Source organism: Rhineura floridana, chromosome 7 (assembly GCF_030035675.1).
Source record: "Rhineura floridana isolate rRhiFlo1 chromosome 7, rRhiFlo1.hap2, whole genome shotgun sequence".
NCBI classification, from domain to species: Eukaryota; Metazoa; Chordata; class Lepidosauria; order Squamata; family Rhineuridae; genus Rhineura; species Rhineura floridana.
Genome location: NC_084486.1, coordinates 47,523,407 through 47,667,585, shown reverse-complemented (window position 1 = coordinate 47,667,585; position 144,179 = coordinate 47,523,407). Strand labels below are relative to the sequence as shown.

General features: G+C 41.2%; 1 protein-coding gene, 1 long non-coding RNA gene and 1 other non-coding gene across 5 annotated transcripts; 2 read left to right on the top strand and 1 right to left on the bottom strand.

Moving 5' to 3' along the window:
- The first annotated feature begins 28,779 nt into the window (after positions 1-28,779).
- Positions 28,780-100,844, top strand: LOC133388914 (uncharacterized). Of its 2 annotated transcripts, none has more exons than XR_009763976.1 (4): positions 28,780-29,290; positions 74,652-74,749; positions 81,498-81,696; positions 100,476-100,844. It is a non-coding gene; the product is annotated as an uncharacterized LOC133388914 (long non-coding RNA). The 2 variants fall into 2 exon arrangements; XR_009763977.1 differs by lacking the exon at positions 28,780-29,290 and adding an exon at positions 69,610-69,780.
- HECTD2 (HECT domain E3 ubiquitin protein ligase 2) lies at positions 38,207-106,337 on the bottom strand. 2 transcript variants are annotated; one of them, XM_061635472.1, is made up of 21 exons: positions 106,025-106,337; positions 99,919-100,048; positions 92,092-92,230; positions 88,728-88,830; positions 85,010-85,099; positions 76,346-76,410; positions 73,747-73,810; positions 71,256-71,365; positions 68,273-68,421; positions 67,095-67,218; positions 64,038-64,134; positions 59,375-59,482; positions 51,193-51,325; positions 50,161-50,249; positions 47,526-47,684; positions 45,282-45,356; positions 43,159-43,246; positions 42,853-42,959; positions 41,888-42,003; positions 41,641-41,784; positions 38,207-39,503 (listed from the first exon to the last, which is right to left on the bottom strand). In XM_061635472.1, the coding sequence occupies exons 1-21, from the start codon at positions 106,286-106,288 to the stop codon at positions 39,383-39,385; spliced, it is 2,475 nt and encodes an 824-aa protein (XP_061491456.1). In that variant the 5' UTR covers positions 106,289-106,337; the 3' UTR covers positions 38,207-39,382. The 2 variants fall into 2 exon arrangements, with proteins under 2 accessions (XP_061491456.1, XP_061491457.1); XM_061635473.1 differs by having other exon boundaries at positions 73,747-73,792.
- LOC133389911 (5S ribosomal RNA) lies at positions 79,311-79,429 on the top strand. Its single transcript, XR_009764218.1, has one exon. It is a non-coding gene; the product is annotated as a 5S ribosomal RNA (ribosomal RNA).
- Positions 106,338-144,179: the final 37,842 nt, after the last annotated feature.

Here is a 144,179-nt window from a genome sequence, read left to right as displayed (position 1 = left end):
TAATAATAATAATAATAATAATAATAATAATGCTTCAATGAGGTTGTGCTGAGAAGCAAGCGTATTGGGGACTGTAGCTCAAATAATCTCCTGGTACATTTCTGTGGCTTTACCACAAAACTTTCCCTACTCTCTTTAACAGGACAGCAGTTTCCCACAAGAATGTGTTGCTGACTGAACTGTGGTCAGAAGCTGTATGAGAGCCAGCAGGACAAAAGAAAACAAAAACAAAACAAAGTTTGACTCATATTCTGTAGCTAAATTAGTCTGCTTTACAGCTAACAAGAAACATTGAGTCAAAAGTTAACAGAGGTGCCCACAGAGAGAACCAAATTTATGGCATTCTGGGCAACAATGTTTGTTCAGTTTGGCATAAGTGAGGCTGAAGGTCTCACAGAATCACCCACACTGAAGTTAGGAAGAGACCTCTAGCCACTGCCACAATAAAAATGTCTTTGCCAGGTATTAATGTTGCTAATACACAACAGAACGCAGAAGAGAAATTGATCATGCAATCCTATGCACACTTAGGAACACAGGAAACTATTTTATACTAAGTCAGACCATTGGCCCATCTAGCTCAGTATTGTCTACATGAACTGGCAGCAGCTCTCGAGAGTTTTAGGCAGGAGTCTTCCCCAACTCTACCTGAAGATGCCAGGAATAGAACCTGGGACCATCTACATGTAAGACAGATGCTCTATCACAGGGCTACAGCCCTTCCCTATTTACTTGAGAGTTAGGCACAATAGGATTAATCATTTACTTCTGAGCAAATATGCATTGGATTTTGTTATAACTTGGGCACTCATATACCCAGTTGTCTGGGAATAAGCCTCATTGAACTCAATTCATAATTTTATTTGTACCTCTTTTTTCCCTCCAAAAGGAAGTCCAAATCTGCTAACATCATATAAAAACAAATACAACAGCAAACATGAAGTGTTACCTGACAATTAAGTAATGATCAATTCAAAATCCTTTAACAGGGTTAGGGTTTGACTAAACTTTTTTTGTGTGGTCCCTATCCCCCAGTCCTGTGACTCTGGTTGTAACAAGTAAATGTCCAAACTAGGGATGGAAAGTTATGTTAATGTTGGTTCTCTCAGTTTCTCACTTTTCTAATGTTAAATTCAGTTATCTATATTTCTGCAGCAATCTGCAATTTGTTTTTTAAATCCTCATGAAATTTCTCCACAATTTTAGTGCAAATTTATCCAAATAAACACATTTTTGCAGGCAGTTTTGACAAAGGTACACACTTTTGCAAGCCATTTCTCATCACATCATGCCTTTTTGCATGTTATTTTCACTCATATATTCATTTTTATGCACACTTTCTCCTAATATATGCATTTTTGTAAATATTGTTTAGTTGGTGAACTGCATCCCAAAATTCTAATAAATGTGAATTTCAGAGGATGGCTGTGTTTCGGTTCTCATACTGTTTCAGAAAGTACAAATTTGATAAATTCTGCTTGAAATACAAACTAATTGTCACCCATTCCTAGTCCAAACTCAGTGGACAAGCTTATCCTGACAGGCTTCCTTTTACTGGGGAAATGCGCCTTTGCCAAGTACAGGTAGCCAAATACATGTAGGGATATGTTGCCTCAGTTAGCCAGTGGATGGAGATCCTTCTGGAAAGGTGTGTGTCTTTCTACCCTCCTCCCCACCCCCTTTCCCAGAGGTAATGTTATCAAGTGCCTGGGTGTGGAAGAGGACAAGACTGGCAGTTCTGGATCTAGAGTCTAAAAAAGAGGCAGCAATGCTTGCCTTGCTCTGTATGAGAATCCATAGTTATGGCTGTGAGTACTACCCTAGAAACCTAAAGGGGGAGCAGGACCTGTTGGAGTGTTAATGCTGAACCTTCCCATCTTATGCTCAGCCTGTATATGTGTGAAAATAAAACCTTGTATCACAGAAATGGCATCAGTTTCCTATATGTTTCATTACAAGGAAACAAAAATCAACGTGAGAGATTTGGATTCTGGGACCACGGGCTATGCTTCCTGGAAGATGGATTGCTGGCAAATGATGGGTTGCATCTCACAAGGACTGGGAAGAATGTGTTTGGCCACAGCATGGAGAAGTTCATCAGGAAGGCTTAAAACTGAATCCTAAGGGGGAGGGAGACGTACACTTGGTACTGTCTGAACGACTGAACGACTGATGAAGCCTTGTGCACAGGAACAGGAACAGAGAGATCGGCTATAATAGGGACCAGTAACAGTCCTCAGAATGTAGTAAGGAAGCCAAGCCATAAATCACATGGTCTTCGATGTCTGTATACTAATGCACAGAGCATGAGAAACAAGCAGGACGAACTTGAACTCTTAATACAGGAAGGTAATTACAACTTGATAGGTATAACTGAAACTTGGTGGGATAACTCCCATGACTGGAATACAGCAATTGAAGGATATAACTTGTTCAAAAAGAACAGAAGCAATAAAAAGGGAGGTGGAGTCGCACTATATGTTAAAAATATATATCCCTGCACAGAAATACAGGAAGATGAGCTTGGTAGCTCCACCAAGAGTATCTGGATTAATATTAATGGGGCAAGTAATAAAAGAATGTGGTGCCTGGAATCTATTACCGACCACCCAATCAAAGAGAAGACGAGAATGTAACTTTTGAAAAGCAAATTGCCAATGTTTCAAGGAGGCATGATGTAGTAGTAATGGGGGATTTCAATTATCCCGATATCTGTTGGGAGACAAATTCTGCCAAACATGGCTCCTCCAAGTAATTCCTGACTTGTGCTAGAGATCATAGAATCATAGAATAGTAGAGTTGGAAGGGGCCTATAAGGCCGTCGAGTCCAACTGGCTACTCTCAGGTTTTGCTTCTGTTAAAATCAAGAATTCAAGTATGGTGTGGTCACTTTCCCCCAGAGTTCCCGTAACTGCCAGATGAGGGCAACAAGGATGATCAGGGGACTGAAAATAAAGCCCTCTGAGGAGAGACTGAAAGACTGGGCATGTTTAGCCTGGAGAAGAGAAGACTGAGGGGAGATATGATAGCACTCTTCAAGTACATGAAACGTTGTCACATAGAGGAGGGCCAGGATCTCTTCTCAATCGTCCCAGAGTGCAGGGCACAGAATAATGGGCTCAAGTTGCAGGAAGCCAGATTTCGACTGGACATCAGGAAAAACTTCCTAACTGTTAGAGCCATATGACAATGGAATCAAGTACCTAGAGAGGTAGTGGGCTGTCCGACACTGGAGGCATTCAAGAGGCAGCTGGACAGCCATCTGTCGGGAATGCTTTGATTTGGATTCCTGTATTGAGCAGGGGGTTGGACTTGATGGCCTTATAGGCCCCTTCCAACTCTATTATTCTGTGATTCTATGAAAGCACCCCTGAAACCTCTCACTGTTCAGAGATCAGGATGTGCATAACGATAACAATATCAATAAACAACAAGGGGATAATAAAATAACAATTCATATCTTAGTCAAAAAGACACACTCATACTCCCACTTGAATATACAAAATAGTTTGGGACTTACTTCCAAGTAAACATGTACAGGATTGTGCTGTAAGGCTATAATCCTATGCACACTTACCTGGGTACAAGGCCCTAGAATACAGTGCAACTCAGTTCCATGCATAGAATTGCACTGTACATATGCTGTATTATAGCCAACATAGGCTTTACATTCACTATATCGGCTAATTTAAGCAAAAACTGATTTAAACGTCATGCGTAAAAATACTCTATATCTTTTTCAGTGTTGCAGAATCTAAACTGAGCAACTGCAGCCTCATTAGGGTAGCTGGCTCCTGCTCCAGTGCCTTTAACAGCAGCTTGAGCTGCAGATGTTAGTAGGCAGGCAATAATGTTCATCACCATGTAGGAAAAAGTTTCATTTGCTGATTTCTTCAGATCAAGCTGCTGTTAAAGGCATAGAAACTGGCAGGAAAAAGGCTGGGCCTTTTGTTTTCCAGACTAATTGACAATCATATTTATCATCAACAGTGTAAATGAAAAACTACTAGTGTAACTTGGTGTCTAAACACATAGAGGGCATAAATCAGTGCTTAATTTATAGGAATTAATTATATTAACCATGCAAATGACAGGTGGACAAAAGTATTTTTCTACAGTTCCAGCTCTGGGCTTCCCCCATGCTACAATCTACTTCTTTGCAGGTGTTGGAAATAGTAATATCATGATTTCCATGGGAGAAGAATGAGAAAACAAATTTAAAGTGAGAAAAGCAATAGGAGGGGATATAAAATGGCAGCATGATTTCATCAGCAGATTTGGTATAGCTGATGAAAAATAAGCCATGTTGTCAGGAAACTATGCTACTACACATACATATGTACACTCGTTCCCCTTTCACCTCTGCTAAAACGTTTTTGCAGGTTTTTTATTATTATAAAAACTTGCCAGATTTGTTTGATTAGAGCTGACAGTGGGACAAAAGATGTAGATGAAATTAAACCTCTTTCAAATCACTTCCAACTCTCAAAAATGATTATGTGGCTCCAGACTAAGTATTGCTTTGTGCTTTGACCAGTATCTAATATCAAATCCAGATGCTGCTGAGCTGGGGCTTCCTGCTCTGTGCCCTGGTTTTTTGTCTTCTTAACAGTTAGTCTGTGAGGTCCTGGGGATGGGCATCTTTCCATTCTCCAGCTCATAAAACAGATTTTCTGTCACCCATACAAAGCTTTTGTATACAACTGTGTAAAGTCAGAAACAAGGAAAGGAAGTATCACTGAAAAATAGCAACACCTTGTGTTTATACAATCCTACAGAGGAAATAAAAGTCCAGCAGCATCTGGATGATCACAGGTGCTGATGAATTTGTGTGGATGAGCTGGCAGGATTAATGGGGTGTGTTTGTATTAGGGATAGGGTTTGCTGCCTAGTTCTGATCTGCTTGGATTCTGAGTTTGTCTTTTCAAACTGCACATAAAAAATGCATATGATGTTCCATGTGTTTTTTCTATTTACATATCAGTTAGGCAGATAATCGCCTATTGAGTCTGTCTCTTGCCTCAGGATAACTGATGTGCTGCTTAATGATCCCCCCTTTTGCTATTCTTTTTGCTTTGTAGTACTTTTGATTTTTACTGTTAAAACCATTGCTTATTTTAACTTATTTTTTCCTGCTAAATTTTAATATTTCTTTTAAAAAAGTTTTTTTACCCAATTAATGGGAAGAACTAGGGATTTGGTTTTTTTTCTTCTCCTGCCTGCTTGCTGCATTGATTTTTGCATCCTCAACTACTCAGTGTCAATTTTGTAATGACAGTAATGTTGAAGGGCCACTCCACAGTGTGTGTACATATGCACATACACACACACATATGCACCTTAAGTCTGGGCCATTGTCCCTTCCTTGATCTTATTTGGACTAAGCTCAAGCTGCTGTAAATTAGTCATTTTTAAATTAATGTTTAAAAATTGTGATGATAAAAAGGTGCTGCAGGATCAGAGTCAAGCTTCTAGCCAAATCTGGTCTACACTCTGGAATTCCTACCTGCCTGCAATAACATGTTTTGAAACTGAATTGATTTCAAAGTTTTAACATGGGAGGGGTGGACATTTTATTTTTTATTCTATTATTACTACTGCTAGCATGTTGTTGTGTTTGGTGATGTCAAGCTTATAAAACGGCATTGCCATTAATGCCACTTGTGTGAACCTTACATACCTAAGCCATGTCTCTCTCTTCAGTCTACCACCTTGTTGAGGAAGCATCCTTTGTTTCACAACACAGTTGACTCAATTGACTAGCGTTACCAGGTGTCCGGTTTTTGGCTGGAGTTTCTGGTTTTGGGGGGTCCCCTCTGGGTCTCCGGCTAACTTACCTTAATCTCCAGACTCTCAGCTTCAATTAAAAAAAAAAGTTTCTAGGTGGTCTGGTTCCTGAGATATACACCAAAAAGTCAGCCACCCCCTGACTGTTAAATCTGTTTAACAGATCTGTATAGCAGCTCCTAGTTCTAACCCTGCCCTTTCAGGATTGTAGCCAATATGTGAAGCCAGGGTTGTGATTTGTTGACCCAGGCAGTTGCTAGACTTCATTGCAACGTCAGGAAATGGTGACTTTGAGATATTCAGTTTGAGTAAGTAAGAATATGGCTTAAAGGGTTTTTTTCTCTTGTGTTGAAGAGTCAGACCCTGGGCTGTTGGAGAAGGCAGTGCATTGAAAACCCTGGCAATATGAAAGTATTTAATCCAATACTTGCTTTTCTGGGAGTAAAGCAATGCTAATCCCATGTACCTTGAGTAAACCCTATTGAATTCATTAGGACTTACTTTGAGTAGACATGGTTAGGATTGTGCTGTAAATTAATGGGACTTTTGAGTAAACATAACAAAGAATTGTGTTTGTGTTGTAAATCTTTCTCTTCCTCTCCAATCCTATTTTTAAAGCAGTTAGGCAGGGTTTACCTAGGTATCACATTTTTTATTATGTAGGAAACTAATACTGATTTTTTAAAAAATGTTCTGCAATGACCAACTGGTTTGACAATATGGGGTGTAATTTTACAAGTGTGTGTGTGTGTGTGTGTGTGTGTGTGTGTGTGTGTGTGTGTGTGGAGTCTTTCCAACAACCCTGTGAGGTAGGGTAGGTGATTGGAAACCAAGGCAGCTCACAATAAGAAATAAATCTCTTTAAAAACCAATAACCATAAAAAAAGTATAAACAGTTGCAAAACAGCTTAAAGTGGCATGATTCTGAATTTTGGGTTGGGTGAATGAAGTTTATGTATTTATTTTTATTTATTATTTGATTTATATCCCACCCTTCCTTTCAGTAGGAGCCCAGGGCGGCAAACAAAAGCACTAAAAGCGCTTTAAAAATCATGAAAACAGACTTTAAAATATATTAAAACATTTTTAAAAACATTTTTAAAAGCTGTGACTCAATTTATTTACGTATTTTATTTACAAAAGTTATATACTGCTTTATTGTAAAAAATCTCAAAGCGGTTTACATAAAGAATTAAAACAATACAATTATTGGCAAAAACAGTTAAAAGACATGTATTGAAAAACATTCAAATTAATAGAATCAACAATGAGTTAAAAACAGATTTAAAAACACAGTAGCTTCTACATGCGTGGATAGGCTTGCCTAAACAAAAAATATTTTATCAGGTGCTGAAAAAAGACATCTGCCTAATGTCAATAGGCAAGGAGTTCCAAAGTGCAGGTGCTGCCACTTCGTTGTTGTTGTTATGTGCCTTCAAGTCAATTTTGACTTATGGTGACCCTATGAATCAGTGACCTTCAATAGCATCTGTCATGAACCACCCTGCTCAGATCTTGTAAGTTCAGGTCTGTGGCTTCTTTTATGGAATCAATCCATCTCTTGTTTGGTCTTCCTCTTTTTCTACTCCCTTCTGTTTTTCTGTATTGTCTTTTCTAGTGAATCATGTCTTCTCATGATGTGTCCAAAGTTTATGTGTCCAAAGTCAGAGGAAAGCAATGGTCAACCACCTCTGAATACCTCTTACCACAAAAACCCTAGGAACAGAGTATCCAAAATGCTGCCACTTTACAAGACTGATTTCTTACAAGAGCAGAACAAGTACTATGTGGCACCCATAACTTGGGAAGCACAGCTTGAACTTGGCCTGGTAGCAAATCAGCAACCAATGCAGATTTCAGGGCAGAAATATTATGTGCTGATAGGATCTCACTCATGTCAGCAATCATGCACCAGCATTCTGCATTAACTGAGTGGCTGCAAGGATTTTTTTAGTTTTGGTTTTCACTTATGAATCCTGACTGGTTGTGGGATGCTAAGTTGTGAGCCTTACTCATAGGAATCTTGTTGTGTTTGGTATGGTATTGCATTTAGGAAAGCATCACTGTCTTTTGTTTTTCATTTTCTGTTGGCATTTCATTTACCTTTAACTTCACTCCCTTACATCCATAGAAGCAACAGCAGTGGTTGCATGTGCTCAGCTCAACCTCCTAAAACCCATTGATGATGCACCTTGTTGGTTTCATGGCAGTTTGTTTCTTGCCCAATAGTGGTAAAAGAGAATTCACATATTTGAAAGTGTGGCTGCAGTTGTTGTTCCCAAGCTGCTGCCTGTGAAGGCAGACCAAACCATGTGTGTTTTCTCTCTGTCAATTATTACTCACTGGAATTGGGTTGGCTGTCAAAGTGAGTTTATAACAGCCCGCAGGGTAGGCAGAAAGGGTAGAGAATCTTCTTACTCTTACTCATTTCTCAGACCTCCTTCTGAAGTGAAGGGTCAAATCTGTAAAGAAGTTTGGAGCAGCCACTTTAAAAGATAAGGGCAGGGCATTCCAGGCAGGGGGTTGCCAACCCTGCTTGAATATGGATGTCTTTGCAAAGGATCCGTACTCAAGCTTTACCAACAGCACAATCGAAACTATATCTACTCAGAAGTAAGTCCTGTTGAGTTCTATGGGGCTTAGTCCCTTAGTACATGTGCTTAGAATTGAAGCCTTCAGGGGCATCCATCTTTACTCCCAAATGCTCCCACCTAACATCTCCACAACACTAGGCTCCTTTCTTCCTACAGAGGCCTTCTGGCGACTGGCCTGGCCTGAAGGCACTTAAACCCTTCTTGCCGAAAGCAAGTAGGCTAGATTAAATGTTCTCTACCCAGGCTCCATCTTTTAGCTAAGATTTCTAGCTTAATTTCCAATCAGATTTTTTTTAATTCTATGCTCCAAGCAACTGTGATTGATGCTTAATGTATCATGCTTAATGACATCACTTGGGCCCGCCCCATGACATCACTCGGGCCCGCCCCTAAAATCTCAGGTTTTGGGATGCTTCTGACCTGGCAACCCTACAATTGACACAGTCACACACACACACAAATCCCACCCCTACCCCCCATTTCAATGAAAGTCATCCACCATTTCCCTTGTTTTAGTTTCAGCTGTATGGTTGTGGTGTGATCTCTCTCCGTTTTTTTTACTTTGCAGAGAACTTTATGTAGTATTTTCAAACTCATTATCAATCAACCATACATTATTACCTGGGGGCGGGGGGCCATGATGTCTACTTGCCTGCATATGGCCAGTGCTAGCCTAATTATTAATATGTGAACTAATATGCTGACACCTACTACCCACGTGCAATCCACACAGTCACATGCATGTACGCAGGCACAAAGGCAAATATAGAAATGGAAAGAAGTTTTAATTAACAGTGGATTTGAAATAATACACTGCAGTACAAATAAGCATCGTCATTCCCCCTCTGGCAGCAGCACTCAGAGGCTTATTTATATAACTTATAAGAGAAAGCCAAACAAATATGCTGAGTACTGAGTAGTGAATGAAATAAGTCCCTCCTATTGCATTCAAAAAGTAGTGTCCTTGCAGCAAAACATGATTATTTTCATAATTGGCATAATGGGCAGACATGACCAATTCATATAGTAGTAGTAAGGAGAAGCAGTTAATTTTTTTAATGTATGCGTAAAATAGCATCTAAATAAGGCAGTGTGAGAGAGAAACTGGTGCAATTGACAGATGGTTTGTTTTAAGAAAATGATGGTGCTTCACCTGTGAACCTTAATGCGATGTCCTTCCATCTCTGTCCACCAGTGCAATCCGCACACTCTGCTACAAAGCATTATTTCAGCTCCTCCACAGAACACCCTAAGAGAGCCAGTGTGGCATAGCGGTTAGAGTGTTGGACTACAACCTGGGAGACCAGAGTTCGAATCCCCACACAGCCATGAAGCACACTGGGTGACCTTGGGCCAGTCACTGCCTCTCAGCCTCAGAGGAAGGCAATGGTAAACCTCCTCTGAATACCGCTTACCACGAAAACCCTATTCATAGGGTCGCCCATAAGTCGGAATTGACTTAAAGGCAGTATACTTACATTTACAGAACACTCATGCAGAGTGTCTGTTGTGCTTTGTGCAGTATCTGTCATGTTGGGGGCCACTTAGAAGAAAAATGAACATAGTCTTTCATAGATGAAAATGAACCAAATTTGGTAGACTGAGAAAACTAAATTTTCTACTGAAATTAAATTTGATAATGAATAATGACTGAAATGATTGCTTAACCCAAAGATTACTTAAGGAACAGGAGAATTAGAGAACAGACAGACTAAGAATTTTTTTTTTAACATGAATGTTAATGCCCATGTCTGAGAATTAACAAATGAAAGAGAAAATTGGAGGGGGGTTAATGGATGTAAATGGTGATCGTTATCACCTAGACCATAGCTAGGAATGCATTAACATGGAGGACAGCCAATTACAAAGATAATAACAAAAAATTCAGAGTAATTTTTAAAAAAATCTGTGCTGATGACAGCTGCGACCCACCACAAGAAATCGGAAAAGACAGTGGACTGTCGGATTTAGCGGGTTTTCTCTCCCATCCCTAGTTTGTATATGTGTATGGATGGATGAGTGTGAGTGAATGAAGTGGGTATGTTGCTTTGCCTTTCTCTACCCCACCCCCCACATTTGGCTTTGCCCTGCCCACTGCTACCAAGTGTGCCGCAGAAGGGTACCCAAAGGAAAAGCGGCCCTCTGGCTGGAAATGTTTCCCCACCCTGCTTTATTAATATTTATTTTGTTTAAAAAACCATCTTTATTAAATCATCTTAATTTTAATAATTACATCAAGTAACCCCCTCCACAAGAAACTCAATACTCAGCATTCCCCAAGACAATGTTTCTATGGAATTTTGCTCATTCTTTTAAGTCTTACTGTAACAGTTTATGTTACCAAGATGCAAGCTGCAACTGAATTTTTCATCCAGTCCTAATAGAAATGTTTGTACTTTTGCTGCTGTAAGTCTGCATCTACAGCTCAGAGATCCTTTGATACCTCTAGAAATTGCCCTTCAGGTTCCCCCCCCCCCAGAAAAAGCAAGGAGAGGCAAAGAGTGGATGTCTCCAGTTCGTCCCTCCCCAAATCCATCACACTGGACGTCTGTTAGAGGCTTCCATATCTGCAAGTAAGATTTAACTCTGTGAAGTTTTTGTTATTTTTCATAGCCCAGTAATTTCTGCTAAGCCCCCTTTCCTGTGCCTCATTCTTATCTCTGGTTCTCTCTGGAATTCTTTACTTTGGCAGAGTTTCCCTGCTGAATGGAACTGGGTTCACAGGCATGAATCAATTTTTTATGTTGTGAACAGCTTCAGCTTTCATGCTTTGCCATTTTCTGTGAGCTACTACAAATACTATTTTGGGGGTATGGAAACCCAACAGGGAAAACAAAGCAGCCCTAAATTTCAAAATGCCTTCTGCATTTAGCTCTGGGAGATATACTTAAAACATGCCTGCGTCATAAAATAAAAATAAAAAACACCACCCACTCTTGTTATCACTTTACAAGCTCCATGTGCAAAAATAAGTAGGGTTCAAACTGAGGTCAGCCATCTACAATTGCAGAGCTGGCAGCCCCCTGCCTAAGTACCCAGGTCTGAACACTCATGCCACAGTACAAAGATAATATTGATATAATGAGATGACAGGTATGTAGGTACTGCTTAGTTTTAGCTATACAATTCTTTCTTTCTCTCCTTTCAGCTGGAAGTGGTGGGGTGTACAGAGAATTTTCTAACGTTGCTTTTGGTGTTTTTGGGGTGCTCTACGCAAACTGGTGCTGTTGAGACAGTGGCCCCTTGGCTGGTCTTGAAGTCCTTGAGAATGGCTGATTTTGCCACTCTCCAGACCTGTGCCTGTTTTCAAACACATATTTATGGGTGACCTGAGGATTCTAATCCTGGGCAAAATACTGAAAAAGCTTTTTTCCCCTCAGCACCTCATTGAGGCCAATTAATCTCATATAATTTATTATTTGGGGTGCTGTGTGCAAACTGAGAGTGGAAGAGCTGTTGAGGCAGTGGCTGGTCTTAGGATCCTGGCAAATGACTGATCTTGGCAATCTCCGGACCCAAGCCAGTTTTCAACATATATTTATGGGTGACCTGAGGTGTCTAACCTGGACAAAGTGCTGAAAAAGCTTATTTCGCCTCAGCACCTCACGGAGGTCAGCTTGTTTCACAGAATAAGCAGCCATATATTTTGCTACAGTGAATGGACCATGCACTTTCCCCTCTGAATTTTACTTAAAGCACAGTTTTTAAATAAGAAAAAAAAAAACTCCATCCCATAACCTCCCAAGTACTTCATACAAGTGAGAGAGCAGCATGCTTTCAATGGGGGAAGGGTCTGCGGGCCCCTTGCCTGTGGGGGCCAACAGAAACCTGGAGACAGCTTTGCCGATGGGAGGAGCAAGCATCTGGAAACACTTGAGTGACAACAGATAAGGAGTTTATCACCACCAGAGAAAAAGAAGAAATGAGGTGTGTCATGTTGCCGGGGGGAGGAGGAGCCTGTAGAACAAAGAAATAACTATAGTAACCTATTGTTGTTGTTGTTAATTAGATTTATTAATCACTTGTTACCCAAAGGTCTCCAAGTGACTAAGAACATTGTTAAAAATAAAAGGAAATATACCATACCATAATAAAACAAAATAATAAAACAATCACAGCCACCACCACCACCCATACAACCACAGAAAGCTTTGATAGTACATTAATACTAACAGCATAATCTCAGTCTATCAAATGCCTTGGGGGTAAAAATTACTTGGAGCCAAAAGATATAAATGAAAGTGCCAGGCGGACCTCACTGGGGAGTGCATTCTACAGATGGTGAGCCACAACTGAAAAGGCCCTCTCCCTTATCACCACCCTCTAAACCTCTCTCAGAGGGGGGACCAGGATAAGGGCTTCAGAAGAAGATATAAGAGTCCAGGTAGGTTCATATCAGGAGAGGCATTCCAGAAGATATTGGGGTCCTGAGCCATAAAGAGCTTTATACTGTAGGTCAAAACCAGCACTTTGAATTGGGCTCAGAAGTGTACAGGCAGCCAGTGTAATAGGAAAAGAATTAGTGTTATATGATCTGTTTGCCTTGAACCTGTCAACAATCAGGCAGCCACATTCTACACTAACTGAAGCTTCCAAACCATTTTCAAAGGCAACCCTACATAAAGCGCAAAGCACAGATTACTGTATCCAGGTTTTCCCTGTCCAGATAGGTTTACAGTTGGACCACACAAATACTCTCATTCAGAGGGAGTATGACCCCATCTAGAGCAGGCTGTTCACCACTCAGCTGGTCAGAGGAACCACCCACCAGCAGCATCTCAGTCTTGCCTACTCTGGATTAAGCTTCAGTTTATTGACCCTCATCCAGTCCATTATCTCAACCAATCACTTATTCAGCACATCCACTGTCTCACCTGCAGAAGATGAAAAGGAGAAATAGAGCTGCATGACATAAACATACCGATAACACACTCCAAAATTCCATATGACACTCAGTGGTTTCATGTAGATGTTAAACAACATGGGGGCAGGGCAAAACCGACCCCTGCAAGACCCCCTTCTGGAAGATACAGGGTAACCAAGGCAGCTTCTGTTCGAAACCCAGGCCTGAATCCTGATTGAAATGGATCTAGAAAATCTGACTCATCCAAGAGTACCTGGATCTGGTTGGCAACCACCCTCTCATGAAAGGGGACATTTGCAACTGGTCTAAAATTATTAGGATCTTCTGGGTCCAGGGGAGACTTCTTGCTCAAGCAAGCAGCCCCATTCAGCAGAGGAGAAGCCATCTATTGCCACCTTAATGATAAAATGCTCTTGTGGGAAGAGCGCAGATAACTTGCTTTTGCCAACCTGTTTCTTTAGGCACGAGAAGCAGTAATTGCATCTCATTTTGAAGGAAGCAATTATCCCAGAGCCTAGAGGAGATTGAAGTAAGGCTTAGCGCCATTTCCCCGTAGGAACCTGAAACTGGAATGTATTTGCCTAAAACATCTGGATGGGTCTCTGTAGCACTAGCATACTGTTCAAAGGAATTGTTTTACTAAACCAGGCCTCCCAGGGATTTGATAATCTGTGTGGGATGACAAGAACAGGCAAGGGGCACCTGGTGGGTAACTATACATTGCTGAAAAGCTTTGTATTTGGATTGCTCTAGCTCCTCTGATGTGCGGTATTTCCACCAGGTCTGACATTATGTCTAGGAGTCTTGCTGGAGGCATACATGTCATACACTTGTATTTATAAATATTTTAATCCCCACGGAGCAAAATATGGCATTGGACCAATGAATTTTCCAGTTCCTCTCACATTGGATTTCTTCTCTTATTAAAAAAAAAAATCAAGTTAATGTACACACACAAATGAGTCCCTGAAATGAGAGTGGGGGAATGGCTATGTAAACTATATGTCACAAATCTATACTATATACATGACATGATCTTTAAATATTTTCTCATGTATCATGTGGAACACATCAGGATATAGGAGAAGGTGCATTGTATTTTTCCTGCTTTGCATGTTTTGGGATTGACTATACTATCAAGATACACCAAAGACAGCCAGTGTGGTGTAGTGGTTAGAGTGTTGGACTATGACCTGGAAGACCAGGGTTCAAATCCCCACACAGCCATGAAGCTCACTGGGTGACCCTGGGCCAGTCACTGCCTCTCAACCTCAGAGGAAGGCAATGGTAAACCACCTCTGAATACCACTTACAATGAAAACGCTATTTGTAGGGTCGCCATAAGTCGGAATCGACTTGAAGGCAGTCCATTTCCATTTTCACCACACCAAAATACCTATCGCTAAGGCTGCATCCAAAATGTTGCTATTTTGGGATGGGATTCAATTACATACCAACAAATTCAGGTTGCACAGTTGTTGTTGTCTTGTGCCACAAACCTGCTTCCCCTTGAGATCAGACTTTTTTTGTGATAAGAACAATGTTGGGAAAATGGACTGGAATGTTTGGGACAATGCTTGCTTTGACACAGTTCATCTTCCCTCCCCACAAACAAATCAGAGTGAATGCTCATTTAATAGCCAACATCTTCTAATTGCCCTGCAAACAAATTGGGATGAATACTCAATAAACCGGCTGTCTGGAAGTGCCCTAAGATTTAAAAAAAATCAAATGGCTAATCATTCTTATGCCTATGTTGGCCTTCCAAATTTTGGTCACAGGCAGAGATTGATTGCCTTTGTCATATAACAGCAATTTTTTGAAGTTCAAGGCTGTGTAACAGAAGATGGTAAGGAGCAACTAGGTCTCTCAGCAGCACTTATTTCCGAGTTCATTGTCCTACTGGGACGGCAGCCAATATACGTGGAAAGTTATACATAAGCAATGTCTTCCAAGAGGCCCAGTTGGGGAGCACAAGTAATTGTTTTGAAGTATATACATCATTAGATTATTTTCAGGGATGTGTTGGCTTTTGCACACTGCTGAGATTAAAAGAAGTATCAGCAGTATTCTTGCTTGGCTTAATTGCACATAACAGAAGTTTTTGTTACAATCTGCATCAGTAGTTGCCTTCTAGGGCTGACTTTTAGGAAAGCCAAATTCTGACTCGTGCAGTATACAAAGAATGCTTTGTCCCATGGTGCAGTTTTCAGTTAAAGCCGGACACCAAAATTCACTTTATGTATCTTCTAATTCAGCAATCTACAAATGGGTTAACAGAGAGTTGTATTTTGCAAGAAGTGTATATGAACCTGCCTTATACTGCATCAGATTATTATGATGGCCCCATGTAGCCCAGCCAGTATTGTGCTTTCTGACAGGCAGTGACTATCCAAAGCTTTAGGTTGAAGTCTTTCCCAGTCCTGTCCCCTCTGTCTGAAATGATTTTAACTGGAGATGCCAAGGGCTGAACCTGGGATCTCTCGCATACAAGGTACACACCTTACCACTGAGCTATGTATGCAGAACTGTAAGCAGTATCCCTTACGAATCCCTTGGCAGTGGCGTTGCTCTGCACATGCAGCCTTTTACTGCATCTCTGTGTTATGCGTTATCTACTTCTTATGATCTAAAGCTTAGTCATAATGAGCAAGTCAAAAAGTTATCTGCATCTGTGTGGAGAAGGTGCCCATCTGTAAGCATATCCCCATCCACATAATGATGCTCATCCACAGAACATAGGGACATACAGAAAGCTGATATTTGAGTTGGACCTTTGGACTATCTAGCTGAATATTGCTTACTCTGACTTGGCAGGGCTTCAGACAAGGGTCTCTCCTAGTTCTACCTGGAGGTGCCAGGGATTAAGCCTGGGACTTTCTGTATTTGAAGCAGCTCTGTCACGGAGCTATGGCCCAAACTGGACTGGCTGGATGTGTCTTTTGATCCTGTGATGAACACCATTATTCCTATATAGCTCAGTAGTGCCACATTAAGCATCTGGGAAGGAGGTTTCCTCCCCCCCCCCCCGTCCGCATTTAACCTCGACAGATATCCACTGTATTGTCTCTGAACATGCATTCTCCAGCCTGCCTTTCACAATAGATTGACAGCTCTGAACCAGGTCACTTCTTTGACATATAAATGTAGAGTCATTGAGAAGGTAGAACTAACTTCTTAGTCATTTTCTTATTGTCCCCAGAGACCTTATTGGCCTCAGAGATGAAGGAGGTTTAAAAACTGCACTCATAAATGTAATTAGCTACGTTAGATTGACTTTATATTTATTTTTAGTCCTCTGTTCATGTGTGTGTGTGTGATTGTTGACTTCCCTTTCCCCCTTTTCCCCACATATATTTTTTTCTATTTTGACATTTGGATTCCTTGGTTTCAAAATGAAATTCTCTAATTCTCATTACACAGAAACTTCCCCATGTGCAAATAACGTGTGGCTAAGCTATATTTTGGTGTTTCAGTGCTGCCGTTCCACTTGCTCAATGGAACTTCCTCCTCTCCCCTGCAGCTCCCATGCACCCTCAAACTCTGATCCAGAGAGTTGGAGGACTTTCTGGAACAGATTCTTTCTGGGTTTTTTTTTCGGGGGGGGGGAGAGAAAAAGAAAGTCCTGTTGTACAAGTGGAATGCTGCTTGAGCAGCTTGGGGACTGGAAACAAAGCCCTATGGGAAGAGACCGAAAGTACTGGGTATGTTTAGCCTTGGGAAGAGAAGACTGAGGGGAGATATGATAGCACTCTTCAAGTATTTGAAAGGTTGTCACACAGAGGAGGGCCAAGATCTCTTCTCGATCATCCCAGAGTGCAGGACACGGAACAATGGGCTCAAGTTACAGGAAGCCAGATTTCAACTGAACATGAGGAAAAACTTCCTGTTAGAGTGGTACTACAATGGAACCAATTACCTAGGGAAGTGGTGGGCTCTCCAACACTGGAGGCATTCAAGAGGCAGCTGAACATCCACCTATTGGGTATGCTTTAATTTGGATTCCTGCACTGAGCAGGGGGTTGGACTCAATGGCCTAATAGGATCCTTTCGACTCTACTATTCTATGAACACATAATTCTCAAGGTTCTGTAAAATTTGGTGTTTGGGGCTTTGGGAGCATAAGTTCAAAGCTTCTCCTTTGTTTTTATTTTTCCTAGAACTGATCAGAATAGAGGAGCCCTGGGAAATAGGGCTCAGAAACTCCCTCATAGAGCTCGACAGACTAAGGTATGATGGACAGTTTGTTTTGCTTGGTGCCAGGATTATACCACCATGAGAGTGGCTGTGTACTATAACCAGAGTGGATTTTTCACATTCCGCAATGTTAAATTGAAAATACCCCCATGCCATTCTGATGCTTCCCATCAATTCATTTGAAAACAAAACCTTACAAAACTTACAGTCCTGAACTCAGAAACGCTTGCTTAATAACCCTCTAAATTTTCATTGCGATGCACAAAACAGTCAGAGCGAATCAAGCGTTCAAAGTGTAAAAAGAGGGAAAAACAACCCAGACCCCTTTTGGACTTTTTTCTGTCAGAGTTCTCCTAATTTGTTGAAATTAATTAAAAGTCAGCTGTGTTGACTGAGTACCTGTAATCCTATTATTGACCTTGCCCCATATTCTGACCTTTATCTTCTGCAAGATAAAATGTTAAAAAAATACCTGGCTGATTTTTAATTAATTTAAGAAATTTTACATCGAACTCAATGATAATGTTGGGTATGCTCAGTAAGAACCAACTATCAGTGTTCTAAAAGCCAGACTCACAGCTGCTGGATTTGGCTAATCAGAGGAACATGCTACCAAATGCTTCCAAGCTACACAGGAAGTAGATTGGACTGTCAAAGACCAACCCAAATTGTGTTTGCATTTTGACAAATTTGTAGGGTAGTACAATATCTCAGAGAGGAGGTCAGGTCTCCTGTTGCCCTGGTGCATTCATTATTGCTGCCCAAGTTCCTTGCTTTTTAAAGTTTGATAGAAATATCTGTGGGCTATAGGTCCATTCTTAAACCATAAGGTTTTTTGCCTATTAGTGAATATCATTCTTTTGGTGTGGGGGGAGACCCTTATTAAAAAAGGAGGGTGACCAGTAATGAAACAGTCCCCTCCCCTGGATTCATCACAGATGCAAATAGAGATGAACATCTGCTTTAGTTGTTACACATGACTGGTCACTTGTGATTATAGTGAAATTACAGTTGTAGTCCTTAACAGCAGCATTTCCATAAACCCCAACCAGATACTCTACTTTGTGTTCTGGAGTGAAACAGGAGAAAAGGTTTGTTTATGACTGTGGACATGTTCTTTCCTTTTCATGAGCTGCATGGACATGTGTTCTTCCCTATCCTTGAATGTTGCATTTGCTTATTTATTAGCAATTGCTGAATGTGTGCAACTGAATTAATGCACTAGTATACCTATACATACAAGACGCAAACTGGATTGGGATGAGGTGAAACACCATCCCGCTCCCTTTCAGGTAGACTTAAAACCATATACACTTCTTTTCAAAGGAGCTAATGAGCCTGGGGTCAGAGACACACTTGTGGTTGTGCTGGCTTCAGTGTGTCTCCAGCTCTGTTTTCTGAAGCTGGATACACAATGCTAGTTAAACTCTGCCCTTTTACTCCAGAACCTGGAGAAATGCAGCTTCAGTGCGTTTCTCTGCAAAATCAGTTTCACACAGAAATCACAACTGTTTGGTAGATCAACTGTGGTGCATCCAATGAAAATGCTTTGCTGTAGGTTGGGTAGAGACAGTGATTGGCTCAACACTTTGGTGTGGGTAGTCCTAAAAGGTCTTTTAAATGTGTTTTAAATGGAAGCCAAAGAAAATGGACTGGCTGGTTTTGAAGCAGCTAGTGTGTGTGCAGCCTGGGTCTCTGGACTGAGGGCAGACACACTCACTGCTAGGCCAGTTCCAGTGCATCTCCACCTCTCTCTTCTGAAAATGTGGGCACACAGTGCTAGTCAAACCCTGTCCTTTTTTACTATGAAACCCGGTGGAAGCAGCTTGAGTGCATTTTTTTAAAAAAATTCTGTTTCAAAGAGATTTTGCAACTGATCAGCAGATCAACCAGTTTCCCCTCCAGGTGTGACTAATGGAAACGCTTTGATCTGGCGACTAGCATATTCACAGCCTGATTTGAAACAAACCATCCACTTTCTTCTTTCCATTCCTCTTCAAGGATACATAGTCTTATAACTTTTGATGAAATGGGATGGTGAGTTTGTCAGGTTCCAGTCTTGCGAAGGAGTCAAACAGCACATGTTGAATGCAAACTCCTTTCTCCCTTTCATTTTTTGAAGTCATCGTGCTTAGTGTTATGTTTGCACTGGCATTTTGGTAATCTTGGCTAGTTCAGAACAAAATTCAGTTTTAACTATGGCTGCAAACTGCAATTAGCAAAACAGCCAGTGCCGATGTATGTGATGCTAGTTATGGAGAGCTTTCTGCTATAGGGCGGTCTAGAAATGTAATTAAATAAAATAAATAAAATAAATATGGTTCACCCCCCTCCAATGGGGGAATTCATGCATAAGAGGGGAGGAGGGCTGAGGTTCTGTTCATTACTCCTGCATCAGGTCTTAGTTAATTTAAGAATACTAATATGCTCATTGATAACAGACCTATATTAAAAAAGTTTAATACAGTGAAGCAAAAGTAGATCAGTGATATTATTTTACTAAAGGTAAATACCACAGCCCCCAAAGTGTTGCAAATTAAAGGGATGGAAGTGTGCAGTTGTTTGCTAACATTCAGAAAACTAAAAATACATATATTTACTATTCTTCCTTTTCATAGGAAAACTAAAAAGTCCCTTAAAGGTCAGTTAAAATTTAATATACTGCTTTTTACTACAAGATCACAATCTCAGAGGCAATGTCCAGAGTAAAGGAGGAGTTATCTGTTTAGCTACCTTGATTTGTGAATGATTAGGCGGTAACCTTCAAAAAATTGCCAATATAAATGGTCGTGCCTGATAAATCTTGCTTTGATCATGATGAAATATTCCCCTGGGCCCATTTCACAAAACAGTGGGCTTGTTCAACATTCACTGAGATAAAAAAACCAAAACAAATGAAAGTTAAACTAAAATTGCTTAAAATTATCATGTTTAGCTGGTCAAGAATAAAGCACTCAAAAGTTAAATACTGAATAAGTGATTTTGTTGTGTCTTCTGTATTTTGTGTGTCTGAGTGTGCAAATTTTGATTTGGAATTAAGTTTGGCAAAACAAGCTGTTTTCGAGAGAAAAAAACTCAACCCAACCAAAACACTGGAAACATTGTTGAGACCAATTCCAAACCGGGATGCCTTGTTGTGCTCCTGATGATGTCAGTGCCAACATGGTGTCCTCCAGATGTTGTTGAATTACACATTCGATTAGCCCCAGTCACCAAATGGTCAGCCAATGGTCAAGTATGATGAGATTTTGCAGGATCTGGGGTATCAGGAGGGAAGAAGGTGTTAGATGGAGACCTCCAGAGAATCCTTGCTAGTGCTGTTGCCCTGCCAGATAGGTATTGGGGAAAGGGAGGGCCTGTTGAGCAGGAAAGGAGGGCTGGCTGGCAGAACTGAACTCTAGTACAACCTGAGGGTAAGGCTTTCAGACTTAGTCCCGAATTTGTTCCCATCACTAGTTGTGCTTATGTGCCTATGAGCAAATAAACATATTGGAGGAAAGAGGCTAAGACATTTTGGTGCCTAAATTTTTAAAAAAAGCCATACGGGAATAGGAAATTTCCTTTGCCTGTGGTTGTAAAACTATATTGATAAGCTAAATAACTGACAGTTTACTGCCCCTTTAATGTGCCTCAGATCTCATCAGTTCATATATCTGTGGAGTTTATACATCTGAGGCTCAGTGCTAGTTAGTTCCTCAGGTTCAAATTGCATGTCACACAGTTTTATTTCCCATTATCTGTTTCTCTGTGTTTTTTTCTATTACCAGCCTGGACAGTCTATGTCTGGGCAGAGGAAGGGGTGGTGGTGACGAGAGATTGCTTCCTATCCTTTTCCCCTTTTGGTAATTTTTTAAAGCTCATAATCACCTTCCTCAAGCTGCTTTTTCACCCACAGAGGGAAAGATTGTGGGGACGGGGCTTTCTCTCCATGAGTGATAAAGGAGCTTGGGGATTTGGAGCTGAAAAACAATGCAACAGTGCATTTAGCTTGTACTAGAAACCAGTTTTTTGAGTGTTGCAGCTCCAACTTTCTGGAATCAATTACCAGCTGAAATTACATGGGCACCTACTAATGTCATGATGCTTAGGTGCCTACCAAAGACATTTTTGTTTAAGGAAGCTTCCCTGAAGTGTAACCCAGTCATTTATGGAATATCAGTTATATATCTGCAGATTTTTAAAAATTGTTTTTAGACTTTGTAAAGAGGGCTTTATTGTTTTTAAAGTTTGTTGAAATGTTTTTAGAACTTGTTTTTGTGTGTTTTATTCTGGTTTTGTCTTGTACTACTGCTTTGATGGCTTTATGCTGTGAAGTGGCCTAGAAATGTGTAAAACAAATAAATAAACCTGCTGGGAAAGCATTAAGCAGCCTCTTCTAGTTCATCTTTCCTCTGCTCAAACTTGCAGCCTGACAAGTCTGCTTTGGGTTTAAAAAAAATGCAAAGGAAAAAATTGTGGAGTTCCATGTAATGTGAACTCTGAGCCTAATCTACCAATTTGTCTAGGTTCTGCAAACCATTAAAATCATTTAATTAAATCAAATCTGTATGTTTATAGAATTTATTACATTCCTTGAAATTTTACTTATGGAGACAAACCAATGTTATGGCGACAGTCTTCCCTGTAGATTTCCAGTACAATCATATCGTGTATGTGGAAACTTACCTAGCTTCTGTGACATATCACTGTGTATTATTACATCCCATATTTTCTTTAATTCATTGCCAACACACAGAAAGCACTGAACAAACATGAGTCTTTGTCTGGGGCACAGGCGCCAGTGTGGTGCCCTCCAGGTGTTGCTGGACTAAAACTTCCATCATCCCTGACCATTAGCCATGGTAGCTGTGACTGATGGGAGTTGTAGATCAAAACACCTGGAGGGGACCATATTGGCTACTCCTAGTCTAGGGCTTCATAACAGAAATGGATTCTGATTGAATTCCAGTGCTGTCATACAGTTAAATAATGGGGTTTGCTGGAAGGACAAAAGGGTTTGGGAGGATAGAGATCAGTGGGGGCAAATGGTATTTGGGCTTCTAACACCCAGGTCGCTTTGCAACATCTGGGCAAAATGGGCAGAAGTAGAAGTTGCAACAGCTCTTTTCTTGCTTGGCATGGGTTATGGAGCATTATGTAACAGCCTAAACTTCCTCCCTCCAGTTCATTCCTGCCAGTCAAAGTGGAAACGAAACCCTAACAACCTACCCCTTTGTTTTTTTATATAAATAGTGATAGCAACACAAACCTCATCCCACATTATACAACAGCACGTTTCTCATTTTCATATGGAGTTTGATTTTTAAAAATCTCTCTCCATATCAACTACTGGCTTTCAGTCCAATTTTTTAAGCATTGAATCCTACGCTGGAAGCAGAATAATCAATATGCATAGGCTCTGCACAGCCTGCAGAGTCAGCAAAATGCTGGCAACTGCCTAGACCCCAAGTAATTAGGGTGATCATGTGCAAAGCAAGGTGAGACTTATGTACCTTTAATAGATGGGAAGAAGTTTAGCAGGAGTCATTTCTGAAGCCGAGTAGACAAAACAGCACCTGACAAAGCTCCCTCTTTTTTCACAACAGTTAAAAAGCATAGGAGCCCTGTCTTCCTTTGTATTGTTGTGGAATTTTTTCCTTAATGGAGTCCTTGTCCAGGAAACGACACTGAGGCAGGTTGAAGCTTACAGCTGTTTATTATACTTACAATTGTAAGGAGTCCCTGCTAGCACGTGCTATGGCGGAAGACTGCCTTCTTCCCCAAATTGAGGGTCTTTTATAGGTTTTTACAATGTACAGTCATGTGTCCCAAGGTACCCAATAAGGGGCTTTACCTGTTTCCTGCTCCCACCTGGCTCTGTGATTCGTCAGGTAATTCTCCATTAAGAGGAAGTATGAACGCACATACTCACCTTTGGTCTGCCCCATTCTGTCACAACATCCGTCCCCTTCCATCTTATTTACATACTAATACCAGCGACCCCTGAGAGTGGAATTTTCTATTTCATGATCACCCTACATGGAGACTCAATACAAGAAATAGGTATTAAACCATTGCCAGAAAACAAGACCTCCTTCCAAGGTGTGTATCATCATCAGGAGGGGCCTTGAAGGTAGCAGGAATCACCCATGGAAATGACTCCTTCTGAATACTGGTTTTGTTTGTTTGTTTGTTTACAGATGCCTAAACTAAGAACACAGGAGAAACTTGAGTATGAAAGCAAAATACTGTATTCTGTAGACAAGGTTAATTTAAAGGGGTTTTTTTTAGTGACTTTGTTTGCATGGAGGAGGAGAAGCTTTAATTTCTAACTTCTATTATTTTCTTGTCCTGTTTTATTGCAAAAAAAAAAAATAATAGCAAGAGGGAATCGGAAATCAAATCCTCTCTTCCCTCATGGGAACAGGAACTGACATAAAAAGGCAATTAAGACAAGCTGTTCATGGGGAATTAACAAGCTACACATCAGCAATCTCATGGCTATTCTCAAAAAGAAACAATCAAAAAGTCAGTAACTGCAAGAAGAAAGTTTTTAAGTGGTGTTGCAGGGGATCTTTACTAAATAGGACTGACTTGTAAGTAAAATTACAGTATAGAAGAATCTTGGCCATAGCGATGGATATTGGTGAATATGTGTGTTCTTTCTTTGCAATAGGGTTTGAACCGGAGGCTTCTGCTAAAACCGTGGCATGAATAAAACTGGATTAAAAAAAATAGTGGCATGTGGAAACACCATTATAATTCCAATTCAAGCTGACTGTGGAAAAACAATGGCTCATCAGTGCTGAAAAGGGCCCTAGTGTGGAAGCAACCATCTTCTGCTAGTTCCATTTTATGTTATGCCTCAAATGCAGATTGACAGTCTTCAGGTTCACTCACTTTTTACTGTGGCATAAAAGATGTTATCAACAGGAAGAAATCCTTATTAAGACAAGGCCTGGAGTTTTCTGAACTAAATGCATGCCATTACAAGTTGGTGAAGCTGCCTCTCTTGGGATAAAACAACCACATAAAGTCACATCACAGAACTGCAACTTCCCATCACCTTTAACAATTTACAATTCCCATGATTCTTTGGGAGAAGCCATGTATTTTAAATGTGTGTTGCATGTGATTTAAATCTATGGTGTGGACCTGCCCAGAGAAAATCTAGTGAATGAGCTAGCAGTTACTAGCAACTGCATACGCTACTGGCTTTTCAAAGGAAAGAAGCAGAAAGGCAGGAGATTCTTTATTTTTGCTTCAAGCAATTTTCGCTAAAGTTCCATTGCATAGCTTTCTAACCTCTGAACCACAGATTCAGAATTAGCATTGTTATACAGCCACAAGCATGGATTTCTTGCATTCCTCAATGTTAAATTGAATATACCCCCATGCCCTTCTGCTGCTTCCCATAAGCTCAATGCAAAATAAAATCTTACAAAACATAGTCCTGAACTCAGAAACGCTTGCTTAACACAACCCTCTAAGTTTTCATAGCAATACACAAAACAGAGACAATCAAGAGTTGAGTAAAACAAGAGAAAAAAATCCAGATCCCTGTTGGACTTTTTCTGTCAGAGTTCTCCTAATTTGTTGAAATTAATTAAAAATCAGCCGTGTTGACTGAGTACCTGTAATCCTATTACTGCCCTTGCCCCATTCTCTGACCAACATCTGCTGCAGTTCAAAAGTTTAAAAAAATGCCTGGGTAATATTTTAATTAATTTAGGAATTTAACATTGGAATCTATGATAACGTTAGACATGCTCAGTAAGAACCAACTGTCAGTGTTCTACAAGCCAGACTCACAGCTGTTTGGCTTGGCTAATCAGGGGGCCAGACACTTAGTCCATTTTAAACAGTCATGGCTTCCCCCAAAGAATCGTGGGAAGTGTAGTTTGTGAAGGGTGCTAAGAGTTGTTAGGAGACACCTATTCCCCTCACAGAGCTCCAGTGGCCAGAGTGGTTTAACAGTCAGGTGCTCTCGTTGAAGCTGTGTGAGGGGAATAGGGCGTCTTCTAGCAACTCTCAGCACCCTTCACAAACTACACTTCCCAGGATTCTTTGGGGGAAGCCATGATTGTTTAAGGTGGACTAAATGTCTGGTGTGGATGTGGCCGGGGACAGCTTTGGTTTAAATTTGGGTGGGAGACTGCATGTGTCTGCTGTAGAATAAAAAGGTGGGGCAAACCCCCTCAAATACTGTTCGCAATGTTTTCCTTTTGGAAATGTTTTCCTTGTGGAAGGTTTGCACTATAGTAGTGCATGTACAGTAGTGCCCCACTCATACAGCGGGCTATGCTCCAGACTCCGTCCGAAAAGCGAAACCCGCTGAAAGTGGAACTCCGTCAATAAAATGGTGCCCAATGCCTGAAAAACACCATAAAAGCAGAACAAGTGCAGTATGAGTAGGGCCTTACTCTAATTGAAAGCAGCCGTATTAGCAGAACGCCGAAAAGCAGGACCCTACTGTACATGACAACAGGGGGAAAAAAGAACAGCTTTAGAGTGATTTGCAATTCTGACACATTAGTGGAATAAGATGGCTGATTATATACACACATTTCCCATGGAAGACCCTGACAATGCTTCTAAAAGCTTTCTATTACACCAGCCTTTCCCAACCGGTGTGCCTCCAGATGTTGTTGGATCACAACTCCCATCAGCCTCAGCCAGCATTGCCAATGGGAGGCTGATGGGAGTTGTGGTCCAACAACAACTGGAGGCACACCGGTTGGGAAAGGCTGCATTACACTGATTACATCTCATAATTGTGTATCAAGAAGACCAAATCAATTTTGATCCACACAACTGAACAAACCATTTGTGACTACTGTCCTGCCATGTGCACTAGCCGCCACCCCTACCACATGTTTTGACTCCATCTTGCTGCTAGGGTTGCCATGTTGCAGATCAGAGATGTTTCCCTTGAAACAGTTAGAAATTGCAGGAGAAAATGCAGCCATAGCTTCACTTGCCCTGTTCTCACATCTAGGGTTGCCAGGTCGGAACCATCCGAAAGCCTGAGAAAATGGGGGCGGGCCTAGCAATGTCATGGGGCGGGCCCTAGCGATGTCACAGGGTGGGCCCTAGTGATGTCACGGGGCGGGGCCCAGCAATGTCACGGTGCAGCCCCTAGTTATGTCATTAAGCATGATACATTAAGTATCAACCACAGTTGCTTGGAGCATACCATTCAAAAAAAATTCTCTGATTGGAAATTAAGATAGAAATCTTACCTAAAAGAGGGTGTTCCCAGGTCCAGCTGAAGTGACAAGGTCATTCCTTCTCACTGGCTTAGGGAGCATGGATGCAAAATGGAAATGGACTGCCTTCAAGTCAATCCGGACTTATGGTGACCCTATGAATAGGGTTTTCATGGCAAGCGGTATTCAGAAGGGGTTTACCATTGCCTCCCTCTGAGGCTGAGAGGCAGTGACTGGCCCAAGGTCACCCAGTAACTAAGCAGGCGCCGGGTAGCAGGTCTAATCCAGGCAAACCCCCCAAAGCTGGGGCCCTTCCCAGTGACCCAGCCAGCACGCCAGCCAGCCAACTCACGCCGTACCTGCTCCAAGTTCCTCCCTCACTTTCTCCGATTGCACCGCTGCTGAGGAAGCCTGGGCTCTCATTGGGCCTTGGGCAGCCAATGAGAATGCGGGGTGGTGCTTGTTGGGAAGGCGAATGGAGTCCTTTCCTGTCCCTGGCTTGCTGGGTTGTTGTGCTGCCAGGGTGGCGCAATGCACGTGCATGCAGAGAGAGAGAGAGAGAGAGGGAGAGAGAGGGGGGGGCAAAGGAAGGAGGCGTTGAAACAGGTAGAAGCAAGGGGGGAATTAGCGTATGCGTATCTGGAAGCTAGGACACGCATGCGCGGCTGGGTGGGCATCCACAAAAGCTGGAGATTCAGGGACCTGCGGGAGAGTCTGGAGATCAGAACAGCAACAGCGATCCCTGAGTCTCCAGTGGGATCCCTGAGAACTGGCAACCCTGCTCACATCATATCATTTGCCTTGGCCTGTGCTGTAATTGGAAAGACTGGTTGGGAATAATGGGCCAGTGGGCAGGAGTTCCCCTGTATCAGAACTGATACTTTTATGAAGTTATTTTTGATGTGGATGTGTGCCAGTGTGTGTATTTACCTAAGTAGCAGGCTTTTATTCTGCATTGAGATCACTGAGACTTAAGATTTAGTAAAATAAGAAACACTAGTTTATTTATAGAAATACATAGTAGATAGGAAAGGTATACCTAGTTCTAACTAAGTTGGAGGTGCAATGCCCAGGCTTGGGTATTGCCCTCATGGCTCAGGAGAGAGAGCAAAGACAGAGATGTCTCCTCTCTCCTCGGACAGTTGAAGAAGAAGACATAGGAAGGAGGGGCAGGTCAGCTCTACTATGGAAGGAAGTTAGGTAGAGAAGAGCACAGGTAAAGGTAGGCAAAGTGATGTTTGACAGCTGGCATTAAAAAGTTATGACTGTAATATTACTGCAGTAGTAGTTACTTGAAAAACGTTGCCAAGTCAGTCTCGAAATCTATACAATTCCCAGGTCTAAACGCTGAGAGAGCTCCAGTACGAGCTGCATAGGCCTGGCAACAGGCCTGAAAACCTCACTAGGCTTCAGTTACCCTTAGCAATAATGGCATTAATTCTTCCGGCAAAATTCTACTAGAGGAAGTGGCCTTTCTATAGTATGGTCCATCTAGCTCAGTACTGTCTACACTGACTGGCCAGCGGCTCTCCCAGATTTCAGGCAGGGAGAACTGATGGAACCATGAACTTTCACTGAGCTACAGTCCTTCCTTATCTATGGACCTTTCAAAGGTACAGAAACCCTTTCCAGGTCCTCTAGCATGGGCCACCTGAGTGTAACGAGAAAGTATGAAATCTGGATTCTGTTATATATATTTTTTATCTTTTAAAAAGTACATTTTGATCCCTCTGCTAGTTGAAAATCTTAACAAATTTCTGCTACAGTTCAGAAAACGGGAGGCGTTTCCAGGCTTAGGAGTCTCGTTTTGGGCTGGAATAATTGTTTGAATTCCAAGATGCTATTGTCAGCAGTGCAGGATGAAAAGGGTAACTTTGTGCTCTTGGTAAGGAAGGGAAAAACAATACAAAAATGTTTTTAACAGGGTTCATTGTTCCTCATTGGTATCCAGGAAATAGGAAGAGCAAATATTAATAGAACTATTTATCAAAAGGCAGCTACTGCTAAACTCAGTCCTGTTTCATTAATCAACAGGATACATACATATAACAGTAACTCAGCACGAGCCTCATGGGAGAAATAAAGTTCATCAAGATTTGGCAATCTCAGGAGTTGGCAGTGGTCATACAATTCTTGTAGAAATGTCTGAATGGGCAGTGGAGAGGAGACTGTTGGAAAATATCAGGCACCTTGGCCTAATGATAAATCACTGACAGCTGGGGAGATTGTCAAGTTTTTTGTCCTTTTACAAATAGATGGCTTAAGTGTGGGGCAAACTGACCCTGGTTACAGTCTGACACTGTTGATGCTGGAGAGAATGAAATTTCATCAGCTTGAAGATCGCAATTGGAAAGCAAAGATGATAGAAAAGTGATGTAATTCAAGTTGCTGGAAGAGAAGAGACTACCCAGTCAGATTTTGCTCTGTTGTTGGGAGGCTCAGAGGACTGCTTTGTTGCCTGCCTACCAGAAATTTTTTGGAGATAATTGTTTTCTGGTCAGAAGAAATTTGATTTTTTTTTTAATCCCAAATTTAAAACAACTTTATTTAAGGTGTTAAAAATAAAATAACCAACTCAAACAAAACCAACATTTTCTACACTTTTATGGGAAGAACAAATAGAATGACATCATCTATTGAAATCAGTTAACAAACAAAAGGTAAATACCAGTTCCTTACTTCTGTTTTACTTGATTGAAATTTGCATGTCAGGGCACTGTTAAAGGCAAAAGAAAGGAGCAGTTGCAACCTTGGGAATAAAGTTGACAGCTTTTTTATTGGCTCTTGTGCCTTCTGAGAGAGCTTGTTCAACTGACCTAGGAGGTAATAATGCTTGTTTCTATGCCATGAGGTGTTAATGGGCACAGAAGATGCCAGATTTCCCCTCCACTCCTGTTTAGTTGATAAGCCATGTAGATTTTCCAATCTCCACAGTACTTTCATGTTAAAAGGATGAAATGAATTCCTTAAACTCATGGAGGAGTCTCTGGACTCCAACCCATTTACATTTAACCTTATGTTTACAGGTGGGTTTTGTAAGGATGGCGGGCAGAAAACCTATTCTAAAGGAATGATAAAGTATCATTTGCCTGAGACCCTGAGACAGAAATAACATTTCATTGTTCATATCTCTTAGTTGACGAATTAACGCATCAAGCAAAAAGGAACATATTTCAAGATCAAGCGAAGCAAGAACCTAATACAGTGATTGTACTTATTATTTATATAGCCACATCAATGTACATGGACCTGAGGAGCTTACAATCTGAAGTTTGACAGGAGGGAGACAACAGAGGTGGTGTGTGTGTGTATGAGTGGGGAAGGTAGGGCAGGAAAGGCAGAGGAAAGAGGAAGTAGAAAGATGTGTGCAATTGGTAATATATATACTTAGACTTTGAGTAGAAACACACTCACTGTTCTGCCGGTTCCAGTGCATCTCTGTCTCTCTCTTCTGAAAACGGGGGCACATGGCGCTAGTCAAACCCCACCCCTTTTTACTGTAAAATCTGGTGGGAGCAACTTGAGTGCATTTTAGAAAAAAAATTAGCTTCAAAGAGATTTTGCAACTGATCTCCAGGTGTGGCAAACGGAAACACTTTGTTCGGGTGGCTGGTATGCTTACAGCCATTTTTTCTGTAGGTGAGGACCAAAGGCTGAGCCAAACTCTACATGGAAGAGGTGGCTTTTGAGGAAGGATTTGAGGGAAGAGTGGCACCATGTTAGATGCAATTTTGAGAGGTCTTGATGATGACGTATCTTTAAAGCAAATGTGAAACATCTGCCATGCACTGACTTATCACCCATCTCTAATGAGTCCCCAATTACTATTTGTTCAATCTGCAAACTATTGAGCATCACTGGCTGTGTATACACCATACATTTAAAGCATATGGCTTCCCCCAAATAAACCTGGAAACTGTAGTTTGTTAAGGATGCTGGAAAGTGTAGATTTGTGAAGAGTAAACTACAGTTCCCAGGAATTGTTGGGGGAAGCCATGTGCTTTAAAAGTGTGCTTGTATCGCTACTTGCTTTAATACATTAATTGTAAGCTGAAAATGCAAAACTCACTCTCCAGGACTGGAATCCTCTTATGCACTATAAAGGAACAATGCCTCTGGTGTGTCTATCGGTTCAGGCTAGTTTTAATGATGGCACCACACACACTTTACAATGAAAAATGTTCTCCAGCTGCACCATGCATTCCATGCCCAGCATATTAGCAGTGACCTTTTTCTGAAGAAGACAGCTGCTTTCTTAAAAAGTAGTATGCCTATGTATCAATCAAATGCAGTTTAGCTCACAGGACAAAGGAGATGTAGGAATCTCTTGAACTGAAGAGAAATACCACATGTATTGATAAATAAGCTCTGGTAGTCTCCCATTTGTTATGATTGTACATTTGTGAAGGATTGCTAATGAGGTCTTCAGTATCATTAACATGACAAACTACAACCACCTAATCCAAATTCCTATCACCAGTTTTAATATTTTTTTTGAAGTAAATGCATTATGGTCTGCAGCCCAACAGAAAATTTATACTGGTAGAGCAATACAGTCAGGTATTAGAAGTTAAATTTGATTTTCTCTACCAAAGTGTGATCCAAGTTTCCAGTTCAATTTCATGTAACTATAATAAGGCATATCTTAGAAGTATAGAAAGATAACTCTGTCCTGTGCTTGTAGAAATTCTCTGGATGCCTTTAGCATTAGCTTGGGCATCAGAAAATGGTGAAACTCTAACAGACTTGTAGCAGTTGAACAGGAAGGCATTGTAGCAAAAGCGTTTAACATACTTGATATGCACAGCTGTGGAAAGCAAAATAAGGCAACATCAAATTGTTCCAATTTCTCCTAACAAATAATATATAAATATGAATGGCAGGGATATATCAACAGTTGCCATATCCAGAACTTCACTGGGCTTCTGTACCTTTTAAAGTTGCATAGAGTTAAAAGGAAAATTCAGCCAGGTGAGGCTCCATTATTACTACAAATGTCACACACACACAAATCTCTTCTATGAAAATCTTTTAAAAATCAGGATTCTCTGAGTTTGGATCTAGCTATGTTAAGCTTGCCCAAGTTTTGAATTACTGAGGAGCCAGGTGACAGGAGTTTGATCTGGGGGTTCCTGAGACTTTTACGCAATCTATGCATTTCATACGGTTAAAAAAATGTATATTGATGGCTAAGACCAGTAGTGGTCAACATTCTTTAATACAGACATTTAGGTATAACACTCTATGATTCTGCTTTTAAAAGTCATACCCAAAGATATAGGAAACATTTTGAGACTCTGTATGGTGTAGGCAAAGGCCCAATATATCCATTATTAGCATAGAACACTTCCCATTCTGCTCTGGTAACATATGAAAAGAGGAAAGAGGTGACTCATAGAAAGTGGCTTACTATTTCTGTATATTAGTATTTTATCTGGCTAAAACCTTTATTTGGTTGCCTGTAATAAACTGATGATGACTGATGACTCATAGAAAGTGGCTTGCAAGTCTAGGAAAACAAACCTGCCCAGGAAGGGACTGAAACCAGAAACTGATCTAGGGCCTTCAGGAGACAGGAAAATTCTCAATCAGGGCAGCAAGCTAATGACAAACCTATATTACAGGATGAATGGGACCTTTTGCAAAAGACTTTCCATTCTGGTGTTTCATAGCATTGAACTATTGGAAGACAGTCTTCTTTCAAGAACTGGGTGCAGGATAGTCCCTTGATCAGTGCATTCCCATCATCTCATGGTGGATGCTAGGCTTCTGTCCTTGTGCACCATCTTACTTTACGATATTAAAGTACCAGAGCATAGAGTTTCCTTAGTTGGGGCTATGCTCATCCCTTTTTATCAGCATGCTTACTAGTGTATTTCCCTTGCTTTTTAAACAGGTCTCTTCATATGGCTGCCATCTTTTAGGGGCATATCATGCGCAAACTCAGCAAGATCAACTGTTAATAGGAAAAAGGCTGGCATGGAGATACCTCTTGGGTCTCCTCACAACCAAGAATGTGAATTCTGAAACATTCATGAATGATACCATTTTGAATATCTGATTCTTTATTAGGACTAATGATGTAATACATAGTAGCCAAATGAAGTGTTGCTGAGAAGTCATGTAACAAAAATGGTGGAATTACATTTCCATGTGAAGTCTATTTCTGTGCTGGCTGACTCAATGGCTTATCATTCCAGTCCTGGTTAACATAGCTCCATTTTTGTCATCTGAATATTAATTAATTTTAAAAATTGAATTAATTTCAAGACAATTCTGATTTAAACTGTGCCTTATGCTCTACTTGTCTTGTCACTCTTCCCATTCTTCTGTTGCTTTATTTTCTGTTAGCTTCATCTCTAACTTAGACAGTAGCCACAATCCACCATTAGCTTAGGTGGGGATCTCTTCCTGTCAGTTATAAAACTTGTTTTTCATAGATGAAACTTGTATATACATGATTTCTGTTTCAAGTATGGAAACAATTTTCCCTTTGGTTTTGATAGAAGTCACTTAGTACAAAGGTTACTGTTTCACGAAAAACGTAGGGTATCAGTGTTCGTTCTTTATTACTTTCCTGTTTATCATTTTGTCTCTGAGCCTGTGCAAAGTGCATTTCCCCTAACTCTGAGTTACTGTAACCCCCATTGAGTGTTGGGGTTCAGGGTTTTAATGTAGGCTTGAGCTCCAAAATCCATTTTTACCCTTTCCTGATGAAAGAATCCTCAAGAAATATTTCTTAACTCCCAACTAACAAGTAATATCGGATAAGCAAAATTATCTGTTTAGCAGCAATGTCAATTACTATTTCTCATCCTAACCTATTTCACATACTTATTGTGAGGATAAAATGGAGAAACAATGTACAGCTCCTTGGAGAAGGCATGGGATATAAATGTAATAAACAAGTTCGAACCAAAATTCATATTTGACTATATTCCATTTTAAGGAGTATCAAGTGTACAGGAAGTTATGAATACAGTGCCTTGCAAAAGTAATCAGACCCCTGACCAATGCTCTCATGTTACTGAATTACAAATGATACATTGTAATTTCGTTCTGTATGATATTTTATTTTGAAACACTGAAACTCAAAATCAATTATTGTAAGGTGATACTGTATTGGTTTTATGTTGGGAAATGTTTGTAAGAAGCATAAAAAACTGGAACATTTTGCTTGCGTAAGTATTCAACCCCTGTGCTTTGGAAGCTCCCACTTTACACAGATGAAAGAAATTGCCCTATCGAGGACACAGTTACCTTACCATTGGCCACCACCTGTGAACCATTAAAGTTGCTGTCACATTATCAGGATAAAAACTCCACTGTTGAAGGATCATGGGTCAGGCTGTGGATCTGAAGGAAAATGAAGACCAAAGAGCATTCTACAGAAGTGAGAGATAATGTAATACAAATACAACAGTGAAGTATGGTGGTGGCAGCATCATGCTGTGGGGATGTTTCTCATCAGCAGGGACTGGGCATCTTGTTAAAACTGAAGGAAGAATGGATGGAGCAAAATGCAGGGAAATACTGCAAGAGAACCTGTTTCAGTCCACTAAAAAACTGAAGCTTGGGAGGAAAGTTCACTTTTCAGCAGGACAATGATCCCAAGCACAAGACCAAAGCAACATTGGAGTGGCTCAAGAACAAACATGTGAATGTCCTACAGTGGCCCAGCCAAAGTCCTGATATCAATCCCATCGAGAATCTGTGGTGCACTTTGAAAAATGCAGTCCACAACCAACATCCAAATAACCTAACGACCTGGAGCAAATCTGCCAAAGAGAATGGGCCAAAATTCCTCCATCACTGTGTGCAAAGCTGGTACATACCTATCCCAAAAGACTTAAAGCTGTTATTGCTGTGAAAGGTGGCACTACCAAATATTAATGTGTGTGGGTTGAATACAGTTCACTCTGTGACCTCAATATTTTCCCATTTCATTCTGTTGCATGTGTAGACCAGGTCTAAATTATGTGCAAAAGAAAATGTGCAGCAGAGGCTGAAAATCTTACACCCTTGGGCAGAACCTCTTGAATAAAAGTAAATGTTTGAGACTGTAGCGGAAGCTTACAGGATATTCTGCCTCGGCTGGTAAACCACTTTCTTCATGTGGAAAGAAAGGGTATAAAACTGTATAAATATAATTACAATCAGGAACCCAGTCTACTCCTGTGAGGTGTACTGGCCTAGAGAGATGGATTTGGCGTGTACGCAATGAATCAGAAAAGCAGAGATTCATACAGAATAAAAATATACTGTTTATGCAGATACAGATTGCACAGGCCAAGTCAATGTGCATATAGTTATATACACGTAGAGTCTGTTTCAATGTCCTGATTAATATGTATAGGGAATAATGCAAGCCCTACTTGGCTAAGAACTTGCATTCACCACAGATACGTTGTCTGAACAGTGCTAATGTTGCATGAGATGCTTTTGTATCCATTTTTTTTCAACAATGAACAGAAATCAACAAGACTTTTAGTTCTAAAAAACAAGACTTTTAGTTTTAAAAAGCTGAATTAAAACTGAAATAATCAGAGGCTTGGAGGAAAAACTATAGATCGGAAATTAGCACTAGTAGATAAGGGTCTTGGTATTATTTAGATGGATAAAATACATATTACTCTGTTTTTCCTTTGAAATAATAGAAGAGCATTGTCACGTTGTTACTTGGGTTGTAATGGCTGCTTTGCTGGTCACAGCAACACGTATGGGCTGGATTTGTTTGCTTCCTATTGGCACTTAACTTACTGTGCAAGTGTATGCATATTTGTTCAGAAGTCCCATTGATTAATTTCAGTGAGATATCTGAGTAAGCATGCATACAATTACATGGTAACATAGTCAAGCCAGGAGGTATTACAGATGTTTTAGCCCTTTTTACTTGACAAAAGATTCAGATGGTCAAACATAGCTTAAATCAAAAGAAAAAAACCCCAGAATTTCTTCACATTCTAGCTCCTACTATTCCTTCAAGTGATCTCAGCCCTTTTACAGAGTTTATATGTCTATATACATGAGATATACACCCCACTGAACTCAACAGGGCTTACCTTGGAGTAGCTATGGATTATATATCATCTTGTGGGAGCAATTCCATCCTGGAATGTGGTTTGTAATTCATTTAATAATAAGTAAATGAATATTATCACGACATCACACACTTTAAAGCTTTAGGTTGGCTGCTCCCTATGACACCATCTAAGACAAGGATTAGACTGTTTCATCCTGTGAGCTTTTTGTTAGTCAAATTTAAAAAAAAAATCCTGGTGAAGTGTTTTGCAGTATTCTCTAGATAGAGTTGCTTCGTATAACCGGCCACTTAACATGAAAATTCAGGACTGCTTATTTTGAGAAAATATTGCCTATATGTATAAAACCATTTCTCTCATTCTTCCCGAGTAATAAAAAGATGACTGCCTTTAGAAAGTAGTCTTTGGTCTGCAGGCTTTCTCAAGTACATGCAGGACCTCTTCCCTCCTTCAGACTCCATCTAGTGGCGCTTTAAAAATTAATTCGCAGAAAAGATGAGGGAAGGGAAAGAAAGCTTGAAAGTAATACTGTACTGGAACATTACGGTTATGCACTTGGTCAATGGCTCTCTCTGGTATGGAGAGAAACTTTCCACCAACACAAGTGTTATTTATTATATTAAATATCCATAGCAACAGTTTGAAATGGAACATAATAAAATTGTGCCTTTATCCATTTATCCAACTGTACCATTGTGTTGCATGATAGACAGATAATATAAATGTTTTGTTTTCCAAAGCATCAGTGTTCACTGTGTACACCACAATGTCTTTCTTGGTACTGTAGGTCAAGCTACAGTGGAAACACCAGCTGATGGAGGAAGTGCTTATCAGAAGAGATGTTACCATTCAAAGACAGCAGTAGCTGTCATTGTAACATAATCCAGGAATCCTCATACTGTGTGGAGTGGGCCCTTATGAAGGTGGGTGAGGGAGTACAAAACACCTGAAGCAGGGCACAATGTCCTAGGACAGCCTTTCCCAACTAGTGGGCCACCAGATGTTGTTGGACCACAACTCCCATCTTTCCTGGCCATTGGCAATGCTGGCTGAGGCTGATGGGAGCTGTGATCCAACAACATCTGGAGGCACACTGGTTGGGAAAGGCTGGTCTAGGGTCCGATTACTTTTGCGAGGCACTGTATGTTCCATTTCATGATTCAAGGATGGCATGTAGCTTGTGAGTGGAAGGTTACCAGGTGGGCCAGTGTTTCTGTGTATTCTTGAAATGAGCAGGGTTGGTCCTAGCTATCTTTCTGTCTCAGGGGGAACAGCTAATCCTCCCATCTCCTCAAACAGTGCATAGTACCCAGGGCCAGTTGTTATTTTGGCACAAGAGGAAACCCCCCCAACAAATTCCTCTTCTAGTTGGTTGGCCGGGGGGGGGGGGCAGCAGCAACAATAGACTAAAAATTTGCTGCCATGTCATGACACTCAATATCTTCACTCTTCCTAATAGTGGGGTTGTCACGGCAGCATTCCCCTTAATCAGACTATTCTGAATTAAGATTCCCACTATTTAGAAAAAAATACTGAGTACCATTTGAATTGATTGCCACTTTATTTTGTTGAGTTAATGCATTATATTCCTGAGTAATGACTAATCTTTTTTCTGGAGAGAGGCCTTCTCAAACTTCTATGTATCTGACAATGTCATTCCCTTGTATCTTTTAGCTCTTCACGCTTGGCAAGAGAGCTAATGACCAAAACCAACCTATAATAATAAATAATATTTTATTTCTGAGTCTCTTATCTGGCCGGGTTAACGGCCACTCTATATTGGCTCCAACCTATAAGGGAGCCTGGAAAGTCAAGGAGAACATGTAGGTGAAAACAGACACAGAGAATATGACTTTATTGGGCTGCTAGATAGCTCAGCAACCAATGGGACACATACTCGGCCACTTACTTGCAGCAAAAATCTCTTATGCAGCCTGTAAGTTAGTTCCTTTCAAAGCTTCCCCCAGTGTGCCAAAGTAACTGTGTCCCAAGAAGCCTATGGTCATTGATGAATGTTGCTGGTGTGCAGGAGAATACTAGCACTCCATTTATTGGATATGGGCTTGCTAGTGAAAAAAACGCTTTAGCTTTAAAGTAGCACTATTGTATCAGTTTACCATGAGTCAAACACTCCAGAGAGCTAAGATGTTTTTAATTAGTGTGGAAGGGCTGCTTTCCCAGCAGTGAATGAGGCAGCCTGTTCACAGAGAAGCCCCATATGTTCACTGAGGGTTATCTGGTCTAAATCCTTCATAGAAGGAAAGAAACACACACTGCTGGACCAAAGCATAGGTCCATGTAGTCCGGCATCCTGCTTACACAGTTGTTATCTAGATACCTGCAAGAAATTCAGGAAACAGCTCTTCTCTAGTTGCTTCCAGCAGCAGTACTATGGTGCGTCTTTGAAGAAGGAGGATCCATTTATCTCCCATACCACAGCTAATGACAAATGAGTCCTCCATGAATTTGTCTAATCTGTTTTAAACACATTTAGGCTAGTGGCCATCTTGTGGCAGTGAGATAAATAAAAGCTAGAACATTTGAAACAATTTTATTACATTCACATTTGTATAAAAATTTGCTCAATTAATTTTAAACCTGGTGTAAAAGACTTACAGTAGGAAGTTCCTAATGAAAAGATGCATAATTTAAAAATATCAAAATTACACCTTTCATTGTTCTGAGAGGTGACTTGTTTTCCATCAAATAAACAAATTCAAATTTACTATTACACATTAAATTTCCTTTTTAAAATTACAATTACAAAAGTACACTAACAACAGCCAAACTGCCTAGTTTAATATCATAAACATGCAAATAGTTTAATACTTGAAGTTGGGCCATAAATCTAGATAGATTTAAAATAGCAGCTTTTAAATTCCTGTACAATTCAGCTCTATTCATCTGTAAAAGCTGAATATATAACATCTTAAACCCTAAACTTTGAAAAAATAAATCTTTAGCTATATACTGTAATCACAGGCAGTTATTTACATGCTTTTAAAATAATTGATTTTGAAGAATGAAAACCCAAATATTAACACTATATATTAACACTATATTTGATCTACCCTAAAACTATTATTTGCCTCAACTTTAAAATATAGCCACATGCCTCAGGTTAATGGCATAAGCTTTGCTATATTATGTGTGCTCTTTGAAGACAACCTTTCACTGGGTTTAACTAATCAAGAAATATTTATTTATTAAATTTCTTAGACGCCTACTACTAAAAATAGTCTCAAGGCGACTTACAGTATAAAAGTACTATAAAATATATATTACTTGTATGCTGTACTTCCCAGTGGGATATACATAAGCTAAATCAACAGTGAAGTACTTGCAGCTTTTGCCTGTAGCTTGTGCAACCTGAGGAGACAGAGGCCGGCTCTCTTGAGTAGCCTCTCCTTGTGAAGAGAATAGAGGCAGTTCTCATCATTTAGACTAGGCAAATATATACAGCTTAAAATTTGACAGCCTTGGCATTTTTTTCTATCAAATTTTGTAAAGAATATGAATACTGTACAAAATTGTTTTTCCTGTAAGAAAGAGTAAATATATTTCTATACAGAAAAGAGTGCACTTTTTCTTTTTAAAAAAACAATTCCACACAGTTCGAGGTGAGACTCTTAAGAGACAGTAACATGTAAAGCTTTAAAGGCACAATCAGAGGAAAGCGAGTGCTACATCTGCTATACTTTTCAAGTGTTCTTATTCTAAGCCAAAGCCTTCCGCATTTGAAATTCCAATTGTCAACTTTTGCTTCAGCTCCTTTTTGGTCTTGTAAGGAGGCAGGCAGAGCTGATTGAAGCAAGTGTGGGCAACAGGTAACCTAAAAATATTGTAAGAGAACATACACATTTTTAGTAAGAAGCAATTATACTGACTAAATTAAACCATTGCTGCAATCCAGTGCTCCATGTGTGCAAGAATGTATGCATGTGCTGGGAGTTGACTGGATTTCATTCTTTCAGAGGGGCTAAATTTTTGCTCAAAGGAATTCATACAAATCAGCTCTCTTCACTGGAATTGGGATACAGCTATTCTAGGCAGAAGGAACTCCATGCATTAGGAACTGAAAGTGAATATTATAGGCTGACACAATTATAGTTGTGACCCTAAGCTAATGGTAAATCAGCTGAATTGCACTCTGCCATTGTAATGAGAAATTGTGTGGGGGAGGGTTCTACGGCTTATAGTTAGAAAGTGGTTCAACGGACTGATTTGAAGCTTGGCCGTGTAGGAGAGGTACATTTGAGGATGGTCCATACCAAATTTGGGATAGAAATGATAATAAATGGCTTGTTTCAAATGAGTTAAATGTTTGATGAGAGACTCTGGAAAGTTAACAGGTTGTGGGTGGTTTTTTTGGTTACTCATAGCTTAACTGATTTCCTAATTCAGTTCCAATAGGTGAAGCAGCACAGTCACTGTATGTGAAATTTGGAATAGCCTAGTCCAGAGGTGTGAGCTCAGTACAGGGTCATCATTATGATGCAATCAGCCATCTACTCTTCCAATGGACATAATGCTAGCCCATGGTTTAGTGTAGGGGTGGGGAACTGGATTTAACTGGTGGGCCAGATCGTTATCTCCCCACCTCTCACAGGCCAAGTTTGACAGGTGGGCAGATGTCAGGTAATGATGACAGGTGATCTTTTTGCCAGCATGGGTGGATCTCCAGAAGCTTCTTTCAAAGCACTACCTTGAACAGTGCTTTGAAAGGGACTTCTGAAGATCCAACAATCAGCTGGTTGTCTGGCCTTCAGAAGCCCCCTTCCAAGCACTATCTTGCCCAGTGCTCTGCATAAGCCTTTGCATATGGGTTTGCAGGCATCACCAATCAGCTGATGTCAGATGTAGGTCAGGTGGCCATGGACTGGCCAAAATGGTCTCATCAGCCAAATGAGGCAGCCTGGCAGGCTTAACTAGGACTGTGGGCTGGAGGTTCTGCACTCCTGGTTTAGTGCTATATGGACAAGCATGAACAAGGCTGAACAAAGCATTGGACTTGGGTACTCCCTTCTTCTTTCTCCTCTTCCCACACAGCCAGGAGGACTTTGGCAGAATTTAGTTTCACTTTTAGTAGAATCTCAGCTTAGCATTATGTTCATATCAGGGATCCTGTTTAAAATAAACTCCGCTAAGTTTCATAACTGGCCAGCTTAAAATGGATTAATTTTAATAAGGATATGGGCCTCAGCAAACAGGCAGCTTCAAAATTATTACTCATGTTATCAGGCTTTAATGTGTTAAATCAACTGTGTCTTCTTACAACTTTTATTTCCGGGAAACCAAGTTACATACTTTTTTATAAATAAATTTTAGTTCCTTGTTTTTGGCAAACCATATGAAATTAGTATTAATGAAAGAATGTATTATCTACCTATTTATTTAAGAGGTATATCCCATCTTTCAGAAGGATTCCCTCCCAAGGTGGCAAACAAAAACATATAAACTAAGCATACAACAATATATAAATGAATGGAATGGACTGCCTTCAAGTCGATTCCGACTTATGCCGACCCTACGAATAGGGTTTTCATGGTAAGCGGTATTCAGAGGGGGTTTATCATTGCCTTCCTCTGAGGCTGTGACTGGCCCAAGGTCACCCAGTGAGCTTCATGGCTGTGTGGGGATTAGAAACCTGGTCTCCCAGGCCATACACCAACACCTTAACCTCAATATACAACATTAAAACGGCCAGCATATTAAAACAATTAGGCCAGTACAGCCATAACACACAATATAATCAGAATAAAAACAAGAACACAAATCCAGCAGCCTACTTAAAATCATTCCAAAAGAGCAGCAGAAACAATTTTTTCTTAAAGGCCAACTTAATGACCAGCAGAGATGGGATCAGTCTGATCTCACTTGGAATAGAGTTCCACATGTGTAGGGCCACCACTGAGAAGGCCTGCCAATGTATTTAAAGTCAGAATAATGAGAATGGAAACAAAAGTTACCAATTTGTGGATGCTTCACTCTTTGAAATCTTGAAATTCAGGTCAGCCATTCCTCCTACGGGTACTCTGTCACTTCCTGTTGCAAAATGCAGGAGCTTTTTTTGAAGCTCAAGAGGAAATTCAAGTACTACTTCCCAGAAATACCTATAATAAATATGCATGAAATCCAGTTTAATTCCCACTGAATTGGTCCCTATTGCAATTCTATATAAATAAGCATTAAGAATCAAAGAAAAAATATGTCTACCGGACAGTAAGATCAGTTTTCTGGTAGCCATCATATTGCGTGTGCCTCTGGAGAGCATGCATATCCAGTTCAGGACTTCCACAAACTAGAATTTCAACCTCTTCAGGACGAAGCAGCTGCCAAATCATTGAATTTAAGAGGTAGATCACACAAACTTGTTAAATACTGAAGAACTGGATTTAAACTAATTTAGTCCCACATACTACTATGGACTTAAATCATGTCCAGAGGATCAGAGTTATATTACTAAGGTGCAATACTAACCCTATTGTTATTGTTCTGTACAAAACAAAAGTAAAGAGGAGCATCAATATAAAGGGCAGTACTTCCCACAATGATCTTTCTATTTATTGCTTATGTATCCCACCCCGTTTCCCAGGTGTTTAGAGCAGTAATTTAGCCTGAGTTTCCTATGTCACAGTCTGAGATGAACTATTCAGGTGCTACACCATGCTGGCTTGTATAGAATTATTTTTTTTAAAAATACAACCATTCATTTATTAAATAGTAGTATCTTTTAGAAAATCATATTATTCTTAGGAAGGCCAGATCCCTTCCTAGAAACGGTGCCTATATCTTTAAAAATGCTAAGGGCTCCAAAGAACGTGCAGCTGCTAAACCTTCCACCTATTTCTCTGGGGGTTCCTTTACCCAATCTTATCCCTACTCTCAAAATGAGTTGAAATTTGGAGGTTGGGAGAAAAGAGACTGCTGAAGTGGAAAAACAACAAAGTGAGAACTCAGTGAGCACACCAAGCCTCTTCACATGTGGCTTGACATGCAATTATCAACTAGTCATTTGTCAGTATAGGCACTATATCATCACTACTTGTTCTTTTGTGGGCACAACGCTTTTCAAAGAAGTTTGCCTATGCACATATTACACAATCTCTAGAGAATTCATTAAATTCCTCCAACTTCTTGTTAAAGAAACCTTTCAAAGACGTTTCACTTTTTATTCTTACCATTAATGCATATGAAGCGCACACGCTATGAAATCCATAATAAAATGCTGCAAACTGTTTGTAGATTGATTTGTTGAGAAGGAAGTCTACATAAAACTGCACATACTCTGAAAAGAAAAGAGTTTTCATTTCCTTTTGCCACACATTAATCCTTGATTTTTATTACATTGTATCTCCAACTACACTACACTAAGAACATTTAGAGTTACTATATTATATATTATAACCTGATGTATTTTTACAAACCAGCTAAACAAAACAAAAACAACCTTAACATTTGTAAGTTTAATTATGCAGCCAATTTACCTTTTCTATTCTGATTGGTAACTGGGATCTTATCACCACCAGGCTTTAGGTTGTAACATTTTATGACTCCAAATTCTTCTTGAAATACCTGATTAGAAATAACAACATTAGTGTGGTGTAGCAGTTAGTGTATCAGACAAAGACTTGGGAGACTGAGGTTCAAATCACCACTTGGTCATGAGGGTCACTGGGTGGCTTTGGTTGAGTTAATCTCTCTCAGCCTAACCTCATAGGCTTGTTTTAGAGAAAAAATGAGGAGAGAAGTATTGTGTACATTGCCTTGATTCCTTGGCAGGAAAGGCAGGATATAAATGAAACAAATATTTCTGTATATACAACATACATTATTTATGTGTTATTTTGTGAGAACATCCAGGACCAATAAGTCATTGACCCATGAGAGACATCTCAGTAGTTCTAGCAGAAGCTTAAAATCACTACACATGAACAAAAGATGAGGAACTCTCTGTGTCTACCCTTAAGGTAAACTCATGACTGAAGATAAAAGCTGTCCCTGCTTTTAAATAGACACATTATTTACCAGCCCCAGCATCCATGGTCTAGAGAACAGGAGAATGGAACTTATAACCCTCTAGATTTTGCTGGACTACAACTCCCATCATTCCTGACCACAAGTCATGCTGGCTGGGATTGGGATTGGAATCCAACAACATCTTGAGGGGTCACAGGTTCCCCATCCTTGATATAGGCTATCGTTACTGACCTTGGTTCACCTGGATCCCATATTTGCTCCTCATCCTCAAAAAGACATCTCAGCTACAACTTCTGACCACACTGATTGTGCTTTGCTCCCACCCCCAACTTTGTTCTGAGTCTTAGTGCCACTGGCAACTGTAAGCCAAATGGACCACCTATGACCTGACTCTGAATCCCTAAATCAGGAATGGGCAACCTGTGACTCTCTAAATGTTGTTGGAGTTTCGCTCCTATCAGCCCCAGCCAGTGTAGCCAATGGTTCAAAATGATGGGAGTTGTAGCTCAATATAATCTAGAGGGTCACAGGTTCCCCATCCCTGCTCTAGGCTATCAGTGTCCTAGACACATTCTTTTACCTTTTGGACATCTGTTTTGTAATCTGAGAAGTATATCTAAGTCCAGAACCTTTGACACTTGGGGTATAGTGTGTACAAGTGTACATAATTTGAGCAGTGAGCCTTCCGTGGAAGCAAATCACCCATTTTGTTCAGAACATCTCTGATCTTCTCTACCAGATTTGAAGAGCTCTGAGCCACTCATGAAGAGCTCAGCCGTGAGTAGGATGAGGCAACTAAAAATTCTTTGAATATGGCCTCCAAGGCTGAATAAAACATGAAGCAGTTTGGGTTGCTTGGGTTGGACAGGGCAGAAAGGGACTCAAGAATAATGTAGCAGTCTTAGGGCCATGTGGATTTCTGGCCACCAACAGGAAAGGGGGAGGCTCTCCTTCAACTTACACACCTAACTATGCAGTTAAAGAGCTACCTGTACCCCAATTAAGGAGAGAGTAGGCAGGAGAGCCTATAGGGTTTACTCAAGTGTTTTTGGAAGTAGTCCTATCCTAATCCTGAGCCCTGGGAGAGCAGATATCTTCCTTCTATTGGACACCCATGGTAAAAAAGTGAAAAAATATTTCTGGGGGAGAAAGAGAGAGCAGTGAAGGAGATGAACACTCAAAAGAGTAAGACCCCTCTTAAGACTGGCCTGCTGTCACAATCTCAAACTTCACTCCCCTACCATTAAAGGAAGAATGAAGAAGCCTAAAAAAAGTACAAGAGCTTCAGTAATCACATGAGTTACAGAGACAGATAAACATACTGGAGATGATGGGGGGGGGCATGTTCTCCAGTCTGCTAAGGGCTACAATAAATTAATTGGCTATCTCTGGGCAGGGATATAACCAATAATATGGCTATCCACCGAGAAAGAATGAAAAAGGTAAATGCTGTAAAAGCACTTGCTGGTATTTGAGATATCAGAGATTTATTTTAAATGAAGTTACAAATTTCCAGAATTATTTTTCTTAAGCTAATTTTCACTTTAATTTTGTTAGAAACAGGACATAGAAAGACTTACCAATCTAGGCAAATACATTCTATTTTACAATAACTGTGTATCTATTGTACCTGGAAGGTTGAATAAAAGTCTTCTTCAACATTTCCTTCATAGGATAGAAGCTCATTTAGTCCATGAGCCAGTTCCTGTAAGCAGAAGAGTTTGTAATATTTGTAATACACAGGATGTCCTTGCTTTCTGTAATGTTCCACACCTGAATGTTAAAATGTTGTATGTGTTTGTATTATGTTATATATGGTGATTTCTTATATTAGAATGATTAAGGTATGTAGTGAGTCTTGGGAGGGGGGAATGAGTGAGATAGAAAGTTGGTGTAGGGTGGTTTATGATTGGCTGAGTGAATGGTTGAGAGTTTGTATTTGAGTGTTTGGCAGTTGAACAGCAGATAGGGCTTGACTTTTGAAGAGAGAAGATGGGAAGAGTGGTTGTAGTGTGGGTAGAGAGGCAGGTCATTATTGGTGGTTACTGAGCAATTTAATTAGTGTACTTCATTAAGGACGTTTATTTGTAACCACACACTTAAGAACTTCAACATAAAGTATTCTTGTTTATATCTAAATCTGTTATTTAACAAATCACTGTGGTTTAAAACACACCTGGTTATTGGCCAGATACTATAATACATATAAGGACAGGTAAAAAAAATAAACAAGGGTTGTGAAGCAGCATCAAACGGTGGCAGCGAAATTACCTCAGAGTTACAGTAACAGTTTATGGAAGCAAACCCATAGCTGTGATCTTACGAAAGGATACAAAGAAGCGCAGGGGGGTGAGGCTTGCCTATAAACCTGGTGGATATAGTAAGGGCTAAGGAAATAAAGCAGCATTGCTATATAAAAGTGTATTTGGGGAAAATAAATAACGTGCCCATCATCTACTACAGACAAGATGGTGGTGGTTGAGGGGAGGCACAATACTTTCACCTAAATCTCAATTCATGAAATATAGGAGATCAATTGGGAAGACATCTCATTCTACAGAAACCAAATTATACTCATATTGCATCAGATGTGATGGAAACAGACATGTATAAATACTGCTTTCCCCTTTAAAACACATGCTAGCAGGGCCCAATCCTTTTCTAGTTCCTACTTCTATGTATTTTAAAAGGGGGAAAGTGGTAACTTACATTTGTGTGTATCCTTCACAACTGATAATGTATGCTTGTATTTTGTACTCATGTTCCTGTACCCCACAGCCAAAAATGTTCTGTGAAAAGGTGCCCTGTAATCTCTCCCATCTATTTTCTCTGTTCCACTGCAGAACCAGATGAAGGGTAGGTTGACTGAACTAGAAGTGAAACCCTCAGTTTGTATTTTCTTGATGCTTTGAATTTCAATCTCAGCATAGAGCTTCTTTCGCCATCATGGTAATATAGAAATATGGGAATAAAAGAGGAACTAAAGATAACTTGACTCCTGGATACATATTTAAATGCTGTTTTCAGACAATCATATATATATGAAAATGAACCACCGCTCAGTAAGCTTTGAAAAGCCCATACTGTAATATAAAAGTTTCATCATCGTGAATGTGTCACCTGTTTTTTGTCTGAGGAAGTACTAGCACATTTTATTCTTGGTAAAAAGCACATTCACAATAAAAAATTCAGAAAGCGTAGGGTCAACACACATCTCCTGCTGGCTGCTTTCTTCAGCTGCTCACAATAGCTCCATGCTTGTGGCAATGGGTGATTTTAATGGTGTATCACAATTAAGATGCCATTTGGCTCACAACTACAAAACTTCCAACCACGGCTGAGGGCTAAATTGCAGCTTTGGCATATGATCACATTCACATAGCCCATTCACGATAAACATAAAGCTACCACAACTGACACAGGCATTGGGCCTCACAGTGTTTTTTCCCAATGGCAACCAGGAACTTATCTATGCTTGCAGAATATTATTATTATTATTATTATTATTATTTATTACATTTGTATACCGCCCCATAGCCGAAGCTCTCTGGGTGGTTTACAAAAACGTTAAAAACAAATATACACATTTAAAAACACTTCTTAAAAAAAAACCAATGTAAAAACACATGCTAAAATGCCTGGGAGAAGAGGAAAGTCTTGACCTGGCGCCGAAAAGATAACAGTGTTGGCACCAGGCGCACCTCATCACAATATAAGCTGTATTTACCACCATATAACTAAAAGCTGAAAATACCCTGTCAAAACTGAAGGTAAAGAATATAAACTGTGGTTGGAAGGTTATGAAAGCCTAGAAAATAGTAAGACAAGAATTACTATTTTAAAGTATTATTTTAAGGTAATGTTTTATACCTACCGGCATAACTTGACATATGTCATCAATAGTAACACTACTAATTCCTACAGGTGCATTCTGGTCACATGGTACAATAGGAGGACTAAGTAGCTTTTTGTAGCAGCATGGTGGAAATCGAATATCCAGTGTGATACTGTTATAGACAGCTAGTCCCATTAGCTACACGCTGGATGTTAAGTTGAAAATCTTACTGTTGTCACAAAGTATTAGAGCAGTTTTAGTGATATGTGAATAAACAAGTTTAAAGATTACTTGTAAATAATATTAACACTTAATGCTGATAAAAATTTATTACAATGACATTCCTTAGGAATTCATAATACAATGTTCTATAACAGCTGATCAACAGAAAAGTGTATCAATAAACCACTGAATTTTCAGTTTCAGAGCTTAAAAAATGTAAGAAATGAGTACAAATAACATGCAAAAATTAAGTTCTAATGTATAGTCTACAGCAGCCTTTCCCAACCAGTGTGCCTCCAGATGTTGCTGGACCACAATTCCCATCTTTCCTAACCATTGCCAATGCTGGCTGAGGCTGATGGGAGTTGTGGTCCAACAACATCTGGAGGCTCACTGGTTGGGAAAGGCTGGTCTACAGGAAGTATAGATATTTGATAAATTCAACCTTGCAATTTGCTACTTACTTGGAGGTAGATGACAATCGGCTTAGCTAAGTATTTCAGAAGCAAAGTGCATTTATCTCTCTTTCTGCAGCAAGTATGACTATTCCTTATGGAAGAACTGGTTCTGGTTCCTGGAAGACTGCAATGTTCACACTAGGTCCACCTTGTCTACCTGTATCAGGACTTCATGGCTGCCATGACAGTCATAGGACTGTTGTGGGTCAACACATGTGGCAGTTCATTCTCTCTATCTGATTTTTCCTATGGAGCAGATTGGGAGTGAACGTGGTAGGAGGGTAAGATTACCCTATTGTCATAGATGGATCACTCACTGACAAGGCTGGGACTGGTGATGGGAGACCCCCCCTACAGGGGTGGGGGTGGAGCTATTAAAAAGGGCCACTTATAGAATCCTGAATGCTTTCAAGGATTTCCAGTTGGCATGCCTGGTGCTGCTGTTGAGGCTCTGATCTCACTGTGGAACAGTGATATGGGAAGGACAGCAACATGATTGCCCCCCTCTCCAGCACTGTGAAGCTTGCAAGACTTCCTGGTTTTCTGGGGAGTACCGCACAATGAAGCAGGCCAGCCAATGGTTGGAGTGCAGATGGTGCAAAATCTCACAGTGAATACAACTGAACACATGTAAAACACATAATCATTCCTACAGTGTGTCAGTGGTAGCAACAAAGAAATCATACATCTGCAATATCTTAAAAAGCAATTCCAAGAGGCAGATTGGGATAAGGTCTCTACTTAAAAGGCTTGTTGAAAGAGGAAGGTCTTCAGTAGGCACTGAAAAGATAACAGAGATGGTGCCTGTCTAATATTTAAGGGGATGGAATTCCAAAGGGTAGTTGCTACAACACTAACAGTCCACTTCATGTGTTGTGTGGAATGGACCTTCAGATAAGATGGTGTCTGCAGGAGGCAGACTTGGGGTGATATTCAATACTAGTTTACCCAGAGTAGACCACTGAAGTTAAAAGGCATAATTAACGTAGGTTCATTAATTTCCATAGGTCTACTCTGAGTAGCACTTAGTTGAATACAACCCTTGAAAAGCCAATAGAGTCCATTTATTCCTGTTCTCTGGTTCTTGCTGTTGAACTAGTTACCGATCCATAAATGGGCCTGTCCTCTAACCTCATGATTGCTAAGCCTATTCAGGGGTTTTTGGTCCAAATCTTTAGTCCAAGCTTATTAAAAGTCCAGGTACCCTCTGAACTAGGCCACAGGTAATGGTAAAGCATAGTCAGAACCAAACTATAGCTTACCATAAATGAGCGTTGTTACTCAATTGCACTTGCTCAAGTCTGCCTGTTTCTTGAAGAAATGAGCCACAAGGCTTTGCTTAGTGCTACTTGCAAACCAGTGCTCATGGTTTATTTCTCTCCACAGCACTGAAAATATTTGTTCTTGGCTTACTGCTAGTGGTTTGGGAAAAACAAACCACAACTACTGGTTTGCACATACCATTAAGACTAGTCTTATGCCTTGTTTGTCCTGGAAAATGGTAGGGTGGCGTGGGTGCAGCTGAGCTATGTACGCCAGCATGCTGTTCATTCAAGATAAGCCATGATTTATTTCTGACCATGGCATACCCTTATGTGCAAAAAGACCATTTTTGGATTATCCTTATTTACATGCTTATTGGCACTGACAGCCTAGTGATGTAATCCTGATCTATTAAAAATAATGGGAATTCCAACACTGACATCAGTGCAATACAAACTGTATCCTAGATTTTTTATTGATTGTGTAGTTCAAGTATGAAAGCAGACAAATCAATGACATTCTTTTTCTCACACAAATATTTCTATGTTGATATTCACTATACATAAACCATAAAAGAAAAAGAAAATTACTACTACTGTTACTACTATGAAAGGATAATAAAACAATAAAAATAATTCATTAATAAAAATAATTCATTAAATAGTTCAAATATACTTGACAAGATTAATCTACTGTGTACATAGCACCTTCTACTGGGCAGGAAAGGATACAGCACCAACCAATCGGAATTCAGAGTAATTATCACAGTTGAAGCTGCTAAACCAATGACAGTTAGAGTCCTTGTTGTATGTAAACATGCCTGCAGAAGAGAACAAATATTTTTTATAAAAAGTTCTACCACTTCTGCCCAAATTTAATGTGATCCAGCTATAGTCAAGAGTTACTGAAGCCCTGTTGATTTCAAATGGACTTATAAATATGCATCTTTGACCAGATTCTGCTTCCAAATGTATTTGAATGCTTGCTTTCACTGACTGCATGCCTGTGTCATCTGAACATTAGAAAGCAAATTACATAAAACAATTTCAGATACTGTCTTCCACTTTCATATAATTACTTCTCATTGTTATTAAAATAAATAGCAAATACCATTTTATTTCAAAATAGGAAGTTGAACTGTAGAAACGAGCACAACAAATTTAACAAATAATGAAGTTATCAGCAACATTCTAATTTAATTTTTATTTATTTGAGGTATTTTATGCTTTTTTTTTTTACCTAGACAAATCCATAGTGGCTTACAAAAGGATGATAAAGAATATCAGTAACATTCAAGAAAAATAAATACAAAATAAAAAACTATATACATGTATACATTATTAATAAACGGCACATTTATACACGCTAGTGTTTATGTTGGACTTTAACACAATTTCACAATTCAATAGATTCCAAACCCCCTCTATAATAAAACAATTTTACACAGAATCTGAATGCTAGTTGAGGGGAAGCAAAGCAAGCCTACATGGAGACTGGGTTCCATAACTTCAGTACAGCCACTGAAAAAGATCTGTCCTGCATTATCATCCTCCGTATGTCCCACAGTGGAGAAACACAGAGCAGGGCCTAAGTGTGCAGGCAGGTTTCTATGGGAAGAGGAGATCTATGAGATCCCAGATGAATGAAGTAGGATTAATGCATCGGAGGGGTTAATCTAGTTCTAAATCTTCTCAAGATCAACCTAGCTTTGCATTTATTAATTCTTGTATAAGTACTAGAAAAGCTTTAATTTAAATACTCACCATAGTCTGGATGAAAAATCTGTCTAATTAGAAGAAGAAACCATTCTTTTGTTAGGCCACCCATATCAAGGCCAGCTTCTCCTACAAATGTAACTTTCAATTTCTTTTTCAAATCTGCTCTCTTCCTCGTCAGCTGTTTAAAAGAACATATACAGAAATTAGTAAGAAGAAACAAAACCATGATTTTCTTTTAGTATTTCTGGAGAACAAAACATTTAACATGTAACATTAGTTTAATGTGCAAGTTAAGCACACATAAATGCATCTAGTTAGCATTAGAAGAATCAATAACTATGGAACCACATTTTCTTCTCATCCTGAATCATTGGAAAATATTTGAATGTTATAGGAACAAGCTCTGTGGTGTCGTGTCCTTAGAAAGGCAAGAGAGTGGAGCTAGAAACAGTCTGTACATTTTCATAGTGTTTCTCTTGTGGGGTTCACAGTGTAATTTCCAAATGGAAAGAAATTTTCTTGCCACTGCCTGGCTGCAGTGATAGTGTATTAAAGCATTTGTCACAGCTGAATGCACAGTATGGTAATCATTTGTGAGTCAGATCCTATGCATTAAATTAAGAAAAGACCTCTGCCAATACTTTGTTTTGCAAAACTGCAAACACGTATTATTATTTTTTAACTACTTATAATTTCACCTTCAACAAAGTTCCCAGGGGAGCTTCCAGAAAGACTATAAAAAGTTTTTAAAATATAGCATAAAATAACAGCAGTAACAATGACAGATCTATAAAAGCAGCATAAATTCCTTTGATGGAAATGAAAGTTCATTTAGAACCAAAAACATATTTAAAGGCCTGGAAAAATAAGGAAGTCATCCCTGCCACCAAAGACACATCAGGATAGGCACATGTCAAGCCTCTCTGAGTATATTAATAATACTAAAATTTCCAGTGCAGTTTGATCTCTTATTCCAATATTTTAACAAAATGAGAATGGTCCCTTGGACCCACCTGAAGGGTGATTTTCACAGGTACGCCTGCCATCAGATTGGGTAGTACTGCCGAAGGCAAGAATGCACTAGAGTTAAAACCTGGGGCTCGAGCCCCTCCCACTCCAGTCTTCATGATGACAAGTCCGAAGTGGTAAATCTGAAAGTAACCAAAGGGCAAAAGCCCCAGCAGCAAAGAAAATATACATAGCAAATATCATAGAACTTGCAACATGAGAATAGGTTTTAACTAAAGAAAATCAGACAGAGCACGAAACATATAGGTTGAACTATATACAAAATACTGAACGAATTTCCCCAGAAATCCATCACAAGGGAGGGACGTGATGGCAGGCGTACCTGTGAAAATCTCCCTTCAGGTGGGTCCAAGGGACCATTTTCCACAGGTAGCCTGCCATCAGATTGGGATGTACCAACGTAGCCCCCTAATAGGGAGGGATTCCTAGGGAGTTACAAATCAGAAATAACGTGTTGCAGGACACGTCTCCCGAAAGAGGCGTCAGCTGAAGCATAGCGATCAATCTTATAATGCTTCACAAAGGAGTTAGGGGTAGGCCATACCGCCGCCCTGCATATGTCTGTAAGAGGAGCATTAGTTAGGAAAGCCGCCGTAGTGGGAGCAGACCTGGTCGAATGAGCTGTGATATTAGATGGCACTGGCAAATTAAGTGACTGATATGCAAGAGAAATACAGGCTCGAAGCCAACAGGACAAAGTGGATTTGGACACCTTTTTTCCCAAAGATCTCGGATGGAAGGATACAAATAATGCGTCTGTCTGTCGAATGTCCTGGGTGCGAGAGAGGTAAACTTTGAGCGCTCTCCTAACATTCAGTGAATGCCAGGCCTTTTCGAGGGGTGGACCGGCTTTGGACAAAAGGATGGAAGTACAATGTCCTGGCTACTGTGGAAGATTGAGTTGACCTTAGGACAGAACGATGGATCCAGCCTCAGGACTACAGAGTCCTTATGGAATACGCAGAGATGACGGGCCGATGACAAGGCCTGTAACTCCGAAATCCGCCTCGCGGAAGTGATAGCCACGAGGAAAAGGACTTTAAAAGACAACAGTCTTAGAGGCACTGAGGCAAGAGGCTCAAATGGAGGTCGCTGTAATGCCTGCAAAACTTTGGAGAGGTTCCAGGATGGAAAGTGATGACGTACCGCTGGAGAGAGGTGGGTAGCTCCTCTTAAGAAGCGTTTGATGAGCGGGTGAGTGCCCAGGGGTGCTGCCGATGAAGAAACAGACAGAATTGAGGAGATGGTGGAGGCCTGTCTACGCAGGGTGTTCGGTCTGAGTCCCAATGTCATGCCTCTGTGTAGGAACTGTAGAACGTGCTGTACAGTGGCTTGGGGTGCTGAAAAACCTTTAGAAGTGCACCAGCTGGAAAAAGTACGCCAAGTACTCTGATAGATTCGAGTAGTTGACGGTCGCCTTGACGCTAAAATAGTGTTTATGACCCCTTGAGAAAGACCAGCAGAGATCAACTGTGTCCGCTCAAAAGCCAGGCTGTCAGGCTGAGCCAGTTCGGGTCCGGATGCCAAACTGGACCTTGGGAGAGAAGATCCGGCCTGATTGGGAGGGTCCAAGGATCCGCCATTGACATCGAGAGGAGGTCCGAGAACCAGGGTCTGCGAGGCCAATAAGGTGCTATGAGTAAAATCCGTGTCCGTTCGAGTCGGAGTTTTGTCAATGTCCTGCCTATGAGGGATATAGGCGGGAAGGCATACAGGAGCCCGTCTGGCCATGGTGTCGTCAGAGCATCCACTGCTTCCGCCATTGGCTCTAGGTACCTTGAGAAGTAACGAGGCAGTTGGCAGTTGTGGCTGGAGGCGAAGAGATCCAGTGAGAGGGGGCCGAACCGCCGATGAAGGAGAGAGAACACAGCCGGATGAAGCTTCCATTCTCCCGGATGGACCTTTTGCCTGCTGAGCCAATTGGCCGTAACGTTTAGAGTTCCGCTGAGGTGTTCTGCTCGTAATGACAGGAGGTGGAACTCGGCCCAGTCGAAGATTCGTGTCGTTTCCTCCTGCAGAGCCCTGGACTTTGTGCCCCCGTCTGTTGATGTGAGATTTCACGCAAACATTGTCCGTCCGAATGAGGATATGTTGTAGAGCGAATAGTGGCTGGAAGTGTCTCAGAGCCAGATGAGCAGCTCTGAACTCCAGCCAGTTGATGTTCTGACTTAGGTCCTGGGTTGACCACACGCCTTGGACAAAGGTGGAGTTGCAATGGGCTCCCCAGCCGGACAGACTGGCATCCGTGGTGATTAGGACTCTGGTTGGGTCCCGAAACAGTGTCCCCTTGGTGAGGGAAGTTGTGGATACCCACCAGCGGAATGATTGCTTCAGAGATTGGCCCAGCGGAATTACGCGATGGTTGGACCTGGAGATGTCCGCTTGAAAAGGTAGGAGAGCCCATTGTAAAGGTCTGGAATGATGTCGGGCCCACGGAACGATGTGGATGGAGGAGATCATTGCCCCGAGAAACTGGGCCAGAAACATGACATCTGCTGTGGGGCGATGTAGAAGTAAGGTTGCCATGGCTGTGATGGAAGCAATATGGTCTGGGGACAGAAAGAACATGGCTAGGGATGTGTCCAGTATTGCTCCTAAGTGCTGGAGGCGCTGAGTTGGTTGTAGATGACTTTTTTCGGCATTGATCAGCCAGCCGTGAGAGTGTAGTGCCTCTAGGGTGAACTGGATCTGCCTGTTGGCCAAGTCCCGGGAGCCTGCTCGGAGGAGGAGGTCGTCGAGATAAGCATAAATATGGACCCCCTGAAGGCGGAGATACGCCAGCATGGTGGCCATCACTTTGGTGAAGACTCGGGGGGCCGAGGAGAGGCTGAATGGAAGGGCCCGGTATTGAAAATGGAGGTGGCCTAGTGCAAATCTCAGGAACTGTCTGTGACCCGGGCAAATTGGGATGTGTAAGTAAGCGTCCTTCAGGTCGATGGATGCGATAAAGTCCCCTTGTTGTAGAGCCTCTACAATAGACGCCAGAGATTCCATCTTGAAGTGGCGGTACTTGACGAAGCGGTTGAGGCCCTTGAGGTCTAAGACCACCCTCCATGAGGAGTCTCGCTTGGGAACCGTAAAGAGGACGGAGTACATGCCTTGTAGCCGTTCGGATGGAGGAACAGGCTCTATAGCAGCTATCTCTAGTAGATGTCGTAGGGTGTCCTGCATGACCTTTTTGCGTGCCCTGGAGACGGGGGAGATGCAAAATTTGTCCGGTGGTGTCCGCCAAAATTCTATATTGTAGCCCTGGGTGAAGAGAAGTCTGACCCAGGAGATGTTTGTCAAGTTTAGCCAGATGCTGGAGAAGAAGGAGAGTCTGCCTCCAATGGGGATGGAGTCAGAACTGCCTGCGCTGACGGGTTCCTCTGCCATATGCCTGCCTGCTCTGGTATTGGCCCCTGTATTGTGAGCGTTGTCTGGGCAGGGTGCCTTGGAGGGACGGAAATTTGTAGGCCTGGTATCCCGTCCTCGTCCACCAGGTCGTCCTCTCCGAAAGGGTTGGAAGGAACGGTAAGGGGTAAACCGTCGCACGGGTCTGCGGTCGTCTCTTTTGGCCATAGCTAGTGCAGGTTTACGATTGTCCTTGGGGTTGACAAGGACTGCTTTGAGTGCGTCCTCTCCGAAGAGCATAGATCCCAAGTATGGAGCTAAGGATAAGTTGGTTCTGGCAGTCGAATCGGCATCCCAATGTTGGAGCCATAGGGTACGACGAGCTACAATTTCGGCCGCAAGCGCGCGTGCACCGTGATGGGAAGCGTCTAACGTGGCGTCGGCCACAAAGGCAGCAGCCTTGTGTATCTTGAGGATATATTTCCTTAGTTTGGCGGGATCTGGGTTGGGGTCGTCAAGGAGATCCTCTAACCACATCATGGAAGCCTGTGAGAAGATAGAGGCGGTAGAAGAGGCCCGGATGGAGTGAGCGGAAGCCTCATGGATCTTACGGAAGACAAAGTCAAGCCTCCTCTCATAGGGGTCCTTGAACAGTGATTCGCCTTCCTTTGGGAGGAGAGACCGGGATACAAGATTGGAAATAGGTTGGTCCACCCCCGGGACGTTCAGAAAGGACATGAATTCTGGGTCAAGGGTATAGAGCTTGTTGGCTAAGGATGAGGAACGACGTGGACGAAGGGGACGGGCCCATTCTTCTCTGGTCAGTTTTTTAATGGGGTCTGGTACGGAAATGAAGTGCTGCACTGATCTGGGGGACTTGAGAACTCTGGCACCCTTGACAGGAGGGACAACCGGTTGTACAAGTTCTGGTTGAATGCCAAGAGTGTCCATGACTCTACGTGACAGATGAGAGAGATCCGCTGGGTCAAATAGGCGATAGGAGATCTCCTCCTCCTGGTCAGATTCCCCACTCCATTCATCCAGGTCAGTCTGAAAAACGTTCATGTAGTCATCAGTCTGAGATTGCTCTACGTCCAGTCTACCCCATACCACCTCATATGGGTTAGGAGAGGGTAGCGGAGCATCAGTATTGTCACCAGGGTGTCTCACAGAGCTGGGCTGTCGCGAGGTTCCGGGCTGAGAAGACAAATGTAGAGAAGGCTGGGGTTGGGATAGGCACCCCAGCAGCTCTCGTAGTTGTTGCAGGAAGACAGGGGTCAACTGTATCCCTGGGAGAGTGGAAGACGGTAGCGCCTGTTCCTGAAGAGGAATTTGAGGCTGCCCAGGCGGAGTTTGAGGAGCTTGACTGGGGAATCCTTCAAACTCTTCCTCTGATGACTCAGAAGGAGACTGGAAAAGTGCAGGAACGGCTGCATGGTGAGGTTTCTCCGGAAGCGAGGGTGATACGTAGCGTGCCTTCTTGGGCGCCCGGCGACCAGACAGGTGTTTAGTCTTTGCTTTTGCCTTGGCGTGTTTATGTTTAGCTGGCTGGCGTGGTGATGGACGGCCTGCTTCAGGGGATATTGTCACCTCAGGGTTCAAATCCGCCATGTCAATCTCTGAATGAACGCCCACAATGGGGAAGGAGCGGTAACAGAGCTAAGGTAGAAATAGTATAGGACAGACTAGAGACAGTATGACAGGAGTAAGTACGCCCAGCACGAGGAAAATAACGACTCGGGTAAGGTTGGCGCCAAGCTAAGTACACGCACACAATGGGGAAGGTGCGAGACCGCTAGTTACGCTGCCACTTTGGCCACGAGCAAAGTCCACACACACAATGGGGAAGGTGCGAGACCGCTAGTTACACTGCCAACTTGGCCATGAGCTAAGTACACGCACACAATGGGGAAGGTGCGAGACCGCTAGTTACACTGCCAGAAAAGATAAGCCTTATTTAACAATCGCAGTGTGGCCAGGGCTAGATACACGCACTCAATGGGGAAGGTGCGGTACCGCCAAGGTGCACAGACTAATAATGCGCCGCCGAAGGTGGAGCATAAGTCAATTGGCTGTGCACCTACAAATATACACACACACAATGGGGAAGGTGTGGTATAACGGGGCTACTGGAGGTGCACCTACAAATATACACACACACAATGGGGAAGGTGTGGTATAACAGGGCTACTGGAGGTGCACCTACAAATATACACACACACAATGGGGAAGGTGTGGTATAACAGGGCTACTTGATGTATCTGAAGGAAATACTGATTAGGTGAATATAAGTTTGTTAACAGGAGACTACACAAGTCCCACAACAGGGCTACTTGATGTGTCTGAGGGAAATACTGATTAGGTGAATATATTAGGTGAGTATATGTTTGTTAACAGGAGACTACACAAGTCCCACAAGTGAGAAAAGTATTAGAAAAGAAAAAAGCGGCAAAAAATGAAACAAAATGGCGGCCGCGATATCGGAGCCTCTCACTAAGGCCCTAGAAGGGTTTGAAAACGGCCGGGAGCCAGCTGGAAGGATATGCCACCGGAGGGTGCCAAAAAACAGGCGAGAGAGGTGATATCAGTAAGCCTAATTAAGCCCAAGCCGGGCTGAATGAACAGCCGGGCTGAGGGGCCTCTGTAAAAGAATTGAATAAATAAGTAACAATGGCGGCCGCGATATCGGGGTTGGCGGGAAAACGGGAGTGCTACAAGAGGCTTCAGTAATCCCTGAGGGAGGAAATGGGCTGGGTGTCTACGAGGGAGCTACCGCCGCAAGCTTCCCTATGTAGAGGCTGAATTACAGACGGAAATAAGGAGGGGGGAGACCGCAGCCGCGGAGCCCCCGCTAGACGATAAAACAGCAACCGCTGCTGTTGGAACCTCAGAAGACTGAATTACAAACGGAAATAAGGAGGGGGGAGACCGCAGCCGCTGAGCCCCCGCAAAAACGAGAGAGCAGCAGCCGCTGCTGTTGGAGGCTCAGAAGGTTGAATAACAAATGGAAAAAAGGGAGGGAGGGGACCGCAGCTGCGGAGCCCCCGCTAAACGGGAAAGCAGCAGCCGCTGCTGGTGGAGCCTCAGAAGGCTGAATAACAAACGGAAAAAAGGGAGGGGGGGACCGCAGCCGCGGAGCCCCCACTAAACGGGAAAGCAGCAGCTGCTGCTGGTGGAGCCTCAGGGGAAACCCCGAAGAAATAAAGAGGTAAAGCGATAAGGAGGAGAGTTGAAAATAAAGACTTAGCTACGCTCTGTCTAAATTCCGATCTGCCTCGGACTAAGGCAAGAATGAAGACTGGAGTGGGAGGGGCTCGAGCCCCAGGTTTTAACTCTAGTGCACTCTTGCCTTCGGACGCTAGATGGCAGTACTACCCAATCTGATGGCAGGCTACCTGTGGAAAATTAACAACTATCCAGAGGCCTCAGGTGAGTTAAAAATGGTAAGAGGATCTCAAATTACCTTAGGTTTTACTCCATTCTTTTGGTATTATCAGTAGCAGTACTAAATTAGTTAAAAGGTGTGAGTACGTTCCACCGTCTTCAGTTGGCATATGCTTGAGAAGATGCAGCATCGAGCACTTTGGGCTGGTTCAGACATACTGGTCTAATAGACCAGGTTTTATGAGATGCTCACACACAGTTTCCCCTCCCCTTCCCTGCTTCCTTCACTTGAATGCCAGACTTGAAGAACTTCTGAGGTTTGCTAAAACCATTGTTTCCCAATTAAGTTACATCTGAACCGGGAAACTGTGATTTAATATTTGCCATGTTATGAAACCAGCCAAGTACTTGCAAGTAAAGTAGATTCATGTGTAGGATAAAGACATCTTACAGCAATAATTATAGAAATAATTTTGTATACCTCATCCAGTGAGTCACTAACTAGGTGCATTCTTCTCACTTTCACATTTAGAAATAACATATTCATATCAGGTCTCTGCCTCCGAGAGACTTTGTCCACAAGGCTTTGCTGTTTAGAATTCAAGAGAGAAAATAGAATGAATTACAATTTTTTAACCTATGTGTCTTATGTAGGATTCTGAATTAATTAAATTGATTTCTGAATCACCATAGTTTATATACAAGAACTCATTTTTGTATGTGCAATCTATAAATTTATTATCTTTCTAAAAGTCAAATTTGCAGGTGTGCTTACTAGCCAAGAAAAAAAAAACTTTTAAAAATGAAAAGGACAAACCAAACAGCGATTGTGAGAAATTGTATAATATTGATAGGCTCCCATCAGACAGAGTTCTTGGTATAACAATTTATTTTGGAATGCTCTAGGGAATTTTCCGAGTAATATGGCTAGTGCTCCTGTCGAGGCCTTATTTCACTGTCAAACCGTGAGATGGAAAGGGTCATTGACACTCATAAGGGCCTTCTCTGGCCACACGGAGTCTGAGAGGTTCCTTGGTTTACTGATGAACTTCAGGCAGGCTGGATGTCAAACAGAGCTCAGGTGGCACAAGTCCTGGTGTGAATATGATTGAAGAGAGATATGAGTATATAGCTGTTCCTACCACATGGCAGTGAAGACAGCATATATCTTGGCCTCTATCACATCCTTAGTGAATCACCCAGTGGAGTGGTCAGTGCCTCACCATGGGAGGGAATTAATTCCACTGCCTTGAACAGGCGGTGGTGCTACCCCTCTTAAAGAGGTTCTCCCTGGATCCAGAGATTTTCAAATGTCCAGTCTCTAATATTCCCTTCTTGGGCAAGGTGACTGAGAGAGTGGTGGCTGGCCAGCTGCAGGCATGCCTAGAGGAAGCAGATTATCTAGATCCATTTCAGTCTGGCTTCTGGCCCGGTTTCAGCACAGAAACAGCCTTGGTGGCAATGATTGATGACATTTATTGGGAGCGAGACGGGGCAATGTTGGTTCTCCTTGATCTCTCAACAGCTTATTGACACCATTGACCATAGTGTCCTTCTGGAGTGGCTAAAGGATGCGGGAGTTGGAGGTACTGTAATTGTAGGGCCACTACCAGAAAGTAATACTAGGAGACTGTTGCTCAGCACCATGGATTTGGGGCTGTGGGGTCCCACAGGCCCATTTTGTCTCCTGTGCTATTAACATCTATATGGAACCATTGGGAGCTGTCATCTGGGGATTTGGAGCAGACTGTCATCAGTATGTGGATGACATGCAGCTGTTTGTTCCTTCCATCTTAATCAGGAGAGGCTGTTAAGGAGTTGGGACAGGTATCTGGAGACAGTGATGAGTTCAAAGGGGGCCAACACATTGAGGCTGAATTCTGATAAGACAGAAGTGCTGTGGGTGGGTGGGTAGTTCCCAAGTCTGGGAATAAGGTACACAACCTGTTCTGGGAGGAATTATACTCTCCCTGAAGGAACAGGTCTGTAGCCTGGAAGTACTCCTGGATTCCAACTTGCCATTAGAGTCCCAAGTGGCTTCTGTGGCTAGCAGTGCTCATGTCCAGCTGAGGCTGATTTGCCAGCTATGGCTGGTCTTGGACCAGGATAGCCTACCCTCAGTTGTCCATGCACTGGTAACTTCCCATCTGGACTAGTGTATCATGCTGTATGTCGGGCTGCCCTTGAAGATGGTCCAAAGGCTGCAACTAGTGTAGAATCAGTGTTTAAAGGCACATTCAGAAATGCAGGGTGCCTTCATGATAGTCACAGCCACACCACACCCTTTTTTTGCTGATGAGTTGAGAATGAGATCCTTGTTAATGCCTTCTCCCACAACAACAGGAACCAATAAGCATGAAAAAGTGTTAGCTACTGAGAAGAGTCTTCTCAGTGGCTGACTCACTTCCTTTTACTCTGATTGGCTCCAATCAGCATGAAAGGACAAGGAGGCATGTTAGAAGACTCTTCTCAGTGGTTGACACACTCCCCTTTCATTCTGACTGGCTCATGGGGTGCTGGAGACATAGGGACCCTGCTGGGACCCTGCTCTCAAAAAAGTAAGAGGTCTAAGACCCCCTGAGACCCCAGATGACTACACCCCTGTGTAGAATGCAGCTGCTAGGATGATAAGAGGGGCAGCATGATGGGATCATGTGCCACTGATCCTGAAAATGCTGCCCTGGCTGCACATGAGATACTGAGCCCAATTTAAGGTGATAGTTAAATGGCTTGGTACCCAAGCATCTAAAACAGCACCTTCTCCAGTATCGACCATTTCAGACCCTATGATCAGCAGACAAGGCCTTGTTGGTGCTGCTGCCACCGAGCTCTGCCTGGTTGGCACTGACCCGTGACAGGGCCTTTTCAGTGGTGGCTACCTGTTTGTGGAATGCCCTCCCCAGTAAGGTGTATCCATTACTATTAACTTTCAGGAGGAATTTGAAAATGTCCCTGTTTACCCAGGCATTTGATGGCTGAAGAGGATTGTTCCTGGCAACTTGAAGATCACTGGTGGAAGAATGTGTTTTAAAATGTTTTTCACTGAAATTTTTTGTTTTGAAATGTTTTTAACTGTTTTTATTATGTTTTGTCAATGTTTGCCACCATGGACTCCTTCAGGAGGGGCAGGATATGAATTCAATAGATATGAATAAATAAATAAAATTTAGGCGATACCACATACATTTTAATACAGAGCATTTAATCATAGCTTCTTTCCTCATTTGGCAGTTTTAGAAGCAGTATGCTGGAAACAGGTTGTGGTAATAACACGATGACATAGCTGAGCTAGGTCTACCTTAGTGGAAAATTAACTAGCACTGTACATGCAGCCTTCAGTATTTGCCAGCAACTAGCTCCTCACACCTGGCACCAGAATTGTGACAATCCTAATGATGATTATCATGGCAAATATCTTCTTTTGGGGTAAGGTGCTAGAGGTGGTGGTGGCAGTCCAGCTTCAAGCATGCTTGGAAGAAACTGATTACTTGGATCCATTTTAGTCTGGCTTCAGGCCTGGCCATGGCACTGTAACTGCCTTGATGGTTGATGACATCTGTCGGGAGACAGATATGGGGAATGTGACCCTGTCTGTTCTCCTTGATCTCTTGACAGCTTTTGATACTATTGACCATGGTATTTTGGGGGAACATATCAGGGAGGTGGGGGTTGGGGGCACTGTGGTTCATACCTGTAGGGCACTTCCAAAAAGTAGTTATGTGAAGCTACTGTTTGCCACCATGAGAACTGTCCTGTGGTGTTCCACAAGGTTCCATCTAGTCCCCCATGCTATTCAACATCTATATGAAGCTGCTGGAAATTGGAGTGAGGCGTCATCAATATGCAGATGACACCCAACTCTATCTCTCTGTTCCATCTGAATCAGGAGAGGCAGTTGAGGTGCTAGACCAGTGCCTGGAGGCAGTGATGGGCTGGATGTGCATATGTGTGTAGCCCTGATGCTCCATTTCCAGTAGCTGAAAGATGTTTGTGTGACGTTTGAAAACAGTTTCTGTGTGCTATACGATTGTGCTAAACACTGCTTGAGTCAAGAGAACTTTTTGGGCTCATGCCTGTCTGAATTTTTTTTCCAAGTGGCCGCGGCTGCTTGTTTGCTTTGCTTTGCTTTCTTTTTAATAAATGTGCCTCTAGCATATCTTGCTGATTCAAAAACAATGTGAAGCTCTGTTTTCTTCCACAGTTGTTTTTTATTTTTTTTTAATGCTATATTTCAAAATTGTTGTAATCCACCCTAGGACCTTTGGGTGAAGAATGGGAAATAATGTTAACAACAACAACAACAACAACAACAATAATAGGAAAAACTATTCACACACTATATGTGAAAGAAAAGGAGAGGTACACCTATCTGTACATGTAAAATTCCAAGCCTGACTTGCCATTAAGCCAGTCCACCCTGGCGTTAACAAGAACACAACTAGTTAAAAGTTTCTGAAAAATGCTTTCTCCTTCATTAACATGTCAATTGTTTTGGCATACCTGTTGGATCTAGTAGAAATTAGGTCGGTATACTGCAGATAAGCAGATGAAACTGCTCCATATAAAATTATAAACCTGAAAGGAATCTGGAAACATCTCTACATGTCAAACTCCATATAAATCATCCAATTACATAATTGCTGTAAGTAATCCAAGCTACAATACTTTTTTTTAAAGTATTGCAGATTAAAGTACACAAAACCTAAAATTTTAGGACAGTGCTTCCCACTGCCATTTGGAGATGGGGAATCCTGCACATTCTATTTTTTCACTTAGTCTCTCCCAGTTATATAAAATGTTCATTATACTGATTTTAATAAGGCTTTGAATTTAAGCATTAGCCTTGCAGACCATAGGCAAGTAAATGAAATTCTATGTAGGTGAGTGAGTAGGATAGTAGAGAAGGGATGCAGCATTCTGTCCCCAGCATAGAAACTAAGTAGGCTGCCAGAGGAGGGAAGACTTTTCCTCCATACACAGGATAAAAATGCTATAGGCTGCTTCAGGAGAGATGGGACTTTCAGTCCCTCCTCTATCAGCACCCAGGAGGCTAGTAATTTTTTTTTGCATGCTAGCAACTTTTGTGGGTGTATTTACAAAGCTGTTTTAATACATCATATATTTCCATAAATAAGCATGCTTACCCGTGCAATATTTATCATTTGTTGTTCAGAATCCCTTTGAATAATAACTTTTTTTGCTGCTATGGAAATAATGAATGGATATTGACAGAAGGAAAACCTGAAACAGAGAAGACATATATTAATTATATTACTTTGAAAGTGATTATATTAAGCATGGTGAATTCAAGTACCTAAATACACCAAACCAAAGTCCAGAGGCAAGGTAATAAAGGCATTAACTGCCTAACCATGCAAAATTTGGAACAGATACTTGCATATTACAAGAGTGGAACTTCACACTACTTCAGTTCCCAACCCAGTACTTGCTGAATAAGGTGACTGTGTACATTTTCAGGGGAATAGGCAGAAAAAAGAGCAATACAACTTGTAGTAAGAATTGTGGGGAAAAAAGCAGACAGGTAACAAGATAGAAAGTTTAGATAATTCTGATTTGTTTCCTGTGTTTGCAATCTGCTGTGCATTGACTGTAATGCTTTAAAGCAGCCCAGATTAAGGTGAACACTGATGAAGAATGGAACTGATTGAGGTCTTCTGAAAGGCTGCTATGAATGGGCATACATAGCGCTAAAAGAATATGTCTGAAAAGCACTAAACTGGCTACTCAAAAAGCATATAAGACATAACTGGTTGAGGATTTGTACCTTAAAATTGAAAAAGGTAAAGTTATAATCTAATGTACGCATCTGTTTGTCAACAATAAATGGAATGTTCCATTTTAATAAGAATGGAAACCCTGAAAATATTGCATACAACAAAAATATACTCTTTATCTGTTGGTAACCCCCAAACCATGACATTTAGTAAGCCCTCAACTGGGTTACTGAACTCTTTAAAAAAAGAACTTACCTATGAATAAATAAATAAATAATCTTTATTGCATGCTTAGCCATGGGCCATGTGCAAGAATACATGTTAAAACATACAAACATACATTGATACGTATCATCTTACAATTTACATTTCTTTGGCTGACTCATTCATGGGGGAGACACTCTTAACATAGGAATCTCTCATTTTTTGTGCTGCCATGGCAAAATTGGCAACCGCTAGTGATACATAATTACATTCATCCAATAAAAGCATTATAATCTTTTCCCTATCTGAATAAGGTATTAAAAGGTTTAAAAAAGGGGATAAAAATGTCCGCCTAGGATTGTCATAAAGTGGGCAATGGAGTATGTAGTGTGTAATGTCCTCTATTGCCATGTATCCAAAGATGCATAGACGTTGAGCCACTGGTATGCCTTCCAAATAGGCCGATGACATAACTTGAAAGCGCAGAGCTGTAAAGGCTCTTCTAATGTGGGCTCTGTCAAGTGAGTCTAAATAATTTGCTAACGTGTGATTAAGTTTAATATGAGGGTACCATGTTGAAAACCGGGCCATCACAATTGAGGCTCGGTCCTGGGCTGCATCACATTCATAAATCCAATTGCGGAGAGCCATTTTGCTTAAGTCTAAAAGTTTATCTAATGTAAGGTCGTATTTTATGAGTACTGATTGATATTCCTTCGCCCAACCTCCCTTCGCCATTTGTACCTGCCAACATTTCTTAGTCATAGATGTATTATTCATATTAAGAATTCGAAGCCAGTATCGTAGGTATGCCATATCTATACGTGCCCTTACTGAGGGGAGTCCCAGTTCAGCTCTCATGTGGGCAGCCGGAGTGCCCGGGGGGAGGCCTAACACTATCCTCATAAAGGCGTTCTGGGTGGGCTCCAAGGTGGATCTAGCGGCTGGGCCCCATAGTTCTGCGTCGTATAGTATCTTAGCTAGGATTTTAGCCTTTAATATTTTAATCATAGGGGGAATCAATTGGCCCCCTCGCGTGTAAAAAAACTTTTTGGCTATACCTAGGGCACGTGCGCCTGCTGTGGTCACTGCTTTTAACTGTGGGGTCCAGGAATGGTTATTTGTCAGCAATATGCCGAGATATTTATAGGAATTAACCTGTTCTATTGGGACCCCGTTTAGTGACCAGGAATTCTTTGCTTTCATATGTTTTTGACTTCTGCAGGGGACTCTGAACCCAGTAAATCACACATCCATCCCCCCTATAATGGAAGAAGAATGGGTGATGTATTTTAGTACGATCTTTGGTAATCAATCTACCTATAAATCGGTAGTTAATATAGAAGCGTTGGATGATCTACCACCTTGGCCCCCAGTTACAACACACGATATTGGGACACTGATATTATCTCTGAAAGCTGGGAAAGCTCCAGGAGAGGACATGCTTCCCCCTGAATTTTTTACCCAAAATTTGTCCTGGTGGGAACCCCTCCTAGCTTCTCTATTCATGCACATAAACAACACGGGAAATATTCCGCAGGGCTGGTTAACCAGCATCGTGGTACCAATTTTTAAAAAAGGTAATCCTGCAAATCCAGCAAATTACCGTCCTATAAGCCTCCTAAATGTATCTTTAAAGCTGTACAGCCGATTTCTGTTAAATAAATTAATGGACTGGGACGAGACTGAAACAATAATACACGATGCACAAGCTGGCTTTAGACCCAAAAAGTGCACTATCGACCAAGCATTTATATTACAACATCTATTAAGAAATACCAGTTCAAAAGCCTCTTCATCTTTATACATCGCCTTTATAGATTTCTCGGCGGCTTTTGATACAATAGATAGAGAGCTGCTTTGGCAAAAATTGGCCCGTACTAACATAGACCACAGATTGCTATGGTTGATCAGGGCCCTTTACCAATCTAACGTCATCCAAGTTCGACAAGGGATCAAAGGCATCTTGTCAACGAAAATCCCCGTATTCAGAGGAGTAAAGCAGGGGTGCCTATTAGCTCCATTTTTGTTCAATTTTTTTATAAATGACATAGTGGATGCATTATCATCTCCCTCCTTCTTCCCACCCTCTATTGGAAGAGAAAAAATCTCCATCCTCCTATACGCTGATGACGTGGTTTTATGTTCTCAAACCAAAATAGGCCTTAAAAGAATGCTACATAAATTGGAAGAGTATTGTCAGTCCCAGAAACTTAAGATAAACCATTCTAAATCAAAGGTCATGGTGAGTGGAAAACTTACCTATGAGAATTTCCATAACATTGCCAATTATGATATTCTTCCATGAGATCAATATGATCCAGTGTGGAATTATAGAAATCCGTATATGGAATAATAGGAGGATTAGTTAGACTATTTGAAGCATCTGCAAATATATATTTAAATATGGGTTTTCAGAAATGGATCTTAACAACAACAAATTAAGTACAATATAAATGGCCTGAGTCCTTGAAAAAATCATAATCTGTGGAATTAAAATAATGGCAGTGAGAAAAACATAATGAATCTGTACGTTGTTTTTTAGCTCCTTTTTCTAAACTTGCAGTATTTGTGCATTAGATTTTAAAACTTATTTGTGAAACCAGAAGTCTACACAAATGGTACTGCAGTTTTTAGCTCATATTTTTAATGGCCCCCAGATAATTAAAGAATTGCAATAATAAAGGAAGTGATTTACTTATAAATTAAAAAGGAATACCAACATATGTATACAATAGGCTAAACATTGGTTAATAGTCTGCAAATTCTCTACATCAACTGCTGGCCTGTTACTACATGGGTGGGAAACCTTTCACTCACAGGACAATCTGAGCCAGTCAGGGTATCCAGTTTGGCCCAGAAGGCCATTTCCCCAAAATCATGCCCGCCTGTCAATCAAAAGTTGTCTTGCTGGGTGCTGCTTCCCCAACACATTCCCAGTGGGGAACATGCTGGTAAAGCAGACCCCCCCATGGGTGAACTCTGACAGGTGGGTGTGACTTTTGACTGATGGATGTGACCACCTACCTATCAGTCACCTGGCATCTTGTAAAGTTAACAAACGTTGTTCAGATGGAAGATATTAGCAGTAGAATGCTGAAAGTGCAATTTCTGTGAGGGAAGTAAAAAGTCAGTTTTGATGGAAAACCTTCCATCCAACTTCAAAGGAGAATGTGATGAAAAACATCTCATACTGGCCTAAGGTATGGCAAAGCTGTTGCTAATGGCACAAAGGGAGTCCTGAAATAGGAGTCTGACATGCTGGTCACTTTTGCAATACAGGCAATAAAGACGGGGGAGAGGACAAAAGTAAGAATATAGATTTGGTCAGTCATTGACTGCAAATCTCAAGTTCCACTGTCTGGTAAAAAAAAAGTTATGTGATAAAAGCATCATATTAGAAGAAGGAACAAAAACTAATTACACCTGAGGAAACCTACTAAATAAAGACAAGACTTTGGTTGCTGATGGAATCCACCAGGTACACTTTTCCATAGTAGGCAATTCTTCAGGTTTTGCAGGAAACAGGCGTAAAGAAATGAATTGTAGTAGCCTATCTACTGCTTGCTTGAATCTCTTCTGTGACATCCTAGAAGAAATATTTTTAATTATTTTTATGATAGTCAACTGCAGAATGTTAATGGAATTCATGGCTTTTTATGAAAAGTATTTATTTATGACAAAATTCCATTAAATTGTACTAAGTGTACATGAGGAATATCAATATTCTGGAGGGGATAGTATTAAACTGTCAGCAGACCTGTTAACCTTTTTTATGGGCCAATTCTACCTGATTGCTGTTAGCAGGAATCAACAATATTATTACAGAATAAGTATGTAATGGTAATTTTTTATGTCATTAGAACTGCAATGGCACAGTGGCCAGAATAGCCTCCATGGATATGGAAGGCATGGTGACACATTTCAGTTCAGCCACTGACTCCCCTTATGGCCTTGAGAAAGTAAAGATCACTTAGGGCCACTTCACACATGATAATTTCTCTACATATATATCACTCCTTCCATGCTGGAAACAGCATGAATATGATCATTCGTAAAGCACCCATGTTCTACAGAGTGCATGTGTCAAACTGCCCTCACTCTTAGCCTTGTCCTTGCCTGCAGAATGAAGAAATGCTAATAATATCTCAAGAGGGAATGAGGGTGAAACAAACCCAGGAGATATTACACACCTGAAACCTTTGGAACTAGAATTCTAAATAACTGAGACTCTATTGAAGTTCATTGCATTTGACACCATAATAACTAAGTTTTTAAAATATGATTTTAATTATTGCCCTTATTCTCAGATTGAAAGTGACACATTCTGCAGAGTTCTATGCATTTTAAAACCCCAAGCTTTGGGGCAGGGCGCAACTTTGAGTAGAAAAAGGTAGCTCTTTTCCATGTCAAGATCACATGCCCCAAGCTGTGTTTTCACCTGCAGTGTGTGTGTTGGGGGGGGGAGGCAGCAGAGAAATTATAGTGTTCCTGTGACTTCTTCATATTCCCGCCACCATAGGTAGAAAAAACAGCTTGGAAAGGGTAATAAAGCCAACCCACCTTTCTGCTCAGGCATTGCAGCTGAAAATCTAAAACCCCTCCCTCCCTTTCTATAGTAAGCCTTCAACAACAACAAAAAGTCATACCTAGGCCTGCCCACACATCTAGGCATCAAAATATGCATCACTCCACATCCTCCATTACACACAGTCATGACCCAGGAAATCATTAGCTAAGTTATGTGCAGGAAATACCTCAGAGCACAGTCACTTCAGTCTTTCTGACTAAAGAATTTGTGTTCTCTCTCCTCTTGGGGACTTTCTCACCCTCCACAGAAGTAAATACCTGGGATTGCTCAGTTCTTTTTGTTCCTTATGCAATTGGCAGAGACCCTCCAGCTTCAGAAACTGAAGCCAGCTTACTTGTCTATAACCTACTTCGAAATGTGAGTTGTTGTTTTAGGTTTCTCAATATGGAAAGGTTAGCTAGTTACTATATTTGTTTTTAAAGCAACTTCCCATTTCTAAGTATGTCTGTCTTGACTCTTACATAAATGTACTCTACTGGAGCTATGGAGTTTGATTAGCCTTTTCCGCCTATGCCACCTGGTACACACACTAACCTGGTTTCCATAGAATTTAAAGAAAGATTTATATAAGATCTGCCCTTCATTAGTCTGAATTGACTGCATGTTCAGGCAAGAGGCTTAAAGATCCAGGTGGCCACAGTCTTACCTTGGAATAAGTAACAAAGGGTAGTTTGCAGCCTGTTATGCCTCACAGGAGGGTAGATGTACTTGAACTTATATGTCACCCCTGCCCACAATTTTTGGTTTCACGTAACTGCATAAAGGGTAGTTTGAGATGAATTATGTTGATTTACCAATTCTATTGCCTACAGTGTTATTTCTTCACCAATTACAATTGAGGTTTCAAATCTATACACACTTACTTAGCATCCAGTGTGTTGAGGCAGAGCCATGCTCCTGGCACTGGTGTCACTGCAGTTTACCTGGTCAGCACTGAGGCAGGGTGGCTGCAAGGTTGGACTCCAGAGGAGCCAGAGGAGGTTGGGCTCCAGAGGCATTACCACCAGTGCATACCCCCATCCCACCCTGGTAAGCTACAGTGACAATGCTGTCAGGAAGGTGGCTCTGCAGCTGTGTTCCATATCAGCTGCTACTGCTTACATGAAAGTAAGCCCTAGGGAATTTAATTTCTGAATCAACATGTACAGGATTGCACTGTAAACAGCTCTTGAAACAAACAAAAACAGTTAAGGCTGCCATCCTATATCCACTTACCTAAGAATAAGCTCCACTGAAATCAATGGGACTTATTTCTGAGTAGATGTCTATAGGGTTGTACTGAAAACCCACTGGGAGACATATTTTCTCTGATATGTGGTGGTGGTGTGTTTTAAGATAAGAAACTAAACATTCTGAATATATTTTTTTCTTACTGAATAAAGCATAGAAAAGCATTAAGTGTAGTGAACCTATTTCCTGTCACACATTTAAAAATAGATTCACTATACCTCAAGCTTTTTATGCATTATGGAATAAGAAAAAAAACCCAGAAGATTCAAAGAGACATGAGATTTTCCAACCCAAACAATCTAGATATGATGAAGATAGTTTTAGGCAGACTTCAGTGTAAGTGTACTGATTAGGTTGCTACTGATTAGATTGCTGTTTTTCATATTATCACTGCAATAATGAACATGTTAGTGCTATGAACAATATACTGTAATATATATAAAATATAATTACTACAACTATTGAGCAGTGTTCCAATGACTGCCAGTATTCCAAAGACTTTTTAAAAGAACAGTTGACCTAACCAGAACTAACACTCTACCAAAAGCAATTTCATTGAAAGGACAAACATTTTTAATAGTAGACAATAGAGAATCATTTACTTTTTAAACCAGTGAATTAGGAAGTGATGATCGCCTTCTGTTAAGGCAGCAATCTGTCTTAGCAAATGAGCATAAATAACAAATGTTGATGTGTTACTAAACAGAGGATTCTGAAAAAGATTAAAACACTTTTGTTAGTATAAAAATAAATAACTAAGTTATAATGAAAATACTATTAAAAATGATTACAACAACTTCTATTCAGTGCAATAACTACACAATACTTCTATCCACTGTCTTATTGCTGAGTGCTGGTCCCTCCCCTACCACTGAAAACACACAAAAGTAATGGTGAATTTCATTAACAGTATATAGCCACTGGGCATGGGAGTTACTGCATACCAATGCTGAGTTGTGACAGAGGCAGGAAGTAAAATCAAGCAAGGTGGCCGCTGCACATCACTAGTTCTATGTCTGGGACAAAGGCTCAAGTTACACTGATCCACTGCACTTCAATGGTGAAGCAACAGGGCATACTAGCAGGCTAGGCTGTTAGATGTGTAGGCTATTACATGTGTCATTTAGCATTCAGTATATGAATAAATATGTTACTTTTACTTGAGACATGTCTTCAGTTGTTGTTTTTCACATTCTGGCTTGGTTCGCATGTCATGCTGAGCCAAATCATGGCTCAGCGCAAGCGCATTAACTATAGAAGAGGAGATGGCAGCCAGTTCACTCCTCCCTGGTTGTTTTGCAGCACTGACTTATTTAGTGTGTCATCTGAACCTCCTGAACAAACCACAAGCCATCAACTACATAACAAACCGTGGTTACAGCTCATGGTTAGTCTGGAGAAAGTTAAACTATGAGCCCTGATGGTGTAAAGACAATATTCTTTATGATGCTCTGTTATGTTCTAATACAGCCTTTCCCAACCAGTGTGCCTCCAGATGTTGTTGGACCACAACTCCCATCAGCCTCAGCCAGCGTTGCCAATGGTCAGGAAAGATGGGAGTTGTGGTCCAACAACATCTGGAGGCACACTGGTTGGGAAAGGCTGTTCTAATAGATAAACCCCTTCTTTAGGATACATTTTGGTAGTCCAGCTATATAAAATGAAACCAAGGTTGGTAGGAAAACAAGTCTGATGAGCTGCTTTTCAGAAAACAGCAAATGTACTGTGGGTGCTAGCTACATACACATCCTGACCACTTGCTAAGTGACAAGAGATAAAAGAAGTCTTTGTCTTGACATGTCCATTTACTTGAATAATAAGCGCATCACCTGAAAAGGTCAGTTTTAAAACTAACTTCCCAAGTGACTAGTCCAAAATCTATGTATGACGGGGTAAATACAGTCTCTAGGATGTGATATGATAGGCCAAAGAGGCACAAAGGAAGATCCCACACCCCCTTTTGAAAGAGATGCTAGTCCTTGGGGGAGGGGGATAAACATAAAGCAAGAAGTGGTAGAGCAGTAAAGCACATGTTTTGCGCACACAGAAGGTCCCTAGTTCAACACCCCACATCTCCAGATAGAACTGGGAATGACTCCTGTCTGAAACCCCAGAGAGTTGCTGCCAGTCAGTACAGACAATAAATACTGAGGGTAGATGGACCAGTGACTGATTCTGTATAAGGCAGCTTCCTATATAAATTCTATTTTGAGAAAATGTGATCCATCCTGGAACTGATCCACATGCAAATGTATGGATACTAATTCTATGTCTAACTTTCTAAAGTTCTTAGAGATGGCTCAGCAAATATCTGTCAATGCCCAGTTAGTATAGAGAATTATATTCCTATTTTCTATTGTTTTCTAAATTAGTATTTATTTATTACTTTTTCTTCCCCTGCTTTGGCAATAAATACCTTTTTTGTTTAAAGGTTTTAGACTCTACCAGTTGAAGTATAACCCCATGCCGATATAGAAGTGGGTGCTGCGTAAGGTTGAAAAGACTACACATGCAGAGTGGAGTACTGACTTTGTAGCCAGAACATGCCCTCCTTAACAGTTTCCCCAAGGAAAGATCCCATGTCTTGGGTGGGAAATAGCCATATCGTGGCATCTGATTACCTTTATGGCAGCCTTTGCCAACCTGGTGCCCACCAGTTGGGACTGATGGGTGTTATAGTTACAAAAACATCTGGAGGGCACTAGGTTGGCAAAGTCTGCTCCATATAATATCCCAAAACTAGTTATTATGTGAGAAATGAATTCTTATAAGTAAATTTCACTTACTAGGGGCACCAATGTACAAATTCAAGCAATAAAATGCCATTGGCTACCCACATATAAATAACCTTATGAGCAGATGTACTAATATGCCTTCTCAAACAGCAACACTGATCCAGTTTGTCTTTTCTTGGGTCTCTTGTTCTTCACTGCTGCTCTGCTGCTCTTTGTGCATAAGCACTGCAAACATGCAAAGAGCCGCACAGCAACAATTAGGGGCAAGTCAAAATAAAATAGCACAAAATGAACTTTGACAGAAGGGCTCCAATGCTGCACATATTCCCCTGTAATAAATAAAAGGTTCTATTCCTACCTGTAGAAGTACAAAATAGGCTCTAAGATCATCTTTTGTTCGTGGCCTGAAAGCAACCAAAGGTCTACAAATGAAACATATACTTTATACATGTGTGCATGCCACAAATTTATTTAACATGCAATTCCAACTTTTTTCTCACCAGTCAGGATACGTGCATGCACACACCTGCACCAAAACAATAGTCTTTCTACACTTATCCACATACAAGAGCCTACTACCTATAAAATATTACTTTCAAACTGTTAAGTCACTAAGAAAGTTTTACTGTATCAGCAGAATTACGAAAAAAAATGTTCCAATTACTTACATATTAATAATGAAAAACTCTTTAAAAGCTGCAGCATTTATTGTATTTAATTGTATGCTAACAGAGAGCATTTGCATTACCTGGGCTGCTGTTTGAGAAACAGAAGTCCAAAGCTGGTTGTGCAGTTCTCTCAAACATGACCTATATCTGGAACAAACCTAAGTGTACAGACTCAAGATGTTCTATGTACAACAAGGAAGTAGTTTGTGGGTCTATGCTAGAGTTAGTCTGAGGAAAGGCTGGGAATTGAAAACAGAGAGGCTTGCTTGCTCTCTGTGTCTGAACCCCCAAAGCTATGGGTGATGGAAAGCAAGATCTGGTGGACTGTTGTTGCTGAGAATCCTTCCATCTTATGCTCAGGCTGTGAATATGTGTAAACAAACCATATATCATAAAGACACTACAGTCTCCGCTGACCTTCATTCCAATGAAAGTAAACCCTGAATAAGCACAGGAACCCCTAGAAGTCTCTCACTGCTCAGAGATTGGGGTCTGTGCAACAGTATTTTTTTCAAAAACAAACCTACAGCACATCATTAGAGTGCGTGCACTTACATAAAACAAAATTAACCAGTGATATTTTTTTTTTACTCAGGTCAAAACTGCTACAATCCTAAACTAGTTCAACAGACTTGCAGCCTCCACTGATGAGGGAAGAACTCGGGACATGATCTTGACCAATTTCAGTTAAAGGTGATGGGATACTGAAAAAAATCTTGTGGAGATATCTCCCTTCCTCCTTGCCAGACATGATGTGTGCATTTAGGCAAACTGTGTACACGGTTGCTTATTTTGGGGATTATGGACAAAGAGAGTTTTGGACAGAAACAGAGGAGTCCCAGAAGGGCTGGGGGTGGCTTTTTTGTTACAAGTGTAAACAAATAAACACTAGGGGTATCCACATCTACACTGATGGGGTCTGAACCAATAGTGATGTAACCAAGAAACAGATCCTGGAATTGTGATGGAGGTCAGAATGAAACTATCCACCACAGTAGCCACGAGAAAGGCAAATCTATGCTAGTGATTATTAGTAAATAGATTTTTAAAATTACAATATTGTAAAGCCTTTCCATAAATCCATGGTGTGGCCACATTTGGAATACTGTGTACACGTGCGGTCATTCTGTCTCAAAAAGGATTTCACAGAGCTGGAGCAGGTACAGAAAAAATACAACAAAAATGATCAGAGAGTTGGAAATATCTTCCCTAAACACAAAAAACTAAAGTGTTTGGGCTTTTTAGTTTAGAAAAAGAGAGACTAGCACAAAAAAAGTTACATAAGATTCCTAGTCTTGGGTGTCATGCTGTCCTTCAGTTGCTATATGAAAAGTCACTTATGGTGCTGGAAGATTTGATAATGCTGCCAAGTATAATGTACATTCTAATGGCTATGAGTTGCCATTGGTGTCTGTTTCTGCTTTGGTGACTCCTGGGGTGTTTCAGGCAATGACTGTACTGAGGTCAGGCACATTAATGGCCCCTGGACTAGTGCAGAGCTAGCTCCTATTTCTCCCATTGGCTCAGTAGTCTTGTAAAACATGTGATTGGTTCCTTTACAAAGCAGGATGCTGTACAAGACAGACTTTGACCTAGCAGAGCTCTTCTTCTGTTCTTAACTCACAACAGCAGACACTGGTAATAATACTATTTTTCTGTGCCAATACCTAAAGAGATACAAAATCTTTCTGTAATGGGAAGGATATCTTCAATCTCAATTAAGTCCAAAGAAAATAGTATAGAATTTGCAGATAAATTATAGTTTGGTGTCACATTGGAGTCTCCTTTTGAAGGGGATTGTTTTGTTGTTCTTTTATCCAAGTTCCTTCTAATTTTATCTCATGTTGACCAGATTGCAAGTCTGCAGTAATTTGTTTTAGGTTTTTTAAAAAATGAATATATGGATAGACGATTGTGAGGTTGAAAAACGGCAATGTTGAGGTCAGTAGCAGTCTTCTGAAATCTAACACAGCAAGAAAAAATAATAAAGGTATTAAAAACTAGTGACTGCTGTTATGAATGGGTCACTCAATTCTTATCTTGTATACATACGGACTCTGCACATTGCTAAGGCAGCATGTTATGGCCATTTGGTCCCACTGTTTACTGCCTTTTTCTGTACCCATGTAAACAGATCTGCCATATGCATCTGACAAGAAATTTCTTGTTGACAAAAATTAAATATGTTTGTTGCAGGATTCTCCTTAATCATTTTTCAAAATTCCACCCCAGCAGAAACTGTAAATGACCTGCATACTCTAAACATATATAGAAGTGAGTTATAATTACCCTTTCCATTCCTGTAACAAACCATTAATTATTCCCTTGAGGACACACTTCTGGATATCTTGAGGCTAGAACAAATGAAAAAAGAAAAACCCACAACCAGCATTTTATCACAGAAGTAATTTCTACGGTTATCATTAACACCATGTTAATGACACAAGACAGTGTTCTTATGAAAAGGACTGGTGACAGTTTTCATTCTTGCAATAAAGCAAAACGTATACAGTTAGTCACAAAAAATATTTAAAAATTGAGAAGAAACCTCAATATTTTCAAGCCATCTGTCAAATTATTTCTTAAATTTCTTATTGGTAGCCTGTCTTCTAAGTTCATAATTCTTAATTTCCTCCATGTAAACCTCATCAAACCCTCTCAATTCTTTTGTTGCCCTGCATTTGTATCTTTTTCCAACTTTACAAGGCTGATCAGAAGCATAAGCTGACATTTGTTTAATTGTATAATGGAACAATGTAGCTCTGCTTGCAGTTCCTGGTCTCCCGTGCATTCACTATTGCATATGAACAACAGTAACATGCAATTTTACCCCATCCCCTATGTAGTGATGAATGACTGGCTCATTACTGGGTGTATATAAATAGCATCCTACGTCTACACCCTAGGTTTGATTTGAGGCAAAAGCATTAGAGGATGGGAGACAGGGACAACTAGTAGAGTCCTGCTGCTCATTGTGTGTTTATGCTACACACTTGGATGAATATGAGCACAGATTATTCAATGTATGGAAACATGTGTTCCCTATTGGTTTCAAAATGACCATAGGTTGTATCCAATTAAATACATCATCACACAGATAGAGATGGATTTCTGTAAGTGCAACAGAACTTCCTCTTCTCCCTTGCGCACCTCCCCCCCAAATCCAATCTGGGGGTTTGTCCAGTCCTCTGGAACAGATTTGGGAGCAGTGTAGAGGGTAAGGGGGGGAAAGGAGAAGTTCTGTCACATTTGTGGAAGTCATTCCACTCATGCAACCCCATTATATTATGTATTTGGTAATCCCTTTCCTAAACACTTTCCACCTAAAATCGTGTTTGATGACAAGATGCTTTTTGGAGAGCTGTCAGCACTAACTTCAAAATCTTTTTTCAGACTGATAACAAAGAATTTGAAGCTGCTGCATCCCCATCCCACCCACATTTCCCCAAAAGTATTTTTTTTGTACTTGGGAACACTGACTTTTATGAGCCTGCATTCTCAGGGCAATTCCAGAGGAAGTATTTTGCCAGTGACCCCAAGTTTTATATACAGGATAACCACCAATAAGGGGATTCTAGGCTTAATCCTCAAAGATTGTTTTAGTGATTTAGTGTTAACTATCATTGCTGGAAATGGCCTTAGCATTATGAAATATGTTGAGTTCTTCCTTAAATATTTGGGATAATCTGCAATTTTTGCACTATTGCACTATGCAAAACGTTTTACACGTCATTGCTTTAAAGCAGGGATGGGTAAGCTTGTTTTTAGGCTGAGGGCCACATTCAGCCTTTGCCACCCCTCCAGGGCCACATGTCAGTGTTGGGCAGGGCTACCTCATACTCTCACATGCATACACACACAGAGATCAGCTGAGGAGGGGATTATCACCCCTCTCTGCTCATTAAATGATCGATCTGAGTGGGAAGGGGGTGATTTGCATCCCCATCAGGGTACTGAGGTTTAAACCTGTCTCCCACTACGATCATCACACTGAGCTTACTTTAAAAAAAACTTCTTGCTGCTGCTGTCAAATTCAATGGGATCTCAGGGCCCCCCTCCAAAAAGTTTGCTTGGAGGACCACATCAGGTCCCTGAATGGGGTGGGTGTGTTGCCATCTGTTTTAAAAGGTGGAGGTTCTATTATAGTAATTTTAAGATAGCAATCTTTTTACAATTGTTGTGAAAACTGACAGTAAAATGCCTACCTTCCATTCCCAGATTTGTTATGAGAGTTCCCCCCCCACCTTATTAGGAGGTATTAGTTTACCACAGTGTCATTCATAATGATATGAGAAAGAGAGACATTGCTATACAGTCAATGAAATGCCAAGCATTAATGCTGAAAGATATGGTCAAAGGAAATATTTAACTTTTTTTTAATGATGTACTGGTGTTTTTAACAGTGTTGTAATTTGGAGACCTTCGGGTAACAAGCAACTAACAAATCTAATTAATAAATAATATAGAAATATCTGACTATGGAAGAAAGTCAATCCTCTCTTCACCCTCAAAACTTGTAGAAATTTTGAATTTTTAAATTGGTTATCATACAAAACAAGACGTGTAAGTTTATTGCACATGCACGTATCTCTTTCCTTCCCTTTCCTTTTGTGCTAGCATACAACTAAAGGAAATAATTGGTCTTTTCAAACTTATTTATTGTATATTGATAACAAAAAGGTATAAAATATATAAAACAGTAACTCTCTCCCTCCCTCTGTGCTACTTAGATGTTTTTAAGTGTATTACAGCCCCCAATCTTACAGGTCCTAATTAGTTGCAATTATCATTCACATTGGCTTGTTCCAGTTACATCAGCATCTTAATCTGAAAAGTAAATACTATGATATTGCAATAACATCATTTCTGTCAAATGTAATCCATGTATAATTGTGTACATCATATACAGGCATATCCTGCTTAACGTTGCTTCACTTAACGTTGCCTCGCTATAACGTACATGCTCCATACGCCACCATACCCAGCTTAACGTATGCATGCTCCGCAATTACGGACACTTAATGGCATGACGCTGCTGCCATCTAGTGGCAATTGCAGTGCAGTACATGCATAAATAATTGCTTCACTTTAAGTACATTTTCACTTTACATACATGCTCCGGTCCCATTGCGTTTGTTAAAGCGGGGTATGCCTGTACAATGATATAGTAATGAAATATGAATATACCCTATTTATTTCAAAGAACCCCAAAGGAGCTTATAATACAAAATTTTGCATCAATTAAAAGATACCAGCCTATGGCCATACTACCCTAAACACGCCTGATCTCGTCTGATCTTGGAAGCTAAGCAGGATCAGGCCTGATTAGTACTTGGATGGGAGACCGCCTGGGAATATCGGGTGCCATAGGCTTAGAGGAAGGCAATGGTAAACCACTTCTGAATACCTCTTATAATGAAAACCCTATGAAAAAAGATTCATAGGGTCGCCATAAGTCGTAATTGACTTGAAGGCACGTAACAATAACAAAAAAATACCAAATTAAACATCTACAAGAGAAAATCTAAAAACAACCAAAAGAAAATGTAAAAAAAAGAATAAAAACAAAAATAAAAGTTAGCCCCTTAAATATCAGTAAACCATCCTGAGCCCTGTCTGTGCCTGCCATCTCTCCACCTGTATACGCTGTGTCTCATGGAAGGAGTCTATATCAGGGCAACAACACTTATATGTTGCTGCATAGACACAATATCCTGGGTTGGCTGGTAGCACCCTAAGCATGATATTATAGTGGCTCAGCAATCCTTGTACCCTATCTTATAGGCTTCTTTAAGCAGCACAGTGGCTTTTAGCACTGAGCCATAGGTGGCTCACACTCTTTTTCAGTTCATTTACATCTGCATTTAAGAATAAAGTATCAAATAAAGGAATTTAGAAATAAATAAATGCAAATTAAATCTTTTTGGACTTCAGAACACTGGTGATCATTGGTCTTTAGGGTCTCATGAAACAGTTGCTGGGACTCTGCAGGTGTGAATTAGAGCCAGAGTGGGACAATGTTTCTTTCTCTTACAGGCAATTAGTAAGAGTTAGAAGCTTACTTCTAATACATGTTCATATACACACACATAACAGTTGCTTGACAGCCTTATCACATTTAAATTTAGGAACCTTGCAGGGGAAATGATTAAGAGTGGAAAAAATGATGAGTGTGAGAAGGAAGGAGCATCTCCCGTGCCACTCCTCACTTTCAGTCATTCTTCTTGTCAGAAAAGGGCCATTAGGTCACCATTAGATGAATTTCTATGTAATGTGAAGCTTAGCCCTAAGTATCAGTACAGTGATACTAATGTTATTTAATTATTATTAAAATACGTTATTCAGAACTATTCCTAATAGAAAATAAATAATTAGTTGGCAGGCATAATCTCAGTCAATGCCAGACAGAATAAAAATACAGAATAGTCACTACCTCCTAATAGTGAGTGAATTAGATTAGCCAGACAGAGAATAATTTATAAATAATTTATTTATTTATTATTAGATTTATATCCTGCCCTTCGTCCCAGTAGGAGCCCAGGGCAGCAATACTAATTAAATATACTGGTGTATAAAGAAGCATTGTCAAAGTCATGCCAAGGAACTGAACTAAGTCTGATTTTGGATTTACCTTGGACTGAAGTTTAGGTCAGGTTTCTGAAGGCAGATGAAGCTATGCAAACAAGATAAATTTTACTTCTGAAAAGGTCTCTGTGTAAATATATTAGCTCTGAGTGAAGCTGGCACTGTGTTATTTAGCCCTTTTGCCATGGCTTTATCCTTTGCTTGTTTCTCTACAATACATGCAGACTTCAGAGGATGTAAACAAGTTACTCTTGCACAAAGACTGGTTGAGAGAGTCTGGCCAATTTTGAGAGTCAAACTTTAACAAGTTACTTCATCTCAGCACTGCAGCACTTAACATTAGTGGCTTAACTTTTTTTTTAAAGTGTATCTTCAAAACTAGTTAAAAAAAGGTTCTGGAGTTCATATAATTTGTGAAAAAATAGTCAATTCTCAAGCCCAGTTTAAAAAAATACATGACTGACTTTTATCATGATTGGAAATAGAATGTTTTTACTAGTCACAGTAAAATTTGCTTTGGGACCAGTTTAATGCAATGACTAAGAGCAATTTATTCTCACACACAAGTATCACAACCAAATGAGAGACTAGACAAGACTGTTCCCAAACATGATTACTATTGTATCATTTGTGTTAAACTGAAGCAACTAAAAACATGTAAAAGGGTTGGGATTACATAATATAACACAATATATTACAGCATAATATAACGTATTATAGACAAAGGGATTGGGCGTCAGTTCAAAGAAAAGATGTGAAGACAGTGAGAAGTGCGCATATAGCCAGAGATGGACCTGCCTACTACCTGTTACAAAGCCTGACAATCTCTCTCTCTTCCATATTATATTTTTGTAAGACGTTATGCCATCATGTCATCACGATGTGACGCAGTGCGATGTGTGGGTGCAGTGGCAAAGCATCTAACAAGAAAAGATGGCAGTGCAGAAGGCGGCAGAGGTGCAAGGCCTGGTGCTAGGCAGCGGCTCCATGGCAGCACCAGGAGACGGAGAAGCACAGTCCTAGGCCACGGTACCAGGAGCAAGAGAGGCCTGTTGGTAGGTGGCAGTAGCAGCAGCCCAGTGATCAACAGTAGCAGCAGGATAGGGAGAGGCCTGGCACTCGGCAGCAGCACTGGGATAGGGAGAGGCCTGGTGCCAAGCAGCAGCCTGGTGCCAGGTGCTGGTGCTGGGAATGGGACAGGCCCAGAGCTTGGTGGCCACAGCCTAGGTCTGGGCCTCAACAGTTGGGTGGGAGGTCTTGAAGATCTGGAGGGGGCGGGGAGAAGTGAGGGAAGGTCTGGTGACCTGTGGGGGGGTAAGGACAGGAGGAGGTCTGGTGACCCATGGGGGGGAGAAGGATGGGGGGAGGTCTGGTAACCCGTGGGGGGGGAGAAGGACGGGGGGAGGTCTGGTGACCCATGAGGGGGAGAGAAGGGAGGGGAGGACTGCGGAGGGTGCTCCGATGAACTTTGGGGGAAGGGGGAGAGCTTCAGTGAACTGTATGGGGGCAGGGGGCTATGGCTACTGTGGTGGGGTTGGAGAGTGGAGTGAGCAGGGGCAGAGCCTCTAGTCATGCATATCATACTCAATGATAGTACAGATATGCTTCTGTATATACCCTCTCATAAAACCTAAGAGGAACAATTTCCTTCACATAATCACTATGAACAGAAATACTTGTCCCAAAAAGTAATATAACAGTGGGGATATACTCCCCTACTGACTAAAACTGACAGTGATGGTGAGACAGAGAATAAAATCAGAGAAATAGACAAAAGGACAAATTACTGTAATAATGGGTGACTTCTAGCTACCATCCCACTGATTTATATATCCACATTGCAACAAAGACATTTCTAGGCATGACAGATAATTTGCATTAGAACACTTACTCACGGAGGGGATTAGAGGGGTGGCAATTCTAGACTTAATCCTGGGAAGATCCACACTGCACATTTAAAGCACATCCAATGCATATTTAAAGCACATGACTTCCCCCAAAGAATCCTGGGAATGGGAATTGTGTCCCCCGTCCCCCCCGCACAGAGCTACAAATTCCCGGCACCCTTAACAAACCACATACATCCCATGATTCTTTGGGGGAAATCCCATGCTTTAAGTATGTGCTGGATGTGCTTTAAATGTAGTGTGGACTGCTGACTGATCCTCAGGATCTGGTGTGAGATGAAAAATTTGTTCAACTGTTTAGGAAGTGACTAATGCTATAAAGGTTCAACATATATGTAATAAAAAAGTTGCCCACAAAGTCTAAAAGTCACATTGTTCACAACTGGACAAGATACCAAGTTTTTAAAAGAAACCTCCTTGCCTTTTACAGCCTCCTTGATATTGCTTATTAAGCATGGCTGGCATCCTCTTTGACCTGTTGGTAACTTTCCTAAACTCTGGCATACATTCTAGCCGAGTGTCTGTGATAGTGTTTTTTTAAAACTGCCTCTTAGCCTCAGAGGAATCCAATGATAAATCACCTCTGAATACCGGTTACCATGAAAACCCTATTCATAGGGCCGCCATAAGTCGGGATCGACTTGAAGGCCGTCCATTTCATTTTTCAGTGTTCTGAAGGTTCTAGTAGTGATCCTCTTTATTCTCTCTTTCAGTTTCCTTTTCTTTTGAAGTGTGATGCGTTTGGACTTTCTGGGCAACTTTTCACTTGTATTTATGTTGAATTTTATAGTAATATAGTCACTGTTCCTGAGCAGTTCAAGAATACTTACACCTCACATCAGATGCACAGCACAGGACCCCTCCAGACATCCTTTTTATTGCACATTCATGATGATTTATGCTCTTATTTGGGTGGTCAGGTAACACACAATCTCATTTTCAATACTGCTTGTGCCTGCAAATATTTTGAGGCAATCACACTGCTTCACTTCCAATCAGCGCATGTCCCGTAACTTCATGCTGAAATCCCCTAACTTTTATACCACATATCTTCTGGATTATTTTTGTCTCACTTTTGCTGTGCTATAGCCCCTCAAGACAGCAGTAATGTGGTAGTATTGGGGAAGTATCACAGAACAAACTAAAGCAGAAGAAATCCACAATTGATGCACTATTATTTTGTTAAGAATATGTTGCAGAATATACTCGCAACCCACCCACCCCAAATAAAAAAACACAGTCTGGAGGGGTGCTAGGATTGTCTCCTCTCTAATTGCATGCATGACTTCCAGTGCAATCCTATACATGCCTACTAAGAAATAAATCCCACTGGGCTCAATGGGACTTTAACCCAGCTTGTATACAATTGTAGCCCAATTTATTTTGCCCAGGGGTTTAGCCTCACTTTCACAAGCACATATTTGTTCTTGTGTGTGAGGATAGTTGAAGTAACCCATTATTACGCTTTCTCCTTGGTATTCTTCCCCAATTTCTCTCTCCATTCAATTTCATTCTCAAGAGTTTTGATCAAGATGACAATAGTATGGCCCCAGTATAAATAACTTTAGGCCTGCTTTCTCCACCCATAGAGATTATTCTGCATCAGGTAGAATGTTTAATTGACCATCCTAAACAATTTAAATCTTAATGAAGTATAGCCGTTTGAAATATTTTATAGATGTCTTACATTTTAAAATTTGTTTTAATAATGTTGTGATTTTTTATAAGCCTGCTCTTTATAACACAGTTCCCTGACTCCCAACTAAAGCTTAAAAGGAGATTAGACAAATTAATAGAGAATAGGTTTATCAATTACTATAAACCCTGAAGGTAAATAGCACCTCCACAGTCAAAAGTATTATACCCAGTAGTGGCTGATGAGGCGATGCAGGTGGGGCACCATTGCTCTCCCAGCTTCCAAACATGGCAGGTTGCTGCAGCTGACCAAGAGGCAGAGGGGCAAGGCACAAGGCATGGTGGAGCCTGTCTGACACCACTGGCTCATCACACTGAGCTCCTCGCTCGTCAGTCAGTGGCTGCTGTGTTTGAAAGCTGAGAGATCAACAGTGCCCCATCTACACTGCCTCACCAGCAGCTACTGATTATACCTCTGAATAGGTGGTGGTGGTGGGAAACAATGAAAAAGGACTTCTACTTTTACATCCTGCTCTGAGCGTCTTAGAAGTAGCTGATCTGCACTCTTGAAAACAGTATGGTAAATTTAATTGACCCCTGGATTGATTCAAGACAGATAATCTTTCCAGTATTTCCGGTAGTAATACAATACAATGTATTCATATAAATGTTTTAATAGATATTATCTGTAATCTATAATTATTGAGCTGAATATATTTGAACTAAAAGTCAGTAGTATACCTAGCTGTATTATAAAAATTACAATTTGTACAAGAAACTATCTGCATATTCAATATAAAAAAAATCACACTATCATTTTACTTACTGAATCTGGTAAGGCATCATAAACAGCATTCACAAACTTAGCATCAACTTCACAGTCTTCAATGGGATTAAAAGGGGCATCAATATATTTCTGCAAATTGTGAAAATATATTAAAGAGCTTTGCTTCATGAAATTTGTTATGCCAGAGGTATTTTCAAACTTGCATTACAAATGTACATTCTGGAATGTCATAATTTATAAAACAATTAAAATGTAAAGTTGGTATTTTTACTAATTCTTTATGTTCTGATACAAAGGGTACAACCTTGCTACACTGATACAACCCTTCTGCCTGGGATCAGTGGTGTAGTGGCAAATTCAGAAGTGCAGGGTCCCCTCATGATAGTCACGCCATGCCCCCTCACTTGTTCTGCTTTCTGTCATCACCTCCACCCTCCTCACTCCTTCCTGCACATGCCTTCTCTAGGAAACAATCAGCATGAAATGGGAATGTGTTTGCTACTGAGAAGAGTCTTCTCAGTGGCTGACTCACCTCCTTTCACTCTGATTGGCTCAAATCAGCAGGAAAGGTCAAAGAAGCATGTTAGAAGGCTCTTCTCAGTGGCTAATACCTATCCACTTCATCCAGCTTTCATTCTGATTGACTTGGCAGACACTGGAGACATAGACACCTGGCTGGGACCCTGTTCCCCCAAAAGTAAAGGGTTTAAGACCCCCCAAGACTCCGGTTGACTACACCCCTGCCTGGGATCCTCATCAAACTGCTGGTGCCATGCCAACTCACAGGCATATTACAAACTACAAGGCCAATGTCATCTTGGCCATGTGAGAGAGGAATCCAAACCCTTAATCCAAACTGCTGGTGGGGTTTGGATACAGCAGGGGGCTCTGCAACAATAAGGCTCTGAAATAGGGTGTGTCAGAAGCAGGTGGAGCAGGGCAGGTGATTATTCCACTGGAACTAAAGCTGCTCTCTTTCTGATGAGGGGCCTGATCTGGACTCCTCTGCAGTGCCAGCCTGACAGCTGACATAGCAAAAAAGAATTAACTCTTCTCTTTACATCACCACTGGCATCAGTAAGGGAGCAAGTAACTTGGTCAAGCCCCCTCCTGTAAGCTGGCTATCTAAGGAGAGAATTGTGTGGCAGGAATTGTCCTTTCTTCCTGGCCTAGACACTGTCACCAGCTCTGCTCCTGGATCTGATCTGGGGGGTGTATGTGTGGTGTGTACCAGAACTGTAACTGACATTGGGTGTGACTTTAAGAACTGCAGCTTTGAGCATTTGTATTTGAGCTTGCTTTTCCCTTTTCCTTCTCATTCCCTTTTCCTCATGTATCATGTCTTTTTAGATTGTGAGGCTGAGGGCAGGGACCATCTTAGAAGTGATTTTTGTAAGCTGCACCAAGAGCCTTTTTAACTAAAAGGTGAGGTATAAATGCTGTAAATAATAATAATTTTTCATCTGGCCAGCAGAGCTGGGGATGTGGCAGGGATCCACCACTCCATGATCCCCTCTGCCCTAGTCAGGATTGCCCCCCTTAACATGGTGTGAAAAAAGATTGATTATCTAACTGTAAAGCTCTATAATTTGTTTAGCAGTATAATAAACTAGGATCCACATGTAATCCTTTTATTTTTTATTTATTACCTTGTGCTTACCATTAGTATTGAAAATGCTTTACTAAATTACACATAGTTTTACTTGATATATGTTTTCTGGAAGACCTTTACCCATATAAGCCAATGAGAACCAAGAACTCAAGTCTCCTACAGAGAAGGATATTCTATCCACAGCTTGTTCTTTATTTTTAAAAGCTCTGGAAAGCCAGCAGTAGGAATGAGATCTGTTGCTGGTGTCAGGTTGACGGAATGCTTTCGAACTAACAGGCTACTATCGATTCAGGTTTGTTCTGTATCTGCTAGTCACTGCTTTTACCAATCCATGTTTTTTTCCCCACTCAGGCAAAATATCTATATTAATACCAATATTTTAAAAGGAAATACTGATATTTTGAAGAACATATTGATGTTTCCTTTAAAAATAGTATTATTATTATTTAGAATTGAAGAAAATATTCATATTTTAAAAGGAAATATCGATAAATTATCATCTTACAATCAATGCTTTAGAAGAGGATTTTTTTTTTTTAAAAAAGTCATTTTTCAAAAATAGCTGTAGGAATTTGCTACATTAAAATCCAGTCCTCAGCGACTGAGAATAAGCAAATTAATGGAAAATTCAGTACCAAATCCAAATCGGTTAGAATTCTAGCACATCCCTAGTCAGCAATACTGCCCTTGTGGGGACAGCTGCCAACAAACAGACCCTGCTAATATAATAATAATTTGACCAGACTTGGACTGAATGATTATTTACAAGAATGCAATAGAACCATCTATAACACTGTTTGCCTATACAAGGGTAAGGGTGATAATCTAATCTAATTTAGAGAGTGAATGAATCTAAATAAACAGAGGATTAGTGCTGTTAGAAGTGACAGCATCAATAGGGTCCTCAACATGGTGCTTGTGGGTGCAATGGCTCCCTTGCGGACTTCCCTTGCCATCTGCAAAGTCTCTAAACCCTCACCTGATCAATGCTCAATAATGAAGTGCCAAGGGTGGTTATCTTTCCCCCCTTGAAAAGTATATAGAGTTAGATGACAGATACTCCTTCCTACTTCTCTCAGCTCTATGTGGTTTTCAAGACCAGCACCTGAACAGCTGAACAGAAAGTGTTATGACTGAGAAGATAAGAGGGCAAAGGGACCAATCTGGAAGACTGGGAGGAATAATGGAGAAATCAAAGGAGAAAGTGGGGTGCCGCAAGATTGTGCAAGAGGAAGAAGGCACGGGCATGCACACATATGGGATCCAGTAAAAAGGATAATCTTGTAATTGCACAAGCTTTTTCATGGGTTCTCACCATAAAAAAACATAAACCATAAAAATTACAAATCTGGTGCTTTTCAATGTTGCTGTGGCACAAAAAGAATGGATCCAAAACATGGATAATTGTTTTTAAAGGGATCCCTGAAAAATTACTGTCAAATCAAAGGTCACATGTGTCCCTAAATCTGTTCTGTGATTTGTTAGTGGGAGGTGGTTGCTTTTTGTCATCCTATGAAAAAACCCATGAGAGTCTGTGCCTTGAATCAATGTTTCTGTGGTGCTGGCAAGAGTCAGATTTTTACTGTACAATCTACCAATATAAGCATTAATTTGATGGTGGATTTTTTGGAGAGTCTGTGTGAAATTACGCAAATTCAAGACAATCCATTTTAATTTTACTGTATCCAACTTTTACCCAGATAACATGAAAAAGTAAAAAGTGCATGTGTTTGCGTGCACATGTACGCTCACTCTTTTGCTATCTGTCTGGAGGGGGAGTGACCCAGGTAGTGGTAGGGAGGCAGAAGATGCAACCAGAAGGGTGGTGCCCACAACACTCTTTCAAAATTCCAAATGTGCCCCTGGGTCTAAAAGGTTAGCAACTCTTCTATCTAGTGGCATGGGTGCAATGAAGTTTTCCCCTTTGTGTATGTGTAGTGTACATGCCCTTTTCATATTCATTACTCTTGGTGGATTGCAGTGTTTGTAGGGCTTCAGCCCTATTCAGAGAGATGGCAAATACAGTATTACATCAGCAGCACATACCAATACAAAAAGCTAATTTTAGCATTTTCTTATTGCTAGTTACTGCTCAAGTAAATTAGGATGTGTATGTGGTGGAAATGGTGTGTTGTTGTTTTTTACCTTAAATGCAGAATTGACTTCTGAAAAAGAATCAAATGTTTTTGAATAAAAATCGTACACTGTTTTCCAGTCTCCTGATAACATCGCTTTTTCTACGTCTTCCCTAAACAGAAAGAACAAATGTAATCATTTATATAGCTAGCAGAACATTGTACATGAACAGCTTTCAAAACATTTTAGACATCCAGAAGTATAAATAATCAGTAGTATCCCAGTCATAGTATTATTTCATTTTTCATAATTTTTAAAAATCGTAATTTAGATTTTATGGAAAAATATTCATAAATACACAGAGTTAAATCAGGTAACTTTAGATATTTTTGATCATTAGGCATGAAATAACGGGAAACAGAAGGGCTAGAATCAAAAGAACTGCACAGCTTATTTCACATACTGCAAGGCAGGGCAGCTCTTGTTTTGATGGAACAAAAGCTCCCCATGTCACATAGGAAACTGCTTTGATAAGTAAGGGGGCTTTCACAGGTGCTTTGTGATTTAACACAAGGTTGGTTGTTTAAAAAGAAAATTGCTGAAACTCTCACTACTGCTCTTGGGACACCTAAGTCCCAATTTGGATACAATTTGGTTACAAATTGGTATCTTTGAAGCTGTGACCAAGCCTTTCCCATGCTGACACCAGAGTATGTGGGAGTAGATTGCCATTCCTTCCTCTTCTATTCACTAGCTTGCCATGAGGTACCTGGCCTTAAGCCCACCCTGAATGTAATCCACATGAAGAAACAAGATGTCAACCGTGTGTCAGGCCATCCACTCGTTGAGCTGCATGCCACCCAAGTGAGGCAGCAGTGGAGGCTACATGCCAGGCCAGCCAGCCACCCCTTGAACCACAGCTGGTGTACCAGACAAAGCTAGTAAAAGGCACTCTTAGTGACCGACTTGGGCCTCTAATGACGAAGATGTACCCAGGAGTACCCCCAAGGAGTACCCAGGAGTACCTGCTCCTTTAGAACTAGTGAAACCCCACCAGAGTAGGCAACTGGCCTATCTTCTGTAAACAGGAACTACCTGTCCACAGAGCCTCCATCTTCTCAGGATTTAAACTCAGTTTATTGTCCCTCATCTAGTCTCCACCACTACTTTAAGGCATTGTATCTGTTTGAGGAAGTGAGATGGCAGCAACAGAGGTCGCATGCCAGACCTACTGTTCTTAAAGCTGCATCTATCCAAGCAAGACTATGATGCAGCAGCAGAGGAGGCAGAGTGCCAGATCTGCCACCCATTGTGATGTGACAAGCCACCAGTCAAGCGATGTGACCACAGGAGGAAGCACTGTGGAGGAGGTAGTATCATCAGCAGGGCACCAAACATAGCTAATGCATGAGTAAGTGATGCATTTAATCACAATATGTCCAAGGTCTCTGCCTAATAATTAAAAAAACCCTCTGAATTATTTAGAGATTCAAATAAAATGTACAGAACAAAAATCACAACCTTGCTGATTTTGCTCTATACAAATATTCCGTGGGAGATACCATCCCTGTGATGTTGGTAGCACAGTAAGTGCAGATTTTGGAATAAAAATGGGGATTAGAAACAGAAAGACAAGGATGGTGAGCTATGTACTCATAAGGCAGTAACTCCATAGCTTGCTGGAGCTTAACATGTATAATTCATATTAAATTAGATAGCAGTCCTATAGTCAACCTAGGAGTAAGCCCACTGAGCTGAAAGATAATTTTATACTCTTGTAAATACGACTAACACTTCTTTTTAAAAACCTCTTCCCAACAAAGTTTCTAAAGTGGTGTACAGACTGTCCTCATTTGCATGTAACACAAAGCCAAATTATGATGTAGGGTGAATGAGAAAATAAGTGGGCTCCTAGAAAGGAGATTGAGGGTGCTTTGTTTCTCCCCTGCAGTTTTGCTCCTGTGCTGTACTAAACTAAGCCACAGGTTGACTTCCTGCATCATCCAAACCTGTGTCGTGGTCCACCTCTTCCACACAAACTACAAACTTAAGCCAAAGGACAAACGGTTACAACTTGGGGTCTGTCTGGAGAGAGCTAAAACACAAGCTCAGGTTTGGATGACACACTAAACCAAACCACAGTTTAGCTCAGCATAGCAGCAAAATGACCAGGGAGAAGCAAAGTAGCTGTGTTCTTCTCTGTGGGAGCCTGCACGCTTGTTCATGCCAAGCCATGGTTTGGCTTAGCATTACGTGTGAACCAACCACTATATAATAGAAACACATACACAGCAATTTAAAACAAATCTTAAAAATATCAAGTTGCACATATTAAGTAAATATTATAAAATGGCCAAGTCACACTTCAGGGAAGACCGTCTTAAAAATATACATTTTCAATAGCTACCTACAAGCAAGAACACTATGTGCTTGTCTAATTTGTATTATAAGCTAAATATCTGGTTTTTAGTTGATGTTTACAAATGCTAGGCAGGCACATGGCAAACCCCCAGTTAAATATATCTGCATTTTAAATATAGTTTTGATATGAATTCCTTTTTCTCTTGCATACATTCATAGATCAGATGGTTGCATGACAAATTACTGTTTGGAACAAACAAGTATAAATTTGCCTAGAAATTGTCTAGCAGTTTTCTCTTCCGCAGGCACAGAGAGTATTTTCCTCATTTAGAATTGTTCATTAATTATTGAATAATGAAAATAATAACAATAATGAAAATAATTAGGTGATTTCTTAATTTTTAATGAACAATTAAGAGTAAAAAAAGCAGGAAAATTTGTATTTCTGTTTCAGCCTCTGTATAAACACAGTAATTTCAAAAGTTTAATGATAGCATTTACTATTTGATTTATGTCTGTTATGAGTTAACACTTTTAAATGAGCCTATAGAACTCAGGGGAGTGACTTTGTAAATATGAAGTCTGTGATATAACATTTAAAGGTTTGCAGTAGTTAAGATATATTATGCACTATTTTATGGGCAATTTTCTTCTCATTTTTGTCTGTGATTAATATTCCCAAGGAACTGCAACTTCTATGACACAGGGAACTAGCTAAGTATATTCTATAAGTAAAAATTACATCATCTACAAATATATATATATACACACAAAATAACTCCTTCCTATAATGTAAAAGTACACTATTTAAAATTAAATATGTATTAGCACCATTGTTTCAAGAACATAGTGAGAATCTTGACTGAAATCAGCCTTTTTCATACTTTTCCATGAATTAGATTACCTTGATTTACATCTCTCTTAGTTCATAAAATATTTTGTTTTGGAGTGAAGAGGGTTTATAGCAATTTCTGAACAAATTTCTGAAAGGCCCTAGTCAAGCAGAAATAACTAAAAAGGAGACATAAATAAATTGGTGAGCAGTGAACACACACAAAATAATGCTACTTACCGGAAGTCTGTCAGAGTTTTTGTTTGGATGGGAACACAAGGCTCTGGAGGGACTGAAACTTTCATTTCTGCTGTAAGTATATCTACAGAAGTGCGCTGTTTTTGCCTAACATCGTGGCCAAGGGATGGAAGCTCTTTTGCTGATTCAAAAGTAAAAGTTTAAAAAAATCATAAACTGCAACTACAAAAATAATTAATCCTAAAGTAAACAGTGAATCTAGAAACTGTGACTACCTAAACATGCATACTTTATAGTAAATGCCACTAAAATTCCACGTAAACATAGCTAGGTTTAGGTTGCAATGATGGCTCACGTCAATACATTTGTACAAGCTACAAAATAAACATGATAAAAATTATAACTCTGTTGCTTGCATCCAGAGAAGCACTGGTGGGAAGGGATGGATAGAACAGCCCTTCCTCCAAAGTCTTTTTTGAACGGGGTGGGCTGTGGTGTGGGGAGCTGAAGAGGAAGGGAGGCTTTCAAAATTTGAACAGACACACCTTTCATGAGCAGGAGCTGCACCAGTCATAGTTCCTGATTCTTGTTTATGTCCCTAAATCTTAATTTAGGCTAACCACAGTTTGTCCAGGTTTAGGAATAATGATAAACAGCTGAAAACAGAAGCAAAAGCTTCTGATCTCCTTCTTGCAGCCATACTGGAGGAGAGGAGAGTCAGAAGCTCGTGCACATAAAGCTAAACTATAGTTTAGTGTTATGGCCAAATCCAGTCATAGAATCAACACATACTGTACACATTTCTTTAAGAGTAATTACAGCTATACTCACACAGTACCATTCAATTTTTTTTCCAAACTTTAATTATCTTCGAAGATTATAATGCCTCTGGGGCTGTTGCTATCTTTCACAATTTGTGACCCAGAGTGTAAAAGAAGCCTTTTACTACACCAATTTAAATTGAAAAATTTGAAGGAGCCAAATAATGAGGAGTGGGATAATATAATAAAAGAAGGGAAGTTTTTGCTTATTTGATTTGTAATAATAAACATGTTCAAACATCCTTATGCTTTTGAATATCACTGTCACTAATATTAAATATGGCAATGCCCTTTCTGTCATGATCTTTGAACGATCTAGAATAAGTACTAAGCAATAACATAATAAGCTAATTTTAAAATAAAGTTTTAACTATATATATCAGTGGTATCACAGCGTACAATGGCACCTTAGAGGATATTTTTCCCTTTGAAAAACATTGATTATAAAAATAATTAAAATCCTGCCTGACCTTTGTTGTGAAAATATGTGGAAGTGTTAAGCTGTGGTATGATTTGACCCACCCCCTTTGTACCGCTGAATTTTGAGAATGTTGCTTGGTTACATTACATAAAAATCTCTTAACTAATGTATGACAGGCAAGAATGTAAATGAAAGATCTGACGAACAAAGTATTTATGATAAGAGAAATTACTTTGTAAATGAATGAGTCTGAAACAGTAGTAGTTCTTCAATAATTGACACAAATGGTACTCTCTAAACTATTGCTAATGCCCAATCTGCACTGTACATATAAAGCATTATCATACTGCTTTAAACAGTCATGGCTTCCCCCAAAGAATCCTGGAAACTGTCACTTATTAAGTGTGCTGAGAGTTGTTAGGAGACCCCTGTTCACCTCACAGATTCCTAACGTCAATCCCTCTTCCCATGGAACTCTGGGAACTGTAGCTCTGTGAGGGGAGAATAAGGGTCTCCTAACAACTCTCATTACCCTTAACAAACTATAGTTCTAAGGATTATTTTGAGTGAAGCCATGAATATTTAAAGTGGTATATGATACAGCTTACAATGTATAGTGCAGATGGAGCCAAAGTGACATGATACAACTCTAGTTCAGAATTCTAGGGGTCAGATCACAGTTTTACTCTACACCCAAACTCCATATTCCAACATACATCCAAATGGGCAAACTTACCTTAAACCTGAATTATCACAGATATAGCTGCAATTCCTGTGGCAGTTCTTTCACAGCAAATACTCATGTACAGCACAATAACATCAATTAGCAGGATAGATCCTGCTGGACGGAAACAGTGGCTTCCATCCAATGTTATTGTAAATATATTTGTCTTGTTCATTAATTTCAATAGGTCTGTTTATTATAAAAGTATTTATATACTGCCATCTCAAAAGCATCAGGGCAGCATACAGCAACATAAAAACATTGAAAAGCAATACAAAACAATTGTAAACATGACTAGCTACTGAAAAAAAAATTAAAGAGTTGCATCAGCCTGTCAGCACAAAAAAGTTTTCAAGAAAGTCAATAGCAAGAATGTCTGCCGAGTCTCTGCTGGAAGAGTGTTCCATGGCATGGGACCGGCAGCAATAAATACCCGACTTCCGGTTGAAGCTAGTTGGGCCTCTGTAACACAGGGAACAACTAACAGCACTCCTCCAGATGATCTCAGTGACTGGGCTGGGATATAAGGGCTTAGGTGGTCCTTAAAGTATCCTGGCCCCAAGTTGTTCAGGGCTTTGTGTATCAACACAAGAGCCTTGAACCTGGGCAGCCAGTGCAGATGTTTTAGCAGAGGTGTCAGAAGCTATCAGCTGTCTGCCCCCATCAGTAGTCTAGCAGCTACATTCTGGAACAGCTGGCCATATCTGAATCAGCCGTAGCTGGCATATCAGACAAAGCAGGCACTCCTAGCCACTGAGGATGCTTGGGCCTCTAATGACAAAGATGTATCCAGGAGTAGCCCCATGCTACATACCTGCTCCTTTACAGTGAGTGCAATCCCATCCAGAACATGAATGCAACCCCATCCAGAACCCCTTCTATACACAGGAAGTACCTACTCACAGAGCCTCTGTGTTCCCAAGACTCAAACGTAAAGGTTTATTGGCCCTCATCTAGTCCACAACTGTGTTAAGACACTGCATCTGCATGAGGAAGTGAGATGGCAGCAATAGAGGTTGCATACCAGGCCTGCTATTCTTAAAGCTGCAACCTGTTCAAGCAAGACTATGATACAGTAGCAGCAGAGGCAGAGTACCAGGACTGCCACCCATTGTGATGTGACAAGCCATCAGTCAAGCCATGTGATCACAGGAGGAAGTACTGGTCCAGAGATTGCACAACCTCTCCTGATTCAGATGTTATGGAAATGGCAATATGCTTGAAAACTCCTAATGACCATTAGGAGACAAAACAGTGCCCTGCAGAACCCCACAGCACAGGAGCCAGGGAGTCGAAGAGCACTCCTCGGAGGCTACTCTCTAGACTCGACCATGCAGGAACAAATGGAACCACTGTAGCACTGTGCCTCCCATACCCAATGCACACAGTCAATCCAGGAGGATACCAATGATCAATAATGATAATGTTTCTATTTAATTTAATTTTTGTATATTGTATTGTTTATATTGTATATTATTGTATTTTTATATCTGTGTTTATTTTTCTCGTAAGCCGCCTTGAAGGCCTTTGGCCGAAAGGCGGGGTATAAATAATAATAATAATAATAATAATAATAATAATAATGGTGTCAAAAGCCACTGAGAGATTGAGTAACAGTAACAGGGTCGCATTCCCCATTCTTCTCCTAATACATGTCATCTATCATAGTGACCAAGACAGATTCAATCCTGAAACCAGTCTTAAACCCAGACTGAAGTGGATCCAGATAATCAGTGTCATCCAGCAACACTTGCAGTTGCTCTGCTACCACCCTCTCCACCACATTCTCCACGTACCGGCAACTGGCCAGTAGTTGCCATTGCCAGTGGGTCCAGGGTGGGTTTTTTAAAGAATGGTTCCACCAATGCCTCTAAGGGCAGCTGGCACCTCCACATCATGCAATGATATGTTCACAACACCCAGCACCCACCCAGACATCCCACTCCAGCTAGCTTTAACCAGCCAAAAAGGGCAGGGATCCAGAGGGCAAATACTTGGATGCATTGCTGAAGGTATCCTGTCCACATAATCAGGCCGCATCTGTGACAAAATCCGCTCTTGCCTTCCATCATGGCTCCTTAATAAGGGAATCCCTTCTTTAAAAAAAAACATTCCTGCTTAAATCAAGTCTAGCAAGGAGATAATTGCGATAACCATCTTTCCCTGCTCCCAGAAGGTGTCTACCCTGCCCCCAGGAGGTATTTACCATCTCCCTGAGCCTCCTAGGAATGTGACCCAAACTCTGATTAGCCAGATGTCATTTAAGCCTAATGTGAGTCATGAGCCCTTAAAAATGGGCTGTGGCCATACAGCATTTTTCCCTCTTGAACCCTGCCCCCCAACCCTGCACCTGATGCATGAAGTTGCCTGTGCTAAATGTGACTGTTAAGAGTAAGCTTTGCAATGTTAATTTGGAATATGAAATATTAGTTAGATCAATATACTGGTGTAGTGTTTTATTTCAATTTTGAGCCACATACTTGCTGTCCTTCCCTTCCTTTCTACCCATACTCCTTCAAAGAAATGGCTTAATTGGATTTCTGGACTGAACTGGATTTCTGAACACACTCAAGGGCTGGTTAGTATCCAATGTGGCTAGGCTGCTTATTGCTATATTACTGGTTATAGTGCCTCTGAGAGCGGAGGGGAAATGGGCTGAAGTTGCCAAGTAGGAGACTCAGAATTCAGCTGGCTGTTCCCCTACTCTCAAACAGACCATGGTAAGATAGTGGGAATCCCATGCCCTAGCCCTAGGTATCCCATAAGTGGGTGGTGGCAGCAGACAGAAAGGACTAGGACAGGTTTATTAGGCTACCCTACAGGGTTGGCACTGGAGCTACAGGGATTGTCCTACTGTTATAGCATCAACTGTAAATGGTCCCATAACACTGGATCAGACATTGCATTGGGCACCTCAACTGGACTCATGACTAACTTAATTTCATTGATTTCAGTAGGTCTACTCTGAGCATTAGTTAGATACAACCTAAATAGCCATACTACAGAACTGCAAAAAATGCCCATCTCTTTTGTCTATTCTCTGGAGGTGACGGAAGCCTGCTGTGACCATTTGGCTCATCATTTTGAGGATAAAGTCATTTGACTCCACAGTACTTTAGATGCCACCATTTTGGCTACAGTTCCAGCTGAGGTGTCCAATGCTATGACTTCTGACTTTGTGGGATCACTTTCAGTTTATAAGTCCTGATGACATGGACAGGATGCTTGCAGGAATGCATCCAACTACATGCCTTCTCGATTCTGATAAGAATAAACCGATAAGAAAGACGAAAAAAGAAGACTGGGGATGTGGCTGTTCGGAAGAGAGAGAATCCATATGTGTACTATCTGATTACAAAGAACAAATACTTTCATAAGCCTACCTATGACAATCTACAGAAGAGCTTGGAAGCTATGAAAATCCATTGCCTTAATAATGCTGTAACTTGTATTTCTATGCCGAAGATTGGGTGTGGACTTGACCGCCTGAATTGGAGTAAAGTTTCAACAATGCTTGATGAAGTATTTGAGGATACAGATGTTAGCATTACAGTTTATACCCTTTAATTTATTATCCTGTTGTATTCTGTGTTTGTAACTGATTTGTGAAAAGATGGTGATGTGATTTTGTTCTATTTCCCTTTCTCTTTCAGACATTTCTTACCATTACTAATATCCAATCATAGACAGTGTTTTGTAGAAATTTATAGTTAAAGCTTTTAATTTTTAATCTCTAATTTTTAGGATTTTGATTATGTCTATATGGAATGTACTTGTGTTTGGTTGTAAGTCGCCTAGAGTGGCAGATTAACCTCTGCCAGATGGGCGTCTAACAAATCTCATAAATAAATAAATAAATAATAAATTCCTGCCCATCATGGCTATAGAAATCGAGACAAGGAGGGCTGACCAGGTGGGTCTGGGGAGTGGCAAATGCCTCTTTGTGTGAGGGGGTGGTGTCTGCCACCTTAAAAGAAAACAGCCCTAGACCCAATGGATTGCAACAACTATCACCCAGTTGCAAATACTCCCTTCCTGGGAAAAATGATTAAGACGGTTGTGGAGGAACAGCAGCAGACATTCCTGGATGAGACTGATTTTCTGGATCCATTTCATTCTGGGTTCAGGCCTGGATTTGGGACTGAATCAGCCTTGGTTGCCCTGATGGATGGCCTTTATAGAGAGAAAGATAGAGGGAGTGCAACCCTGCTCAGTCTCTCAGTGGCTTTCGATACTACTGACCATGGTATCTTTCTGGACCGGCTCTGTGGGATGGGCATTGGTGGCACTGTGCTGCAATGTTTCTGTTCATACCTACAGACAATCTCCAGAAAGTAATATTGGGTGAGTACTGCCTGGCTCCCCTGGTGTTTGCACTATGGATAGTACCACAGGGTACTATCTTGTCCCCAGTACTTTTCAACATCTACATGAAGCCATTGGGAGCAATCCTCAGAAGCTTTGGAGCAAAATGCCATCAGTACACTGAATCCTGGAAAGATGGAGGCCTTATGGGTGGGTGGTTCTCATGTCAGGGAGAGAGGGTTGCACTCCATCCAGGTGTGCAATTTGAGGGTACGCCTTGATCCATCTTTGTCACTAGAGGCTCAGGTGTGCTCTGTGGCTAGGAGTGCTTTCTGCCAGCTTTGCTGGTACACCAACTGTGACCTTTCCTGGGCTATGATAGCCTGACCAGAGCAGTCCTTGCATTGGTAACCTCAAGACTTGATTACTGTAGCGTGCTTTATGTGGGGCTGCCCTTGTGTCTCATCTGGAAGCTGCAACTAGTGCAGAATGCAGCTGCTAGACTGCTCACAAGAGCAGATTACTGGCAACATGTTACCCTGCTGCTGAAAGAGCTGCACTGGTTGCCTATTTGCTACCAGGCCAAGTTCAAGGCACTTAAGGTATTTAGGGTTTTGTGAATTAAGGACCTTGGGCCCAAAATACCTTAAGGATCGCCCTGATTCCCTATGTTCCATCTCGATCACTGAGATCTTCTGATGGGGCACTAACTGGTTCCTCACACCTCTGAGGTTCGATTGGCCTCCACCAGGGACCGAGCCGTTAGTGTGGCAGGCCCTGCCCTGTGGAACTTCCTACCAATAGAGCTTTGGCAGGAACCATCCCTTCTTTCTTTCAAATGTCTCCTGAAAACTTGACTGTTTAAACAGACCTTTTAATATGACTTTTCTTTTCCAACCATTGCAATACTTATGGATGCTTTTATTATTGTTTTTAACTATTATTTTTATTGGTTTTCACTTATGTTTTTGTATTTTGTAATGCCGCCTTGATATACTTTTATGAAATATGTGGCCTAAATATTTTAAATCAATATTTTAAATATAATCAATATTTAAAATATTTTAATCAATAAATATTCCGATATTTAATTTAAGGGTCTTTTCTGCCTGTGATGGCAGACTCAACCCTGACTATTCTCAAACACTTTTTTAAAGAGAGGCCTTTCAAAGCATGCAATCTATGTTTACTCAACTCCTTTTGACAGTCCCATTTCTTCTATAGTGCCAATAGAAAAAAAATCCTGCCATTTAAAAATAGCTATGCATGTGGCAGGCTATTATTATTGCCACTTTTTAGCTTACTGCATGTGCAAATTGCACACAGTCTATGCTAAATCTCTTTGTAGTTACTTCATCCTACAACTCCCTACTGACTTATTTATCTGCTATAACTTGTGTTTGTTAGAGTGTTAGTTCTTACTGTGCTGTGTCATTTATTATGACTACACAGTACTTTAAACAAAGATAGTTCTACTAGCAAGCACACAAGGCAATGTCACAACACAAACAAAAAACAAAATCGGCTACTAACAATAGTGCACCAAGTACCTCCTGCAGTCACAAATGACTAAATAAATGAAGCCTTTGTTCTCTTACCATTTTTTATATCTGCTATAACGAACTGTGTAGGTGAACTTCCACTTCCAGGATCATCTTGCTTCTGGCTGATAGTCGAAATGAAACTGCTGAAAGGTGAAATATCATTTTTGGGTCCCCTCTCCAACCCCTGCATTTAGGAAAAAATAATACAATGCTGCGACATATATGTTTCATTGATGTGAATGGAACTTAGGACTAATTCAAACATTATGGGAGACAAATACTATTTTAAATATTTAAGCATATGTCAGTAAACTGTGGCTAATCTTAGCTCCTAAGGCACATGTGCACATTCATGTACCTGTCTTTCAAAATAAGTTTGTCTATCATATATTATTTTAGTGCATATACACAAAAAACATAACACATGAGGTTGTTGTTAGATAGCCTACACATAATTTTCTCTAGTTGCTGTTGTTATGTGCCTCCAAGTCGACTACGATTTATGGCGACCCTATGAATCAGTGACCTCCAAGATTATACCTTAAATGGTATATACAGGCATGTATCCCATACAAGAGTTCACCATATACAGTGCTTCTTTTTGCATGCAGATGAGAAAATCTACAGGAAGATCTCAAGCAACATGAGGAAACAAAGCCATTAAGGATTATCTAAAGACTAGATCTGCAAGAGAGTATCTGTAACTACCTATGGAAGAACCCCTGGACTTGGAGTAGAACTCCCTTCCTCAAGGACAACTAGAAGTGGAAACCACAAGAACTACATGAGCCCAGATTAACATCACTTGCAAAAATATTCCAAGCCACTGTCTAAACTTTGCTGAAAAACTCTTTTACCCTTGATATGGTCTTCCCAGAAAGGGACTATAAAATTTGCATGGTTTACTCTAACCATAACCATTTTGTTCAGTATTGAAGCTGTATTTCCCAAGAACAAATCTTTGTACTGTTTGTTTTCTAAAATTGTAACAAACTTCCTTTAATAAAAGTAATAAAAAGATAAAAGATGAAATTTTTTCATGGTTTAATAAAGAAAATTCATTCTTATAATATCGTATATTTTAACATATGATATTTTGGCATAAAACTCAGACCACAAATATCTCATGTTTTAACATGGAGTGATAAGGAAAAAAATTAAGAGTTGAAAATGGTATATTGAAGTATTCCCATGGGGTCAATAATTTTATGTGGGTTTTTTGCTGCCAACATTAAATCACTGTCTAATCAAATAACCAATGACTAATGTTTTCCATGGTTGACAATTAGCTGAGAAATAAAAGGTTAGGAACTGTAATTCGTCCTATGGTGTGCTGAGAATATTCTTTAATTCCTTTGCCAGCAAAGATTCTGAACAGAACACAACCACACCATTTGCTGTATGCAACTACGTAAACATTAGGACAGACAATTAGTACAGTTATGAAGTATGACAGACAGGGATGTAATGCACTCCAGGTAGCTGTTCTGAGGTAGAAGAAACTAAACCTTGGGGGAAAAATACTTGTACAAATTATAATGTAATACTCACTAATTTGATTTTATCACAAATTAAGAGCTATCTAAACAGTATTAGCAGGCTGGATTTGCATGTACTAATGACAGAAGGATTCCTATAGTACAAAAAGAGATTTGTGTTCCACATGCTAAAGATGGTTTAGGGCACTCCAAATGGCATTTCCCTGTACTCTTAATTCAGTGCCTCTCAGTTAAACAAAACAATGTGGAAAGCTGAAGCGTGTGGGAGTGGGGCACATATAGAATACACAATACACTTTTAATACACCTATGAAAGCTATCCATGTGCTACAAGCAGCTTGACCCAAGGTGCAGCTGAAGTTGCTATATCAGATATCATAGAATCATAGAATAGTAGAGTTGGAAGGGGCCTATAAGACCATCAAGTCCAACCCTCTGCTCAATGCAGGAATCCAAATCAAAGCATTCCTGACAGATGGCTGTCCAGCTGCCTCTTGAATGCCTCCAGTGTCGGAGAGCCCATTTAGGAGAGAACAGGCAGGGGCCACCAGAAGATCGAGAAAAATAGAGCATGTGGATACAGCCACAGAAAGAAGGAAGTAAAGAATAAGGAAATGGTGAGTTTGTATTTCTCCATGTTATCTTCTGCTACCAAAGCATTTGCAAAATACAGTTTAAAACAGAAGTTTTCCACTAAAATAAAAAGTGGAAATTCTGCGTCCCAGCAATCCAAATTCTGAAAACCTAAATTCTCACCTTATACATTTTGCAAATTGAACAAATTCCTATTCTGCATAATTTATCTTGGTTTTATTAGTCATGGGACAGGCAAATCTCTACACTCCAGTTCTCCACATATCTTTGTAACCATAAAGGCTTTAAACTTTCTTTTAAAAAATGAAAACATATTCTCAAGCTGCTGATTCTTTACTCCTGACCACAGTCCACACTTTTCTGTGCTTCCACAGAATCAGGTTACATACAGTCCTGTCTATTAATTCAAAGATCTACAGTGTGAGTGATTGTCACACTGCACATGAAACAATTAAGGCAGAAATTCTTGTTAAGAACACTAAAATAATCCTTTGGGCTAAATGAGGTCCAGTTCAATAGCTTTCTTCTTTTCTCATTTTGAAATGTTTTATAAGTGTTGACGTATGTTACCAAAATATAATTGTGTTCCTGTACCTCCATCTGTTATTCTCCCTAGATACAATTAAGCATTTCTGTAACGTATTTATAATTTTAACACATTTTTCTGACTTCCTCTTTTGCTAACTCCACCCAACCCATTCAGATAAAGAGAGATGTACATTTGCTATTCTTCTACTAAAATAGATTTGCTGGCCTTCCTTACGTTACAGATTATCTTTCTGACCATTTATAAAACACAATAATCAATGGTGACTTTATTATTAAGTGAGTAAGCCAGCTTTTTAATTAATGTAAAAGTCTTTTTAAAAGAAATATACCTGCCCTTATGCCTAATACAGGAATACCCCGCATTAACGTACGCAGTGGGTCCAGAGCGAGTACGTCAACCGAAAATGTACTTAAAGTGAAGCACTACCCTGTTTTCACTTGTGCCGCCACTGTGCCACCTCTCCTTCACGTAGAGCCTCAAAGCCCCGTGCTAAAGCCTCTGCTGCGCCTCCCAGCTGATCGCGATCGCGTCTCTTTCCACCACCCCATGCACCGAAAGAACAGGCCACAACCAAAGGTTAAGTGTCCATTCTTGAGAAGCGAGCGTATGCAAACAGGGGAATGGTGCTACTGTAAGTATGTCCATACTCGGGAGTGTCCTTAAAGTGAAGGTCCATATAGCGGGGTATTCCGACTAGCTTCTTACATGATACAACTACAGCAAATCTTAACCTGGGAGGCAGTAGGATATCTGTAATTAGATCTCTGACATTTTTTTAAAGGATAAATACAGTCACAGACCTAATTCAGATAAGGGCCACAGTGCTGGGAAAGTTGATTAGTTCCCCATTGTCTTGTAGAGTTTGGCAATCAGGGATTTGAAGCAACCAATCAAAAATTCCTGTTTCTCCTCATGTAGTATTATCTTAGTTTTAACACACAACTTTTACTGTATACAACTGGAAATAGTCCCAAGTATCTGGTCTCAGTATTGACCTCTTGGGATGGTGCAGTCAATTTTTAGGCACTTAATTTCAATCTGAGTTTACAAAAGAGTTGTGCTAAATTGTGACTTCATCTCAACAAATATGTATGATTATAATTTCCTAGCATGGTCTATGTTTGCTGTGAATGTTCTATAATTGTTTACTGGAGGTGCAGGGTACTTAGTAATAGCTGAAGGACTGATTAGTGACTCTCACCCCCTGCTGTTTTTTCCTCCAGATGGCAAACTGACCTTTCTTCTAGTAGGAGAAAAACTGAAAGCATGAAGCAGAGTGAGATTTGCTATTGTCACCCAGCACAGGGGCCATGGATATATGGAAGATGGCTTTTTGAATTCTCCTCAGATGACTCTGTTGGCCTCTTCAGATATTTGGACCAGGCTCTTTACCAGCATCATCATGTGCTCAGTTAGATTTGGCAAATACACACTATCACTAAATTATTGCAAAGATCCAAATGCCTTTCTACTTTCAAGGGCATCTGTTGGAGGGAAGTCACATGTTCCCAGCAATATATCACAATATTTTGATACTGTTAATGTACTATGTGGTTCTATTAGCTAGTGCATCTATTGTGATCATAAATCCTGGTCAGAATGAGGTTGCTCAGTGCCCATCTGTGATGAACACCACTTCTTCGTGTATGTGTCCTTTTATACATCTTAGAAGATTTGTTTTAGTCACTTTAAGGAACTGTTTTAGATGCTGTGCACTCCTCTCACTGTACCACTGAAGTGTGAGAGTACTCATGTAGTCCTCTAAGAACACAAATGAGTGGTGCATAACAGCAAAGCAATCTCCTCTTTCCACAAAAAAAGTTTCTAGTATTTCACTTATCTTTTCTTTCCCCCTTTCTCTGTTACTGTTGCTAAATTTAAGTTTTTATTTATTTATTTATTACATTTATGTCACACCTTTCCTTCATGGAGTTCAAGGTGGCATACATGGCTCTCTTCCTCCCCATTTTATCCTCACAACAACCCTGTGAGATAAGTTAGGCTAAGAGACTGCGACTACCCAAGGTCACCCAGAGAGCTTCACGGCAGAGCGGGGACTTGACCCTGGTCTCCCAAGTCCTAGTCCAACTCTCTAACCACTACGCTATGCTGACAGACGTGCAGTACATCATGCTTTACTTGCCCTAATAATATGGGCTGCCTTATTCACTCTTTGTGATGTAGTATAATCAGGATAATGGGAATGGAAATGTGGCTGGATGTCATTTAATGCATGACAGATCTTGGGAAACATTCCAGATTGATCTATCTTTGTAAGGCAAATTTAACTCAGATTTGTGGGTCATTAGAAAGTTGATCAATTATTTCATTTATAGGCAGATAGTTCTAATCCTTTATTCCTTGCTTGCATTGATTTCCTGTTGCCTTTGGAAAATTACAGTTGCATTCTACAAAAATAATTTATAGTCGCTTGAGCTATCAGAACTATGGGAGAAACTATAGCTAGGAAACTAATGTTAAATGATGAGGAAAGTTATATCATAATCACGAATGCATTCTGAATACAGATACATACCGTAATTATGTCCTGTTGACATGGTATGTGCTACTTCAATAGATCCCTCTAGGGATTTTCAAGAGGTATTGAACCCTCCCTCAAATTTTCCTGCTACCGAATTCATTTTCTCAAACTTTCAGCTATAGTATACTTATACTGAATGCATATAGTAAAATCCTTGCTCCCCTAATAATGATATTTTCTATCCATTCATTCCCCCAAACTAGTTTCTCTGGAGTTTCCCCTGTAGCCCCCTTTCCTCCAAAATGTTCTTGACAACATACTCCTTGACATTTATTCACACAACATTGTTACTAAGAACACAACAGAGATTTAAAGTATATACATGTTACAAATTGCTAACAGATTGTTGTTATATATTTTTTAAAAAGTTAAGCAGTCTATTGGTATCCTATTAGAATTTAGTGTTGCAAATGAGAAATCTTGGAGACCATGCATATACAATCTGTCCTATTCACCAGGTTAGTAGTTTCAAGAATGCAGCCAAAAATGGCAGGACCATTAAATAACAGCTCTTTCTCTACTGATAGATTATGTCAATAAATGCATCAGTTATGTCGGGTTGGTAAATCACTGGGTGCTGTTCCTTCAGTGAAATCAGTCAACATGTATATTATCTATAACGGTACATCTGAGAGTAAGAAAAACTCCCATGAGTTTTATACCCTTACTTTCTGTTAACATCATTAAATATTTGGCCTTTAGCTGCTTTTTAACAGGAACTGAAGACAAGTCAATTCATCCAAGCATCTCCCTGCGTGCTCAGCAAAGCATCTGTGAATGGGCAAAGCTTTTCAGCATCAATTTAAAAAGCATCTGATGAAGGGGTCCATTCTCATACTCAGTCTGTTAGTCTTTAAGGTGCTTTAAATATTAGTCTTTATGGCACTGCCACAAGCCTCTTGTTGTTTATGCTGCAAGAGCCCAACACGGCTACCTTTCCGGAAACGGTTAGAAGAACCAGGCGCTGATACATACCCCAGAAGCTGTTCTAGATCCAGTCAGATGGGGAGGCAATTTCTCGCTTTCTCTCTCCCTTTTCTTTCCTTCTTCCTTTGCCTCCTCCTTCTCCTCCTCCGCAGCCGCCACCTCCTTTTCCTGCTCTGATCCCACCGCCTCCGCCGACGGGGGATCCAAACTCTCCTCATTCATGTTGCAACCCAGCAACAATCGCTTGTCGCCGACGGCGGGCAAGAGGAGATCCGAGGTGGCAGCGGAAGGCTGCGGGCTCTGCAGCGACATTGCTCTCTAACAGCGCTCCTCCCTGCCACCCATCATTGGGGCTGCTATCTGTCCTTCTCACCTCCCTCCCCCCAAAGCGCCCCACCTCCTCTTCCCCTCCCCCACCCCACCCGGGCAGTTACCTCAAACAACCCCTCTACCTCAGAGACACGCACAGCTCACATCCACTACTACTCTCCCCTCCTGGATGAAACAAAGTCCTCAAGCTGTTTTGATAACCCTCACCCCTAACCTTTCTTTAGTCCCTCAGAGCATCTGCCTGCAGTTGCTTCCTACTCGCGACCCACAGGGCCTCGCTTCACACGGCGCTCGTCTTCTGCTTCTCTCTCCCCCACCCCCAGCTTTGTAAACCCCACAGCCAAGCACCGAAAAGATGCCAGTTCTCCCCGCTCGGCTCAGTCTCTCAAATGCTCCTTCTGCTAATCTCAGAACAACAACGACATCTCTAGGCCGCCCCCGGAATAAGCAAAGGCAGCAACGGCGGCGGATGTACAGTCAGTCGGCTCGCTATCCCAGCGCCGGTAGTCCAGACACCCCCGCACGGAAAAGAGGCGAGACGTGGCGGTCGCCTAAAGCGTCCCCCCGTCCCTAATTTATTTCCCACCAGCTGGCGGCGAGGGAGGAACCACAGACGGAGTTGTCTGACTACAGCGACTCCTCTCGCCCTCCCACCTGCGCTGCTCTGTCAGGCTTCTTCTCCACACCCCGCAGAGCCGCTGCGCCACCTACAGCCCGGGGCCAAAAAAAGAAGTCGCCATGTTGTTTATAGCCTGCATATTTTGCAGAAGGGACGGACGGTGGGAGGCAAAGAGGCCAAGCGGCTACGAAAACTCCGTAGCGTCCGGGAAAGCTGCAGTGCCCTCAAGGAACACACAGTGGTAGAGAAGAACTACCCGGCGGCTGTCTACGTAGCAGCCGCTATTCAGAGAGATTCTCTAAAAGCTGGTTTGTAACGCTCTACGTTGCATGCCTCTACGTCAGGCATGCAGTGGCACCCGGCAAATTTCCTCCGGTCCCCGCCTAGCACGAAGGAGCGATGCAGAGGGCTGGCTTCGATGCGCAGAGGGAGTTCCTCGGCAAAGAGAAGGACCTGAACACCGCCTACTGTCCATCTGTATTCCTTTCCTTCATTGTACCCAGTTGTTTCCTTTTGTCAAAATACAGATCTGTAAGATCCTAAGGACAGGGAACGTTATTATTTGGCATTATGTTAGCCTAGTAATTAATAATAATATGAATAGTAAATAGTCATGATGGTGTATGGTGCTAAGTTGTATTTTTGTTATGTATACATATCTAAAAATAGATACATTGCTATAAGCCTTTTTTTGGACAAAATATTTTAACAAATAAGACTTGGGTAGGAAATTGCCGCCTTTCCCACATGAAGAGAGGGGCTGTGTACACACCATACATTTAAATGGCTTCCCCCAAAGAATCCTGGGAACTGTATTGCTAAGGGCGCTGGGAATTACAGCTCTCTGGGGGGTAAACTACAGTTCCTAGGAAGCCATGTGCATTAATTGTATGGTGTTTGTTTGTAGAACCAAAATGGGGGGGAAACCAGAAATGATTGTGAGAGCAAGATAAAAAAATCCCTGATGCTTCTCCGTTCAAGATTCTGTACCCAACGTTGCTGTTGTTATTACTACTACTACAACATTTATATCAAGCCTTTCCTTCATAACAGTTAAAGGGAACCTACATGGTTCTCTTCCAGTTTTATCCTCACAACAACCCAGTGAGGCTGAGATATACTGACTGGTACAATGTCATCCAGTGACTATTTAAAACAATTTTAAAACAGTGCTATGGTGCTGTTATGCATATTTGCAAAAAATGTGTAATTAGTCCCTAAGGCTGCAGTCCTAAACACATTTACTAGGGAGTAAGTCCCACTGAACACACTGGGACTTACATCTTAGTAAACATGTTACAAATTGCACTGATTGTGTTATTCTAGAACGGAATATCAAATGTACAGGAATCAGAGGTACAGGAATCAATTTTTTAATACTCTGATACTGAGCTGCGGAACCTATTTCAGCCCGAGGGCCACATTCCCTTCTGGGCAACCTTCTGGAGGCCAAACACAAGTGGTTGGTGAGGCAAGAGTGAGCAGGGTAAGAAATGTGAATTTTACCTTTGTATACACTTGCACAACCCTTCTGTGTTCCATCCAGGCAAGCAAGAAGCACTCCTGGAGTTCACATACCAGCCAGGCAAAAACACTCAGAGAATGCAAAGCAGGGATAGTGAGAGGTGTGGCTGAAGTGGGTATGTGGTATGTGGCTATCTTTTTCTTGCTTGACACTTAGAGCAGGAGGAGAAAGTCTGAGGAGTGATACTCATTACAGCTTCTTCTCTCAGCTCTATGTGCTTTTCAGGACTCAATTCTACTGGATCTGACTTTTATCCAGATGCCTTGAAGAAGTGAAATGGCTTTCTATCTCTCATGGAGACAGACAGATCTGGGGAAGAGAAGAGAAATTATCAGATGTGTCATGCCCATGGTATTCACGTAATATTCAGTTGTAGCTATGGATGTGGGTCCCATCTACACCATGCATTTAAAGCACATGACTTCCCCCAAATAATCTTAGAAACTGTAGTTAATACCTCACAGCTACCATTCCCAGGACCCTTAAAAAAATTACAGTTCCCAGGATTCTTTGGAGGAAAATCATACATTTGAAATGAATGATACGAATGTGACCCTAAAAAGGGTTGGTAGTGACCCCTGGCTTAATATAAATAATAGTCTAAGTGGTTTACATAAAAACAATAAAATACAACAATGATACTGAGTAAAATTTCCTAAAAACAGAATAAAACTATGTCATGAATAAAACTGGGCAGTATATAAATCCTTTATTGTCTTGTTCTTAACAAGTTACAATCACTGTGCCAACCCCCATGATGCCTTGTCCCTTCCCTCTCCCTCTTGATAAGAAACAGCAACCCACCTTCTGGGAAGTTAGCACAGCGGCTCTACCCCACCCAGTGAGCCACTTCTGCATCATATAGCCAAAGATAACTGGTTACATGCATTGTGATATAATCACATTCACTGTGTGATCCCTGATTGGCTAGGATGATATGATTAAGGCTGCAATCAAATACATGCCTACTTAGAAGTAAGGTCCATTGGGTTCAATGAGACTTCCTCCCAGGTAAGTGTGTTATTGGATTGCAACCTTAGACACAAAGCATTGCCTTAATTCTCCATAGCCCTCAATGATGTCATGATACAGTCAAATTTGAGTAGTTATATAGGATCATGACATGACGCTGTTCATTACTTGAACCCAAATTGTTTAGGTTTGCCTATGTAACATATCCAGGTAAGAAAAAGAAGCAACAGCTAGAAGGAAACACTGATGCCTAAACAGAAAAAAAAACCGGGGCAGGGATAAATATTTCTACAATCAAAGTGTTTTCATGAAAAAACACTACCTAAGCAAAGTGACTTCATTCAAAAAAGAGTGTGTTGGTTTCTCTTCAACAAAACACCAACATCCAAATCATTTACATGTATAAAACAAGTGAATCTTTTGGACTAATGAACCTTTTCAACTTTTTAAAGAATTATGTACGTGGATACATCATGTCTGCACATTTTACAAAGTCAAGTATATAAATGGCACTTTAAGTAACTGGATACTGTTCCTTTTCCTGTTCCTACCATCAAGTGGCAGTCAAGACTAGCTGCTTAAATTTGTATTACAGTTGGTGATAGGAAATACATTGTTTTTACATGCATATACAGAGGTGTTGAGCCGTGTAATTTGAGGCATTTTAATTTAGAAGGAAATCCCACTGAGTTCGACAAGGCATGCTCCTTAGTAGTAAGTGTATTTAGGACTGCAGCCTAAGAGGAACTTCTAAGAAACATGCAGAGGATTAGGCTGTAACAACCACCTGATGCATGTTTACAAGGAAGTAAGTGCCACTATGTCCAATGGCACTTACTCTCAGATAATGTGTATAGAATTGCAGTCTCTGTAATTTAAAATGCAGTCCAAAGCCAGTCAATAATGTGGCAGAATTCTTTCAATTTCTTTCAAAGTCACTGAGGCTGTCAAGTGATTCTGACATTTCTATTCAAACTGAGTTAAAAAGTTATTTGAATAATAATCTTTTGGTGGCCAATGCTTATAATTATTAAAGGAACACTTAGATCTTGCCAGCATCTGAGTAGGAGTGTCAAATAAATAGTGCAGCTCAACAGTTTTATATCATGTGTGTCAATTGCAATCATGTTGCTCTCAGTGTGAACATTTTTTTATCCTGGTGGTTATAATTGTACAGATTAAGCTGAATGCTAGTATCCAATCTGTCACCCCAGTTTTGTGCTTTAAATAGAGTATCAATTTTTCTTCTCCCCCTCACTCCTGAGAATTTTTCTCAAGAATCAAGTGGTTTATTTATGCAACAACTATACAAAGGCATTACAAATAAAGATAAAAATGCCTTGTTTTACTTCCTGACAGATATTGTTCTCAATCAATCAGCCAAGAAGGGGGGGGCAACTGATAATATCGTAATAATGAAAAGTGTCCTGCCTGAATACTGTTACAACTAATACTTATAGATGGGATGTAGCTGTATTTTGCAGGGATAGCAGAAATTGAAATAAGGGAAGACTTGGTGAAGGAAGAGAGAAAAGGAAAATGAGTAAATACTTTACCCTGTCTTCCTCTATCTCTCGCTCCCCACCCCGGCAGTGGTGGCTGGTGACTGAAGCACCTTGGACAGCTCCTTGAAAGTTCTACCTAAAACCCTGAGTGGATTCCACTGCCCCACTGACATGGAGCCACCAGCCACCCCTACCTCAGTGTCCTGTTCACCCTCAGTACCTGAGCTCATCTCTCCCATGCCTCAACCCCCCCGCCACCTTCTACCTTCCCTCTTACCTCTTGCTTGCTTTGTCCTAATTGCCTTTTCTCTTTCTTTCCATCCCTAGATCATGTAATGCCTCCAGACAGGAATGGGATGCTACGTGTCTCCCCACCCAGCCTGCCAAATCACTCACACCACACTTCCCCTTAGCTCCTACTACTCACACTACCTAAGCTCAACCCATAGAGGATTCTCATATCAACCGTAATAGAGAAATGGAACTTGCTCAGAGGCACTATACCTCTGAAATGGGCACAAACAACAACAGGATGCTCTCGCTCTCAAGTTCTGTTTGTAAGCCTTTGAGTGGCCATTATGGAAATGAAATGCTAGACTAGACAGAGGCAACTGCCCTAAGACCCAAGCTGAGTACAAGGTAGTTTTGTTTTAATCACCTTGAGCAATTTGACATCATCAGCAAACCTGGCTACCTGACTGCTCACCCTTAACACTAGATCAGTGGTTTCCAACCTCCCCCCCCGCCGATGGGCCACTTGAAAAATGCTGAGGGTCTTGGGGACCACTTAGTGATTTTTTTCTGCCTGTTGCAGCAGTTGTAATGCACTATACTAGATGCTGTATGATTTCTAATTGTATTTTTACAGCCATGCCATGGATGACCTGAATGAAGCTCACGGACCACTGGTGGTCCATGGACACAGTCTGGAAACCTCTGCTATAGACCATTTATGAACAAGTTAAAATGCACAGGTCCAAATACTAAAGCTTTGGGGATTCCACTTCCTACATTCCTCTATTGGGAGAACTGTAATTTATTCTTACTCCCTGCTTCCTGTTCCTTAACCAGTTGCTTATCCATAAGAGAACCTCTCCTGTTAGTCCATGACTGCTAAACTTACCTAGGAGTCTTTGATAAGGTACCTTCTCAAAAGCTTTTGGAAAGTCTTAAGTACCCAGTGTCAACTAGATCACCTCTATCTGATCTTGCTGATATTCTAGAAAAGATTAGTGAGATAGGACCTATCCTTGTAGAGGCCATATTCTGCTTCAGCAGGACTTGTTCTTCTATATACTCTATAATTCTGTCTTTAATAAAGCTTTCCACTAGTTTTCCAGGAACAGACACTGCCTAGAGGTTTCCTATACACCCCTGTATCTCTTTTTAAACATTGGGCACTTTCCAGTCCCCAGGCATGGAGGCTGATCTTAGGGACATGTTACATTTTTTTTTCTTTTGAAGATCAGCAATTTCATATTTGAGGTCTTTGGACCATGTAATTTGTTAGTTTTTAGTTGTCACAACTAGGGGTGAGCGAATCTGTTGATTTCAGTTTTTCCAATCCTAAGCAGTTCTCATTTCCACATCAGTTTGTGGTTTTTAAAACACATGCTCATGAAAATTCATCAGCATTTTAGTGTGAATTTCTCTAAATGCACATGTTTTTGTATGCAATTTTGCTTAATATACACATTTTGCAAAGCATATTATTTCCTCTAATATTTGTATTTTCCCTAATGTAATGCATTGCTGTATGTTATTTTCAACAATACATGCATTTTAATGCACTCTTTACCCTAGTGTATGCAGTTTTGCTGTAGTGCAGTGATAAATTCAGTAGGACAGGGTCACTTCATGATAGTCATATTACACCCCTCACAGCCACACCCCCAGGATTCACCATCTCTTCTGCAATTACAGAATTCTAGAACAGAATAAAACTGCTGTTTGCAGAGACTTTCTCCCACTCAATCTCTCTGGGGGCTAAACATTTCAAGAAACATTTTTTATTTTAAGAATTCTTAAATGAAGCCAAGTGCGGGACTAGGATTTGGGAGACCAAGGTACTTTGCCATGAAGCTCACTTCTCATATACCCTAGGAGCCAATCAGCATGAAAGGGGAGGAATGTGTTAGCTACTGAAAAGTGTCTTTCAGTGACTGATTCGTCCCCTTTCACTCTGATTGGCTCCAGTCAGCACAAAAGGAAGCATGTTAGCCAAGTGAGAAGGCTCTTATCAGTGGCTAACACATGCTCCTTCATGCTGATTGGCTCATACATAGTAACCCTGCACCCAAAGAAGGGAGGGTCTATAACCACCCCCTTTAACCTCAGATGACTATACGTCTACAATTTTGTATACTTTACTTGGCTGGAGAACTGCAGTACAGAATTCTGACAAGTGCTGATTTCAAAGGATGGCAGCTTTGGTTTGTGTATTTTTTTTTTTTGAATCTGCAAATTTGGTAGGTTCACCTTTAAATGCAAACTGAATCAAATTTATTATTATTATTTATTTATTACATTTATACCCCGCCTTTCTTTTCATGATTGAAACTCAAGGAGGCTTACATATGGTTTCCAGGCGGTCTCCCATCCAGGCACTGACCAGATCCAGGGAGCTGGCCTTATGTGCCTTCCAACCATAGCCTAGTAATCACTATTTGCCTTAGTTCCTTAGATCCCTTTCCTTAGAAAGTTACTTCAGTCCCTATTTTTTCTGCTGTGAAAAGAATTCATTTAGCTTCTCTGCAATTTTCTTTTTCTTCTTTGGCACACCTTTGACTCCCTTGTTGTCATGAGCTCCATGGAAAGGTCTTGGAGTGATGGTGAAGAAGAAGATGAAGCTACAAAGTGGGATCTGGTGGAGGGTCTTAGCAACTTACAACCAGGAAGTACTGAGACACAGAGCTTGGAAGATTACTTTTAAAAAGTAATAAATTACAGTTACAGTTACATGGCCCAAAAAGTAGTGATTACCGTTACAATCACAATCTGAAAGTAACTGATTACTTTACTTTGCCTCCAAAGTAATCACTGCAATTACATTTCAGTTACTTAGAAAAAAACACCTACAAGGTGCTGGCCTTGGCTGCTGCACATCTAAGTAGCATGAAACAACATTAAAAATAAACAAACACATACAGAGGTAGTAGAATAATTATTTTTATTCATAAGATAGCAATGGTGATCTCTCCGCTGGTAAGGGGGGGGGAAGGGAGGCTGAGGCCACTACTCAGATCTTTGCACGTCAAACCAAGTGCAACCCCCCCCACTCAGCCAGCCAGCATAATCTCTCTCACTTAACCACCTCCCAGACCCTGCCCTGCCACCAACTAAGGGACACTCACCCAAGCACGCATTTTCCCCTGAGATGCAAAAAAGTTAAAACACTGCAAATGCAAGACAGTAGCCAGAGAGGGTGGTGGAGGCCAGTTTATGTGCCAAGTGCAAACACAGTATTCTCTCTCTCTCTCTCTCTCTCTCACACACACACACACACGTTGTCATCTTTCACCTCCACAGTTCTTTATCTCCATTCTGCTGCTGCCTCCTTCTCCTCCTTTATCCATGTTCTTGACCTCCAGATCCTTTTCTCCTCCCCTCCATTCTTCACCACCACTATCCATTTTTTAAAATCATTGTTTTTTCCACTCCACCCCATCTCACTCTGCGCCTCCTCCCTCATCGCCTCCTACTCATCCACAGAGCATGAGGGAAGAGGAACACTGCACAGAAGCCCAGTTTGAGGCACATGATTTTCATCCACAAATCAGAGGAGCAGAAGACTTCCCCTGCTCCCCCCCCCCCAAATAATGCCCCAAAGTAATTCTGGAAATGTTACAATTACTTCACAAAAGTAGTAAAATTACTCCTAGTTCTATTACAATCAAAATGTAAAGGAATTACCCACTCGTTACTCAAAAATGTAATGAATTACAAGTAATTCGTTACTTGTAACTAGTTACTTCCAAGCTCTGCTGAGACAGTAGGCATTAGTACTTTTGATAGTGTGATAGCGCCTCTCCCCTAGCTCCAGTTACAACAGAGAAAAACACTGGCTGATCAGGAGACTGTCCGTTCTTCTCCCCTCCACCCCCTCTTCTACCAAGTTGCTGCTGCCCCACACCCTTCCTCTAGAGGAGGAGGATCTCAATGAGGTACCACCGCCTCCATTGCCCCAGATTCCTGGACAACAACACCAGCAGGCTCAGTTGGCTCCCACTCCCATGTAGGAGGAGCACTCACATCCGTGCATGTTCCCATTCTATGACACCTTCTTCATGAACATAGAAAGGGCCCACACAAGTCTATTTAAGGGTCATAAGGGCAACAACGTCTTAGCTTTGAGTAATCATGCTGAGTTATGTGTAGAGATGGAGAATCTTTTGTGCAAACTGTAAGCTGATCCATGAAGTGCTCTAAACTGATGTTTTTCATTAAACATACTAGAGAAAAATACATCAGTGAGTCGGAGTTTGATTCCAATGGGCCTGGCCAGGACATGTCTTCCAAAGGCTCAACCACTTCCCTACCTGGTCTGCTACTAATGCAGTTTAAGAGTTTCTTGTGTTGGTCTTTGTTGTTGTTTTTCTCCTTATTTGGACAAGACCTCACTTTTCTGAAGGAAGAGTTCTTGCCTGTAATAACTGCATTAACTATGCTGACATCTTCTTGGCCCTAGTGGAACTTGTCCTGATCGGTGGTATACATTATAGCTGAGGTTCTACCACTGTTACCTCCTGCCAGCGAGATATTCCCAGGAGGCATGATGGAAGCTACCCTCACCTGGAGCAAGTTTTTTTTTGGGGGGGGGGAAGTTGGAAGTCAGGAGTCATTCCAACCCCCTACTATTTTTCTGCTAGAGGATCTCTATCATCAGTATAGACCATTGCCTACCTTGCTCCCTGTTTAGGTATTTATGATGTCTATACGCAGGCATTACACTTTAGAAATAGATAGGCTCTTCTCCCAAAAAGACAAAATGACCAAAACGTATTGAGAATATAGTGTGAAACTTGATAAAAAACATTCCATGTGGTTACAACACAGAAATTTCATCCCAGCCCCAATATATGCACATGCACGTGTACACATACCCCAGCTAGCAAAGTTTATTATTTATTTGATTTATATCCGCCCTTTCTCCCAATAGGAGCCCAGGGCAGCAAACAAAAGCACTAAAAACACTTTAAAGCATCATAAAAACAGACGTCAAAATTAAAACACAATCACCATTAAAAATATATTAAAACAAAACATATTTAAAACATTTTTTAAAAAAGCTTTAAAAACATTTAAAAAAAGGTTTGAAAATATATTAAAAAGTAATTCCAACAAAGATGCAGACTGGGATAAGGTCTCTACTTAAAAGGCTTGTTGAAAGAGGAAGGTCTTCAGTAGGCACTCAAAAGATAACAGAGATGGTGCTTGTCTAATATTTAAGGGGAGGGAATTCCAAAGGGTAGGTGCCACTACACTAAAGGTCCATTTCCTATGTTGTGCAGAATGGACCCCCTAATAAGATGATATCTGCAGGAGGCCCTCACCTGCAGAGTGCAGTGATCGACGGTGTATATAAGGGATAAGACAGTCTTTCAGGTATCCTAGTCCCAAGCTGTATAGGGCTTTTTACACCAAAACTAGAACCTTGAGGTTAGCCTGGTAGCTAACAGGTAGCCAATACAATTCTTTCAGTAGTGGAGTGATATGTCTTACCATCCAAAGATGGTGAAAAGCACTGCTAGCCACTGAGGTCACCTGGGCCTCTAGCAACAAAGATGGATACAGGAGCACCCTCAGTCTATTGACCTGCTCTTTCAGAGGGAGTACAATCCCATCCAAAGCAGGCAAAGGACCAATTATCTGAACATGGAAACCACCAACCCACAGTGCCTCCATCTTGTTAGGATTGAGAGTCAGTGTATTGGCCCTCAACCAGCCCACCACAGAATCCAGGCACTGCTCCAGGGCTTGCACAGCTTCTCCTGATTCAAATGTTACAGAGAAATAGAGCTGGGTATCATCAGCATACTGCTGACACCTTGCCCCAAATCTCCTGATGACTGCTCCCAAGGGTTTCATATAGATGTTAAACAGCATGGGGGACAAGATGGTACCCTGTGGCACCCCACAGCACCACTGCCAGGGGGCCGAAATACAATCGCCCAATGCTATTCCCTGAAAACGACCGTGGAGATTGCTCTGCCCAGAGTCCGAGACATGAGACGGAGGTGAGGTTTGGTTTAATTCTCGTTTTATTAGTGTGATGGTTACATCCAAAGCAGTGCACTTCATAAACCTGTCTACTCTAACTCACTACTTTCCCTAACTAGTCTACCTAAACAGTCTCTGCAGAGTGTAGGGAGAGTTGACTCAGCACTAGAGCCTAGGTGGGCACCTGCTTAAGTAGGGAAGGTCTTCGCCCGTAAACGACAGCTTCTCCGAAGTTTCACCCTCTGAAAGTCCCTCTTCTCACGCCTTCTCGTGTGGGGTGAGGGGGGGTCGAGACTCTGATGGCCCATCTGACAGTGGGGCTTCGCTAGGTGACGATGCGACCTCAGGGAGCGGGAAGCTGGTTGGCGGAGAAACATTTGAAGTGCTAGGTGGGGATTCTTGCGTGGGTGGGGTTGGTGCATGAAGGGTCGCTTCCCAACGGCTCAGGTAGGGAGCTTGCAGATGGGGCGGGATCTGCCTCGATGGGGGGGCTGGCTGAGGAAGTCTGCAGGCTGGCAGAGCCCCCCCTCCTTCAACACCCCCAGGGACCTCGTCCTCATCCGACTCATCTCCCTGATCTAATTCCCCTTGTGCCTGGGACGCAACAGAGATAGGATCAGAACCACTGTAAAACAGTGCCTCCAATACCCATCTCACCAAGTTGGCCCAGAAGGATACCATGTTCAATGGTATCAGAAGCCGCTGAGCGATCAAGTAAGAATAACAGGGCCGCATTCCCCCTGTCCTTCTCCCGGAAAAGGTCATCTATCAGGGCGACCAAAGCTGATTCAGTCCCATAACCAGGCCTGAACCCAGACTGGAATGGGTCAAGATAATCTGTTTCATCCAATTGTGCACCACAACCCTCTCAATCACCTTCCCTAAGAAGAGGGTATTTGTGACCAGTCAGTAGTTGTCACAGACCAATGGGTCCAGTGTGGGCTTCTTCAGGAGTGGTTGAAACACCTCCTCTTTCAGGGTGGCTGGAACCACTCCCTCCTGCAATGATGTGTCAACCACACCCTGGATCCACTCGGTCAAACCCCTTTGGCAAGCTTTAATAAGCCAAGTAAGGCAAGGGTTGAGAGGACACGTTGCTGACCACATTGTTGCAAGCACCTTGTCTATGTCATCAGGCTGCATCAACTGAAACTGTTCTCAAGAAGTTGCACCAGATGTTGCACCAGACACCTCACTGGTGCACTGGACACCTCATCCCATTATGTCAGGGTTGGGCTATGCAAGGTATCTGAGTTTATGCCCTAATGTTTCAACTAATACTCTGATTCAGAGTGTTGGAATCAGTTCCACGAAGAGTATTATTTAACAAGCTTTCACAAATAAAGTCCCATCAGGAAGGTCATACCTCCTCTTTCCTCCTCATTAATATATGGGAAGCCTGGCATGGATTTGCTTCTCCTGATGGTTGTCTGGAATGAGCATTCATCCTGCATTCATTCTGATTTGTTTGCAAGGTGTTTATGCATCTTCCTGTTAATCATTGTTTAATCTGCAATTGTCAATGGATTTCCCCATCACTTTTCAACCACTAAAAGTCTGATTTTTTAAAAATGTGATTTGTTGCAGTAGAGTGATTTAATCCATTTTAATTATGCAAATCTAAAGTTCCAGTATTTGTTTGAAACCCTTTCACAAAATCATGACAGGGTCCCTCCAGACAACGTTTTTAAATGGTGCATTCATGATTTGTACTCATAGTACAGTTTTTTGTACAGTTTTGTATTGTGATATACTGTATTGTGTTATTTTTATTGTATTTTTAATGTTCACCGCCCAGAGAGCTGTTGCTAGTCGGGCGGTATATAAGCTTAATTAAATAAATAAAATAAATACCGTTTGTGCCTACAAAAAATTCTGGGCAGACATACTGCTTTGTTTCCAGTTACTGCATGTCCTGTAGCTTCCTGCTGCAATTATGTAACTTTTCATATGACAAATGTTCTGGTGGGGTTTTTTTGCCCACTTTTGTTGCACTATAGTGCAAGAATGTCCCTCCAGATGGCAATAATGCAGTAACATTTGGGGAAGTATTGCAGAAGAACAAATAAAGTGGAATATGTGGATGGTCCCATATAAATCCACCACTAATGCACTTTCATTGTGTCAATGACATGTTGCAGAATACCCCCCAAACACCCACACAGAGTCTGGAGGGGTCCACAGTGTGGAGTAGGGATGGAAAGATCTGTCAGTTTCGGTTCTCTCAATTTCTTATTTTTCCAATCTTAAATTCAGTTCTCTCCATTTCTGCAGCAGTTTGCATTTTTTAAAAAAATTCTCATGAAAATTCTGCAACATTTTAGTGCAAATTTCTCCTAATAAAAACATTTTTGGAAGCAGTTTTAACAAAGGTACACATTTTTGCAAGCTACTTCTCATTATTTAATGCATTTTTGCATGTTATTTTCACTCATATTATTTTTATGCATACTTTCCCCTCATATATGCATTTTTGTAAATATTGTTTAGTTGGCGAACTGCATCACAAAATTCTAATAAATGTGAATTTCTAAGGATGGCTATGTTTTGGTTCTCATACTGATTCGGAAAGTGCAAATTTGATAAATTCTGATTAAAATGCAAACTGTATCGAAATTCTTACCCATCTCTAGTCTGGAGGCACCCCAAGTGGTGAGAAGGTCCAGGGACAGCACCACAGGGTTTCATTTTCTTTGGATGAGAGAGAGCACTGGAGAAGTATGGCGTCACCATAATATTTTCTTTATTACAAATATACAAGCAGAGCACTGTGGAAGAAAGCAAGCACTCCTACTTCAGACAACAGAAAGCTAGAGAGCAATTTGTATTATTCCCCACTACCAATGTTGCAGTTATAGTTTCAGCTAACTCCTTCTAGAAAACTCTATTCTCTTACTGTCTCCCTTTGTCTTGGTCAGTTGTGCCAAGTGCTTTCATTGATGTTTCTCTGTAAAGCAATTTACAGAAAGTTTTACAAACAGCCCATCTATACAAAATCCAATATAGTAAAACAGGAAAGCAATGCAGCAGGAGCATCTAAACACCACATAAGACAAACCATAAAAACTATTGATACTAAAAGACCTGAAGAAATTGAAAGGTCTTCTACTGGAGGCAAAAAGTTGGCAGCAGATGAGCCTTCCTGGTAATGCAGTGGCTAAGAGATTGAACTATGAAACAGGAAGTCTCTGGTTTGAATTCCATCTCTGCTATGGACTCACAGGGTGGCCTTAGGCAAGCCCCTCTCTCAGTCTCAGCTCACCCCAGATCCAATATGCTAACTTACTTTACAAGATTGTTGTGAGGATCACAGATAGATAGTGCATTCAAAACGCTTTGAACACTTAAGAAAGTGCAATACAAATGTTGTTGTTATTCACTTCCTAAAAAGTGTGCAGAGGATTGTGGCGTGTGTAAATCCGATTTCCAGAATTCCTGGACCTAAAGAATTCTAGTGGTAAGTGATGAAAACTGGATGCTGAGACCCTATGAAGGCCATTGGCATATGGTTAGCAGCAGCATTTAATCTTTGACCCCTTTGAGTTTGAAAAAAATATACCAGACAATTCTTGGGAAGACAAGAATCTATGTGCTTAAACTAAAACAATAATTAATGGTCATTTAGGGCAAGAAAGGTCCAAAGGTGACATTTATACCACTCAGGCTGGTATAAACACCTTCAAGTCCTTTCACAGAACTCTTCACGTGCCAACCTCACCTAGTCCAATAAATTATTTCATTTTACGTACCTGTCAAGACCAACATAGGAGTCCCTATATACTGAAAGGGGGAGGGGAAGAAACAAGTACACATTTTGAACTTGTTATTGTTGAACTTACGCAGGACATATCATGCTAATCTTCAAGGGCAAAGTCTCCTAGGGCAGTATTTGGCAAATACAATTAAGGATGCATGACTTATGTGTCATCTGAATGGCAGTGGTTAGAAATGACACCTCTGGAGTGAGATATGATGTTGTGGTTTTGACTCCCATCTAGGGAGCTTTAATGTGTGCCTAAAAATATCCGATGTTGGGTGCATGGAAATAAGCAATGTTATCCCATGCAGTGTCTAAAGACAGGGTGTCAGTTGCCACAGAAGAGGAGCAAGCACTCTGAAATCTTAGATTTAACTTTTTAAAGGCTAGCAAAACATGCCAATGATTGCTTGGTTCAAATTCCCTGCCTTCCCTCCCCTAATGAAAATTGGTCTATAGTTAGAAATGAGTCACAGGTACTGCATGTTATATTATCACCATATAAAGTTCTGTTTGTATCAGAACATCTAATGTATGTTTTTAGGATTTTATTAATTATATCCTCTTTATTTTGTTGGGGGTGACTTTTGTATGATTACTCTCTCTTGAAGATGATTTTAAAGAGACAGGGCTGATGAAAATATTAAGTATCCAAATTTACAGTCTCTGTAGCTGGATTATCCCTTGTGGGGGCGCCTTTGGGCTTGGTCTGGTAAGCTGCAGCTAGGGCAGAACATGGCAGCAAGACTGCTAAGAGGGGCAGCTTCCTGAAAACACGTAACACCAGTGCGGAAAGGCCTACAGTAGCTGCCGTATTTGCTACCATTCCAAAATCAAGGTCAAAGTCAAGTATAAGACCCTCCACAATTTAGGACCTAGATACGCTACCTGCTCCTGTATGTACCTGGCCAGAGATTGCGATTGGGGACAACCACACACCCTCTTAATGGTGCCACAACTGCCAACCATGCAACATGCAGCAACACATGAGAGGGCATTCCCCACTGTGGGACCCAATTGTGCAGTAGTAGTAGGCAGGGCAGGGGGGAATGCTGCTGCTTACCTGGCTTCCCAACACTGGGCCTGCTGCTAGTTGCTGAGAGGGAGATGAGCACGGAGGAGGGGAGATTGGTGTGGTACAACTGCAGCGTTGGGTTGGTTTTGCTACTGTGACTGCACAGTACCAACTTCCTCTCCACCTTGCCCCTACTGGACTCGGGAGACAGCAACAACCGTGGTGTTGGGGATCCAGGTAAGCAGTGCTGCTCTAGCTTGCCCTGGTCCAACATCCACTATGGCAATTGTGGAATACCCATCCCTAACGAATCCAGGGAGCTGGCACCAATCCTGATGGATTTCCAGTGCCAGTGAAAACCATATCTGTTCATCCATGCCTTTGGTTAAATTAACTGTGGGGCTTGCAGACTGCCCTTATTCACTTTATTTACTACTGTATGTTTTGTGGAGTTTTACTTTTTTTGGCGCGTGTGTGTGTGTGTGTGTGTTTGTGAGAGAGAGAGAGAGAGAGAGAGGAAACCACTTTGGGAGAGCTCTATATACCTGAAGTAAATATTGTGTGAAGCAAGCAGCTGTCTTTTAGTAAAAATTTTATTTATTTATTTATTTATTTATTTTATTACATTTTTAAACCGCCCTATAGCAACAAGCTCTCAGGGCGGTGTACAACAATATAAAAACAAGTTAACATACAAATGAGCATGGGTACAATAGACTATAAAAGATATATAAAACAAAATTAAGACAAAAATAGATTAAAATTAAAATTAAAATTAAAATTTTAAAATGTTAAAATGCCTGGGCAAAGAGGTAGGTCTTTACCTGGCACCGAAAAGATAACAAAGAAGGCGCCAGGCGTATCTCATCAGGGAGGGCGTTCCATAACTCAGGGGCCACCACTGAGAAGGCCCTAGCTCTAGTTATTACTCTCCGGGCCTCCTTGTGCATTGGAACCCGGAGAAGGGCCTTCGACGTCAGGTGCAGCGAACGGGTAGGTACATAGCGGAAGAGGCGTTCCGCCAGGTATTGCGGTCCAATGCCGTTAAGGGCTTTATAGGTAAGAACCAACACTTTGAATCTGGCCCGGAAACATATTGGTAGTCAGTGCAGCTGGGCCAGGACAGGAGTTATATGATCATATTTTTTAGCCCCAGTAAGAACTCTGGCCGCAGCATTCTGCACCAGCTGAAGTTTCCGAACCGTCTTCAAAGGTAACCCTACGTAGAGTGCATTACAGTAGTCCAATCTAGAGGTTACCAGAGCATGAATAACTGTGGTGAGGTTCTCTCTGTCCAGATAGGGTCATAGTTGGGCTACCAGCCGAAGCTGGTAGAACGCATTCCGTGCCACCGAGGCTACCTGAGCCTCCAGTGACAGGAGCGGATCTAATAAAACTCCCAGACTACGGACCTGCTCCTTTAGGGGGAGTGTAACCCCATCCAGGTCAGGTCGGACATCTACCATCTGGGCAGAGAGCCCCCCCACCAACAGCATCTCAGTCTTGTCAGGATTGAGTCTCAGTTTATTAGCTCTCATCCAGTCCATTATCGCGGCCAGGCAGCGGTTTAGTACATTAACAGCCTCACCTGAAGAAGATGAAAAAGAGAAGTAGAGCTGCATATCATCAGCATATTGCTGGAAACGCACTCCAAATCTCCTTATGACCTCACCCAGCGGCTTCATATAGATATTAAAGAGCATGGGGGACAGAACTGAACCCTGCGGGACCCCATATTGGAGTACCCAGGGATTCGAGTAATGCTCCCCAAGCATCAACTTCTGGAGACGATTCTCGAGGTAGGAGCACAGCCACTGCCAAGCAGTGCCTCCAACTCCTAAGTCCGCAAGTCGCCCCAGAAGGATACCATGGTCGATGGTATCAAAAGCCGCTGAGAGATCCAGGAGAACCAACAGAGTTACACTCCCTCTGTCTTTCTCCCGACAGAGGTCATCATACAGGGCAACCAAGGCTGTTTCTGTACCAAACCCCGGCCGAAAGCCCGATTGAAATGGATCCAGATAATCAGTTTCATCCAAGAGAGCCTGGAGCTGGCGAGCGACCACACGCTCTAAAACCTTGCCCAGAAATGGAACATTTGCTACCGGTCTATAGTTGTCAAGATTTTCAGGGTCCAAGGAGGGTTTTTTTAGGAGCGGTCTCACCACCACCTGTTTCAGGCAGAGTGGTACCACTCCCTCTCTTAAAGAGGCATTGATCACCTCCTTGGCCCATCTGGCTGTTCCATTCCTGCTAGCCTTTATTAGCCACGAGGGGCAAGGATCCAGAGCAGACGTGGTCGCCCGCACCTGTCCAAGCACCTTGTCCACATCCTCGAGCTGTACCAACTGAAACTCATCCAATAAAACAGGGCAGGACTGTGCTCTGGACACCTCATTAGGATCAACTGCTACAATGTTGGAGTCAAGGTCCCGGCGAATGTTCGTGATCTTATCTTGGAAGTGTCTCGCAAACTCATTACAGCGGGCTGTTGATGATATTATTGCGTTCTGAGGACCAGAGTGTAAAAGTCCCCGAACAACTTTATAAAGTTCCGCTGGGCAGTTAGAAGATGACTGAATGGAGGCAGCAAAGTACTGCTTCTTCGCTGCCCTCACTGCCTTCACATAGAGCTTGGTAGAGACCTTCACAAGTGCAAGGTTACAGCCGTCGGGAGTTCGTCTCCATTTGCACTCAAGCCGTCTCCTTTCTTGCTTCATCACTCTTAGCTCCGGGGTAAACCACGGAGCCAGTTGAGCTCTGCAAAGGAGAGGGCGCACTGGGGCGATCGTGTCAGCTGCCCGGGTCATTTCCGTATTCCACAGATTGACCAGGGTTTCAACAGGAGCGTCAGTTTTATCAGCTGGAAAACTCCCCAGAGCCTTCTGAAAACCCTCAGGATTCATTAGTCTCCGGGGACGGACCATCTTAATTGGTCCTCCACCCTTGCAGAGGAAAGAAAACATTGTGAGTCTAAACCTCAGTAGGCGGTGATCTGACCATGACAAAGGGATAGATGTAAAATCCCTCACTCCCAGATCGCCATCCCCTAATCCAGTGGCAAAAATCAAGTCTAAGGTGTGCCCCGAAATATGCGTAGGGCCAGTAACAAATTGAGATGGACCCATGGCTGTCATGGAGGCCATGAAGTCCTGAGCTGCCCCTGACAAAGCGGTCTTGGCATGAATGTTGAGATCCCCCAATATCAAAAATTTGGGGGATCGCAACACTAGGCCCGCGACCACCTCCGTCAGCTCAGTTAGGGAGGCTGTTGGGCAGCAGGGTGGACGGTACACCAACAGTATTCCCAGTCTGTCTCGCTGACCCAACGCAATATGAAGGCACTCCAGACCATTAGCCACCTGGATAGGGTGCCTAACAAGAGGGATAGAACTTCTATAGACCACAGCGATTCCCCCTCCCCAACCCTCGGATCTACCCAGATGCTGAACCGAGTACCCAGGTGGGCATAGCTGGGAGAGATTAATGCCCCCCCAGATCGCTCACTCAGGTCTCAGTAATGAACGCCAGATCCGCCACCTCATCCACAATTAAATCATGGATGAGGGAGGTTTTATTATTTACCGATCTGGCATTAAGAAGCAGCAACTGGAGATCTGAGAGTTGGCTGATAAAGCTACCAGCAATCCTGTGGGTGTGGGGAAGACCGGAACACGGCACAGCCACCAATCTGCATATGGGGTTTGCTTTACACTTGGGATCTAATGAATCTCTACAGTAAAATGTCATGTAGCGTTTGAGCTGGTTCCTTAGTCAGCCCAAGCTCTCTATTCTGTAGGCAAAACACTCTCTCTCTCTCTCTCTCCTGTGGGCTGATCAGGGATATAGGGAGAGTACAGGATCAGTGTGAGGCTAAGTTCACGGACTTGATGTTCTAGTTTATCTGACCTAGAAGAAAACCGGGTCTGAGGAAGGAGGATGGTTCTGCCTTTGACAGTTCTGCCTTTGAATGAAGGGTGTATATGCTGGGCGTTTGATATCTCATAGCCTTGTAATTAAATAATGCCAGTTTTTTGAACTTGGCTCCCTTCTAAACTTGCCCCTGAATCCATTGGCAGCCATGTATTTGGCAGCCAATCCCACAGAAAACTAGAAGATAACTAGAAGTGGGAATCTCATACTCCCTCCTAAAGCCAATCAGGGAAGGATAGAAGAGGAGCGTCTCCCACATTTTCCCTGCCTTTTTGTAGCTTTCATGGCTAGCACAGCAGTATGGGCAACTTCAAATGATGCTAATCCTCTGCTACTGGGACAAAGACGTCTCTGGCTCTGCGTGCTTCAGTATCTTCTTCTTCCTAGGACAGCCTTCCCCAACTAGTGGGCCACCAGATGTTGTTGGACAACAACTCCCATCAGCCTCAGCCAGCATTGCCAATGGTCAGGAAAGATGGGAATTGCGGTCCAACAACATCTGGTGGCCCACTAGTTGGGAAAGGCTGTCCTAGGACATTGTGCCCTGCTTCAGGTGTTTTGTACTCCCTCACCCACCTTCATAAGGGCCCACTCCACACAGTATGAGGATTCCTGGATTATGTTTCAATGACAGCTACTGCTGTCTTTGAATGGTAACATCTCTTCTGATAAGCACTTCCTCCATCAGCTGGTGTTTCCACTGTAGCTTGACCTACAGTACCAAGAGAGACATTGTGGTGTACACAGTGAACACTGATGCTTTGGAAAACAAAACATTTATATTATCTGTCTATCATGCAACACAATGGTACAGTTGGATAAATGGATAAAGGCACAATTTTATTATGTTCCAATTCAAACTGTTGCTATGGATATTTAATATAATAAATAACACTTGTGTTGGTGGAAAGTTTCTCTCCATACCAGAGAGAGCCATTGATCAAGTGCATAACCGTAATGTTCCAGTACAGTATTACTTTCAAGCTTTGTTTCCCTTCCCTCATCTTTTCTGCGAATTAATTTTTAAAGCGCCACTAGATGGAGTCTGAAGGAGGGAAGAGGTCCTGCATGTACTTGAGAAAGCCTGCAGACCAAAGACTACTTTCTAAAGGCAGTCATCTTTTTATTACTCGGGAAGAATGAGAGAAATGGTTTTATACATATAGGCAATATTTTCTCAAAATAAGCAGTCCTGAATTTTCATGTTAAGTGGCCGGTTATACGAAGCAACTCTATCTAGAGAATACTGCAAAACACTTCACCAGGATTTTTTTTTTAAATTTGACTAACAAAAAGCTCACAGGATGAAACAGTCTAATTCTTGTCTTAGATGCTGTCATAGGGAGCGGCCAACCTAAATCTTTAAAGTGTGTGATGTCGTGATAATATTCATTTACTTATTATTAAATGAATTACAAACCACATTCCAGGATGGAATTGCTCCCACAAGATGATGTATAATCCATAGCTACTCCAAGGTAAGCCCTGTTGAGTTCAGTGGGGTGTATGTCTCATGTATATAGACATATAAACTCTGTAAAAGGGCTGAGATCACTTGAAGGAATAGTAGGAGCTAGAATGTGAAGAAATTCTGGGGTTTTTTTCTTTTGATTTAAGCTATGTTTGACCATCTGAATCTTTTGTCAAGTAAAAAGGGCTAAAACATCTGCAATACCTCCTGGCTTGACTATGTTACCATGTAATTGTATGCATGCTTACTCAGATATCTCACTGAAATTAATCAATGGGACTTCTGAACAAATATGCATACACTTGCACAGTAAGTTAAGTGCCAATAGGAAGCAAACAAATCCAGCCCATACGTGTTGCTGTGACCAGCAAAGCAGCCATTACAACCCAAGTAACAACGTGACAATGCTCTTCTATTATTTCAAAGGAAAAACAGAGTAATATGTATTTTATCCATCTAAATAATACCAAGACCCTTATCTACTAGTGCTAATTTCCGATCTATAGTTTTTCCTCCAAGCCTCTGATTATTTCAGTTTTAATTCAGCTTTTTAAAACTAAAAGTCTTGTTTTTTAGAACTAAAAGTCTTGTTGATTTCTGTTCATTGTTGAAAAAAAATGGATACAAAAGCATCTCATGCAACATTAGCACTGTTCAGACAACGTATCTGTGGTGAATGCAAGTTCTTAGCCAAGTAGGGCTTGCATTATTCCCTATACATATTAATCAGGACATTGAAACAGACTCTACGTGTATATAACTATATGCACATTGACTTGGCCTGTGCAATCTGTATCTGCATAAACAGTATATTTTTATTCTGTATGAATCTCTGCTTTTCTGATTCATTGCGTACACGCCAAATCCATCTCTCTAGGCCAGTACACCTCACAGGAGTAGACTGGGTTCCTGATTGTAATTATATTTATACAGTTTTATACCCTTTCTTTCCACATGAAGAAAGTGGTTTACCAGCCGAGGCAGAATATCCTGTAAGCTTCCACTACAGTCTCAAACATTTACTTTTATTCAAGAGGTTCTGCCCAAGGGTGTAAGATTTTCAGCCTCTGCTGCACATTTTCTTTTGCACATAATTTAGACCTGGTCTACACATGCAACAGAATGAAATGGGAAAATATTGAGGTCACAGAGTGAACTGTAAAATACAGATTGTTACAGACTTCAGTCTAATAAAATCCATTCTAATACTTCCTGATTCTACCACCTATCCATCTAATTCTGTTGCTTATATAAACTAGACCTTCGCACCTGCTATTTTAATATGGTGGGCAGAGTGAGTTTTTAAAAATAAATAACCATATCCCCCTCCAGTCATGGACATAGTTCCATTTGGACTTCCTTAGAATGTAGCTCTTCATCACAAATAAACTTTTTGACAAATCAAAATATAATTGTGGCATAGATATTTATGGGCCAGAACCCACTTTCTCAGTATATGGGCTTCTCTGGCCCATGAAATGTTATGCCACAATAGATTTTACATCATAGCAAAGAGTCTGGTGGCACCTTAAGCTTTTGGTGGACTAGACTGGTGCCAAAGCAACAACAGTAACCAAATGTGAATCAACTCATATAACTGAGTAAGACCTGACATGTTACTTGTTCAAGATTTTAAAAGTTAAAATGACAGGACTCAATCACAGGGCATTTGTTCTACAGCCCAGTGGTTTTGTTGCTGTTTCAAAATATTTGACAGGCAGAGCAATCCAACTCAGAGGAAGCTGGTATGATGGTGTTGGAGCAAGAGAAGATGGCATGAAGTTCAGCTGCATCCAACTGCCATTCAGGAGCCTCTGGGTTGGCTGAACACTGGCTAAGCTGGGAGCTGCATTCAGGGACCAGAAAGTAAAAGCCAGCTCTCCCAAATACCCCTATCAGAAGCCCTCTCCATTGACTTTTATTGTATTTATTTTCTTAGACCGACCTTTTTCACAGTGTAACTTTTGCCTGGATTGGGATCTGCAGGAGCGCTCCAAACATGAGTTGGATGTGTTCCCCTCACCTCAGCCCCTCCACCGACACAGCCCTTTTTGGGGGCCTTATGCTGGCTTATACTGGCTTCACTTACACTAGTCTTGGCTGAACCAGCTGAGCCCCGGCTGAGCCAGGCTGAGGGACTTAAGCTGGCATAGTCCAGTTGAGCCAGAACCCAGCTGGCTCAGTGGGTGATCTGCCACATTCAGCTCCCTTCAGTCTGGCATAAATGTGAGTTGGGTTGTGCCCTAAAATAAGACTAAATGTTCATACTGCTAGTTCCTATTTAAACCCAGCCAGCAATCCTACCCATGATCACCAAGAGTGGCCATTGGCAGATAGGCGACACAGAAATTAAATTTATTTATTATTATTTATTATTATTATGCTCCATAGAGCTGGAAAAGTTTCAAATATGGTGGCAGCAAAATTTAGCTTCTTATCTTTTTTGATATGTTTTAATGGAGGAAGTTCTCAGATGATGGGATGGGTATTAAGGTACCAGCTAGTGGGGAGAGGTGGCGCAATATACATGGCCTCTTGGCCTCCCACTGGTGTGCCACCGCTCACACACCACCTGACCTCACTGCTGCCCTGCCCCACTGGGTACACAGCAGTGTTGGGAGACTAAGTCCACACAGCCATCCCTCCCATCCAGTCCTGTTAAGGTCAGATAGATTAAATAGCTTTTACAGAACATAGACAACCACTTGCAAATTATGACAATACTATTAGCCCATTTACTTTTTTAAGGTGTTTAAATATTGCTTTTCAGGCAAACCTCACAAAATGATTTAATAAAAATATTAAATAACTTCATGGAATACAAACAGAGAAAATAAACAATAAATGCAAGCTACAACAGGAAAAAAACTTTTTAAAAGCCAAGTCTCTTCTTGTAATCACATGTTCTTGTCTACACGTCTGTACTGTGTGCCACAGCAACAACTGAGCTTTCTAGGAGGAGAATTAGCAATGCAACAGCCAACCGAAGTCTGGAGTAACTCTATATGAAGGCTCCTTATATTAGTAGATAGAATAATGATATAGATACAGATCTGGGCATGTCACAGAGTGAAGAGACACTTTGAGTACACTTAGATCATATGATGTGCTCTGAACTAGCCACATACTAAGAACTGATTTTTGTTATGTGAATTAACTGTTACTGTCTCATTCTCACACTGCCTTGGGTTCCCTGGTAAAAGAAAGGCATGATTTAAATATAATAAATGCTGTAGGAGGGATAAATTTGGAATCATACGGGGTTTTTTTGTTGATCCAGCAGCAGGGTAGACCTGCCTATACCTGTAAGCCATCTCTCTTTGATGATGGCCTAAAAGAGGAAAAATACTCATGTAAAATCTCAGTGCAGTAAAACAATAGAAAATAGGTCACAGGCGCTGTTTTCATTCATCACATTTTAAAAAAATACAAATGTGTTTTAGCTGAATCAGATTCTGAAAAGAGATGGGTAAAGTATTCTTGTATTTGAGAGCCAGTGTGGTGTAGTGGTTAAGGTGTTGGACTACGAGGGTTCGAATCCCCACACAGCCATGAAGCTCACTGGGTGACCTTGGGCCGGTTGCCTCTCAGCTTCAGAGGAAAGCAATGGTAAACCCCCTCTGAATACCGCTTACCATGAAAACCCTATTCATAGGGTCGCCATAAGTCGGGATTGACTTGAAGGCAGTCCATTTCCAACCTTGTATTCAGTTCTTTGCCTTGGCCAAGTTCTCTGTTGATTTTGTTTTTCTATGGCTGCACATGCAATTTCAAATCTTTTGCAATTATGACTTTAAAAGACATCAGTTTTCCTAGCAAGGTTGTGCTGTGGCAGATGGCCACTTTCAGATCTGCCAAGAGCCACAGATATGAGCTCATAAGAGAGATTGGTTTAAAGACACTAAAATAAGGCAGCATCAGTCAGATACCAAATTGCTACAACTATTTGCATAAACTTGGCATTTGGCCAACCTATGGATGGACAAAGAATCCATGAACTTTGATGTATCAGCAAAAATTCACCTATAAAGGGGAAGCAAATGAAAGGATCATTTATTCTTCCATCAGCAAGGCTTAGGAATCAAATTTCCTTTAGCCAAAAGGTTCTTTTCAACAATAAAGAGTTTCAATCTGCTTGCAATGAAAGTACTGTCAAATCTCTGGGAAATCCAGAGGAAATGTTACAAGGGGTTTGGCCGTGACAGGGCTGCAGACTTATGGTGTCTTGGTGATATTTGTTTGCTTACAATGGTAATATTGTTTGCTTACAAACATGCAAGCAGAGCGCTTTGGGAGAAAGACAATTTCCTAAAGGCAGATGGTGCAACAACTTATACAACATTAGGCTTCCAAAGACAGCAACTGCACCCCAAGGATGCCTCCATTTCAGCCAACTCCAGCAAAAACAAAATAAAACAACACAAAACATGCAAAGGACTTCACATAGACCAGCCCTACAGGTAGATTGCCTGTATCAGGAAAGCATCTCTGCTCATTAACTCCTAGTGGGGAAGGACTGTAGCTCAGTGGTAAAGCAACTGCCTTGTGTGCAGAAGGTCCCAGTTTCAATCCCCAGCATCTTCAGGTAGGACTGGGAGAGAACCCTCTTTGAAACCCTGGAGAGCTGCTGCCTGTCAGTGTAGACAATACTGAGCTAGATGGACCAATGGTCTGATTAAGTATAAGGCAGCTTCCTATGTTCTAAATCTCATTAGTAAAATCTGAAGGAAACTTGGGCCAAAGTAAACAATATATGTTAGCACTGTGGTCTTAATCGCTGTCCCCCCAACAAAAATTGCCAGTGTCTTAAGCCTGATCCAGATTGAGATCACCCTAGCATGAGGCACCCTTTGTGCCCTGCCTGCTATGGTCTTGATTTGGATCAGCCTCTCCACCTCCATGCCAGCAATGAGCACAGGATAAACAACTCACATTCTCTTCAGCAGGAACTATCGTTCCTATGCAAATTGCTGGTGCCGGTGTCCCAGTCTTGCTCAGGGTCATAGTAGGAGCAAAAGGTTTGAATTAACCCTATCACCCCACGCTGAGGTCATGATCCGGTTTATTTACTTTAAACATTTATATCCTGTCCTTCCTCCCAAATGATTCCCCCCCCCACATGCTGGCAATTTGTGTTTCACACACACAAACCAGATATGGCATTGGTGTGTCTTCTAGTTTGGCCCTTAGATAGCAGCTGACAAGGATAACTTTATATCTTAGCTTCTTAAAGTATACTTTGGTTTTCTTAATTGATATCCAGTTGTTTATTAAGATGGTGCCACTCATGCTCAACCTGTTAGTGCAGGTGTCCCAAAGCGTTTTGTGCCCAGGTGCGCATTTGGAAATGGAAGTCTGAGAAAATGTCATGTGTACCAGGGGAAAATGGCTGTCATTGTGTGCCTAGTCTCAAAATGACTGCTGAGGGGATCTCAGGCCCAGAGGCATTCTGTGGAAAAGAAGGTAAGGCTATCTGTGCTTATATGTTTGTAATTTTTTTAAAAATTAAAAATCAGGAGGGGCAAGAGGCTTCTGTGGAAATCAAGGAGGATGTCTGCAAGTGCTGTGTTGGGTTACCATATGAACACAGGAAACAGTCTTATAGTCAGACCATTGGTCCATCTAGCTCAGTACTGGCTACACTGACTGGCAGTGACTCCAGTTTCAGGCACTAGATAATTCCCAGTTCTACCTGGAGACGCTGGGGATGAAACACGGGGCCTTCTGCATGCAAAGCATGTGCGGTACCATTAAGCAATGGGCCTTCCCTAATCATGCGTTAATCCTTGTGAACTAGCAGCAATTGGCAATATCAGCACACTCCCCATGTTGCTTGTAGGTGTCATCATGACTTACACTTGCAAAATACAGCAATCTGGAACTGTTCTGTGACGTTCTGGTTTGTAGACCCACAGTATCCCCTCCATCAATGAGCAAGAAAGGAATTGTGCAGATACACAGTACAGACTTGAACAGCCAAAAGTTCATTCAGCATAGCTTTTGGGTATGCCAACAGGATCTTGTAGGCTTTTCATGCCGTTTGTATTTCATGCTGGGCTCCTACAACAACAACAACAATATTCAGGCTCACCTCTAGGGCATGCAATCTCTGGAGAATGCCTCTGAGCTCTAAAGCGCTTACCTTTCCCTTCCCTATGGCTGCAGCCCTAATGGTTTTCCATAGTTTTTCCGTAAGCTTTCACTTTAGATCAGGGTAGCTAAGCTGTGGCCCTCCAGATATTGCTGGACTGCTTCCATGTTCCCTAACTATTAATCATGATGAGATCTGGAGTCCAACAACAAGTTAGCCAGGCCTCGTTTCAAACATCAGTGTAATGTCATGTAAGTCTTTTAAAGCTCTGCCTGGATTTTCCTGGTTGCTGAGTCAAGTAAGCTGACTTGCTTCACTTGTAGTAAAAATGGGTGTCTCTTTTTTATTGCTTTTCAGAGCTATATATGTGCTTTTTTGTGCATTGATGGTAGTTAAAAGGTGTTGCCTTGTACTTACAGCCTCCTCCTAGCCACCTGTCATCACACCATTTTGTTATTAACTCATCGCGGGTGATGGGAAGAAATCAGGCTTTAGGTGTCCTGCCAGTGTGGCTCATGTTGTCAGCCAGCCCTAGCACTATTGCTGCTATTTAAAGCCTCTTCTGGTGACAGATGTAGCTCGAGACTAAGTTACATTAGAAGAAGGTGTGGTAGCATGTTCAGCCTATTTAGAAAACATCCAGGAGGGTGACGTCCCCACATTATAGATTGTCATTGCTGCTTTATTTATTTGCTTAATACATTTGGTTAATTCAAATCTACCATCTCTCTCACCTCCTGGAAGATGGTATTCTTGGGGAATCCTAATCAGCTAGGGATGGGAGAGAAATTTGATTCCGTTTGCATTTATAGGTGAACCTTCCTAATTTGAAGCAATACACCAACCGAAACTCAACCATTGTTATTAATATTAGCATTACATTTATATCCCACCTCTCTTCCATTGAGCTCAAGGTGGCATGCAAACATGGTTCTTCCCCTCCCAATTTTATCCTCACAACAACCCTGTGAAGTAGGTTAGGCTGAGTGACAGCAACAGGTCCAAAGTCACCCAGTGATCTTCATGGCAGATTGGAGGTTTCCCAGGTCCCAGTCTGACATTCTAACCACTACATCACACTGGATATCCATAATCTGAACTTCTCTGAATTTTGAAATGCAGTTCTCCTGCCATGTTATGTATATAAAATGCATATAGTAGGGTAAAGTGTGCATAAAATGTATATATTAGTGAAAATAGCATACACAAATCCTTTATATAAGGGAAATCTACTTTGCAAAAATGTGTATATTAGGCAAAATTGTATACAATTAAGAGAAATTTGTACTAAACTACTGTTGTATTCCCAGGAGGACTTTTTAAAGAAAAATCACAAACTTCCACATCAGTGGAGAACTGAACTGAAGAGTGCAAAAATGAGAAACTGAAGAGAAATGGAAACTGACAGATTCTCCAACTGGTAGCCCAGACCCTAACCTTTTTTGTTTCAGCAGTATGGCTTCATGATGTGTTGTCATACCATGTCCTGGGAAGCTTAAGATTTGTAGTTTTTTTGAGGACAAAACCCTCTCATGGCAGCTTATGGAATAAAACAGCATCAACATCCATTAATTAATAAAAGCTAGCAACTGTAATAAAACAGACAGCTGCCCCCACAATATTACAATCCAATACAAACATGCAGTAAAAGCCATCAGCAGTCCAATAAAACAAAACTCAAGAAAAAGCAATAAATAAATACATGGTTCTTTGGGCCATTGCTAAAGGCTTGTGATGGTGCAGCTTGGTGGCCACATGTTCCAAAGGTATGGGAGCACCACCGAAATGCTGTCTCCTTAGTGCCTGCCGATCTAGCTCCTCTCAGCTCTAGTGGGAAGGGCCTCCAGTGCTGATCATGTGACCTGATATGGCTGAAGGTGACTCTTCAAGTAGCTTAGGCCCAAACTATCTTAAAACTTTAAAGCAGCCTTCGCCAGCCTGATGCCTTCCAGCTTGGGTGGATGGGAACTGTAGTCTAAAACATCTCAAGGGCACCAGGTTAGCGAATGCTGTTTTAAAGATTAAACGCAGCAGTTTAAATTGGGCTTGGAAATGCACTGGTAACCAGTACAACTGGCTCAAGCATGGCTTTTCAATGCAAATGTGCACATTCTAAACTGTAGATTAGAAATTAATGGGAAAATATGAGATTTTTCTCCAGTGGTTGTAATTCATGAAAAAATTTTGAGAACTGTTTCGTATTTGCAAATATTTCATACTAATTTACACACAGGATATAGCTTCAACTTTGCAAAGTTCATCAACTATTCTGAGGGTGCTTCCAGACTGGCACCTTTTAACTCAAACGTTTTTCTCCCTTGCTGTTTTTTGTTGATGGCACAATTGGAGGAAGGCATTTTCTCTTGCTTGTCAGAAACATGATGCAATATTCCATCCACAATGGTGGGGTGTTCCTGATACGTTGTTATGGGTCTTATTTTGGCCCTCCTCTCCTTGTCGCACTCACTCCCCAATGTTGTTGGTGTCAAGCCGATCAGAGCTTTCATGATGGTGCCAAGAAACACCCCTGCCATTTTTGCCAGTCACTTTCCCTGCAGCATCATTCTCTACCATAGCAACAGGGAACAAGAAAAGTAAAATGAGAACAGCTAATACTTAAAGTATCTGGAAGCAAAATGACCAAGGTACAGCTGGTCAATACAAAGTTCAGAGATGTGGTGCCAAAGCACAACCTCCAAAATGTCACAGACCACCCACTTAACAAAAAGTAGTTACACCACAGCACTCTTGCACAATAAATCCATTTTTTAAAAATAGACTTTTTACAGTAAGAAAAGTGACAGAAAATCCAAGGAGAAAGAGCAGGGTAACAGCCATCTGATGACATTGTCTGACCCCTGTGTAAATTGTATGTGAACAAATCAGGGTGATTGCACAATATATGTATTGTCTTGAAGCAAACAATGCCTTTATTGTAGATTTGTAATTTTACTGGCTTTCTCCTCCTTTGCTCATTGAGGGTTGATGAACTGATGAATTTGTAGAGGTTGACTGTCTCAGTCAGAGAAGCAACAGTGAACGTTGGATAGCCACAGCTGAGTAAGCCACCCTGAAAGGTTGAGAGCTGAGTGTTTATTATTAGCTCCTACTGTGCAAGTTGAGGAGCCATAGCACTTTCCAGGGTTGGGCATCTCAGTCATCTCAAAACCACTTTCCCTCAAAAGGCTGTAGTACAAACTCATGTGATGCCCTTGCAAACCATTATTTTTAAAAATGCTCATGAAGTCATTTGGCCTGAGTGCTGACAACTTTGCGATCGAATTTCAGTTCTTTGCAATTTGAAACATTCAGCAGATAAACACTGGAGAATACCATAGCTTGTAACAGAAGGCACTGACAAAGCTTCAGCTATCTATCGTGACTGACATGACGAACATACAGCCAATACACTATATAGCTATTTGTTATTGTTGTTGTTGTTGTCATCATCATCATCAACAACAACAACAACAATTTTATATTCTGCACCTTTCTCTGAAGGAGTCCAGAGTCCTTTGTTTTTACTAACTAACATTTCTTAACTAAAATTATGACTCACAATTATTAGTTGCATTTAAGCCCTTGAAGACAATGCTGAAAATATTATCTCCCTGCTCAGGAGCTCTTTCTTGTTTCCATTTAATAACATTCAGGGAACTTCCAGACTGTGGGTGTGTACACACAACATTTTATTTTAGAATCAGTGGAGACTACTTGTTTTTTCTACATAGTCCACACACAATCTAGATCTATTGCATATTTTTTGCTCCTCAAAAGGACGCATTGAGAAACTGGTTTAATTCCAAAACAGAAAAGAAAAGCTCATTGCAGATTGATTTGCATTACCCCACAATGTCTCCATTTGAAAACAAATGAAAATTGATGTAGGCTGTTCCAGTAAAGGGGAGAGTATCCACACCTGCCTAATGATGTGGGTGGGCATATACCAAGGCTGTAATCACAGATTTCCTCCCTGGGGCATGGATAACCTAATCAAGGAGTGAGTTTTCAGATGCATATCAAATGACCACACCCACCCTCGTGGACATCAGGATCTGGGACACATTCACATCATACATTTATTCCACAGTTATTCATGGCTTCTCCCAAAGAATCACGGGAAGTGAAGTTTGTGAAGGGTGCTGAGTTGTTAGGAGACCCCATTCCCCTCATAGAGCTACAATTGCCAGAGTGGTTTAATAGTCAGTCTCTCTTCCCAGAGAACTCTGAGAATCGAATCTCCCCACAAACAAATCAGGATGAATGCTCATTAAAGAGTTGACATCATGTAATCTCTCCGGCTGATCATCTAATCAGGATGAATGCTCGTTAAACAAGTTGGAACTGAAAGAGACCACAGGCATGAAGATTAGAAAATGGAGGCATCATGGAATTGAAGAGTTACATGTAAATGCTGTTTTGCCTGGTTTGTGTGGGTTGTTCATGTTTGGTCACAAAAGTTAGCATCCTAAGAATTCTTCCTTCCTTCCTTCCTTCCTTCCTTCCTTCCTTCCTTCCTTCCTTCCTTCCTTCCTTCCTTTCTTTCGACAAGTTTCTAGTCCTTATAGTTGCTAAAATATTCAGAATACATGCAAAACAAGGAAATGATGCCAGAGAGTCTATACAGGTGGTTTGCTTTTTCTTGGACCAGAATTTGGGTTATCACATTGCTCAATTTTTATTTCTTTTTAGTATGGAATAGATAGCATATTTTACCAGCTTATGATATTTCCAGGTCCTCCTGCAACATTGTGAAGGCCCTCTAGTTTGGCACGTAACGGATAAACTACATGTTACATGATTCAACACACATTTTTAAAAACATGCTTAAAAGCATGCACATCACCTTGAGACATATGAAAAAAAAGAAAGAACTACCTTCAAGTCAATTGTGACTTATGGCGACCCTATGAATAGGGATTTCATGGTAAGCGGTATTCAGAAGGGGTTTACCATTGCCTCCCTCTGAGGCTAGTCCTTCCCAGCTGGCTAGGGCCTGCTCAACTTGCCACAGCTGCACAAGTCAGCCCCTTCCTTGTCCACAACTACCAGCTGGGGGGCAACTGGGCTCCTTGGCACTGTGCAGGTGACAGAGCATGTAACCCCTGAGCCACTCACTGTGGGGGTGATCTTTAGCTGGCCCTTGACACCCAGGAGACACGAGTGGTGATTTGAACTCACAGACGCTGAACTCCCAGCCAGGCTCTCCTCCCCACTGTGCTATCAAAAGCTGTTTGAAAGGCTAAGTACACATTGTTTACTGGATTGCCCCATCTGTATGCTCTCAAAGAACTCTAAGAGGTTAGCTAGAAAGGATTTACCCCTGCAGAAGCCATTCTGTTTCTTCTTCAGCAAGACTTATTCTTCTATATGCTTGGTAACTCTGGCTATACACGTAGTCTTTGAAACACACCGGGGTCTTTTTTTCACAGTGCACTTTGGAACATAGTGGTTTGCAGTTGTACACACTTCACACAATAATGTCATCTGAAGCAGTAGCTACTATCCATGAAGTCTGTACATACTCGCCTCCTCTCAGTTAGTGTTTCCACAGACCTTTATTTTTCACAGTCTTTTGAAAGAGAAGAGCTGGAAACAGCTGTGTTGATATATTGATATACAATATACACTAGTATACATAAGAACATAAGAAGAGCCTGCTAGATCAGGCCAGTGGCTTTTCTAGTCCAGCAGCCTGTTCTCACAGTGACCACCCAGATGGCAGCTAAGTTACTGTACTGCTTCTTATTGTGCCTATTTCATTCATAGACAAGTTAAACATGGTGAGGGGAAGTAGCAGAGCCCTGCAACATCATTAGGGTTGCATTCAGGCAGCAATTTATTCCATTTTTGCAACATTTCTTTACCTGATAATGTCAGCATTTTATTTGATATTTCTTATGATGTAAAAGCCACTTCTGGAAATCTAGCAGAATATCGTGGTAGTTCTGAGCGAATTTCCGTGTTAATTGCTAAAAAAAACCATTAACCCAGAAATTGCACAAATAAAGTGACAAAATTTGGGGCAGTATGAAAATGGACTGCCTTCAAGTTGATTCTGACTTATGGCGACCCTCTGAATAGGGGTTTCATGGTAAGCGGTATTCAGAGGGGGTTTACCATTGCCTTCCTGTGAGGCTGAGAGGCAGTGACTCGCCCAAGGTCACCCAGTGAGCTTCATGGCTGTGTGGGGATTCGAACCCTGGTCTCCCAGGTCGTAGCCCAACACCTTAACCACTACTGGCATACAATTCACTCCTGCTGTTTTCATGGGGGAATCATGTGCATGTGCAGAAAGGGTGGGAGAGCAGCAACACATCCAATGACATTCATTGTTGTGTCACACCATGCCCACTGGTGTGAATGAAATTTAGCATGACATGGCCAGAGCTTGGAAAAGTTACTTTTTTAAACTACAACTCCCATCAGCCCCAGCCAGCATGGCCACTGGATTGGGCTGATGGGAATTGTAGTTCAAAAAAGTAACTTTTCCAAGCTCTGGACATGGGAGTATGTTGGTCAAAATGCCACAGTTCCATAATTCAACATGTACTGCAGCGTGAAAGGAATGTTAGAAATGGTCACAGAAACACTACCATTATAATCAGTAAAACTGAAGAAACCCCATGTCTCAATGCAGCCTAGGTCTGCCCCAATTGGAGATGATCTGAAAAAGGACCTTCTGTGTACATATGTATGCAGCAAGTGCATCAAAAGTGCACTCTCGACACAAACCGGATTATAACTGTTCCAGCAGACATGTGACAAAATGTGACACTAGCCATGTGTAGCTCCATACATTTTTCTTTCTTTTAACATCCATTGTTACTTTTCCATTCAGTGTTCCTTTTAAATTCATGTGCATGACCAGTCAGATATTATAAGGATTATACCAGTGACCATTTTCTAGCCAGCTTGTCCATGTGTTTGGGGGGAACATACATGGAGAGAACATAGAAACTCACACAGTGGGGCATGTAGGCAATTTCAAAACTGTGGACTTAATGGTCTTACTGGATGGGGCTACTTAGATGGTAATAGGTATTAACTTCACTTTTTTCAAAATATGGCAAGCCAGCCCTGCTATATTTGTGGGCCTTCCTCCTCATTCTGCCAAATGGGTCCCCAGACTTATGCCCCAAGGTTCTACACTGATGGCACCACTCAGCTCATGGTATTCATTTGGAACACTGTGTATAGTTCTGATCGGCTCACCTCAAAAAGGATATTGTAGAGTTAGAAAAAGGTTCAGAAAAGGGCGACCAAGATGAACAAGGGGATGGAGTGACTCCCCTATGAGGAAAGGTTGCAGCATTTAGGGCTTTTTAGTTTAGCGAAAAGGCACATGATAGAATTATATAAAATTATGCATGGTATGGAGAAAGTGGGCCCATCCATACTTAACCTCAAAATCCACATTTTCCATATTGTGTTGGTGGCCTTGAGATCCATGCCATGTCCAGTTTGTGGTTGGATTTATTTGTGAAAACCTGATTTTCAAGCATCCATACGTGTGGGCTTTTTATTTTTTGGTCTAATTTGCTTTTGCATTTTGTCATGCCCCTAAGTCCATCCCTTTATGGTAATTGGTCCATAACAGTAGTTATGCGTGCTTTTCTGAAAGGGCACAAAAACGTATATCTCTTTTTTAATTAACGTGCATGGACAGGTTTGTGTTTAAATAAAAATTCTTTCAACTGCAGAAGGCATGAATTATTATTATTTATTATTTTTAACAAACTTTATTGATACTTTAAAAAATAAAATACCCAGAGCTTGGAAAAGTTTCTTTTTTGAACTACAACTCCCATCAGCCCCAGCCAGCATGGCCACTGGATTGGGCTGATGGGCGTTGTAGTTCAAAATAGTAACTTTTCCAAGCTCTGAAATACCCTTGTCTGGGCTATTACATATAACATAGTACATAAAACTTAAAATGTACTAATGCAGAGGTGCATTCCATGTTTTCAATTAATTGTTTGTGTAATATTGCAAAATAACTTTTAAGTGGAAATGTTATTCATTAAACATTTCATTTTAGGTTTGATCGCAAAATAGTAGTTTGTGTGATACAGCTACAGAAGCAAGGAGAAAGTGCCCCAGTTCAATACCGGAAGCAGGAACGAATTGTAAGGAAGGAGAAGGCATGGACAGAGGGTGGGATCTAACCTAGTCATCTGCCGAATATTTAAAAAAATGGGGAAAGACATCCTCATTACAGAGGTTAGAGTGGTTAATAATTAGGACAGAAATAATAATCGGTTTATAGTAGGGTACAGGAACAGCCGATTTCTCTAGAGAAGGTCCAAAATGGTGGGTAACATCATATGGACGCCAGCGAATTAATGGACACACAAGGGGGTTAGATCGCAGATTAAAAGGAGGTATGGACAGACTTTTTTCTCTCTCTCTCTCATAACACTAGAACTTGTGAACATCCAATGAAGCTGAAAGTTGGAAGATTCAGGACAGACAAAAGAAAGTACTTCTTCATACAGTACATAGTTTGTGGAATTCGCTCCCACAGAAGGCAGTGATGGCCACCAACTTGGCTTTAAAAAGGGATTAGACAAACACATGGAGGATAAGGCTATTAATAGCTACTAGCCATGATGGCTATGTTCTGCCTTCACACAGTCAGAGGTGGTATGCTTCTGAATACCTGTTCCCGGAAGCTGCAGGAGGGGAGAGGACTCTTGTGCTCAGGTCCTGCTTGTGGGCTTCCCATAGGCATCTGTTTGGCCACTGTGAGAACAGGATGCTGGCCTAGATGGGCCATTGGCCTGATCCAGAAGGCTTGTCTTATGTTCTTCTTTATGTTGTGCTATAAAGTGGAAATGGTAGCAAGATTTTAAGGATGCTTTTAAATTAAATGATATTCCCTTCTAGTAGTGCAAAAGAAAAGGCTCTTCTTGAGAACCAAAACTGCTTTCTGAAAGGATTCGCAGTGCATTATGTTTAGATGAACTTCATAAAAACTTACATATGTTTTTCCTTCTCATTGAACTGCCCAACGTGGAAAGTGTTAAGTGAACTGGAAGAGCACAAAGAAGTAGTTATGTTAGAATAAGACAAAAAATAGATTCTGTTTTCTCTTTGGCATCCATTGGAGGAAGTGATGGGTGTAACTTCTTTGCAGTATGGTAAAAATCTTAGTGAAGGAGGAACTGTGGAATGTTCTTATGGCAGGGGTTGTGGGATGGGGCTTTACAAAGCAAAAGCTATAAAGTTAGAGAAAATAAAGTTGCATCAGGTTTGTGCAGCAGTAGCACACGTCCAATTTTGATGGACCAAATGTGAGGTTTTTATTTTTTTTTATTTTTGTTGTCTTGGAAATATCTGCCTAAGGAAGATTCAAAAGAAGCATTAAGTGTTGTGGAGGAATTAGAATTTGAACAAAATGTACACTATTATTAGACAGAGTTGCCCAGAAATGGGTGTACTAACAACAAAAACATAGGAAAATGAATATATGTCTATTTGGGTTTTTTTATGTTCTTCCTTGAAAAGCTGAGCTTCATACAATCAGAATATTAACCTATCAGTCTTCCAGAAAAAAGAAAATCTTACTAAGTAGCCAATGCCAAATGCTAATCCAGTGATACAGACACCATATTATAACATTCTGTAAAATTCTGCCATGTGCAGCTTGTTCTTCTAGGAACAGAATGTAAAGACAAGAGGTTTGATGATTAATAATATCTTTCAAAGAAAATTGTATAGAGCAAGTCCATGCCCTCCAATGGGCCTTATTTATTACCAGGAACAGTATGTTCTGTGGTGCCTATCTCTGGTAAAATGCTGTCCTTTTTTAACTTCTGGGGGTGATTTTTTAAATATTAGCATGTGCCCCTGCATTAGAGTTCTTTGATTTTCTGTCCACTCACCCAGCTTTCTAGAAGATAAGTATCTGACTGATAACATCTTGATTCTAGATGCATGCACATGGGCACCAATGACCTACTGTATTTAAGCCTAAGTACAAGTAACAGAGATAAATGCATATCCTTCCTTGCCTCCTTGTCCTTTAATACTTTATAAAGCGCTTATGTGCATTGATGGTGCCATCATCAGCACACTATCTCCCTTCTAACCCATCCATTGCTACCTGTCCAATAGCCAATATGGCTGGATGTGCTGAAGTTGCAGCTTTTCTATAAAAAATACCACCAATCCATTGTGAGGTTAAGCATTTTAAGGGAACTGGTATAATCAGCTCACTGACACACTCTGCTGCAATGTCAGCAACTGGTACAGGTCAAGCTGTTGCAGAGTAAATTAATGTAATATATTGGAGATGGAGAAGAGCCTTCAACAATGTACATTGATCCTTGGCATGAGGATAGGTGTCACAACTGCATGTTTGTGTGTTTGTCTGTATGATGATGGTATAGCACTGAGAGGGTACAATTTGCTGTGGGGAGACTGACTCTGCAAATGTGATTTCCAACCAGATCTTCATCTGCACATAAACTGGAGGCTTCCATAGCCAGCTCTAGAGTGACACTTGTCGATAAAGATTGACGCCTTACTGGTCGGAAAGAGAAGTGAGGAGAATAAGCAGAGGATGCAGAGAGAGCTGTTGAAGATGATCTGAGAGGTAGGCAGAGCCAGGCAAATCTCCTCCATTTCCTCCTGCCCCTGGGCCTTGTTAGCTTAAGGCTGCATGTATGTACAACAAAAGACGTTGCCCTTTTAGGCAAGACGGTAAACAGAATTAGGGCTGTAACTATTTATCCAGAATACATTAATGCTGTAACTATTTA

Coding starts and splice junctions, on each gene's coding strand:
- HECTD2 (XM_061635472.1), bottom strand. CDS start 106,288: ATGTCGCTGCAGAGCCCGCAGCCTTCCGCTGCCACCTCGGATCTCCTC. Junction 88,831..92,091: donor AAAACTCTGACAGACTTCCG/GTAAGTAGCATT, acceptor CTTTCTGTTTAG/GGAAGACGTAGAAAAAGCGA. Junction 51,326..59,374: donor TTAGTGACTCACTGGATGAG/GTATACAAAATT, acceptor TCTTTTAAACAG/CTGACGAGGAAGAGAGCAGA.